General features: G+C 35.0%; 9 protein-coding genes and 5 pseudogenes across 13 annotated transcripts in view; 2 read left to right on the top strand and 12 right to left on the bottom strand.

The window, feature by feature from the left end:
• LOC143629875 (uncharacterized) overlaps positions 1-2,112 on the bottom strand; it is a 4,224-nt gene extending 2,112 nt beyond the window's left edge. The window contains exons 1-3 of the mRNA XM_077099024.1: positions 1,854-2,112; positions 1,671-1,766; positions 579-999 (exon numbers count right to left, since the gene is read on the bottom strand). Coding sequence (XP_076955139.1) covers positions 579-999; positions 1,671-1,766; positions 1,854-2,102 — 766 coding nt within the window. The 5' untranslated portion in view covers positions 2,103-2,112. The remainder of the gene's footprint in view (positions 1-578; positions 1,000-1,670; positions 1,767-1,853) is intronic.
• Positions 2,113-6,321: 4,209 nt separating this feature from the next.
• LOC143629874 (TOM1-like protein 1) lies at positions 6,322-9,319 on the bottom strand (annotated as a pseudogene). Its single transcript, XR_013153044.1, has 3 exons — positions 8,778-9,319; positions 7,569-7,820; positions 6,322-6,858 (listed from the first exon to the last, which is right to left on the bottom strand). The product of XR_013153044.1 is annotated as a TOM1-like protein 1 (transcript).
• Positions 9,320-11,602: 2,283 nt separating this feature from the next.
• LOC143629873 (ABC transporter B family member 19-like) lies at positions 11,603-17,878 on the top strand (annotated as a pseudogene). Its single transcript, XR_013153043.1, has 10 exons — positions 11,603-11,878; positions 11,968-12,022; positions 12,594-12,769; positions 12,970-13,170; positions 13,327-13,586; positions 13,739-14,052; positions 14,332-14,558; positions 14,636-14,979; positions 15,560-16,002; positions 16,311-17,878. The product of XR_013153043.1 is annotated as an ABC transporter B family member 19-like (transcript).
• Positions 17,879-18,058: 180 nt separating this feature from the next.
• Positions 18,059-24,571, bottom strand: LOC143629872 (GPCR-type G protein 1). The gene is made up of 13 exons (XM_077099022.1): positions 24,346-24,571; positions 24,143-24,243; positions 23,950-24,057; positions 23,762-23,882; positions 21,374-21,503; positions 21,152-21,230; positions 20,775-20,863; positions 20,356-20,448; positions 20,215-20,241; positions 19,989-20,075; positions 19,816-19,887; positions 19,196-19,326; positions 18,059-18,310 (listed from the first exon to the last, which is right to left on the bottom strand). Exons 1-13 carry the CDS (start codon positions 24,558-24,560, stop codon positions 18,157-18,159), a joined length of 1,407 nt encoding a protein of 468 aa, XP_076955137.1. The 5' UTR covers positions 24,561-24,571; the 3' UTR covers positions 18,059-18,156.
• Positions 24,572-25,361: 790 nt separating this feature from the next.
• On the bottom strand, positions 25,362-26,343 carry LOC143629848 (uncharacterized). The gene is made up of 3 exons (XM_077099007.1): positions 26,331-26,343; positions 25,797-26,195; positions 25,362-25,750 (listed from the first exon to the last, which is right to left on the bottom strand). The coding sequence occupies exons 1-3, from the start codon at positions 26,341-26,343 to the stop codon at positions 25,362-25,364; spliced, it is 801 nt and encodes a 266-aa protein (XP_076955122.1).
• Positions 26,344-26,362: 19 nt separating this feature from the next.
• On the bottom strand, positions 26,363-27,464 carry LOC143629847 (uncharacterized). Its single transcript, XM_077099006.1, has 2 exons — positions 27,153-27,464; positions 26,363-27,058 (listed from the first exon to the last, which is right to left on the bottom strand). Exons 1-2 carry the CDS (start codon positions 27,462-27,464, stop codon positions 26,363-26,365), a joined length of 1,008 nt encoding a protein of 335 aa, XP_076955121.1.
• A 2,067-nt stretch (positions 27,465-29,531) lies between these two features.
• Positions 29,532-32,804, bottom strand: LOC143629846 (maltose excess protein 1-like, chloroplastic). Its single transcript, XM_077099005.1, has 9 exons — positions 32,550-32,804; positions 32,336-32,482; positions 31,355-31,645; positions 31,171-31,260; positions 30,873-30,974; positions 30,662-30,780; positions 30,484-30,546; positions 30,330-30,391; positions 29,532-29,879 (listed from the first exon to the last, which is right to left on the bottom strand). The coding sequence occupies exons 1-9, from the start codon at positions 32,802-32,804 to the stop codon at positions 29,797-29,799; spliced, it is 1,212 nt and encodes a 403-aa protein (XP_076955120.1). The 3' UTR covers positions 29,532-29,796.
• Positions 32,805-34,823: 2,019 nt separating this feature from the next.
• Positions 34,824-41,407, bottom strand: LOC143629845 (dual specificity protein kinase YAK1 homolog; annotated as a pseudogene). Its single transcript, XR_013153037.1, has 17 exons — positions 41,297-41,407; positions 40,874-41,227; positions 40,671-40,780; positions 40,522-40,591; positions 40,358-40,440; positions 40,212-40,290; positions 40,090-40,130; positions 39,805-39,927; positions 39,520-39,649; positions 38,796-38,910; positions 38,624-38,706; positions 38,475-38,549; positions 38,306-38,380; positions 37,373-38,031; positions 36,650-36,808; positions 35,772-36,025; positions 34,824-34,935 (listed from the first exon to the last, which is right to left on the bottom strand). The product of XR_013153037.1 is annotated as a dual specificity protein kinase YAK1 homolog (transcript).
• Positions 41,408-51,631: 10,224 nt separating this feature from the next.
• Positions 51,632-56,193, bottom strand: LOC143629898 (histone deacetylase 19-like). Its single transcript, XM_077099045.1, has 8 exons — positions 56,170-56,193; positions 54,993-55,537; positions 53,979-54,419; positions 53,245-53,475; positions 52,502-52,563; positions 52,343-52,400; positions 51,813-51,890; positions 51,632-51,742 (listed from the first exon to the last, which is right to left on the bottom strand). The coding sequence occupies exons 2-8, from the start codon at positions 55,518-55,520 to the stop codon at positions 51,647-51,649; spliced, it is 1,494 nt and encodes a 497-aa protein (XP_076955160.1). The 5' UTR covers positions 55,521-55,537; positions 56,170-56,193; the 3' UTR covers positions 51,632-51,646.
• Positions 56,194-64,241: 8,048 nt separating this feature from the next.
• Positions 64,242-69,542, bottom strand: LOC143629897 (squamosa promoter-binding-like protein 16). Its single transcript, XM_077099044.1, has 10 exons — positions 68,986-69,542; positions 68,727-68,911; positions 68,075-68,646; positions 67,474-67,548; positions 67,284-67,391; positions 67,086-67,203; positions 66,686-66,821; positions 66,437-66,581; positions 65,370-65,915; positions 64,242-64,837 (listed from the first exon to the last, which is right to left on the bottom strand). The coding sequence occupies exons 1-10, from the start codon at positions 69,540-69,542 to the stop codon at positions 64,409-64,411; spliced, it is 2,871 nt and encodes a 956-aa protein (XP_076955159.1). The 3' UTR covers positions 64,242-64,408.
• A 6,966-nt stretch (positions 69,543-76,508) lies between these two features.
• Positions 76,509-79,941, bottom strand: LOC143629844 (signal peptide peptidase-like; annotated as a pseudogene). The gene is made up of 11 exons (XR_013153036.1): positions 79,826-79,941; positions 79,617-79,732; positions 79,383-79,534; positions 79,219-79,304; positions 79,013-79,140; positions 78,591-78,641; positions 78,426-78,512; positions 78,267-78,336; positions 77,312-77,448; positions 76,631-76,697; positions 76,509-76,568 (listed from the first exon to the last, which is right to left on the bottom strand). The product of XR_013153036.1 is annotated as a signal peptide peptidase-like (transcript).
• Positions 79,942-90,396: 10,455 nt separating this feature from the next.
• Positions 90,397-93,557, top strand: LOC143629871 (protein CUP-SHAPED COTYLEDON 3-like). The gene is made up of 3 exons (XM_077099021.1): positions 90,397-90,631; positions 92,372-92,649; positions 93,003-93,557. The coding sequence occupies exons 1-3, from the start codon at positions 90,397-90,399 to the stop codon at positions 93,531-93,533; spliced, it is 1,044 nt and encodes a 347-aa protein (XP_076955136.1). The 3' UTR covers positions 93,534-93,557.
• A 2,848-nt stretch (positions 93,558-96,405) lies between these two features.
• LOC143629843 (GDT1-like protein 3) lies at positions 96,406-101,658 on the bottom strand. The gene is made up of 9 exons (XM_077099003.1): positions 101,578-101,658; positions 101,442-101,495; positions 100,116-100,247; positions 98,552-98,650; positions 97,865-97,937; positions 97,629-97,714; positions 97,472-97,555; positions 96,692-96,751; positions 96,406-96,609 (listed from the first exon to the last, which is right to left on the bottom strand). The coding sequence occupies exons 1-9, from the start codon at positions 101,656-101,658 to the stop codon at positions 96,418-96,420; spliced, it is 861 nt and encodes a 286-aa protein (XP_076955118.1). The 3' UTR covers positions 96,406-96,417.
• Positions 101,659-119,548: 17,890 nt separating this feature from the next.
• Positions 119,549-120,902, bottom strand: LOC143629842 (gibberellin 20 oxidase 1 pseudogene; annotated as a pseudogene).
• Positions 120,903-127,201: the final 6,299 nt, after the last annotated feature.

Below are 127,201 nucleotides of genomic sequence, written 5' to 3'. Positions count from 1 at the left end.
AGCGAACCAGCCATTTAAGTTATAATATTCTCTCATTTTTGGAATAATATGCATATGTATAGTTCTCGTGAAATATCTTTTTATCATTTAAAAAATTAATGCAAAGTAACAAGTTGAAACAAGAAAAATAACTGGTTGTTTTTATAAGAACTTGCATGAGTCAAATATAATTACAAAAGGGATTAGACTCAAAACTATTGATTAGATTACTGGAATAAAAGTCCCAATTCGAGAAGGGAAGATTTCAGATTAGAAAGATAAACTAATATATTTCAAACCTGCACCCTAATCTACATCTAAGGTACTATAAAAATAAAGGAAAACCGCTCCACGCTTAGGTAACTGATTAAGGTATGTGGGTATCTGGTACTGCCCTAACCGAGTCAGATGGGCTGACCCGAGTTGATCCGATTCTTTGAATAGTTCTGTGTTCATATCACACACACACATGCATACACACGCGCGCATGCACACACACAGATATATATATATATATATATATTATAGAGAGTATACATAGATTCGACAGTAATCTTATATTTTGAATAAACTGCTTTAACATAAAAACAAGTACATACCTCCGATGTGTTCGAAAGTAGTGTTAATTGCAGATACCCATTTCTCTCTTTCTGCATTTGCACGTTCAATGAGCATACGTTTATTGACATCTTCTGCCAATTTAGCTTCATGGGCTCTTGCTTCTGCATTAGCAATGGCTTTAATCCTAAATGTTTCTCTGTCAATCTCAGCTTTCTCTCTTTCTGTTTGTCTCTTTTGTGCCTGAATTTGCTCTTCTGTCGCTCTTCTGGCTTGTTCTTGCCTAATTGATGACTCCTCTTGCATTTTTACAAGCTCTTGATTTCTTGTTCTGTGATACTCGTTTTCTGCCTGCATTCTTTTCCTTGCTAACTCATCCTCATAGCGAGCCATTTGTGATTTATTTTGTGCCTGTTGTTGAGCTAGCTTTTTCTGTTCCTCGTATATCACTCTTTGCCTCTCCTACAAATGAACAAAAACATTCAAATAATGCAAAACAACGTGTTTACATAAACATGTGTCTTTGTGTGCGCGCCCGTTATAAAGACAAAAAAACATATTTATTATCTATAATACTTAAATACATATATGAATGTGTTGCCCCATGGCACATTTCTATGACCCAAATGTAACTCGTAACACTAATTAAAAACTATAAACAACTGCAATTTAACACTAATTATAAGAAAAGGTGTTAATACTTTTAAGTACTTATACGCTATTTCAATCATATCTTATCACAAAACATTGGTTTATAATTCCTAAATCTTCATTACTAACTATTTAACATGTTCTTTATTTAGCCCGTGCATAGCACAGACTGATGAGCTAGTTTGATGATTAATAATGATAAAATGCGAATCTTTGTTTATAAGCAAAGCTGTAATTTCAGATCATAACTACACTATTATTATCTTGCATATGATTATTTTCACATAGTAGAAGAAACACCAAACAATAATATCAAAAAGACATTCTTATGTTTCGTAAATCAACATAAAGAAAAACAAATGTTAAAGTCATTAAATAAAAATCTTTTGATTAAAAACATATACATTTTAAGTGACAAAGGTAAAACACAATTGTTGAAAACATGCATCATAAATCATGTTGAAACCAGAGGCAAAGCTTACAGTTTCAGCCTGAGCCTGCATTGCCTTAAACTCGGCCGTTTTCGCCGCTAAATCCGCCTGCCGAGTCTCTTCCTGCTTCTTCATCAACTCAAACACCTAACAAAAACACAAATAATCAAACTCAAAACATATAAACATAAAATCAAATCATCATTTCAAATATTAGGTCAAGTAACAAACCACCTTTTTAGGTTCCTTAGATGCGGCAATCTTCTTAACAGCTTCAGCGCCTCTTTCCAACGCCTCAGGATCGAATCCAGCTGACGTCGTTCTCGGATTATCGTTACGGACACGCTGAGGCGCCTGTGTGTCATTTTGCGCCGGAGGTGATTTAGGATCGACGGAATCAGCAGCCGGAGACGGTGACGGTGACGGTGACGGTGAAAATAATGGAGGAAAGTTGAAGAGGCCTGAACCGGAAGCCTTCGCCATTGCTGTGTGCTAATTGAATGAATCTAATGGTGAATTGAGTTCATTTTGGCTGTGTTTCTAGAAGCCGATGGTTGTTTCAAGGTTTATGTAGGGTTTCGGAATTTGTTGACGGCGGTTTATCACTCTCTGTTAATTACACAAGTGGTCTCCATAGTAAAGTTATATTGCATGTTTGATCCATAGGTATGAGAAATTACGCCTATTGTCCTTATTCTTTATTCGTCAATTACATGTTATATGGATGGTTCTTGGAGTGGATTGGAATTGGATGCATGTTACTAGATGTACATAAATCGGGTTTTTTAATACCCGGTTCTGGATATGAAATCGGGTTCGGGTATGATCGGGTATTGAAAAATTAGGTGTTAACAATGCTCACGTTTGGGTATTGTCTCTAAAAACTATACCTTATGCACCGGGTACGGGTAGGGTATAGAACTGGGTATTTTAAAATCGGGTATTTGAATACCCTATTTTCGGGTATTAAAAAACCTTATTTTTAGGTTTTCTTTTGGATTTTTTTTTGGGTATAGATTGAGTTTTTAAGTGGCTGCACTTTTTGGGGTATTTTTCAAGTAATTTCGGGTAATGGAAAAACCCGGTTTCAGGTATGGAGGCGGTTCCGGTTTTCGGGTATTACCGGGTTCAAATCGAGACCAGTTTCAGGTACGGGTTTTAGTATTGAAATGAATACCTTGTGCGTACCCTACAAGTAGGGTCAAGTATTGGTTCGGGTAGTAAAAACCAAGGTATAAAAAACACGGTTCAGGATCTTTTTTTGGGGACGTTTGAGTTTTCTTTTTCACCTCTACCTGTTACATTATTTTGAAATACCTAACATATTACTTAGAAGCTTGATTACGTGTGGGCCCCACATGCAATCGAAAAACAAAAACAGCCTAAAATCTTCTGCATTTCTCTTCGTTAAGATAATTGTAGACCAGTCACCAGTGTTGTTATAATCGGTTATCAATACAAAATTAGTTAATACATTACAAAAACCAGTAAATTAGCTAGGTATTTTAATTTTGCTTTGTAAATATTTATTGTTCAAACCAATGGATAATTGTAGACCAGTCACCAGTGGATTAATGATTAACTTCTGTTTATAAATATTTATTATTCAAATATGATGTGTTAATGTTGAAACAATTATATGGGAAAAGTTAAAATACAAATGGTCTGTTTGGTATAAGATACTGGAATGAACGAATGAATGAAATGAATGTTATAATTGAATGGATAAAGGAATGGAATGGTTTATTACCATTCCAATGAGATGTTTGGTTACCAACATGAGAATAAAATTAATGATGACTTTGTGTTGTTTGGTACCTAGGAAAAACAAGAAAAATAAAATTAAAATGGTAGTGAGTGACAGTGGTGGTGGTGACATTTGTGGGCGGTGATGGTAGTTGGTGGTGGCGGGTGGTGGTGGGTGACGGGAGATAATGGTAGTTGGAGGTGGTGGTTTGGGGGTGGGTGGTGGCGGTAACGGTGGAGGTGGTAGGCGGTGGTGACAGTGGTGGTGGTGGACGACGGTGGTGGGTAGCGGTGACGATGGGTAGTGGGTGGCGGGTGGTGGTGGTGAGGGGCGGGGGCGACGATTGATGGCGGCAGCGGGCGGGTGGCGGTAGTGGGCGCCTGGCACTGATGGCGGTAACGGCGGCGGTGGACAGCAATGGTGGTAGTTGGTGGCGGCGGCGGTGGTGGTTGGTGGTGGTGGTGGTGGTGGGGTGTTGGTGGTGGGTGTTGGTGGTGGTGGAAGGGTGGTGAAGGTGGTGAAGGTGAAAGAGGGAATGGAATGAAAAAAAAAACATGGGGTATGGATGGAATGAAATTGGGGTGTTTTAGAGGAAATGAAATGGACTAGGTAATGACTAATGAGTCATTCCATTCCTTTGATTAACCAAACACACTTTTCTCCATTCCCTCACAATAGATCATACCATTCCACCCTTCATTATTGCGTACCAAACGTTACCAAAGGGAGACAAAAGTGAGAAGTGTGAGAAGGATTTGTGGCCACACAAAAAACTCTAAAAAATTTCTAAAAAATTAATAAAAAAAAATCATAACTCAAAATATAATTAAAAAACGAAAAAGTTTAATAACCAAAAATGTTTCCCTCGTCATTCTGGTTCCAAAAAAAAACCCTCCGAAAAGACACAATGCAGAGACAAAAGACACAATGACGAAAATGAACAAAAGACATAATTATAACTAAAAAAGACATAATAAATCGCAAAATATAACACAATGCCGAATAAAATATAACCCAATGTTGAATAATATAACACAATATCAAGAAAAAAAGAAACAATGTCAAGGAAAAAAGACACAATCAATGACGAAAATAAACACAAAACACAATGATAAACAAAAAGACACAATGGTCTTTTTCACTCAACATTGTGTCTTTTTCGGGTTTTTTTAAGAACGAGAAAGATGGTGGAAACATTTTTGTGTTTTTACTTTTTTTGTTTTTTTATTAAATTTGGAGTTATGGTTATTTATTTATTTATTTATAATTTTTTAGAGAGTTTTTTTTAGAGGTGGCAATATGAGTGGGTTGAGTTGGATTTGGGTGATGGGTCAGAATGGGTTTGGGTCAGGATGGATTTTTAAAATAGAGGGTTAGGATGAGTATGGGTCAAGATGGGTAAAGTTAATCCATCTTGACCCAAATAAATGTTAAAATGCAAAGGGTTTCAAAAACCCTTCAAAAAAATATTCAAAAAATTTAATAAAAAATTAATAACTCAAAATATAAATCAAAAACGCAAAATATAAAATAACTAAAATGTCATCGCCGTTGTCCTCGATTCATAAAAATAATAAAAAAAAAACTCGGTTTTGTCTCGTTTCAGGCTCGGTTCATTTTTGTTTTTTTTTCGTTTTGGTATCTATTCGGTTTCAATGTTTTCGGTTTTTGTTTGGTTTCGATTTTTTGGTTTCATTCGGTTTATGATGGATATGGGTCAAGATGGGTAAAGTTAACCCATATATTGAATTAAGTAAAGGTTAAAATACAAAGAGTTCAAAAACTCCTCAAAAAAATTAATAAAAAAATAATAACTCAAAACATAAATCGAAAACGCAAATAGTAAAATAACTAAAATGTTTCCCCCGTCTTCCTCGTTCGTTAAAAAAAAAAAAAAAACCTCGGTTTTGTCTCGGTTCAGGTTCGGTTTTTCAGGTTTTTTTTTTGCTTCGGTTTTGCTTTTTTTCATTTCGGTTGGTTTCGGTATATGTTCGGTTTCAACGATTTCGGTTTTGATTTCTCGGTTTCTATTCGGTTCCGTGGGTTTTGTTTGAAATAAAATTGGATAAAACTTGTTTTAGTCTATTCTAACCTATAAACAAACTCATTCTAACCTATAACCAAATATCACTAGCATTTTCCTAACCCATCTTGACCTTGCAAAATTTTTTTTTTTTGTGTGACTAGAAATCCTTCTCATTTTTGTCTCCCTTTGTAAAATAACTTGACCCACAACTATATATATCCGAATCGATTTGATAAATTTGCTTTGTAATTTATAAACATAATTAAAATATATTACAAAAACCATAAGTCCACCTAAGTACAAATTATTTTCTTTATAATATGCATTTTAAAAAAACTTAAACATGAAAGTTGTGAAGTAAACATAAAAATATACTATAACTCATGTATTATTCCGGGTATTAAAACATTGGTATCGGCTATAACAGGGTACGGGTATAGGGTATGATTGGTTCCTGGTATATATAGGTATAAATTGGGTACGGTTCCGGGTATGGGTATTGAGCTCAAAATGCATACCATATCCATACCCTACGGGTATAAAAAAAACCGGTTCCAGGTACGGGTTTTTTATGCACCTCTACTTGTTAGTGACTTGTTAGCAACTCGAAGTCCCTTACACCTTCAGTGGTAAGCTTTATCATCAAATGGCATGCTCCGGTCTCCACTATGGTCTTCATTTTGTGCTACGTTTCCTCACTCGCATTGTAAGCAACAGGTTCATCAGTCGGTAATACACATCTTGTAACTAAATTGCAGTATACTTCATTAGTAGCAAATCTGCAGTTTTCACAAAGTGTTCATAAGGGGTAAATCTCCATCAATGGTAAACTACATTTTGATTAGCAATACACTTGTTTATTAACAGGAAAGTAAAATTTGTCTTTGTAAAGTGAAAATCTAGCAATACTTCAAACCATAAGACAGATGCATGTAGAAAACAATGGTAAAGCTCCAAATATAATCTCCCCACACCACAAAAGTTAAAAATAAAACAAGACCACAAAAGAGTATAAATTCATGTTTATCACAATCTGAGTAGCAACTTGATAAACTATGAAACCCTAAAAACTAATAAGATCATCTTTGGAAGACTTATCCTTTTTGGATTCAGATGGGCTCCCACTTTTCTTCCCAAATATCATCTCATCAAGATCATCCATCATATCATCATTTTGGTTGTTGCCACGTGACCCAGCCGGCTTTCTGATCAACGACTCTTCTTTCCCGACTTGTGGCGGTTCATCTGGCTCAGCAGCCACAGCTATCATAGCTGGTTCTGGCTCACGGTGCACCTGACTCGGTTATTTCATTTCTTCATACTTGGATAGAACCTTCTGGAGCTCATCATTCACACTCTAACGCCTCAAACAGCAGGGCTTCATCATCTCCGCTTCTCTCCACTATTCTCTGAACCATTAGCTGGGACTGCCGACATTGCTGCACGAGTGTCGAGGTCAAGTCATCCTGTAATTTTAAGAAATATAAAAAGTTAGATCAAAACTTAGTAAATAGTAAAAATAAAATAACTTAATTTCCACATCAGCAAGTGACAGACCATATCAGCTGACATGGCGCAACAATGATGCAATGTTCACCAAATATGCTGATAAAGTATGTCGCAGTGATATAATGCTCTAATTGTGAGATATTTCAATAGCGTAAAATGCATTAATAACACTAGACAACTTGTGAGCCGGGAAGTTCGTTTATGAACAAAAAGCTTTGTTCATTTAGTTAAACAAACGAACATAAATGCGTCTCTTTCGTTCATTGAAATTTGTCTATGTTTGTTCCTTTATGATCTTTTATGTTCATTTATTTACGTTTGTTTACGTTCCTTAATATATCATTTAATTATTTTTGGCACATTATAGTTTGAATAACTTTTCATGCACAACACATTGTTCTTTACATTACGTAGCTACAAATTGCTCATCTATGTTTAATCATGTTTGCTCCTTTAGTCTTTACTTACGTGAACCGTTCTTTTATATTGTTAAGGAACAAACATAAATGAACACGAAGACGTTCATTTCTTAACGAACAAACATGAATAAGAAAACACCATTCGTTTAATTGATCGTTTGTTTGCTTAAAGTTAAACAAACAAGCAAACATGTTTATAAGTAAGTGACTTATGATGAATCTTTGAATATAACAAGCAAGCGTAATACCTGTAAAGCATCCTGTTGAGGTGAAGACGATAAAACAGTTGACAAAAGCTCAAGACTGTTCCTTGCAACATCAAAGGCTTCCTTTGTTTGTTCTGCTGACATTTGTTGAACAGGAACCGGAATCTCTTGATGAACATTCTGTGGAGGAACAGGATATACTTCTGGAGGTGGAATTGAACGAGGCGGGGTGAATATAGGAGCCAGACTTTCAGAATCACGACCCGGGAATCGTACTCCTCTTGATTTCAAACTCTGTATTACACAATTATTATTAAAAAAACTTTTCTTATCAAATCTTTACATATGAATAATTATGACAACAGCATATCCTAAAATCAAATGTTCGTTCTTTCTTTTTTATGTTTTTTAAATAAACAACAAAATATAGTGTGTTTCATTTATACAATTGCATCATTAAAAAGATATATTCAAGGTGTTCAACATGAAACTAAGGTTGAACTTTTTGATATCTTATCATATGTTTTTTTAAGTAATGAAGTATATTAAGAAACCATATAAAATTGTTATACAATCTATTTTATATTTTCCACTTACATAATCAACCAATCACAAAACAAGTATAATTAATACAATGAGGTAAATTTCCACTTTATTACATTTACCATTTCATAATTGTTAATGTGCATTTATATAACATATATAAATAACAAAGGAACATTTATATTTAACTAATTGATTATTTTGTTTCTAAAATTAGGGTAAATATCATAAAAGACCAACATACTTTCTGTTGTTTTCTCACAAAAGTCCCTTAACAACTTTTTCCACATTAAAGTCCCATGCAAGTTAAACTTGAACAAAAATGGTAAACTTTCTCTTAAAACAACTTGAAACCGATACATCCGGCTGTCTTCCTTACGTGTTTAGCGTTTTTTTTCTTACGCGACTTATATTTTTCTATCCTGGCTGTTTATAAAAAACATTTGGATGTACCGGTTTAAAATTGTTCTAAAAAGGAATTCACGATTTTGTTCAAAGTTAACATTTAAAGGGGAATTTAATGTGCACAAAAAAAAAAAACAGTTGAGTGACTTTTGTGAGAAATAAACAGAAAGTATGTTGGTTATTTATGATATTTGCCCTTGAAATCAAAACTATAATCTTAATAATCATCAGTTGTTGTTTCATCATTAACTTTCAATGAATATTATGACCAAAACAAGATGCAAACATAGGTCCTACGAATACCTTGTATGTCTCCTCATAAACAGGCAAATATCGAAGCTCCTCAGTAGACTCACCCCAAGATTCAATCAAAATCAGGGCTTTATTACGGTTATTAACAATGGTTTGTGGATCATCAATAATTTTAACCATTTCATCAAGCACTCTCTCTGCAGCCACTTCAGAAAACGCCTTCTCACAGTTCTTGACTACAGTCTCAAGCAACACCAGAGTCAAGTACTGAACCCTTGCATTCTTCAGCATGATTCGTTTCTTGATGGCCCGAATCATGTCAATGCTACTGACCCTTTCATTGTTAATCATATCACACAGTTCAAGATTTGTGGCCCAATCAGGCTCATCTAGGGTTTCTGCAGTTGCTTCCTCCACAAGATTATCAGCTTGATTGGGACCCTGAAAGAACTCTTTCATCTTGAAACTCATCGAACTCATCCCTGCAGAAATCTTCTGGCCCACCTCAGATCCACCAATCTTGAGGCGCTCACCGAGAGCGTTAACTTTGTCCATCAGATTATCACTCATGTTTATGGTTTAATCAGATCTTCAAAACCCTAGTTTTCAACTGTCAAATTTGAGAACGATTAAAAATCATAACTTTTTAGTACAGTAGCTCTAAAATCATACTAAAAATAAAGGATCAGATTATCACTCATGTTTCTGATACAATCAAAACACTCAAACCCTAGTTTTCAACTGTCAATTTTGGGAACTATTGAACATCATAAGTTAATAACAAGGTAGGCCCAGAATAACACTGAAAATTAGAGTAATATGCGTAATACAGGATCATATGCCACCGATTAACAAATTAGGATGAGATGATCGAGAGAGTTAGAGATCGAGATGCTAATTAAAAACTCAAATTTGAGGTAGCTATGGATGATCACACAATATATTGTATATAAAATAAGCATAAATCAAAAGATGATGATGATGATAAATTAGGGTTAAATTGCACCTTTTGAGTTAGAATATGGAACGATGATGAAGAGGACTCAGTCGCACCGAAGACTTGCTTGCAGTTGGGTCTGATATTATGATAACTTGAAGTTGCAGCAAGCAAAGTCCTTTTATACTCTTCAAAACTTACAATAAAGGTCCCTGGAGGAGGAGGATAATGTTTTCTTGATTTCCGAATGGTTAACCGCAGTCGACCATTAAGAGGCTACCAAACACCCTCAACATAGTTCACTTATTGGTACCCATCAAGAAGTTACTTTGATGCTAAACTTCTCAGTAATCAAGGTAGGGACCACATTTAACACACCCGTCTCACTAATCAGATAATGATCACTTCTTTAAACTTTTCATATAATGAGTAGTGATCTTCGTTACAAAACTTTACTTAAGATAGACAGTAGTATTTTCTCCTTCAACATTTTTGTAATTTTAATTATTTTGCATGAGTGGTTGTGCATGATAATATAACCCACCACTTTTTTTTTTCATGTTATCTGATAAAATTGATATAATCGCCAAATAATACGAAGCATGCTTATGGTTATTAATAATGTGCAAGAGGTTGCTTAAATAAGATTTTATAGAAGTGAGTTGCTTAAATACTCTAGATGGAAGACGATGTGAAAGATTGACATAACCCAATAGATCGACACACGTTTATCGATTATGGACGGCATGCTCCACCGGTTATAAGAACAAGTTCACTATGAGGTCAAATAAGATTTTATAGTGTGAGAAGGCAAATAAAGTGCTTGAATAGTAAAGCATCTTTTCTTAACCCTTAGCTTGGTTTTTCCTCCATTCCTCTTTGGTTGGATATTGCCATGGTTGTGTAATTCAACTTTGTTTGACCATTGGACTTTTGAATAGTGTTTTATGCCCAATACAAGCAACCATGATGATCATGTAGATGTAGACGACTTGTCTTCATTAAGTGTTAAGATTGTACTTGAAAAAACATCCAAAATGAGTATGGTCCGTCTTTGGTTCGACCTTACCATCGACCCAGTTATGAACCAAAAAAGATTTTTTCTTTTTTTTTTAATTCTTGAATAGTCCACAACCTCCTCATGAGGTCACCAATAAAAGTGTTCTTAAGCAATGTCATTAACTTGTTTCCGTGAGGACAACCATGCACACATGGTCTCTCAGTAAATACGTTGCTCATGAATCCGTTGGTGTTATTCAGAAAAGACGTCTAAGGACGATGCTAAAGTTGTCGGTGATCATTCAACAATATCGATAACCAGTTTAGCCATGATCATATTTCCGATGGCTATATATCGATGGATTTCCGTTGGTAATTAATCACTTTTATCAACATATTCCCGACAAATCGTCCCATCAATAATCAAGGGTACAAGTATAAATATTCATACAAACTTTTTCTCTAACGTATCAACAAATTAAATACATTTAAATTCGTTTGGCAAATTCCATGAGACAAAGGTACATTAAAGTATATATTTGCCGGAAGCATGACATAGTATTCAAAAGGTTTGAAGTATCCAGAAACGAAGGAATTTAACATGAACCTTAAAATCAAGAAAAAAACATATGCATCTGTTACTCACTGGTGCCATGAAACTAAGCATATATGGCACATTATCCACGTCACAAAGAATATCCTTAAATAGGACGGCATACTTATTAACAGGACACCAACATCCAGACAATATCACAACTTGTCGTAATCGAAAAACAAGCATATAAAACAACAGTTTATCCGTCATGTTCTACTTATATTACGAAGCTACACGAATATGCACTCGGGATTCTCTTATACGTCTTTATTTTATGTAAATATCCAATATAAATATAGACCATATAGATAAATAACTAAATATATAAAACCATATGTCTAACAGATAACAGTGTAACTAGTTGCATGCAAAATGAAGAGAGTTGGCTCACAAGAGATAATAGATGACGAAAAGGCGGTTTTAAACGATGAACCATTGTCATTCTTCAAACTTTTAAGCTATGCAGATGCGCTAGATTACACGCTAATGGCGTTTGCATCTTTGGGATCGGTTATCCATGGGCTTGCGCAGCCACTCGGTTATCTTTTGTTAGGGAAAGCTATAAACGCGTTTGGAAACAACATAAATGATGATGTTGCTATGGTAAAAGCCCTCAAGAAGGTAACAAGAACAACTTCTTGTGCACTAATTTGTGTGACTTTCAATCTTGTTTAATTAGCAGTTCAGTTGTGTAACGGTTTTGATTTCAGGTTATACCGTTTGTATGGTACATGGCTTTTGCTACATTTCCAGCTGGAGTTATAGGTGAAACTTATAATTTAGAAGCTTTTATGATCTAAAAAAGAGGAAACGAAACGATAGCTAACTTGTGATCTAAAAATGTTATGACGAAGGCGAAAAAATAAATATGGTTGTGTGGAAATAAAAATATGACAAAAGTTGGTTGCTTTTTATGGAGGTTGTGTGTTTAAAAACAGAAAATAATCAAATTAAGCACTTTTGGCACATCTTTTACTAATCATGACTCAATAAATAACCACCGCGGACTAAGATGGCTAGAAATTAGCCAGCACAAAACACCTTGAAAGGTACAATTGGATAAAAAAGACAATCAAAATTATACATTACATGTGTATTATTTTGCTTTGTTTTTTTTGGGACCCCATTGTACTTGGTGCCAGCCAAAAATTTGCCCTCTTAGCCCGCGGTATTTATTTGTCGAATCATGATTGGCTAGTTCGGACATGTCTTTAAATTTCAGAAGGCTAAAAGTCAATGTTTTATTTTGGTAATTTTGTCGTTCAAAATGTCTATTTTCGTGATTTTCCCTTTGAAAAAGCATAGTGGTTTAGAATGTTTGGTTTGGGATGTGCAGAAGTTGGAGGGTGGATGTATGCAAGTGAGAGACAAGTTACAAGATTGAGATTAGCATATCTGAAAGCACTTCTTAAACAAGAGATAGGTGCTTTTGATACAGAACTGACAAACGGGAAAATCATCACCGGTATTAGTAGTCACATGAGTATAATACAAGACGCTATTGGCGAGAAGGTAATCTTCAATACTTACACTTAGATGTGACAACATGCGCAGGTCGGATTGGGTCAAAACGGGTTATTTAAAATTTTTTGGTCTTTTATAAATAGTTAGATCCATCAAATATTGTCGATTACATAAAACCATATAACTTTAATAATAATAAACTTTCTAGAATTTAAAATAATTAGGCATTTGTATGCATTTGTACACAGTTGGGCCATTTTCTGTCGTGTTTTGCTACCTTTGTTACTGGAGTGATAATAGCTTTTATATCATGTTGGGAAGTATCATTGCTCACCATATTGGTTGTTCCCATGATTCTTATAATTGGAGCTACTTATACAAAGAAAATGAACTCCATTTCAGCCGCAAAAGCAACATACCTTGCAGAAACCACAGTAATGGTGGAACAGGTAAATTATTAGCCTTCTTGGCTTATTTAATCTTATTTATTCGTAACTCGTGTTTATAAATTATTATTATTATTGTTATCATCATCATCATAATATTCACTTTAGTCTGTGGACTGTTAGAAACATGTTTTGTAAGTTGAGTTTGATTCTTCGCAGACGATTTCTCAGATTAGAACAGTGTTTGCTTTTGTTGGAGAACACTCTGCAATAAAGTCATTCTCAGAGTGCATGCAGAGACAGTTATTTATTAGCAAAGGAGAAGCGTTGATTAAAGGAATTGGAACCGGAATATTTCAAACAGTTACGTTTTGTTCATGGGCTCTGATTGTGTGGATTGGAGCCATTGCTGTTGTAGCCAACAGAGCTAAAGGTGGTGATGTTATAGCAGCAGTCATGAGCATACTCTTTGGAGCCATGTTAGTTACACTCCTCTTTTTATCCGTTAAATATTTATACTATGAACCGACACTTTATAAGTAAACTAGTCAAAATGTCGGTACTAGGTTTAAGTTCATTGAATTATTATTATTATTATTATTATTATTATTATTATTATTATTGTCATCAGATCAATCACATATGCAGCACCGGATATGCAAATATTTAACCAAGCAAAAGCCGCAGGAAAAGAAGTGTTTGAGGTGATTAACAGAAAATCTGCGATAAGCTTTGATGCAAAAGGGAAGACACTTGAAAAGATTAATGGAAATATTGAAATTCGTGACGTGTATTTTGCGTACCCGTCACGCCAAGAAAAAATCATTCTTCAAGGATTTTCGTTATATATTCCAGCAGGAAAAGTTGTGGCTTTGGTGGGTAGTAGCGGCTGTGGCAAAAGCACCATCATTTCTCTAGTCCCACGATTTTACGATCCTGAAAAAGGTAAAGATCCACTAAATATGTTTATGAAAACTGTATTACAGTTATATTGTTACAATTATAGCGTTTTGAATAAAACGATTTAGAAGATTGTAGGCAATAAAAGCACACGTTAAGCAAAATTTGACATGCTAACAATTAGACATAACCCAAATCGGTCCGTTACGTTTAAAAACTTTTAGACTAAAGGTGATTCAGGACAACTTGTTCCGTATCGACCACCCATATTGCCAATTTTAATAATCTATTATAGATATGGTCTAATTCACTTGTGACGGTCAGGCGAAGTGCTAATTGATGACCATAACGTGAAGGATCTTGACATAAAGTTTTTAAGGACAAACATAGGAGCAGTTTCACAGGAGCCTGCACTCTTTTCTGGCACCATTAAGGATAACTTGAAAGTAGGCGGAAACAAAGATGCGGATGACGAACAAATAGAAAGAGCAGCAGTTATGGCAAATGCACACACTTTCATATCACAACTCCCAAATCAGTACCTTACAGATGTAAGTGTATTTAATACTGAGGTCTAAATATGCCTTGCGTATGCTTATATGCTGACATGGAATTTTGTAATAATAAGGTAGGACAAAGGGGTGTTCAGTTATCAGGAGGACAAAAGCAAAGAATTGCCATTGCGCGAGCCATATTAAAAAACCCTCCAATATTATTACTTGATGAGGCAACAAGTGCTCTTGATTCAGAATCTGAAAGACTGGTTCAAGATGCACTTGAGAGTGCAATGAAACGAAGAACAGTTATTTTGATTGCACACAGGATGTCAACAATTGTTAATGCAGACATGATCGTTGTTGTACAAAATGGACGAGTTACTGAGACGGGAACTCATACTAATTTGCTCAAAAGAAACGAGTTTTACAGCAGTTTGTTTAGCATGCAGAATATCAGTACTGAAGGTGAACCGAGGTTGGTATTAGTTGCTGTGTGCATTTTTTCTGTTAAATGAGTGGGATGGGCAAGTTGGGGTGACAGGTCTAAACGGGTTTGTACGGGTCAAAACAAGCCAGGTGGGGCTGAGCTGAAACTGTTTTTGTTTAGATTACTCAACCCTTTTATGAGTAGTTAATGTGCAAAATATGAACATGTCGTCATTTGTTCAGGTCAAACCATGCAATTTTTGTTATGGTTTGGAATGGGCGGGTTGAGTTGAACTTAAATATAATTCCAGAATTTAAAATTTACTGGAAATAACTGGTGAATAATCTTTTTCTTCAATAAAATGAATTAGCAGGTCGGTGACTTTCACCCGTTTGACACATGGATGGGCTTGGGTCAATAAAAAGCAATTTTTGGTACAGGTTGGGTTGATCCGGAACAGATTGTGTCTAATTTCAGAACTTATTATAAATTATGGTGTCACTATGATTACAAAAGATATATAATTTCAGTAATGATATATTTGGTTGAATAAAATGATTTAGCATCTATGTTGGGAGTTATTAGAATCAGAACACACTTATTTACTGATAAGATTTTCTGTTAACAGTTCTTTAAATCCTATTAAAGAAACAGAAAGAACAGATCCCAATAAAGACACAGAAAGAACCTATCAACAGGTTTCGGATACACCTAAAGAAACAAACGAAATCATCAAAGAAGCTCTTACAAAGGACGAACAGGACGGGAGTGTGAAAAACGATATATTTTTCAGAATCTGGTTCGGTTTGAATAGGCAAGAGTTTATAAAGATTGGTGTTGGCTCTTTTGCTGCTGCATTTTCTGGCATTTCAAAGCCTGTTTTTGGATTCTTTATTATAACAATAGGAGTTGCATATTTTAAACATGGAGCTAAAGGGAAAGTCGGATGGTATTCGTTGCTATTTTGTGCAATCGGCTTGCTTTCACTCTTCAGTCACACCGTGCAGCATTATCTTTATGGAGTTATTGGAGAGAAAGCCATGACAAATCTTCGACAAGCTTTGTATTCAGGTAGATTTATCGTTGAAATATTATAGATACCCACCCTGATTAATAAATCTATCAGACACAAACTATTATACTTATATTAAGTATTGAGTCCAGGGTCAGTTTACATAATTGTAGTCAGAGCACGCTGAAATTGAATGCTCGGATTGAAAACAATGAAATACATAACAAGAAAATAATTAAACAAAATATATAGACTTTAGTGTCTATCATCAGGTTAATTAGTTTTGAGTCTTCTACCGAGTTTACATAATGATATTCTTAATACAATTAATGAATAAAAGTTGTGATTTTTACTTTACATGTTGCAGCTGTACTAAGCAATGAAGTAGCATGGTTTGACAAGCCTGAAAACAGTGTGGGATCACTCACGTCACGAATCATAAACGAAACATTGACGGTGAAGACACCGTATGGCAGTGATTGTGCAATGTGTTTCCTCCATATTAATAGCAACCATTGTTAGCATCCTAGTCAACTGGCGGATGGGTCTGGTAGCCTGGGCAGTGATGCCATGTCCCTTCATAGGTGGTCTAATTCAAGCCAAGTCTGCCAAAGGATTTTCCGGTGACACGGCTGCAGCACATTCAGATGTTGTCGCACTTACTTCAGAATCAGCAACCAACATCAGAACCGTTGCTTCGTTCTGCCACGAACAACGACTACTTGAAAGAGCTGAACGCTGTTTAGATCCGCCGTTAAAAAAGAGCCGAAAACAGAGTTTGTGGTACGGTCTCATTCAAGGCGTGTCCCTTTGTTTATGGAACATTGCTCATGCTGTTGCATTGTGGTATTCAACGGTTTTAGTTGAGAAAAAGCAAGCGAGTTTCGAGGACGGAATTCGATCGTACCAAATATTCTCTCTTACCGTACCTTCAATAACCGAGCTGTGGACTCTGATCCCGACGGTTATCTCAGCCGTCAATGTATTAACTCCAGTGTTTCAAACACTGGACCGAAGGACAGAAATTGAACCGGATGAATCCGAGGACCCACCTTCTAAGAAGATCATAGGGGAAATTGAGTTTCAAAATATACACTTTAGCTATCCGTTGCGCCCGGAGGTGAAGATACTAGATGGTTTTAGCTTGCATATCGATCCGGGGACAAAGCTGGCTCTAGTCGGGCCAAGTGGAGCTGGCAAGTCGTCGGTTTTAGCTCTTATATTAAGATTCTACCTTCCTTCATCAGGAAAGATATCGATCGATGGGAGAGACATAACACGATATAATTTGCGGAATTTAAGGAAGCAGATTGGATTAGTGCAACAAGAGCCATTGTTGTTTAATTGCTCGATCAGGGAGAATATATGTTACGGAAAGGAATCGGCTTCGGAAAGCGAGATCATTGAGGTTTCGAAAGAAGCTAACATTCATGATTTTGTGAGTAATTTGCCGGACGGGTATGACACGGTGGTTGGCGAAAAGGGGTGTCAGCTTTCTGGGGGACAAAAGCAGAGGATTGCGATTGCTCGGAGTTTGTTAAAGAGGCCGGCGATCATGCTTCTTGATGAGGCAACGAGCGCTCTTGATGCGGAGTCAGAGAAAGCTGTGGTGAGTGCAATGGAATCCATCAACCGGAATGGAATCGCTGGGTTACAAACAACACAGATTACGGTTGCACACAGGCTTTCGACGGTGGTACACTCCGACACCATTGTTGTTATGGAGAAAGGTAAAGTGGTGGAAATGGGTACCCATTCAGATCTGGTGTCAGTTTCAGGAGTTTACTCGAGATTCTACAGGATTCAAAGCATGAAGTAGACAGCATCCACAACTTATATTGTCAAAAGTACTTTTCGAGTTTTCGGTCTTCTGTTTTCTGCAGAATATGGCTTTGGTCTATCCAGTCAACAAGTTGTTCTGTCGATTTGGTAGTTACTAATTTGGTGTTGTAATTCTGTTAATAGACTTATAATAATAACATGTAATAAGAGAAAAGAAAATATACTGCTACCACTTAATGGATCGCAATCATTTCTCAACATGGTCTTGTAGTTATATTAAATCATGAAATAATTCTCAATACGAGTTACATTGATTCTTGGCAGAGTAAGACTAAACCGTATCTACATTTTGTAAACTTCTTTTTAAGATGGCGTAAAAACAACACTACTGTAATATTAAGTACAAATCAAAGCTTACAAATGAAGTTTGATCAATCAATTGGGTGTTTTTCAGCCCGCCTAGATGTGTAATGTGCAGATAGCAAAAGCAAAGACAAGAAAGCGCTAGCCACAAAAATTGCATCAAACCATCGATGATAGAAATCGAACTGAATGTCTCCACCTAATACGTCTGTAATAATTACTCTGCAAAAAATACAAAACAAAAGATTAATTTTGCTGGTCATCTACAAATGTATGCATTTACTTTGTCTATTTAGGTTAGTTTTTTATTTAATCTCCCAACTGGTCAAAAAAATAGACTTTAAAAATTAGCTTTAAAAAAAGAGTCAAAAATCACCCAATGTGTTATCAAATGCTTAAAACCTCCACACTCACTTTATCAAAAAAGATTTAGGGTTAATAAAGTTTTTTTGCAATGTTTTTACATTTAACTTCTGTTGACGTCATGGTTTTATCTGTTCAACACTTTTTTTGCTATGTCATAAATGGAAAAATGATTGAAACGGAGAACTGGTAAAAGTTTAAGAATTAAAACATCATTAACCATCTTAGCTAATCCAATATTAAAATCTTAAATTATAGTTAAAAAGGAAGCACGCCAAACGATGAGTGGACTCATGTCAGATGGGTCAAAATTTTCCAAAATACTTACAGATACTTCAAACCTATTAATTCACTTTCTTAAAAAAGAGAATATTATTATTTTTAACAATATAGGTTTATAATCTTCTTTAAACCAGTTTAATTTATTATAAATTTTAAAAGCAGACAAAAAATTGTGTTGTTTTTTCCTTTAGTCATCAGTGGGTCAAACAAATAAAATAGTAAACTTAGCTAAAAATAAAAAGGGCCAAAAATCATCCAAAGTGTTCTCAAACACCTACAACCTCCCGAATAACTTTATTAGCAAAACCGGATTATTATTTTAGCAGTAGAGTTTTATAACCTTGATTAATCCAGTAACTAGTTAGAAAAATAAAACAAAATGGATGAAATCAACAAGATTAAATTTGTATTAAAAAGTTTACCATTAAATTAACATCCATATAAAGCAAGGAAATAATATACCTGTATTCGTTTGCTAAGCTTTTTCTGATGAGAAGAATAGAAGATAAAAAATACATCCCCATGATCTCAGATAAAAACAGAACAACATTGCTAGAGGACCCACTTCCAACTCTAGAAACCGCAAAGAAGAACTGCGTATGCATACAAAAATCAAACAATTTGTTACAATGCCTTCTGTTATTGAAATAATACAAGTTGTGCAATCATTTATGAAACCCTAATAAATCTTCCAATAAGTAAAAAAGTCGGGCAATATGTTTCCAGTTAACCCAACCCATATAACACTTACCCGCTTTCACCCGTTACCCAACGCACCCATTTGATAAAGTTAACTTGAATAGTCTTGCAAATCAAGCAGTAACTTAACCACTTTCTCGAAAGGGTGGATGCAAACATTGCATGAAGTGTACATTTTTTGATGCTATAAAGTATAAAAGATAAAACCTCCTAGGTAATTTTATCCAAGAAATTAGCTTTGCTGCAAAAAAGTTTCAGAAAAAAGTATAAAGTCTGGACACATGTTCTGGCCAAACCAACACGTATAAAAATTTTACCCATTTTGACACATCCATATTTCCAACTCTTTATAATTGAAAGGCAGATTGCGAAACTAGGATTACCTTCATCAGATTATTCAAGAACCCACGAACAGATATCACAACCAGCATTCCAATGAATAAAAGAGATATATACTGTCCAATATATGGTTATTAATCATTAGTTAACACTTGTTTTACTATAAAACAAAAATAAGGTTTAATCATTTGATAGAAAAAAGCAGTAAAAAAAGAACCTGGGACAACAACGCTGCATCAATGCCTATATCAAAAAACTGCAATGATATGCTGATTGTCCTAGTCACAGGATCAACTGAACCAGCCTGTTAGATTATTAGAATACTGTATTAAAAATACATGAAGACCAACAAGTCTCATAGCACAAGAGGACAAATTGAGCTCTGGTAGTAGAACATAATATTAAGTAATAATTAAATGAAGTTATAGAATCAATGTGTGCACCTCCTTGAAGACAACACTCTGCAAAGACTGCAACATACAATTGAAACAATCAGATCACGTAAATATTATATATCTAAAATTTCAAGAAAATAACACATGCACTTTCGAGAATATGCAGTTAATACTTAATAATTGATATACCTTTATCATTTTATACACACAATATACTGAGCATGCGTAGCCAAGTAGGTTCTGCAAATGGCCCTTCCATGTTCTAGAATATGCAGCTGCTTCCTGATAAATAAAACTTAGGATTAATTCATTTAAATAATTAAAAAATGACTGGGTTAAATTGTGATATAATTATGTCAAACAAGCATGCAAAAAAATTTCACTGAAACAGACTAAACATCTACCAAAGTGTACTTTTAATTGAATAAAACCTCCTAATCAAATCATTCAAAACATAGATTATTAGTGAAATAATATAGTTTTGCTATCATATTAACATGTTACGTATCTATACAAAGTTTAGAATGGTAACTGTAGTCAAGGGTTGCTGACTGTGGTCAAAGGTGAGGGTAAAAATGTCATTTACTGTTTTTCATCACAAAATATACCTTAGCTTGCCGAAGCTCATAGATTTCCAAGAAAAGCTGTTTTGAGAGCTCCTCTAAAGCTTGAACCTCGGATTCCAAACCTCTAATATCTTCAAAACAAACAAGAATAAAAACTGGAGTGAAAGATAATAAATAAGCAAAAACTTGAGCTAACAAGCAGAAAGTAAACTAAGTTATGAGTTAACATATTACAAGCAAATTAATTAAATTCCATATTAGAAATTTACATGAACAAAATCTGTGTAAAGACCTTATACATTACATGGATTATGATGTGGTTTTCTTTTGGGCTGATTCACAATATCTTCACCTCAATACTATATATTTATACTTTTCTTATAAAGGGTTGTATCATTGAAAATGGATTTCACTCTAACCTTGTTCCTTCTGGTCATCTTGCACAGAACGCACAACTGTTCCAACAATCCGCTTGAAAAAGGATCCCGCCTTAAAGTTCTGCAAAAGAAAAAAAGAAACAAGTGGCATTCAAACAACTAAAACTTGGTACCCCAAAAGACAAATATATAAAAATTATAATAGCAAAGTTTATGTCCAACAAAAAATAGCTTTAACTAATTTGTTTTAAAAGACAACCAAACCTCTTCTTGTCCTTGAACTCGTTCAATTTCCATTTGGCTAAGAATGATTTTCTTTTTCTTTCCAATACATGTCTCAATTGACTGCATTAGTTGTCTTTCCAATGCCTTGATTTCAATTTCTTCGATTTCTCTACCACAATAAAGTAAATAAGAATATCAGATGAGCAAGTAATTAATGATGCAAACAGACAATGAAGAGAAGAACATTTACATAATTTTGCTACATATGATGTGATTAAGATACAGACTACAAATTTACGCCCCGCATGAATCAATTTAGTAATCTTTTGTTATAGGGCTTAACCCTAAGGTTCAAGAAATCGAGCGATATTTCTTAGATGTTATCATCTTACTGAAAGATAATAAGATGTCTATTCGGTTTAAAAAATAACAATACTACAAATCTAGCTACATACCTTAGAAAATTAAAAATAAAAGCAATGGTACACAGGCTGCTTATGCAGTTGCTGTCCAGAAAAAATTAAAAAGCAAACGCTAAAGAATACGTATGCGTGCCAGTAAACTGTGGATCTATTAACTCAAAATAAATTACAATGGAGAGAAACCTCTATATATAGACAAAAGAAATCCCAGAAAACCTAGTTTGGGCCAACGAACCATATAGTAATAAATCCTAATAATAAATACAATCTAGCTGCATACCAAGAAATTAAAAACAAAAACAATGGTACACTGGCTGCTTATGCAGTTGCTGTCCAGAAAAAAATAAAGAACAAACGCTAAAGAATACGTATGTGTGCCAGTAAAATGTGGATCGATTAACTCAAAATAAATTGTGGATCGATTAACACATAGTAATAAACCCAAAATAAATTACAATGGATAAATTACAATGGATAGATTAACTCAAAATATGTTGTTTGTGTGCCAGTAAAATGTGGATCGATTAACTCAAAATAAATTACAATGGATAGAAACCTCTATATATCCACGAAAGAAATCCAAAAAAACCTAGTTTGGGCCAACAAACAACATAGTAATAAACCCAAATAATAAAAATCTAATAACTATAACTAACACTCCTCAAGTTGGAGCATTGATGTTAATCATGTCCACCTTGTTACAAACAAAATTTAGAAACATGGTCACCACTCCTGAAGTAGAACATAATTTGTAATTTTTGCATCTTGAACTGAACTAGAAAATCATTCATCATGTTGCACTTTGAATTACTGTTGCAATATCACTGAACTTTCATACTTGAGTTTATCACCCAACCATAACTATAATGGAATATGGGACCTTGACTGGACAGGAACTGTAACACAAGACACGAACTAGACAGGAACTGCAACACAGAACTGAAACTAGACATGGATTGTAAACAGAAAACCCGGAACAAGAACTGGAAAAGGAATCAGAATCAAGAACTTGAGCTGGAACCAGAACTGGAATTAGGAACTCAAAACTACTTTAACTGGTGAAGCGGATCTGGTGAAGTTTCAACAAACAAAACCATGAAACCGGATGTTGACACTAGGGCTACTAGTAGGTTACAAACCAACCAACATGAAAACTCAACTGAAATAGGAACAAGTATGCTGAAACTAGAAACAATCATCGTGTATTCGTGGGACACAAACCAAAATCAAGGACTCATTAGGGGCTGGCACTGACTCTCACGAACAGTAATCTTGATGAACAGTTCATGAATATTGAATAGTAACCTCAAGGAGCAAGGTAGAAATCAGGGAACAGATCTGAAACAGAGACAAACAAGTAGCGGGAAATGGGAATCTCGGGCATGAACAGGGTGGGGGCTCCGCCCTGTCTAGGGTTTGTGTTCTACCCAGAGCCTTATCTGATATCTCTGATACTATGTAAACTGAATTAATTTAACTGAAAGTGTGAGACTGTGATGGAAGTAACCCTCAATATATACAAAAAAATAAACACCAGAGAAACCAATTTACAAGCTATATACTAACAAACCCTAATACAACCCTAATATTCATGAACAACTGTTCATCAAGATTACAACTATTATTCACAGTTAAAGTGTAATAAGCATGAAAGCACTTAACATGCAACTTCTGCACCTTTAGTGCTCACCAAGAAATAAAAGCAAGCATTTACCAAATGATAACATGAAACTAGTGAGAATAGAAATGTGCGTTTGAATACTTAAGAACAATGGCTACAAGAATGCGTAAAGTAATGCATATCAAAACTAACATCTTAGGCAGAATTTAGAACTGTGATAACATTTAATTTCAAACAACAAGCATACGGTATAGTGTTTTTCTATGTGTTTGCATAAATTTATAAATGAGCCCCTGGATGCTTGCAAATTCATGGGCCTAAGGGTTTTTGGGCACAAATATGAACAATTTTTTCCTTGATCCAATATTTCAATTAATATCTTACCTAATGAAAAGAGATAAATAACTGTATGGCAAATTCACTGCTCCAAAACCAGATAAGACAGCCATAACTGTCACACCGATTACTCCAATTCTACTCACAAGCTGTGGAATGGTGAAAAAACCTGCATTATATAATCAGAACATCAACATAGAAGAAAAGGTTAAAATGCAAGTGAAATAGATTCAAACCTTTATCTGGTGAAGGCATAGGAAAATGGATTCCCATTCGCCAAAAAGCATATAGAAATGCAAACAGGAATATAACAGCTCCAGTTGCAGCTCGCTGCTTGCTAACACCTTTCATACATAATCAAAAGTTAATCAATACATAAAAAAATGCTATCTTAAGTATATCAGGCATATAATAGTGCAGTTTGCATACCACTTTTGCAGAGCATCAAGTAACAATGATAATAAGGCAACATGAACACCAGTAATGTTATCAAGCATATTAAATCCACCTTCCAGTTCATCCATCTCGCCCTATAAGTAATAATATTGCAATTGTTATTATAAATGTAATTTGACTTATATAACCTTGAAACCCTAACCCTAACATTTATTAAAGAACATAAGATAGCATACTCTTTGGATAGAATAGGAATGATCTCGAAGAGAACAAGCTGAAAGAGGTTGCAGGAGAAGGCGAAGACGACGCTGAAGATGATCTGGACGAGGACTCGCTTTTCTTCGTACTCTTTGTAGAGGCGGCGGTTGAGAAACCAGAGGCCGGCCCAGCCGAGCAGTAGGAGAGAACCGAACACCACCACTCCCTCGTAAATCGCCAATCCCCAGCCCATCCAGATCTGATTGATTGATTGATTGAATTCGCTAGGTTATCGGAATAATAATCGTTACAGCTGCTGATCGATCATGCCGGTGATTGATTCATTGATTGTTCACTCAACGCCTCTCTGCTCAACTGAGTTACCGTGTAACCTCCATTTTAGTTTTCACTTCAGCGTTTTGTGATTCGTACCAAAAACTATAATCTTTTTCTTTTTCTTTTTCTTAACTACTATTTGGGAAAGTTATATTGCTTTTCGCTATTCAAATGTTTATAAAGCAGGAGAGTTTTTTATTTTTACCAAATTGGTGTAGATACAAAAAGTATTTACCTTTTTTGTGTATTTTGAAAAATATTTAGCTATTTGGAGTCTATCCTCTTTATTTTAAACTAAATTATGCTTTTCATTAAGTTTTTCCAATAAAAACAAAATTAGATAACACAAAATTCATCAAAAAAAAATATGATTTATTTTATTTATGTCATTTACAGCATAAATTTTTCACAAAAAAGATTTTGCATAAAAACAACAAAAATTCCAGTATATTTTGCAAAAATTTAAATATGTTGTCCCAACCACAAAAAATTCAACAAATAAAAGATACTGAAAAAAATAAAAGCTATAAATCTGAAAAGGTAAAACCAAAATTCAACAAAAAATTCATTAGGAAATACAAGTTTTACAATAATCCCAACCACAAAATGAATCAAAATAGTTGTCCTCTTAGCAAACAAAATACCAAATAAAGTCAACCCGTTAAAGGCATCAGTATCAAATACAAATTGAAACTAAATGTTAAATGACTCGACCCGCTTAGGCATCCATTCTTCTAGGCTTATTTGGGCATGTTGCTCGATTATGACCAGGTTGTTTACAAATTCCACAAAGGTTAGCCTTTTTCGTTTCCTTAATCTCCATTCCATTCCGTAGTCTTGTCGACCGAGGGCGTCCTTTTTTATCTCGTTTTAGCTCCGAGTTGGGAAGTAATTCTCTAATAGATGATGAGTCAGGCCAATATGCTTCATGAGGAAGTGGAGAAAACTTAGCTGACCAAGTAGCACGATAGTCAACAATTGAGTAACACTTATCAACATATTGCCAACTGTTCAACGAAAGTTTGGCACATGCACTCAAAACATGAGAACATGGATACTTAAATATCTCCCACTTACCACACGAGCAAGTTTTTTTATCCAAATCAGCTACTTGAACATTTTTTCCCTATTTGAGTTATCACTTTAAGTATACCTTTCTGTCGGTTAAAAGACCTCAAAGAATGTGCACCAGCTTTTGACATTGAAGCTGCTTGTTTGGCCAAAACATGGAGAGTATATATATCTCCATTAGCTTGAGCACTAGATCCCATGGGACGTCTTACATCAAAATAATGTACTAATCTGTAAAATGTAAGTTGCACGCATGCTGTGATTGGTAGAAAACGAGCACCTTTAAGTACACTGTTAAAAATCTCTGACAAATTTGTAGTGAGTAACCCATATCGCTTTCCACCATCATGTGCAAGTGTCCACCTCTCTGGTGCATGTGCCTCGAGCCACTGGCGAGCATTTGAATTTATTTTTCCAATTTCCTTCATAATAGAGTTAAATTTTCTAATTTGATTCTGACTCCCGGCACGATAAGCTAAAACTTTTAATTGTGAGTTGCGAAACTTATCGTTAAAGTTGTTGATAAAATGCCTTAAGCAATATCTGTGAAAAAAGTGATGGGGTTATTGGCATGAAAAAAAAACATAAATTATTATGATTTAATAATAAACAATACCTGTGAAAACCATGTGGCTCTAACCAAGGAGATTATTTAACCGCCTTTAAGATTCCAGCATGACGATCAGATATTAGACATATCCCTTCAATATCTTTCACCACATGTTTCTTAACATTTGACAGAAACCAACTCCAACTAGCATAAGACTCATTTTCAACGATAGAAAACGCAAATGGAAATATCTGATTATTACCATCAACTCTCATTGCAATCATCATCTTACCTTTATACTTGCCATACAAGTGTGTGGCATCAATGCTAATCACAGGTCGACAATGTTTAAAACCATTTATAGATGGATCAAATGCCCAAAACACGCGTCTAAATTCCATGTGCTCTACACCAATCTGTCTCAAAACGCACCATTCAACGATGGTCCCTGGATTGAACTTTTTTAAAGCCTCCATAAATTTAGGTAAAATATTATAAGATTCATCCCAATCCCCAAAGGCATGCTCAATTGCCTTTTGTTTACCTAACCAAACCTTCTTGCACGAAGGAGTATAACCTAACTTATTAACTATTTCAGCTTTCAAAGCGGTAATGGTAATAGAAGGTTGCTCTTTTATAAGGTGTTGTACTTCTTGAGCAATCAAGCTTGCATCTAGGTTGGGATGATCTTGAGTAATCTTAGAATGCAAACAAGTATGTGGACCATCATACACTGTGATGTCAAAAGATCCACTACGTTTACGTTTACACGCACGAAGTTTCCATTTACAGCCCTGTTTATGTAGCTTACATTTAATAGACCAAATGTTTGGACGTGATTCAACAACCTCAATGTGTTTTGATACTGTAGAGCTTGACACCTATAACAAATTCTTCCTTGTCATTGAAAGAATCATTTCCCAACTCAAGAATGAAATCACTTTTAGTCTTAGATTGTGATATCAACCAGTTGTCATCAATTGTTATATTAGTTTCTTCTAAATTGGTATATGTTAAAGGCACTTGTACCTTACCGTATGATGTTCCATCCCAATCTTTTTGAATTCCATCTTCTAACTCCTCATCATCCGTGTCACTTCCAATCTCTTGTTCAATTTCATCTTCTAAAATGTCTCCCACATCATCATTGTTTACAAAAGCAATCTTCGACATCGCGTTAAAATCCTCATTCTGAATCATGTTTGGTATTGCGTTTACTCTATTTATTCTGTTGTAGTTAAAATAAAAAAGCTAACATGTTAGGAAAAAAAAACTAAATGCTATAATCTAAATCAAAACAGAGTCTGAATGTGACCAACTTAATAGATTCAAAAAAACCAATTTATCAATTTGACACAAAAAACAAACCTTAATAGATTTGAGATGCACACGTCGTCAAAAAAAACCGCACCGTCGTTCGAATCGAACCCAAACAGAGGTGCCTGAACCCAAGCCGCCGTTAGAATGCTTCACTATAATCGTCGTCGTCTGAAACCGCACGTTCAAAGCTCGTCGGAAATCGATCGTCGTTCAAATCGAACCCAAACAGAGGTGCCTGAACCCAAGCTGTTGTTCGAATGGTTCACTCTAACCTTCGTCGTTTGAAACCGCCCGTTCCAAGCTCGTCTGAAATCAAATCGCCCGCCGAAATCAAATAATGAATCGTCCGATGAATAGTAGTCACTTTGGTGTAGGGGAGCATGAACGGTCTTTGAATTATATTTGTTTAAAGATAATATATTTGTTTCCATATTAAAGATAATAAAATTAGTTTCCATATTAAAAATTAATAAAATAACATAAAGTACCCAAATAGGTAAATATTTTTCAAGGTACACCAAAAAGGTAAATACTTTTTGTATCTACACCTATTTGGTAAAAAACTCTACTTTTGATAAATTGGTTGCTCATCTTTTAACGTGTTTGTTCTTAACGGTCCGCGACTAACGGAATCATAATGTTATTAGTTGCATATCGTCGGAAAAACGTTTTTTGTCAGAAAAGTCACCTTTTCTTCCAGAAAACACCACCCGAACACCGCCACCACCACCACTTGAGTACCACAAACTGATTCCGATGATGGTTCTAGGGTTCCTGCGACCTTAATAATTGGGGTTTTTACTGGAAAAAGGTTTCTAAAAGTCCGATACAAAGTTACAAAGATGTTTGGGACAAAAATGTTAATTTTTTTTCTGGGAAAAAAATATGAGTTTTCCGGTCAAAAATGTTTTTCCAACGACCTGCAACTAACGGCGTTAGGATTCTGTTAGTCGCAGACCATTGGGAACAAATACATTAAAAGTTGGGACCGTCAGCAGCCAATTCGTTAATTGGGACCGACAAACAACCAAAAGGCGATAGTTGGGATTAATAAAACCAAGATACATTTGGGAAAAGACGGATTAATAAAAGTGTTTTCATAACAAATTTAACCGACTGTTTTACCGGTTTACTGGTTAGGTCAATTTTAAGAACGGGCGACATTAATGAGCGAGGAAGTAATATAGCCATAAATTGTTTTTTTTTATTGAAGGAAATTAAGATAAACAAAGTGGTGATTACATCGAAACAAAAGGCAAGCGGGCAACAAGTTATGCCACTACCCCTTTTTGAATCGCAAAACCTAATATAAAAGATGTTATAACAAAATATACTCTAGATTATAATTTTGTATAAACATATTGAAAGTAATTGTTATATGGTTTTTAACTGTAAAATAGTTTCTTGTGATATACAGTCTCTCAAACTAGCTCTAGCTCTAGCTCGGGCTTGTGCTCAAACTAAAACAAGCCAACTCGATTAAAAAACAGTTTGTTTAATAATTAATTTTTATTTTTTAACTACACGAAGTTCAAATGACGTTTTCAAAAGTTCACTCTTCGACCTTAACGAGGACTCAACACCGACAGTACCAATATGAAAAGGAAGGGCATTGGCCGAATCGTCAAGCGAAAGTAGTTTGATAACGGAAGGCTAAACGAATTTCAACAAGCCTTGATGGGCTTAACTTGATTGGCAATATAGGGGATTTTATTGTATTATGATTTTGTTGCAATGATGCCATGTAACACCCAGCTTTGTAATGTATTTTAATGATTTTGTTTTTTTAATAATTCAAACTCTCAAAACCGAATCAATATGAAATGGATCATTTTTACCCGCAAACGTTTCTTAATACTATATATAAATAATTAACTTATTAAACATGATTACAAAACGTAACATTAAATTAAAAAAATATATATATTATCCAAATAAAATGGCCTATAACAGTCTTGATGACTTTACACTTTGTATTGATAGCTATAATCATAATTTGAACCAATACTCATCTACACTATACTTCCTCCTTGAAGACAACTACACATAACTCTGAGCTTGACAATCTTCTAGACCAAGTTCCACTGAATATGGACCGCAGCGAGTTGCTGTGTTATGTCACTTATTACCGTGGTGAGTGGTGACACGTCATCCTTTTCAAGCGCATCACTCGTCACTGGATCATTTACATGAAATTCGGCTAGCAAATGTTTTAAGAGCCTAGAAACAAGACCTTTAGAGACGTCAATGGCGAGCCATGGCCATACGCCTTACTATCGTTCCATAGTGCAAATCCTGTGAAGATGAAAAAAGAAACAATAAATACAAAGGTCTTCATTTTCATTCTAAAATAAGCCACAAAATACAATAATCAAGTTGTGCTTATGACTTTTCGAACAAAAAAAATAAGGTAAAATGCTTAAAATAGCAAGATACTTTCATTTGTTTTATCAATCAGCAACCATAAGATAAATCTCATTGCTATCATCGGTTAATAAAACAAATGGAAGTATATAACTATGACTGATAATTTTTTTATTTAAGTAACTATAATCAGTAAAACAGATTTGAAAATAATCAGATTTGAAAAGGCAGATAAGCAAGGAGGTGTTGGAAGAAAAATGATTATCGAGTATAAGTGTAAACTTACTTATATATCCCTAACTTTATTTAAATATTTATCTAATTCTGACTTTGATAAGCTAATACAAGACAAGTGTGCAAAAGTATATTAAAAGTGCAAACCTATCCAAAGAAATAAGCCAGCTGTTGCAGCCAAGAAGAACTCCTTACTAATACTTGCACAACTGTATACATCCACAATCATGGTTACTAGCATATAATTATAATTAAATTAGCTAAAATTGCTTAAATATTGAACTATTTATAAATCACTTACAGATACATGCATATAAGATTTCCCCATCCATAAAAGAAAGACGCCCAACAAGAACCAGTAAACCTGCACAAAAGTGTGAAATCAATCCATCATTAAAAAAAAATCACATTAGTGTATGACATTATAATATTTCAATCAAATTTAATGCAACTTTAAGAAATATAAAAATGAAGTATACCACATGAGATCTTTAACAAAGAGTGCACGCGGGATTAAAAGTCCATTTCCAGTCATGGCAAGCAGCATTGAGAAAGCTGACAAACCTCTAATGTTTTCAGGATTCAAGAAATTCGTCCACTGTTACAAACCAAAAGTTGTTAATTAATTAATTGAGATTTATTTTATAAACTTGTGCATTAAATAATATTTATGAGATATATGCTAACTACCATTTGTGCAACAGGCATCCACATGAAAAGAAGTGTAGCAGTCCATCCAGATATTGATCCAACAAATTTGGTAGCATTTTCTGGAAGCTTCCCAATTCGAGCCTGCAGATATGTCAAATAATTACAAAATTTAGAGAAAAATGAACAATTAGTCCCTGTGGTTTGAGCGTTTGACCATATAGCAAGTTTGGTCTCCAGATTTTAAAAATTGCAATATAATCAAGCCACAAGGACCATTTGTGCAATTTTCTCTAAATTTTAACTAGCAACTTAGTTAATCAAGCATAACTTAGCTCACCATGACAACAGTGACGACTGCTATCACAAAAGATAATATTCCTGGCAAGATACTGTTTGGAACATAAGGTACAAATGTTGACCACATAACCTGCATAACATTTATTCATATCAAAATTAATGAGATATTATATTATTGCGTTTTGAGTTAAAAAAAATAAAGAGAAAAGGAAAGATTATATTACCTGTGGAAGTGCAGAGAGGCCAGCAATGGTAATGAAATCCTCCCAAAAGTTCCAGATATTTTGATTAAGCAATTTAAAATAATTTAAGAAATTAATGAGGAGACCGGACGCAACGACAACAGAAGTGGCTGTAAAGTGTGGTACGGGCATGGATCCGGCCATGGCTAGTTGAGTGATAACCGCATATGTTGATATAACTCCCAAAGTTTGAACTATCATTGCTTCGGTTTCACCTTTTTTTGCAAAATAAGATAGTAATGACAGGTTTCCAAGAAGTCCAGTAAACATTCCCTACAAAAATAATATGTAATTTAGTGGAATCAAATATAATGATAATAGGATTATTAGAACTTTAAGTAATCATCTAAGGGCGGGGATTTAGAATTTAATTATTTTAACAGCTTATATTGAGTTTTGAAAATCTCCATAATCTTAGAGTGAAATAAGTTGCTTTCAATAAGCAGTTTTATTTTAGTTACCTTTTATTGGCAGATTCAGATTTTACAAGTTTACACTTAAGGTGAAGTAAGGAGTGTTGTAAAACTTGGGATTAACCGATACTCTACCGATGCGATTTCACCTAACTGACCCATAAATCGGTATTCGGTCAAAAATAGCCCAAACCGAACCATTTTTTTTTTATTTTTTGAACGGCAATTTGATCTTAGTTTTCTCTTTAGTGCGTGTGTATAATTGAAAACTTACATATAAAAATTCCAATCCGATTAATCCCTATCACTCGCTAGGCAGTACCCCGCCACCCAACTGGCGCCTAGCGAGTTCTACAACACCGAAAGTAAGTAGTTTTCAATAATAAGCTAATTAATAATTACTTAGTTGTTATAAGTAAAGTTCCTGATTCTGGTTATGTTATTATCTAGAGGCCAGTTTACATGTAAACCATTAACTAATCAGCTCTCAAAACTTAGCTAGTATTTCATATCACTCATGCAAAAAGCAGAATTAGAAGAATATGAATACCAGCCATGGAACAGCAAAAAGGGCAGCCTTATTTCCAGCAAGAAGATTACGAGCATTCAGTACGATTTGAGGCAACTGCAGCAATAAAAATGGGACATTTGCACCTCCCGCGAATTTTGCAGTCAGTGAATCCCATTGCTTCAAACCCTAATTAAACAAACACACATACATATTTTAACTTATAGAAACATATAAATAAATAATTAATCAATACCTCCTTATGTTGGTCCTCTTGTTCTTGGTGAAGAGGATTGGGGATATCGGAATCTAGAGCCCGTAGGGTTTTCACTCGAAACGAGTGATTATTAAATTTAAAAGAAGAAGATTTCAGAGTGCAGAGTTTGAAGGGACGAATAATGGAGAGTTTTGAGAAATGACAGTGATGATGAAGAGAAGGCCGGACAGTATTATTAATAATATTATTATTAGTGGTTAACGGAGCTCCGGCCAGTGCCACCACATGACCCATCGTCATTCACAGATAGACGATGATGGGTTGGGAGGAGATAAACAACGGATGGGTCCCAATTCTATACACTTTCGTTTTTTTGTCTTTGGAAACTCCTTTTTAAGTTTTTATACATGCATTCAATTGGAGTGCTGGTATCGATACCGATACCGATACCGATACCGAAGATGTTTGATCTATATCAATTTGATACGGTACAGGCAGTTGGTAACAAATAAATATAGATTCTTAGCTTATATGGTCGATAAGTCTGGGTAAATTTTTACTTCATCACACGTGACAGTGCAAAAATGTGATTGAAACTATCAGATTCAAAATCCTCTCTTTTTTTTTTCCTTTTATGTATACATTATAATAATCTAGATAACATAAATGAGGTTAACAGAATTATAACAACGACCATACAATTAACACTGTTAATGATATTAGTAACTACTGGTACACATAAAGTGATGAGTTAAGGATGACTGAAAAAATAAAAAAGCAAATGCTCGAGAACCCTATAAAATGTTCTTCTAAGAAAATGTGTATGTCAAAACAAAGCTTTGGCAAAATTAAGGCTAGGACAAACACATGTGTAGGAAAAATTAATGTATATAAATCAAATCTAATACATATTTTATACACTCTCATCAAACTCTATAACCTTTATCCGACATGCGTAAGAGCATATATCCCTGGTTGATCATGTTCTCAACAAAGTTGTAGGTTCTACAAATTCTACCTAATAAGCTCATGAAATTTATGTATGTTTCTGTTTCTACTACTCTCCCTCATTTGTGAGAATTTCTGCATTCATTTTTTACCGGGAGTGTTATCTACTTATCTTCTCTTCACATGCTCAAGTCATTTAAAATTTGAAATAATACATAATTTAAAGGTTTTTTATTTAAAATTAAGATTCATGTACGAGCAAGTTAGAAATATAAATGTGTAGTTGAAATTCAATTCAATTCACTATTGACGGTATACTCTACTAAGACCGTGGAGTAACAAGTTAAAATATGAATAACCAATATATTTTGAAAAGAGTCTTAAGATTTCATAAAATATCAAGTCAAATGCATTAGAAATCTTCATTACAAATAAAGCAATCCGATAGCTTGAGAGAAAGTAAAAAGCAATCAGAGAGCTTCTAAATGTTTAGTTGTATTTAAGATTTAAATTAATCACTTCAAATTTACCAAACTTTAAACTATATGATTTAAGCAAATTTATTTCATTTTAATGATCCAAACGAGAAACACATTAATCAATAGTCAATAATAATCCATGCCAATAAATGTGATGAACTCATAACTTAGCAATAGCAATCTCACCCTAACATAAAAATGACTTCAAATGCTCATAGTAAACAATTAATTGGTTTTTATTTTGATTAAAATTTTGTAAATTTTTTAATGAAGCTAAAAGCAGACAGGCTTATTGTTCCGTTAAGTAAAAGTGAGAGAGTATCAGCATTACGTTGCCAACATAAATTATCTTTCAATTTTCCGGTCAGTTTTACCTTTACATACTCAAATATCAAACATATATTAATATTTTCAAGCAATATAATTCATTAACATAACCCTAAGCCTCCTTATATATAGAGACAACGTGCATGTGCCATGCCATTGACACACTTGTCTCGGCCATCTGGCTAATAAATAGACTTTCTTGGATCCACATACTTTGGCCTTTTACTACAATAAATAAATGAGTGATCCAAGATAGACACAAATTGCAAATACAAGCAAAGAGGTCACTGATCAATCTCTTATACTTTATATCCATTTTGCACAAAATTAATCAACCACATTACACATAAAAAAAAATAATAAAATGAACAAACCCTTTAAAGCCTACTCCTTTTCAACATTACACCCAAAAAGAAAAAAAAAGACCGAAAAGCAATAAATGAAAGAAATATAAGGAAGGCAGTTTCATAGGTCTTACTCCATCAATGCACATTTATAAGTCACACTTCAAGTCTTCAACAACCAATTATCATCACAACATCCCATAAAAGTAAAAACTTTCTATATATTATATCACCTTTTCCAACCATCAGATGATCCTTCCATATTCGTTCCCACCATATGGGAAGATGGCAGAATATTGGCGGCGATAGGATGGTTGCCCCTACGCCCTACAAAAAATAACTACTTCAGTTCATAATACACTTTCTAGAGGCGGCATCTTTGTTTCCAATATTAATACTTATAGATAGGTTGATTTGGATTGTGTTATACATGTAACAAATGAAAGGAAAAATAACTACAAAAGAAACTGGTGAAATGGGTCATGAGTCAACACGGTGTATTTTTAATGCATAAAAAACCATCTAAAGTGTTTAATTCAAAAATTAAAGGCTAAAAACGAAGTAGTAAAACTTCGCTCATAGTGGATTTTCATTTTAAATAATTTATTCAAGTAGACCGTGGCTAAAATAATATAACTTTTGTGATCATATCCAACACACTTTACAATTCATGAAAAAACTTGGACAAAAGGCGTTGCAATTCAATTGGATCAACCTTTTTTTAGAGCTAAAAAATAAAACAAGCATTGACCCATTAGCCAACTTGACTGACCCACGAGTTGCCAGTTGCCAATTGGCAAATTAAACTGGTATTCTTATGAATGAAGCAGCTTAGGTTATTTTTATCCAAACCGGGTAAACTCAACTAATTTAACTAAAAAGAAAGTTAACAAGTCAAATGCGTTGAAAGCCGCCCGAAATGTTGTTTTAATGCATAAAATCTTCCAAATAACTTTATTCAAAAATAAGGATCGTTATTTATATAGCTTTTGCTATCATGTTTGACAAACTAATCATTTAAAAATACAAACAAAAAATTGTAAAAAAAGTACCCCAACCCTTGTCAAATGACACCAACTTTGACTCGTTAACCAACCCATTCACTCGTCCAGTTTGTCGCACGAAAAATTTAAAGATTTAAAGAGGAAGGGTCGTAAAAGTACCCCAAGGTGCACTATTGTTGCTTGTGGGGGAACGAGGCCCCCCTGAATTGAAATTTGGAAGTGGGGCCTTGAAATGATTCCAATCACCACCACGAGTACTGCCCATTGACCGTCCATACCGTTGAACCGGTGGCTGACCCAACCGGCTAGGTGAGAAGTGGGGTATCAAATGGGAAGAATTCATCATCATAGGGTGAACATACACATCAGGCAATGTTTCTGCGTGTGAAAATGCTTGAATAGGCACATTTGGCCTGTATCAAATAAAACATCAGTATACAATAAATAAAATTAGGCTTTATTACACAACCATGCAACTTACTTTCACCTTTTTTTCGTTGTATTTAATAAACATGTTTTTTCTTCTCCGTTGTATGCAACCTACTTTCATTTTTTTCTCCCACTGTAACTGGTGAGCTGGCAGACTGCCAAGTCATCAAAAATATTTTGTCGGCTAAATAGAAGGTTGGTTATATATAGTGGTAAAAAGAACCATTTTTTTCTTAAATGAAGGTAATAGTTACATACATTCTCATGTATATATCCCTAAAATTAGGGTTTAGTACGCCAAAATGTAATTTACTTTCACCCTTTTTGTCATTGTTGGCAAGAAAAAATGTTTACTTTTAGTCTTTACCGCTGTATTTAAGTAACAACCTATAGAAGGTAAAAGAAATGGTGATGTGGCACGCCGCCACGTCATCAGAAAGCGGAACCAAAGGATGCTTAAATACATTGCTAAAACTGGAAGTATAATGTATACTAGGGGAAAAACAGTTTTTCTTACGTGCAATATAGGTGAAATTTAGTTACAGTTGCATGTAGTTGAGATGTAAAATAATTGCCATATTCGAACTAAGACAATTAGTTGAACTTACCTTTGTGTTGACAAATTTGAGTTTGGCATTTGGTTGAATTGCCCAGCCCCACCAAATGGTGCGGTAGGAGAAAAGACTTGACTAATTTGCAAACTCTTACTGAATTCCATCGTCATGCTCTTCAATTCCGAAGAACCATCTTCAAGAAGCAGATCATCACTGAAGTAAAAGTCAAACAAAAATGGTTCATCATTCAAGGAAAAGTCAAACAAGACATACTCCAAATTTTTCCAACAAGAAGCCATGACCATCAATTTACTAAACCTATTCTAAAAGTATTGTAGTGGCAACTACTTCAGCCCATTTACTTATGAATGGGCCAATTTGGGTTATGCTTTACCCCTTACTGGTTATATAATCCCAAAACAAATTAATGCACTGTGCACACAGCACACGTTACAATTCAAGCCTCAAAAAGAATGTACACTTGCTAGATAATATTTCAAGTTTCCCGTTCTACACTTAATAATTACATGCACCATCACATAACTGCACTAACGGTACATTCCTAGAGCTGTGCACATTTTCAAAATATTAAAAATGTACAACTCACATTTGCCTATTTTATAAACTGTTACTTTTATGTTCCTGATGTAATAGATAGCACGGTTTGACATAACGCGCAACACTGGGTCACAAAATTTCATATTAAACAAAATAAACCAAATGACACAAAAGTAAATAAAAATTATTAAAATCCATAAATAAGCCATCAATCATTACCTGTAATTAGGATCCCAGTCTCCAGGATCAGGCAGTGAATTACTAGCTTCAGGTTTATCATGCTTAGGAGGCAATGAAGGTTTACCCGACCCAAATGAGCTGTTGGCCCCACCATTTCCACTATTCCTTTGTTGTTGCATCCGATGTGCAGAAGCGGTGGTGCTGTCTTGAGTTGGTAAATTACCAGAATACCCCCATCCTTTTCTTCTATTCATCTGATTACCCATCGACCCTGTTCCTTTCCCGAGAGGCGACCCGTGGCAATTCCCTCTGGCAGGAGAACTCGGGCCATAATGTACAGGTGATCCAGCTGTCACTTGGCTATAGGGTGGAGTGAACTGTGATGGACTAGTGCCTAATGACATAGGTGCAAAATTGCCAGCTGGACTAAACCCGAACCCGTTTCCATGGGGAACTTGCATAGCTCTTCGTCTAGCATCAGGGCTGGTTCCAAGCACTGGGATATTTTGTTGGTAGTTGTTCATAGGCGATGGGCCCGGTGAAAAATATGCCAACATATTACTGTTATCTCCATAACTGCCATAACTACTTCCAAGTACAGGGCCATCGTTATAACTTCCAAAATTGCCCCCGTGTCCAAAAGGTGATGCTTGAAAATGAGAGTTGTTATACATTGCAACCCGATTTCCACCTAGAACCTAAATGTTTGAAAATTTCTAATATTTACAAAAGAGAAAGTATCACAAACGATCCCAGTGGTTTGACCCTTTTGACCATATTGCAATTTGCAAGTTTGGTCCCCAGATTTTGAAAACTGAAAACTTAGTCCAAACATTTGTGAATGAGACCTGCAGAAACCATGTTTGCAATTTTTAAAATCTAGGGACCAAACTTGCAACATGGTCAAACCACAGGGACCATTTGTGCAATCTTCTCTTCAAAAAGTTAATAAATAAAACAGAAGTTGCTCACATTAGGCGAGAGACCTGCAGCAAACCAATGACCCGCGGCAGGATGATGATCAACCTTCACATTATGAGAAACAGGCTACATTGCAAAATTAAAAATAAGTCATTCATACATTAACACAATATTTAAGTAATTAGGTGATTCAGATTATAAAGCAAGAGATATTAGTTACCAAACGAGGAGTCTCGGGAGCAGGCACATAGGGACAAGTAAAAGGTTCCCCAGTAACAAAAGGATGCTTAGAAGCCTGCACCATGATATGATAATCTATTGGCATTATATCTTTTAGTAATAAATGAAAAGAAAATGTCATTTGATAACCTGCAAAGGTGACCACCGCTTAGCTGGATCAAATTCTACAAGTCCCTTCAAGAAGTCAATCAGCGAAAGTCGCATTTGACTTTCTGCATGAGATAGCCATTATATATTTATCTATGAAAGATTTAGGGAGAAAAATAAAAATTTAGCGATTTAAGAATTATATAAAGCTAACCTCTAGCCAAATCTTCTTGTTGCAGGTTCTTTTTATAAGGATACTTTTTAACAATTCCTTCAAGATTCATGTGGTTGAAGTACTCCTTTCCTATTGAAGGTTTTTTCATCTCTCTCTGAATAAGAAAATTATAAAATAACAATAAATAAGTTTCTTTAGGGTTTCAGGCAGTATATGGCCTTGGGATGTAACTACAATCTACAGATACACAGTATTGCATAACTTCAATAATATTCATTTCAACCTAAAGATACCAAGATACTGGCTTCTCTAATTTCATGTCGTCATCATCATCATCATCATACTCAGTATATCCCACCAATAGCAAAGCTATGGTAGGATCTGAGGAGGGTAAGATGTAGACAGCCTTACCTCTACCCCGTAGGAATAGAGAGACTGCTTCCGGTGACACCCCAGGCCGTCACACCTTGGACTAAGGCACATAACACTCAACCATCGAGACACCAGCCGATTGGTGCATGTACCCTTGACTTTCAACTATCAACGCCACCACATGATGCCTGATTAACCTTCCGCCACTTTTAACGTTATTTTCACGAGATTAGTAAAATAACGTCAAAATTAGTGCAATTTCACTTTTGCCCACCCGAGGGTTCACGCATATATACATTATATGCATTATACATCATCATTGGCTTCTCTAATTTCATGTGATTTGTACAAATGTAAGAAAATATTAAATAGATGAAAAATGAAGACTTACGGCTTCATATTCTTGCTCATTTAAAGGTTGGTAAATGCTTCTTCCATCTTCATGGTTTACACTCCCGACACACTTAAAAAACTTGCTAGTGTTTTTCGCCCCTTTCAACACATAATCAGGTGGTTGTTCCCTTAAAATTTAAAACAAATAAAAATAAAATAACTCATATGTACATTTGTTTGGTGTTGCTCGTAATGTTAACTTTTTTAAAATCGATAGGTGAAATTTACAAAGTAAAAGCATTCAAACAGAAGGTATGGTCGAGTTTAAGATAAATAATCATACCCGATTATTTTTATCATTCTTCTTAGAAGATCAAATTCTGATGCTCCTGGGAAAAGGGGCAGGCCAAGAAACAGTTCGGCAACAATGCATCCAAATGACCACATGTCAATGGCGGTTGTATACCTAACCGATGGTTAAAGTCTAACAAAAGCTCACCGCAAGTATTAATATGTCCATATGCTTTAACAATAAGAATAATAATAATTTATAGTACTAATATAGCTTCAAACTTTGAGTTAGAGATGCCAATAACAACATAACAGCAGATTTATAATTAAAGGATACTGATATCCTAGAACAACTTCAGGTGATCTATAGTACCGACTCTGCAAAAGAAAATTGTAAAATTCAAAAGCAATGACCAAATGTAAAACATGCAACTTTGAGATAATGTATTAGATACAAACCTGGATATAAGAATAAACGGTATGATCTTCCATGCATGCAGATCCAAAGTCAATAATTTTCACTCCTGCTGGCTTCATACTGTAATAAACATTTTTATAAGTCAATCAATCAACACAAAAATTGTAACTCCAATAAAGCAGCTCACCTCGTGCATAAAAGAATATTCTCAGGTTTTAGATCACAATGGATAATAGCAGCATCCTTCATCAGAGCTAATCCATATAAAATCTAGTACAAAATATATATAAACCCTCAGATGAACCGATCCGAGCAACAAACAGTAATAATGTTAAACACAGAAATATTAACCTGCTTTGAGAATAGCTGCACAATGCTCAATGATAATCCCCGAAACTGATTTAGCTTTATAAGCTCATACCTGATGTACCATAACAAACAAACCAAAAAAATCAGACACAAATATGTAAACAAAACTTATATGACAAACTGAAACTTACAAATTTGTATCAAGCAGTTCAAAAGCAATGCACAAATGGCGTTGGTATACAAAGTACTCGTATATTCGGACAATGTGATTCTTGTCTTCAGGATCAAACTTATTGTTTAACTGAAAACCACAACAAAAACTTACAATCTCATACATTATCCTCGTAAAGTCATAAACTTAAAACATTAGACAAAATAAAGAATAGTATTTTACTGTTGTCAATATGGAAACTTCAACCAATGCCTGCTGATAATAAGCCGGTTGATTTTTAATGATTTTGACGGCAAGAAAACGGTCAAGTTCTGCAACCCAACATTTGGCAACCTGCCCGAACGTCCCCTGCCCGAGCATGTCCTTTACAATATATCTTCTGTGAGTTTCTGAGTTAACCAGGGAACAGTTAACACTTAAAATGAGGTCAGAGTTTTCATTATCGTAACCGTCATTGAGTACGCCAGCAGACGGGGTTGTCAAGAACCGCTTCGGGTTTAATTCTTGTGAATAATTGAACTGTGGATTGCATAGTCTGTATGTCCGAACAATATCTTTGGTTAACCTTGATACCAACTGCAAAAATGTCATCAATTAAGAAACTTGATTACTTCAACTTGATTAAAAAAGAAAAGCTTGACTCACAGGTTTTTTTAGAAAAACACCCAAACTGTGTGTTGGTGTTGGTGCATAAGGTTGAAACACAAGGTGCTTGGGAGTCCAAGCTTCTGCAACCCTAGTGATGACGTCATCCATCACTGGCAAATTCTTAAAAATAATAATAATAATAATAATAATCAAAGAATGAAGCTTTGAATATGCATTAATCTTGTTGCTCCACGACCAAATTGAAGTAATAATTGACCGGCAGACTGTAATCCCATTATCATATCTAACTAAAACCCTAAAACCAGATCCATCGGAATCAATAACTGATAATCGGAGGGTGAAATTGAAGCGATTCAAATGTGGGTTTTGATTGAAGTTTATTGTTTATTATCCGTCTTCGGTGGCGTATGTGTGTGTGTATAATCAAATGAATCTATCGCCGATAACATGTGAAGCCTGCGGTAATCAAAGTTTGACGGTGGTGAGTTAGGGTTTATGTAATGTAATCTGATAAAAAGATTGGTGCTTTGTATTTGTATATGATACGTTTCTTGATTTATTTAACCATGTCTAATTATGGTTTTCTAGAATACCATGTCTTCCAATCGTCAATGTATGTGGACCTAAAATTAGGGAGCATACAAGTTTAAGTTTTTTTTTTTCTACGGCAAACAGAAATGCCTGGTTACTCCGTGTTGATAATGATTTACGAGGTTAAATAAGTCTATAGAGTTGAAAGAAGGCAATTTGGTACTTCGTGTTGATAATAAAGCTCATGTTACGGTTAAAGCCTTAGAACAGGATTTCATTGTGTTACCAAAATAGCATGTATTTGACATTTAAGAATGTTTGTTATGTGTTTAGTTTAACTAAAAATATTATTTCACTAGTTTAACTACACGAGTAAGGTTTTGCTTACAATTTCCATGAAGGAAGATTAAGAAGTTTCAAAATAATTATGAATTTAAAATCCAAAGTCATGCCTCTAAATTGAATTTATGAAGTCGATACTAATAGCTCATGACTCATGAGTGACACCTCTATATTACTTGGGTGCGAAAAGAAACACATATTGTTGGAAATCACAAGAATTGATCCTCACCCAAACAACTAAGTGCTACAAGTACCGAAAGGCCAGGTGTTGAATAATACCGACGTACAGCTTAGTATTTCATTATTCTATACTGTTATTAATAATTTCATTATATTCATCTTAGAAATTCATGATACTCATGGTCATACAGTTGAAGTTACATTCCTCTAGTACATGATTGCGTGTTACATGAAAACCTAATGGTTACCAGCACGCCTCTAATGTTGTCTAGAGATTACTTTGTAACATGGAAGGTGAGGTGAAAAATTTACTAGTGTTTAATGACAACACACTATGAAAAAACATAAAAAGGTAAAGTAAAAAATTTATAATGATTACAACCGTTAACAGGAATGATATAACAATACCTAAATATCCATCCAACTACTCTAACGATGATCACAAAAGGTTATTGGTGGGCCAATAGTAAATAATCTGGTGTTTATTCGTTGTAGTAGTAAACGATGATCAGAATGATTTAATAATACTTAAAAATCCACATTTAATATATTTTGAATCTAGTGTCTATTCGTTGTAGTAGTAAATAATCTTTCTGGTCCAAGTTTGGTGTCTAGAGGCAAAGTCTATTAAACACCTAAAGGTGTTCAAGTTTCATGAAGTTTGAATGAGGAGATTGATGTGCCTAAAAGTGGTATATAAAAATAATTTAATAAATCAACCTAGCACAACGAGTAATAAAAACCTAGAATACCCTAAACCAAACCACTAGCAACAGGCAAGTGAACCTATCGGGTGTAGAATAGCTATGGGAAGTCCGGGAATATCGAACCCTAGAGATACTAATTAAATTAACGAAACTATATTCTAAAAACTAAATAAACTAACAATTAAGAAAAAGATTCTTTTTGGATTTTTATTTATTTTATTATAAAACTAATAATTATTTAGACTAATTAATTAAACTAAATTAACTAATAAATTAAACTTAAACTCTAAAGACTTAAACGAAGACAATAATGAGAAATGCGTTACCTAGGCTTGAAATTCTATTTGTGAATTTTTGATGCTTATCGGCTATGGAAACTGTGATGTGTAACATCTGCCCTGATCCGACCCGACCCAGGTACCCGTTTCTCTGACCCGATCTCTTTCTTTTATGATTTAGTATTTATTTATACTTATATTTTACTTTTAATAATAATGTATTTTCCTTCCCGCCTCTTTCTCTCTCTTTCTTTCCGCCGTCCCTCTCCTTCTCTCTTTCCGCCTTCTTTTCCCTCTTGTCGCCGTCCCGCCCTTACGCCTTGTTTCTCTCTTTTTCTTCTAACTCTTTGCTTGTCCTTTGTTCCTTCCCGCCTAAGGTTGTCTGCGCAGCTCCACGCGCCAGACTCCCTTACAAGGAATCCTGCGTGAAGACCACCTGTTTCAGCGATTCGCGAGACGAACTCTTCTCGCAGCGCGCTTAGGATTTGTAATTCTTCTCGCAGCGCGCTAAGAACGGTAGTTCTTCCCGCGACGCGCTAAGGATTTGTAGTTCTTCTCGCAGTGCGCTAAGAATCGTAGTTCATCCCTCGACGCGCGAAGAATTATAGTTCTTCCCGCGGCGCGCTAGGAATTTTAGTTCCTCCCGCGGCGCGCTAAGAAATGTGATTCTTCCCGCGACGCGTTAAGGTTGGTTCTGTCTGCCTTCGCGCTCGCGCACTTTTGCCTTCGCGCTCCAGCCTTCTCGCGCTAAACCCTTTGAGTTTTCTTCTGTTTAATCTAGCCATTTGCTTTTGTGTTGTCTTATCTTTTGAGCCGTTGACCTAATCTGCTTTATGTCTGAAAAGTTACTTTCGGCGCAGCATGCGCACCAACCCCATTGGTTGGCAGATAAAGTGACTGACATTATCTTTTGAGATCTGCTTTTGCCATGCTTGACCAGTACCTTTAACTGACCCGCCCATGCCTTTTTACTGTTCCCTGTCAGCTTTATCTTGCCCCCTGCAGCTGCCATATCTTTTGATATCTTTTGTTATCTTTTGTTTTGTCTTGTTCTGTTTGTCTTGAGATCCTTTCCCCTTTTCTAGGGATTATGTCTCCTAGGATTTCTCTATAAATAATAATCTTATTTTTTTCTTAACACTACACACACAAAACACTTAATCTCTCCTGTTCTCTTGCCCCTTGCTCTCTCTGCCGTCTTCCTCTCTGCCTCCGTCTTCCTCCCTGTTCTGCCCTGCTTTTCCGGTAATATATATATATATATATATAATAATTTACTTATTAATTATGCTAACTTATAATCAAGACTTAAAACAAATCATTAAAACAATAATCTTATTTATAGGTTAACTTGTGCTTGTTTAAAGTTGGTTCTTGCTTTATCTTACACCGCATCGTTTATCAAGTGAGTAATCTCGTACCTAATCCCTTTTTGCTTTTAATGTTTTGGGATGTTCATGTGTTCATACAAACTTAGAGTCTTAAACTTGTTTATGAGCTTTAGTCGCGCAGTATCCCATGTGTTGAGGACGTTTACTTGGCTGTTTATTTGTATGTGTGTATCATTAACCGCTTTGTTCGGCCTATTCCGAAGTTTTCATGGATCCATTAGATGAACACGGGAGACCTATCGTTTACGGTTTTCTTGTTTTACACTTGCACAGATGTTTTCTCGTTTTTGTGCTCAATTGGGAGCACGGATTGAACTATGAACTATGAGCTATGATCTATTTAGGCTTGATCACAATCTGATTGCACCCTTGTTAAACACCAGACATACGCGTGTTGCGCGCAGATTTATTGATATCTATGTATTGTATTAAACTTGATTTCTCACCAACACGCAAGTGTTTGACGTTTATTTTAACACATGTTCAGGTTTGCAGTAGCTGTTTTGGAGCTTGTGGACACGTAGGACGTTTTTACTTTTGGACCTAGATTAAAATGTATCAAGACAAGTTATTGCTGTTCGAATATTATGATTTATAATATATTAATTTATGTTGGTTTATTTATATCTTGTGTTTACCCTGCGCCTGCGCGAATGAATGTATTTATTAAATCTTGACACCCAATAGTGTCACGAGTAATGAAACAATATGTGGCGCCCTGATGTATAATCCGCCTTTGGTCGGGGTGTTACAGATTGGTATCAGAGCTCGTTGACTTTAGGATAGGTGGTTAGACGTAACGGCCTAGAATACCTAAGAGTCCCTTCTCGCGCATGAGAGAAATCTCATGTTTGCGCGCTTATTGTTAATTACTCGTTATTTATGAATATGCTCGCGCTTGCGCAGTATATGATTTTATGTTTTATTTCGCGATATTTCGATTTTTGTTGAATTTCGATTTTTATTGATTTTCCTTACATATTCGTTTGTTGGGTTTGAAAATCCGAAAAGTCATGGTGATACATGAATAGTTGATTTTAAATTTCCATTTACGATTATGTTCTGAGGTTGGAGACTTGAAAAGTCATGGTGATACATGAATTGTCAACCTCAAATACTCATTTTCTTGTATGTTTTATATTGAAGATTGAAAAGTCATGGTGATACATGAATCGTCAATCTCCAATACTCGTTTGCTCGTATATTTTAAATTGGGAATTCGGAAAGTCATGGTGATACATGAATTGTCGATTCTTGATTCGAATTTGTTACCTTTATTAAGTCTGCATTTAGGGTCATTTATTTTACTTTAACTTTTGACAGTAACTGACTCCGTGAAACCAAGCTTTATAAGATTAAAACTTTGCGCTAAAACCAAGATATTAACTAAAATTAAAATTTTTATAGAATGCCTCCGCTATCTCGCCGATTTCAGAGAAGAGAAGCCTCGCGCATGCGTAGACAGCAACGTTCCCAGGAAATGGCCGCCGCGATAGCCCAAGCCTTGAGCCAAAACAATACCTCCAGTTATAACATTAAGTCCTTTAACGCGGGTAACCCTCCAAAGTTCACAGGTCTTGAAGGAGCCACCGTGATGCTCCAGTGGCTCGAAAAGATTGAAAACACTTTCCTCCACACCCAATGCCCCTCAGACAGACGAACCCTGTATGCTTCCAGTGTCCTGGAATCTAGAGCGCTTACATGGTGGAATGGAGTAGCTCATGCGCGTGGCGCAGAGGCTGCTTCTAGCATGACATGGGAGGAATTCAAGGAAATTCTGACGCGAGAATTCTGCCCTCCCAACGAAATTAAGCGCCTAGAGGAAGAATTCTGGAACTTGAAGCAATACAGCGGTGAAGCGCGCGAGTACGCGACGCGCTTCCATGAACTAAGCCTGCTTGTCCCTCACCTTGTTACCCCTTCCCGCCGAGCCATAGAGAAATTTCTTGGGGGTCTCCCCATGGAAATTCAAGATTCTGTATGGGCTAGAAACCCAGTTACCCTCTCTGACGCCATCGAGTTGGCCGCTGTGCTCAGCGACAACCATGTCAGAGCAGGAACCCTGTTCCTGCGGGGAGCTGAGAAGACCAAACCCACCAAAACTGTCTCTGAACCCGCAGCAACCAAACCAGAACCCTCAAACCATAACCAGAAACGTAGGCGCAGACAAGCCTATGCGCTTACCAACCCGCCCATTGTCCAGCAACCCACCTACCAACCTCCAGTTTATGCGCCTAACCCACTGTCAGCCTACCCAACACCTATAGTCCACAACTATGCCTTAACCAATCCCGCACTCCCTGCCCCGCCACCTAAGAAACCTTACACAGGAAATCAACCCTTTTGCCCAACCTGTAGACTTCACCACCCAACCCAAACCCCGTGTCGACAATGTAACCGATGTGGCCGCGTTGGTCACTCTGCCGAATACTGTAGAGTCCCTTCCGCCAACCCAATTGCGCCAACACCACCAGTCTACCCGCAGAATCCACAACCAACCTACCAAAACCCACGACCCAGGTCGTGCTATAACTGCGGTGATCCCAGTCATTTCCGGAACGCGTGCCCGAGACTACAAGTGCAAATCACACAAGCAAATCCGGTGAACCAGATTTCGAACCAAGTGACGCGTGGACGAGCTTTTAACATAACCGCGCACCAAGCGCAAGCGAATAATGACGTAGTTAATGGTACATTTTTGCTTAACGGATTTTATGCTTCTGTACTTTTTGATACTGGCGCCGATCGAAGTTTTATCTCTCGCGCCTTCGAGCAGAAGCTTGCGCGACCGCGCAACGATTTAAAAGAAGATTTTTCAGTTGAATTGGCTAATGGTGAAATTATTTTAATAAACTCAGTGATTAAAGATTGCACGCTTAACCTTAACGAAAACGATTTTCTGATCGACCTCATCCCCATGCCTCTTGGGAGCTTTGATGTTATTATCGGTATGGACTGGCTCTCGAAGAATCGCGCCGAAGTTATTTGCGCCAAGAAGTTGATTCGCATTCCTCGAGAAAATGGTGATCTTCATATATACGGCGAAAAACCCTCCAGTGGTCTTAAGCTTATGACTTGCGCCGAAGCCCAAAGACTCATGCGGAAGTGTGTTGCATTTCTAGCCCATGTGGTTAAACCCGATGAAGGAAAGAAGAAGCTTCGCGATATCCCTGTTGTGCGTGATTTCCCTGAAGTTTTTCCTGATGATCTTCCTGGTATCCCTCCCGCTCGTGAAGTCGAGTTCCGTATTGATCTTGTCCCTGGTGCTTCCCCCGTAGCCAAATCTCCTTATCGTCTTGCACCCGCTGAGATGCAAGAATTGGCAAGCCAACTTCAAGAGCTGACTGCTAAAGGATTCATTCGCCCTAGCTCTTCGCCCTGGGGTGCTCCGGTGTTGTTCGTTAAAAAGAAAGATGGATCGTTTCGCATGTGTATTGATTACCGCGAGTTGAACAAACTCACCATTAAAAACCGGTATCCCTTACCGCGTATTGACGACCTCTTTGATCAACTCCAAGGTGCCTCTTGTTTCTCGAAGATTGATCTCCGCTCTGGCTATCACCAGTTGCGTATCCGCGATGAAGATGTTCCGAAGACTGCTTTTCGAACTCGTTATGGCCATTTTGAATTCTTGGTCATGTCCTTCGGTTTAACCAACGCACCGGCCGTTTTCATGGATCTAATGAATCGGGTGTGTAGGCCTTTCTTGGATAAATTCGTGATTGTGTTTATCGATGATGTTCTGGTGTATTCTAAGACCAAGGCCGAGCACGAGCAACATCTTCGGTTGGTGTTGCAAAAGCTTAGAGTTGAGCAACTCTATGCTAAGCTTTCCAAGTGTGAATTCTGGTCTGATGAAGTACAGTTTCTTGGCCATATTGTGAACAAGATGGGTATTCATGTCGACCCATCCAAAATTGAAGCAATCAAGAACTGGATTACGCCATCCTCTCCTTCCGAGATCCGTTCCTTTCTGGGCTTAGCTGGTTACTACCGGCGATTCATTTCGAACTTCTCGAAGATCGCTTTGCCTTTAACAGCTCTAACGCACAAAGGTAAACCGTATATTTGGGGCTCGAAGCAAGAAGAAGCCTTTCTAACGCTCAAGCGTTTGTTGTGTGAAGCTCCTGTTCTTGCGCTACCTGAGGGTAATGAAGATTTTGTCGTGTATTGCGATGCATCCAACCAAGGTCTCGGTTGTGTTCTTATGCAACGAGGCAAGGTTATCGCTTACGCATCAAGGCAACTCAAGGTTCATGAAAAGAATTATACAACTCACGACCTCGAACTTGGTGCAGTTGTTCTTGCCTTGAAGATCTGGAGACACTACCTTTATGGTACTAAGTGTATCCTCTACACTGACCATAAAAGCCTTCAGCATATCTTTGATCAAAAGGAACTTAACATGAGACAACGCCGATGGAACGAACTCATCAGCGATTACGATTGTGAGATCCGGTATCATCCTGGTAAGGCTAATGTGGTAGCCGATGCGCTCAGCCGAAAACCCTGCCAGCTTAACTGTATTTTGCCGCGCACGCATCTTCACTTTGCGCCGATTCAAAGCAACCTTGAATCGCGTATTCGTGACGCGCAGCGCACATCCATCAGTAATGGTAACCTTCGCGCCGAGTTAGCGTGTGGCGCGGAAGCACACTTTGTCCCTAATCTGAGTGGAATTCTCTGCTATCTTAATCGCATATGGATTCCCTTTGATGAGAATCTTCGCACCGATATCCTGAGTGAAGCGCATAAATCTCGGTATTCCATTCATCCCGGCGCTGATAAGATGTACAAGGATTTGCGCATTACTTATTGGTGGCCCGGTATGAAAAAGGATATTGCTGTGTTCGTAGCTAGATGCCTGACTTGTTCTAAAGTAAAAGTTGAACACCAACGCCCATCTGGTTTGCTCGAACAACCAGAAATTCCTGCGTGGAAATGGGAATGTGTAGCGATGGACTTTATTACCAAGTTACCTTTGACAGCAAGCAAACATGATAGCATTTGGGTAATAGTGGATCGTTTGACTAAGTCTGCTCACTTCCTGTCCATTCGTGAAAACTACCGTGTTGAGCAGCTCGCGCAGCTTTATGTCAAGGAAATTGTCTGCCGCCATGGTACTCCTTTGAGCATCATATCCGATCGCGATGGCCGTTTTATATCTCGCTTTTGGAAATCTCTCCAATCTGCGCTAGGAACTCGCTTGGACATGAGTACGGCGTATCATCCTCAGACTGACGGTCAGTCTGAGCGAACTATTCAAACTCTTGAGGATATGCTCCGATCTTGTGTTCTTGATTTTGGAGGTAATTGGGATTCACACCTGCCTTTGATCGAGTTCTCTTATAATAACAGCTATCATTCCAGTATCGGTATGGCCCCATTTGAAGCACTTTACGGTCGTAAGTGCCGCTCCCCGATCTGTTGGAGCGAAGTGGGTGAAACTCAAATCACAGGACCCGAACTTGTTCAAGAGACAACCGATAAAATCGTCAAGATCCGTGATCATCTGCTGACTGCCAGAAGCCGACAGAAGAGTTACGCAGATCGTAGGCGAAAGCCTCTCGAATTTCAAGTTGGTGATCTTGTTCTCCTCAAAGTGTCGCCTTGGAAAGGTGTTGTCCGCTTTGGGAAGAAGGGTAAGCTTGCTCCTCGTTATGTTGGTCCATTCAAGATTCTCGCGCGTGTGGGAAAAGTTGCCTACAGACTTGACCTGCCGCCCGCGCTCAGTAATGTGCATCCAACGTTCCATGTATCCAATCTCAAGAAGTGTTTAGCTGACGAGAACCTTCACATTCCACTTGATGAAGTTCAAGTTGATGAAACTATGCATTTCGTTGAGAAGCCTGTTAAGATTATGGATCGCGAGGTAAAGCAAACCAAGCGCAGTCGTATCCCTATCGTGAAAGTTCGCTGGGAGTCCAAGCGCGGAGCCGAGTTTACATGGGAAAGGGAAGATCAAATGAAGATCAAGTACCCGCACCTGTTCTCTGCGCAACCTACTTCGAGATAAATTTCGGGACGAAATTTCTTAAAGTAGGGGAGACTGTAACATCTGCCCTGATCCGACCCGACCCAGGTACCCGTTTCTCTGACCCGATCTCTTTCTTTTATGTAGGAATCTGCCATTCACTTGTTCACCTCGTGTTATATGGCTGCGATCACTTGGCAATCTGTTAGTCAATGGTGACATTCCTCTTATCTTTGCCTTCTCCATTCGTGATCTTCTAGAAGCCCACAAAAGTATTCCCACATGGTGATACCTAATGCCTGTTGGTGTTTCTGGCGTGCATGATACGATAACAACAAACATACCCAGTAAATCCTACAAATAAAAAAAGCACGAAACGATGCTACTTCCAATAATAAAAGGAGTCCAGCTTATAAGCTAATCAAGGAGATCAAAAGCTTAAGCCACTTTTAGCAAAGCTTGAATATCTGGATTGGTTCCAAGATTGCTCGGCTGTCTCTAGCCTCTTGCCGCCGCAAACATATACACAACTACATAGAAACAAGCCAAAATGTATGTTGCTATTTTTTTAAACGACAAACATAAATCCTTGAAAAACTCTTGGTGGAATTCAATGTCATTAAGCCTAATCCACCTAGTAGTGCTTCACCCTAGCATAAACCTGAGAATATGACACATGAATGGCATTTAAACCCGCGACGTCAACGCATGAAACCCATGTGAACCTAAAGTAAAACTCTTGGCCACCCTACCAAAGAGGTGACGGCAAGTATGTTGCTATTTATGGTTTGAGTTTTAAGAATTAAGTTTTCTTTTAAAAGTGTATATGTAAATAAAACGTCGAAAATCACATATGCATAGATGTTTGTCGATTTAAATAAAGTAACATGACATGTTTAAGCATGATCTCCATCTACAAAGTAATACATAAATTCTCATAACTAGGATTTTAAATGAAATTAAAGCCAAATGTGATGCGACGATTATGGCATCATATCAGAAGCAGGCTGATCTGGCTTGTTTGAGCTCCCTTGTTCTACTTTCACCTCTGCCGCTGCTACTGGACCTGAATTTGAAGCCTGGCAATATATATTTAAAAAAAAGTTAAATAACTACTTATTTACTTGTTTAATTATTTATTTATGTTACCTTCAAAGATATTTCAGCAAATGATGCATCCATCTCTCTAGTACTGGCGCTGGCACGTTCACTTTCTTTTATTGCATCCTGAAAACACACATATCAGAATAAAATGATGCAATTTGTTCACCTAAACACGAAGAACTGATTGCTATGATTTGAAGTCGCAATAACCAGCGAAACATAAAAACTGATTATTGTGATTTGAAGTTGCAATAACAAGATGAATATAAAAACTGATTATTGTGAATTGAAGAAGTAATAACCAGATAAATAATTTCAAAATACCAATCTAGATCACTTTTAGAAGAAATGATAGGTATAATCAAATGATAAAAGGGTCCATAACAAAAGCAAAAAAGTACCGGTAGCTAAAACTCATAATATATGCTTTTGTAACCTAGATAATAGTATTAAGAAAATAGCAAGAGGGATTTAAGTTAATTTGTTAAGAAAAGGAATTAAATGCATGGCTTATTCACTCAAAATATGATAAAAAGTTTATTTAACAGAACTTAAAGATTAAAAATTGCACTTACCGTGTCCTTAGACTCGATATCATGAAGTTCCCTCTTCACACGTCCAACAACAGGCTTACTGTTAAGAGAACAAATAAGTGAAAGGTAATAAAAGAAGAAATATAAAAATAAAACAAGAAAACAAAGTTTTTTTTATTGTCTTAGGAAATGAAAGATTACCCCTCGTTTTCATCATCAGAATCATCTGATCTTCGATCGCCATCTTCTTGGTCTTCATCTGCCTGGAAAAGTTTTCATAGAACAGAAAAATAGTAAGCAAATAAATAGAAATATGAAACAAACAAACAATTGGATGCAATTATAACATATATGACAAATCTCTGTATAAAAATCTCCATAGGGCATAATGCTTCTACAATCACAGATTGTACAAATCTAAGCTGTTTAGTTGTTTCTAAATTACAGATTTATATGTTTCTAGTCACATATCTATTCCGTTAGCTGTTTTATTATATAAAAGAGATTTAGAGTTTAAACTTCAAACCATTAAATAAGCAAGATCGCATGCTTGTAGCTAAACTATGTTCTTCCATAATAAATTTTCTAAAAATTTAGTTTATGTTAATTTATAAGTTTATAAGCATTGCTTTTCAAAATATATATACTTTTACATATAGTCATATATATATTTTTCACATGGTTTCAACAGTTACAGGAAAAATAGAAAACCAGACATTTAGACATTCAGTAATTCTTCTCTCAGACTTCAATCGTTAAACTCTTAAAAGAAGCATACTTTATATATCATAATAACTTATATAAGTTTCAATTTCACTTCTAGAAAAATATCAATCTAAATTTATTTACATATTATCTATGTTCTAAATTTATTTATATATTATATTATCTATGTTGACTGCAGATAATAAATCTACATACTTGACTTAAAGCTAGTAACAAACCTCGGGGAATTCTGTATCTGGGGGACGTTCTTGGAATTGCACACTAGGTGCATGTTGAAGTTTAGAAAGATTATCAAGAAGCTTTGATCTTATTTCATCCAACAGCTGCCGTGAATTCTTATTTTCCATATTACTTGGAGCAACATGAAGGGTATAATCAGGACCAAAATACTCATAGTACTCGTGCTGTGGCATTTTGTCTTCTAGTTCAATCCCAAGAGCAACTCCAGTCTGCACAAACAAATAAAAGTTTTAATATTTAAGAAAACTATGGTTTGGCCATTTTGCAAGTTTGGTCCCCAGATTTTAAAGATTGCAAACTTAGTCCAAAGCATTTGCATGTTTAGTCCCCGCCGTTAGTTCCAGCTAGCTTTTAACGGAAAATTGATGTCCATGTGCCATTCATGTGAGTGTAATTGTGCAATTTCAAATTTGGTAATGAAGTCGACCTTTGGAGTTTTGAAGTTTGAAAGAGTATTTTATCAGGGTTCCAAATTTGAAAAGACACAATTACCTCACATAAATGGCACGTAACATCATTTTTCCAGTAAAAACTAACTATGATTAACGTGCAACCCTCTCACACATGTTTAAACTAAGTTTCCAAATATTAAAACTTGGGGACCAAACTTGCAATATGGTCAACCACATGGACCATTTGAGCAATTTTCTAACTAATATTTAATAGCATATTATCATCTATGTGCAATTATATTACGAAACATAATAATCACCTCGTAGCACCAGCAACGGGCAACATTTCGAATTGTATAGCCTCCACCACCAAGCAACAACAAGGGCACATTAAACGATCTCATATATTTCACACATTCAGCATGACCTTTAATCGAGAGATTAAAACAACCTAGTCGATCCCCCGATAAAGAATCTGCACCACACTGTAACACAACCGCACCAGGCCTAAAAACTTCCATAACTTTGCCAATTATTGGCTTAAATAACGACTGGTAACTTTCATCATCAATGCCATCATCAAGAGGCACATTTAAAGAATAATATTTCCCCTTTGAATAACCAATATCTCTTATATCCCCAGTACCAGGAAAATAATCTCCAAATTTATGAAAAGAAACCGTCATGACCCTGTCAGTTGTGTAAAACGCTTCCTCCACACCATCACCGTGATGAATGTCAATATCTACATATAGCACACGCTGCACACATAAACAAACGATTAAGTTAGAAACGGGTCGTGCTTTATTAAAAACGGAACGGGTCAAATGGTTTCCGACAAGTGCATACAAAGTTGTTCCAGTATTTCGGTGACCTTAGTGGAACGGGTCAAATTGTACTTACACCTTCAAAATATATGTATATACATATATATGTGTGTGTGTGTATTGGGTAGTGTTTTAGGCAGAACACGTTTTTTTTTTTTTGCAATATTTATTTGTCTACTGATATTCTAAAGAAACTCTAAAAAAATTCGTTCATTTATAGAACCTACACACGTGCAAATCTTGTAGCTTATACTTCCAACACATGTGTAGGTCAAAGAAAAACGCATTAACAAATTAGTTTAATGGTATGTTATGTACATAACATAGGCATTTGTATGTAAGAAGTGAAAGTTTTAAAAAGCAGAACCATTAATAGAAAACATTAAACAATTCAAGTTTGTTCTTTTTGTTCGCACAGTATTTATGTGTTTTATAATGAATCTCTCCCTGCACACACGCACACACACATATAATGTATCCAACTTGTAATAATAAAGGTTGACCAACCTGGTGCATTTTCAGAAGTTCAAGAATTGACAACACGATATCATTTACGTAACAGAAACCAGACGCCTCGCATTTCTTAGCATGATGCAGCCCGCCTGCCCAATTTATAGCAATATCACAGTAATCATGGTTCAACTTAACGGCCCCACCAACGGAACCACCGGCATAAGTCTGACAAAATGAGTAGAGACCATCAAACACAGGGCAATCTTCACCAACATTGAACCGCTTTAACTGCCTCAATTGGTCTTGTTGTGTTTCTGGAGTAATGCTCCTTAAGAAGGAAACATAATCATCAGCATGAAACCTGCAAAGATCCTTGTCTCTAGCGGGAACAGGCTTTACAACATGCATGTCTTGTAGTAAACCATAGTGAGCTAGAAGCGCGTGTGTCATGCGAATTCTGTGTGGCTTCATTGGATGACCTTGCCCATAATAGTAATTTCCAACTTCTGGGTCATAAAAGTAATAGACTTTTCTCTTCACTCCATCTGGTCCAGATGCTAGAGAATTGCCTCCGGTTTCCATCTAACTAGCTAATCAAACTGATAAAACCAAAAAACTTGAATTATGGTTAATATTGATGCAAATAGTGCATACACAAGTAATCTTAAAACATTGCCCTAATTTACAAATGAGTCGGTATGTATATTATCGACTGCATTGTCTAATGAAGCAGCAAATCCCATGTAAGATTCGGTTATCAAAAAAAAATTATTTACTTAGTTATGTTCAACCGAAATCTCTGAGGTGTTGGTATTTCGTGCGATACGAGCAATCAATAAACTAAATAAAACAACCAAAAACGCAACACGATCTTAATAGATTCAACAAGAGAGCATATCAGCCCATACATGTATCCCTGAAAGCAATGATCAAAAAAAAAAAAAAAAACCTAGAATAAATGGTATTAAAAATCCAGCAACAAATACATACAAAACCCTAAATCAGTGTTAGATTAAATAAATCAGTAAACCCTAAACAACAGCATCTGAAGCCCTAGATTTTAATTTCAAACAATTTGCCCTAACGGGATTATAATGCACAGGTAATGAATGAATTAATGGCCTGAAAATTGAAAAGGAATGAGATCGATCTAACAAGAAGCAACCTGCATCCACGAGTTCTAACCTAAAACAAACAATTACATAATAATAATAAGATGATGATAAAATACCTGCTGCAACTGCGATGGTTAATTCCGCTGCCTACGAGTGAACGGACAGACAGACAGCAATGGTGAAGTTGACCTGAAGAGAACAACAACAGCCGGCGGCTACAGACTTCTTCAGTGTTTGCTGCTAACGGCAGACAGACGACACTCTGATCGATAGAAAGACTTCACTATTTCTAGGCAGGCTGCATCTCAATTCAAATACACACCGGATTCTGCCTCAACCCGACCCGTTTTTATAACCTATTCCGAATTCCCGATTATTATTATTATTATTATTAGATATTTAGATATCTGTTTTTAAATAAACTAAAAACAAATTGGATTGAACCCGGGTTTAACCGATACCCGTTTCGATTGGAGGTGAAAACGGGATTCAGATTTCAAACTGGTTTTAATATGTAGCTCTAATCTGATGGGTTATGCAAACACTAGTGGTGTGTCATGCGGGTTGTATGGTCTGAATAGGATATTAACAAGGGGGAAAGTTATCGATGGGTTGTATGACTGGCAAATATGGTTGTACGTTGTATGAACGTCAAATCAAGTTGCTCGAATAACATATTTGATTGGCAAATGAATGATCGATGAGGCGGTGACAGTATCTTATAACAAAAATGATTATTTTCTTTCCATGTCATAGGTCACTAAGTACGAACTTGATTTGACATCATACGATTGTATGTCAGCATATAGTCTCATGGCCGGCTCTAGGGTGGTGCAAGTCGGACACACGGTCGATGCACGGCTTTTTCGGGGGCACGTTAGAATCACCGGAGAGTTGCCATCGTTATGGTAGTTTGACATTTCAATCTATTGTTGAAAAAGTAGTAGAACTAATAGAAAAGAAAAAGACAAGTCGGAAAATTTTCCGGTGACCGTAGAGCAATGTTTTAAAAACCGGGACATATCGGCCTATTGAACCGGTTATACCGTGAAAAAGATGAGGTATATTATGAAAAGAATAAGGTTATTGTGAAGATGAAATAATAATGGAAATGATTCTCTCATCAATAAGGTTATAAGCTATAAGCTGCTATTCTTTACGTATTAATATAATATTTTAATGAAAAAAGGAAATGAGGAGGATTGTAATAAATTTTTGAAATAAAAATTCTATTTGAGTTTTATAAAGTATTTTTATCCTTTTAACATGATAGAAAATTAAGAATTTTTTTAAACTATCCATATTCAATTTTACTTTAACTATTATCTATACTTTTAACAGAATATATAATTGAATTATTAGTTAACAATATTTTTCTTATCAAAAGATTTCTCAGTTTTGTTAACACGCATACATATTGTTATCATTTCTTAATAGATTTGGAGTTCTAGTAGCATGGTAAACAACTTGGCTGACCCTAGGGTAGTGCAAGCTAAACGTTTAGCAGAGGCCCGTAATTTTCAGAGGCCAAATTTATTATATATATTTGAAAACAAGATTATAAAATATGTATGAATCTTAATCATCCTAAATATATTGAGCCCAAACTTTTTTTTATCCATAAAATTAAAAAAATTAGCTTATATATTTCGTTATTTTTTATACGGCATATGGGCCTTTTTATTTCGGTTCGGCCGAGACATTTAAATTCTCGAAGCCGGCCCTCTATAATCTGTATGATATGACATGCACGCTAGTGTACACTTTTGGAGTTGTGTTTATATAGCTACTCTCTTTTTGTAGCGGTATATTCAGAGATAGCCCAAGTTCTTTCATGAGTTTAGTAGTTAGTGCAAGTTAAAAAAGGATTAACATAATATTAGGATCAATGGTGAACAAAAAAAACAAAGCTATAAACTTTATATTATAGTTTTTAATTTGGTTACTGAAGTTTAAAAGCCATTGGAATTTTTTAAAAAAATTTATACGTTTAATTAAAATTGGCTAGATTCATTCAATATAACCAAAAATCTTGTCGAAATCAAACTACGAGTCTCGAGAACACTGATCACGTGATCATAGTGTAATGATGCATATGAATAACATGTGGTAGTTTCAACGATCTTTCGAATCAATCATCAAAAGTAGCGAGATTTTGAGACATCACATTGGATTCTCGAAAAAATATAAGCTATAAACTTTATTTTGTGTTATCTTTTATTTAATTTCAATCCTTAACAACAAATATATTGAGACGATTAACAAGCAAGTAATTTATATATTTTTAACTATATAGTGTTTTTTTTTTTTTTGCTTTCTTTTGTGTGTGTTTTCATACCAGATACAACATGTTTCTTATACATGATCTTACATGCCAATACGTGTGTGGCATCCTTAAAAAAAACTTAATTATTAATGGTATGTCTATGAAGAAAATAAAGACAATAAATTATTAAGAAACAAGAGTTGATGCGTTTTTATTATTTTGTACTTATATTTATAATAAGATCTTAAGTCATTAACAGACTATAGCTGTTATAAACGTAGACTATTTTCAACCTAAATATAAACTACGTATTTAATGGTTATTTATTTTTAACAATTATTATTATTATTGTTACTATTACTACTACTACTACTATTATCAAGAGAAAAGTTAAAACACAAAAGGATACAAAAATAGAAGCGTGAGAAAGATTTGTAACCACACATAAATCCCCTAAAAAAATTCAAAAAATAATAATAATAAACTCAAAATATAAATAGAATCCGAAAACATTTAAAAAAATAAAATGTTTCCCCCGCTATTGTCGTTCAAAAAAAACCCCGAAAAGACACAATGATGAAAAATGAACAAAAGACACAATTATAACTTAAAAAAGACACAATAGATTGCAAAGTATAGCGCAATGCCGAACAAAATATAACATAATGTCGAGTAACATAACACAATATCAAGAAAAAAACACAATGTCAAGAAAAAAGACACAATAAATAAGAAAAATAGACACAAAACACAATGATAAACAAAAAGGCACAATGACATTTTTTCCCTCAACATTGTGTTTTTTTAAGAAGGAGGAAGACACTGGAAACATTTTTTTTGTTATTAAATTTTAAGTTATGATTTTTTTATTAATTTTTTGAAAGGTTTTTTTATGTGGCTACAAATCCTTCTCATCATTCTCATTTTTGTCTTATTTTGTAGAATAACTTAAACCATATTAAGTATATATTAATTAGGAACTTTTCTCTCAGGGTGTGTTTTACTATTCATTTTTAGAATAACTTTGGAAGCTTTTATTACAATTTTCTTACAGAGGGAAAGGTTAAACTAAAAAGGTAGATAAAAATAAGAAGGGTGAGAATGATTTGTGATCACAAAGCGTTTGGTTCAGAAGACTTTTATTCTCGTAATGTAATTTTAAGGCTACTGACCAAAACCCGACTTCCGACTCGCTGTTCGGATTCTGGTCAGTACCAGCTCGCTTAAATCTTAAATATAACATATCTAGAGTTCTAAACGTTCGTTTGGATTGATTCTAGCGGCCACAAGTTCGTTTTTACTTGTATTATCATATCTCAATTATTCAGATTTTGATCGTTTATAACATTTGACGTGTAGTGGACGAATCGCTTATTCGTTAGCTCGTTTAATCACATTTATTAATCGCTTGTCGTTAATTTAAGGTGAGTTTGATCATTCCCCTTTTTATACACTATTTTCAAAACGTTTTGGGGACGTATGCGTACTTACTCATATTTTTTATCATATATATATATATATATATACACACACACAAACTCGCAAACATAATCATTGTGTGTGTATCAATTAAATGCTATTTGCTAATTGTTATTTGCTTATGTGTATATTCTATCACTGTCGGAGAGGTCCAACATATCCCCTTGTATAGGGTTCCCATTAGTATGATCATACGACCGTCTTAGTAACCGGAACCCGATTCACTTGGCGAAGGTAAAACGACAACTTTAGTCATCGTAATCAATGCCCGATTCGCTTGGCAACGATTCATTGGCACACTAGCAAGTCTTGTGTTAGTCTTGGTTTTGTTTATGGTTGATATATGTTTTGTTATGATTTGATTGATTACTATCACATGTGTTTGTTTGCGTATTTAATATTTATCATTTATTATTTATTTATTATATAACTATTTGTTGTGTCAAAATTGGTGATCATCTCACTCAACATGTGTTGTTGACAAACTCCATTTTCTACGCATATGCAGGTTGCTTGTATTGAAGATTGAAGTTGGACACTTAGACAAGACATTAGGATATAAACAAGATAATCATTATTTGAACTTACATTCATGTATTTAACTTGTTTGTTATATTTGGATATTGTGTGCATTCATTTAATAAAATAATTAATTAGATATTGTCACATTTTATGTATGATAGTATCTTCGAGCTGTGAGCAATCGGATCACGCCCCGGCATTTCCGCCTTAGGTTGGGGTATGACACAAAAACTCCTAAAAAATTTCAAAAAATTAATAAAAAAAATCATAACTCAAAATATAAATAAAAAATAAAAAAAAACAAAAATGTTTTCCTCGTCATTCTCGTTCAAAAAAAAAATCCACAATGTAAAGACAAAAGACACAATGACGAAAATGAACAAAAGACACAATTATAACTAAAAAATGCACAATAAATCGTAAAATATAATACAATGCCGAACAAAATATAACACAATGTTGACTAACATAACACAATGTCAAAGAAAAAAGAAGCAATCAATGACGAAAATGAACATAAAACACAATGATAAACAAAAAGACACAATGATCTTTTTCCCTCGACATTTTTTTAAGAACGAGGAAGACGGTGGAAATATTTTTGTGTTTTTATTTTTTTTTTGTTTTTTTATTAAATTTTGAGTTATGATTTTTTATTTATTTTTTAAATGATTTTTTTGTGTCGCTATAAATCTTTCTCATACTTTTCATTTTTGTCTTTCTTTGTATAATAACTTGACCCTATTATATAAGCTATATAAGCAAGAGTATATACTTCACCAAATCTCTAACATGTATTCAACACATTTCCAAATATTACAAAATTAGCCACTAAAGTTTGTCAACAATATATTTTAATAATAATTTTAGTTTAAAAAAATAAGTATTTCTAGATGAACTTTGAAGTCTATAAACTCATACTTTATGTCTCCAATGTATCTAAAAAAATTAAAATTGAATTTCATGTTATTACGTGTATAAGAGCATTCTCAGTTCATTCCCTACCCTATATCCATATATATTATATAATTACACTATAAATTACCATTTTTTCTCTCTCCTGTTTAATTAAATAATATTTTTTATACCTTTATCGTTATATTTTCTCTTTCCTTCACTCACATCCACTTTTCAATAATATTAAAAAATTATAGGGTATGAATATGAATCCTCAAATTTAACTTTCCCCTATAACAGTTTCTCACTCCCCTACTCACAACCACTCATAACCATACCATATAATTTACAAATTCTTCTCACATATTTTAAAGGAATGGGCTGAGAATGCTCTAACTATTAAAGTATGAGGTTTTATACTTTATACGTTTGAAGTCTTAATTGCTTTAATTTTTTTTTTTGGGAAGTAGTTATTTTTTTGACGACCCAAAATATATAATCAACAGCAAATAATGATAGCACGGCTATAATGCCCGAGTTAATAAGAGTGCGTGTTTCAACATTTTTTACGTTTGTTCTTACTATGGATTAACAATTTGCCGCAAACCACGGATTTAAATACCTATAAGTAGACGCAATGTGTTTTAATGTTTTTACATATTCTTTTTGTATGATTAAACGGTAGTCGCAACGAGTGAGTTCTATTACATTGATCCTATGGATAGAATCATCGACCCAGCGCAACGCACGGGCCCCAGTACTAGTATATATATTAACAAAGGAGATTTAATCCTCCTCGCAAAGTTACTATTCAATTCACTATTCAATTTTTTAATATTTTATTAATTATAACCACTAAATTACTAGCCATAAATAAAAATGATGGCTTTTATTCTTTTTATTTTACTTTTTGTTTCAACTAATTAAATTATTTATAACAAACTATATTTTTTTAACAGTAAACTTGGCCAAGTGTCAGTTTTACATGGTTATTTGTCGGTTAAACGATTTTCTTAAACTTTGCTTTCATATTTTTTATAGTTCGTCCTTTCAATGAGCGAAACGTTTTTCATGGTTTAAAAATATCCCATCATTGCATAATTTTATATACGCGTTTCAACGTTTGATACCCCATCTTTAAAAAATATTTTTTTGGCTTACTAATTTATGTTTACGAATTTGTGTAGGTACCGCCTGATACTAACCGAATTTGTGTTGGTTCGTAGTTGTAATGTGCCCGTTTTTTTTTGGTTATATATATGATAATTTGTTGTATTTTGGCATTGACGGGCTTATTTCTTTTGTTTAGTTTCGATGTCGTAACTTGATACAGACTGACCTCGCGTCGACTTGCAGCGAGTTTATGGTTTAACGCTTTTGCTATTTTTTTTTTGTTGATCTAACCGTCCCGTCGCGAAGTGCGAGGTCCTAAACCCTAGTTAAAATATAAGATGAGGATGAATATTGACGGTTAAAGTTTGGGATCATTGACATGTGGGTGATGGTTAAAGTTTGGGATTCTTGAGGTCTCAAGTTCGAAACATAGCTCAGGGGTTTTCCCATGTTGGTGGATTTCCTCCTCGATAGTGTTTATAGGTGAGTCAGGTCAGGCTTGAAGAGTCAAAATCAGTATGGACGGTTGACATTCCGTCTCAGGAAGGCTGACTAAGGTATCGAGGGAAGTTCTAAACGGTGTTTGAAAAAAAAATCAAGGGATGTGTAAGGGACGGGGAATCCAATATAGGAGTGAAAATGAATAGAATTATAATTTTTTTTTAAACATTTAGGTATTAGACAGGGGGATGCGAACTCCATTGTCAATGCTCTTACAAATGTCAAACGAGAATTGAAACATGTTGACATCAATAAACAGAAAATTTGACTCCATCACTCGTATATATGATTAGTTGGATTCTATCAACAAAATGAAAGTACGTGTTAAATGCTAGTTGATCAATACTAATACATGGAGGCCCTTTGTCTGATGTGGAAGAGTGCATATATAACAAGCAATTGGAACGTGGAAGAGAGAGTTGTGATCATCCTTCTAGATAAGATGGGTGGGCTCAACGAAGGAAGTACCGCCTATAAAGAGGAGAAGAGAAGAGAGAAGATTTGTTAAAAAGACAGTTTCAACGTAAAAGCATATTTTTTTTTCTTTTTTGACATCATCATCTTGCTCGTGTTATGGATGGTTCAAGTATTAACCAAGTAATGCATTATTATCAATTGTTTACAAGAACTAGGAAAGAATAGACATCATATTATTCTTGTAGCTATATTGAATTCAACGTATCGAACATCTTTATGGAATATTGGAATATCCGTTTGAACTTTTGTGGCATTTTATAAATAAATAATAGAAGTCATTTTTACACTTAACACGTAATCCCTTATCCATCAAATCAGATGACTTTGTAACCTTTCTCATATAATTTTTAATCTAATGAAATAACAAAACTAATCCTACAGTATCATTTAATGTAGGTCCTCAAGAAGCATCGCTCAGCCATCTGTGTTACTTTAATGCTCCAAAACAAAACCAATAAAAAATGGATTTTTTCTTTTGAAAGTAATTTGGGACTTCTGGTCATAAATCGGTGAACTTGAGTAACCGATATTGATAAGTAGGTCATAATTGGTCATGTTTACTAATTATTTTGTAATTATAATCGGTAATGTCTTGGTTAGCAAGTAAGATGAGTTTATATAAACCAAGTTATGGTTAGTCTATATAAACCAAGTTATGATCACGCAAGATGTAGATGTAACCGAGTTAGGGTTCATCTAGAAGAGTGAGATGCAACAGAGTTAGGGTTCAACTAGAGACGCACACGAGATGCAACCGAGTTAGAGCTTATCAAGAAGAGACAATCCAAGTTTGGCTTTGAGAGTTGTAATCAGTTTTTTGAGTTTTATTATCGACCGGGACTTGATTTTTTTTCTTCATGAATAACATAAGCATGAATCATAATACTAATAAATCAACTAAACAAGTAGAAAACAAGAGATAAAAATACCATCCTTTACATCTGCCAAAACGATATACAGAAACAAGACAACACTAACTACCATATTATAAACTTGCATATTTCAAAAAAGAAAACACTAGTTAATTAGCCTGTTTTGTTTATTATATCCTTTCCAAAAGTTAACTTATAACCTAAAATAAACCTACTTATTGTTTTAATCTACATCGGACCAAAGTCCAAATTTTCCCATTTAAACGGTGCAACGAGACCGATATCAGGGGCCCCACGAAGGAAGAGACACACACATACACACACAGCAGCTATTGCAAGCATTGAGTGTACGTAAGGCCGGTGAAGTAGCCCTTGTGAACCCGGGATCCGCCTGGAGTATGCTGCAGCCACTTGTGCACATTTTGAACAGGATTTTGGTGTTTGGTCTCTTATTCTGAAACTAAGCTCCTGGTGATCCCCTGTTCTTGTTTGGAGTTCGATCTCGGTTGGCATTCGTACCGATACTTGATGGGCTATTCGGTCTGCTAGCTTACGGGCCACCAGTGTATTGTATGAGTTGTTGTTTCTCATAGATGCGTATATGAATGGAGACATCCCGTTAGCATCTAATGAAGAATTCCAGCTCAGCAGCCCGATCTGCACGGGCCAAAATGATCAGAAAGCGTTAGTTGTCGGGTTAGTGTTGATCCGGGACACTTTTTGTCCAATGTTTAATAATCTGAAATCTTTGATAAAGCGATTCAAGTTAATTTATGCATGTTTATTACATCTTTTAAAATTATAATCCAAACTTTATAAAAATCATATTATTTCAATATTAATCGACAGTTTTTGAATAAAAACGATTCAAGAGAATATATGCATGTTTATTACGTCTTTTAAAATGATAGTCCAAACATTTCTATATTATTTCAATAATCATCCAATTTTTTAAATAAAATGAATCAAAAGAACTTATGCATGTTTATTACATCTTATAAAATTACAGTCCACCTTTTTTTAAATTATATAATTTCAATAATGATCCAAACTTTATAAAAAGCTTATGATTCAATATCAATATTTTAAATAATAATTTTTCTAAGTTGAGATCGTTCTAAGAAATCTACAGAAAAATTTCATATTTTTTATAAAAAAGTAAATGCCAAGAAACATATGTGGCATGTACCTCTTGTGGGTCATTTGTCAAAGCATCAACAATATCATCTGAATCAGACGTGCAAGCCGCCAAATGCAAGGGTGTAATGCCGCCGGGTCCTGCCAGGTTTGGCGGGAAAACATACTTTCTAGAACTCATTTGAGTGTCAACCATCGAATAATGTATGAGCAAATCAACCATATCCTTGCACTTTCTTTTAACAGCCCTGTTTAAAAGATTAATCCCAGATAGCATCTCCAATGATGACTCATCATCTGTAATGCCCGACCTTTTTTGGAATAAAATTCCCAAAAGGGTTTTCACCAAAGCCACAAAATCCCTTTCCACAGAGAATACAAGTAGAAATTTGAACCGAGTAAGGGTATAATCGGAATTTCCTTCTTTACTTTGAAAAAGCCACCCAAGCTCGTTTAGATAGTGCAAGATTTCTTGCATTGGATTTGGTTGACCGTTTACAAACTCCACAAATTCAGACTCGAGAAGCCTTAACTCTTGGCAGAGAGTTGCATCGGCTATAATTATAGGAAAGCTTGTACCTCTTAAACCGTTCTCTACCTGTTCCCACAATAAGATTCAATCATTTTTACCAAAAACAGATCCATAAAGTGGCAAAATGTGTCAAACAACAGTTTTGTTTGGGTCAATACGGGTTGACCTGACAGACATTGTCCAAAGTTTTTAACTCTCTGAAGAAACCCTACTTATGAGTCAATCAAAAACAAAATTTGAGGACTTAACCCCTCCCCCCTCACAAAAAGTATATATTTTTATTAAAAAAAAAAAATCTTCTGAGGACTCGAGTTGATCACAAAAATAGGGACTAAACTGTGTTATTAGTGAAATATGTAGGGTTGCTTAAGAGGAAATCCGATTTTACAAATAATTTACTTTTTAAATAAAGTTATTTAGGAGGTTGTATACTTATATCTCTTATATATGTGCAAGCTTGCAACACGTTCACTTAAGCTACTTTTCATATTAATAGTCTGACCGGTTGAGAGATGAAACACAAACTGAATGGGTCAAAATTATGGATGGGTCAAAAGTTCCAGTTGTTTATAATAGCATATATATACCTCGATGAAACATCGACCAAATGTACGCGGGGCGGACACTTTAAAGCTGCATGTGCGTATTACATCCAATGCAGATTCTTGATTGGCGGATTCTGATTCTGTTGCTTCTTCCAATGTATGTCCATCTGCGTGGGTGCAATAAATTCTGCAATATGGCATGGCATCATATTTAAAAATCCAATTAGTTATAAAACAGCACACACATAATAATATTATTATAATAATAAATAAATAGAAAGAAATACATACTTTGTGTCAGGTGTTCTTAGATTTCGGCCTCTAAGGATAAGAGAAGTCTCCTTTCCAGCCACAACAGCCAAAGGAAAGATGGATATTAACTGTGGGAAACTCCATGCTTTCAAAGATTTCAGCAAATGCACCTTCCCTGATATATCATAAAATTAAACAAATATCAAATTATAGAAAAAAAATATATAGAAGTTCTACCAATTTGGGTTATAAATTATCACTAAAGGGTCAGATGAGTAAAATTTTAAATGTTGGCCGAAAACGAACCGAGTTAAAAGTCACAAGACACTACAAGTGTATTTGGATACTTACAACCTCCTTTATTTTAAACATGTATTATTATTTTAGTAATGCATAATTGAATACATCAATTATCTATAAAAACAAGAAAATAACTAACCATCTTTATGTGACGCTATTTGTTTCTCAGTACGTGCTAAGAATCTTCCAGACTCCCAAAAATCAGTGCCAGAATCTTGCAAAAGAGAATTTATATACTGAACAAAGTTTCCCTCAAGCTGCCAAAAAACACACAAAATGCTCAGTATATCCTAATAAGTAATAGGCCACTGCTGTAATAAAGTAAGATATTACACACTTGGTCCCAAGAAGATGATGACATGGACAAATAAATTGAAAGAGCCACGCAACCGGGCCTTATGTATCCTTCAATATCAGTTGGACTTCTAGAAAGCCAATTGTACACCTGAATAACAATTAATCATATAATCAGTTGAAATAAAACTGTTTTAAATATTTAAAAGATAAAATTACCATAAATGTTTTACCTGTGTACGCAGTGAACCAGGCAAATGACTTGGATCCTTGTCAAACAGTTTAAACGATATTCTCCCAGTGCGATCCTAAAAAATACCAAAATATATTAGATCACATATTCACATTAAACAAATATACAATATACATATAGGGAGAGGTTCATTACAGTAGACTAAATTGTTGCAAGAAGAGAAAGAAGAAACTTAAATCATATATTTTTTTCCTATCAATGATTAAAATTTTTAAAAAACTTTTACTTCTTTCATACAAATGTTATGTTATATACATAAAATAAAACCATTAAACTATTTTTTTCATATATTTATTTTAACTTTGAAACGTTTACCTACACATGTGTAGGTATCTGTAGGTTATGTGTAGAAAATATACCACACATGACACGCAAAACCTACACATGTGTAGGTTCTATAAATAAACGAATTTTGTTTATGTAACTTTTTATACTGTTAAAATAGATATAATAAACATTGCATTTCTAACCATTTTTTTGTATTTTAAAATTTTCTAAACTGAAAAAAACGAATAATTCTTTTCTTCTTTCTCTTCTCGCACTACAACCCCTACTCGCTTCATCCCTCCCATAGTAACAACCTGAGGATCAGAATTCAAACTGGAAGACGACTGGTCTGATCCAGATGAAGATGCATAACCAGATCGGTGAGGTGAACTTTGAATAGAAATATTGTCAGTGCCACCAAAAAGCTCAAAAGGCATGGTGGTGCCGCCCCTAGCTTTTGGCGGGAAAAGTCTTTGCACAACAGGTGGCGATGATGATGACGGTGACTGGTCGTCAGTTGGATCACTACTGTCAGATGAGAAGTACTTCCTGCTTGACGCTAATTTTGGCGGACTGTTTTCATTTTCAGGTGATGAACTAAATAACTGTAACTGTAAGTTAACAGGCGTATCGAGCACTTGACAATCTGAATCTTCACGAGACTGAAAACTAGTACTGCTTCTTTCTCCACCAGAATTAACCTCCGACACCGGTTTCAGAACACCAAGCAAGTCCATGGTGTTGACCTTTTGACTTTCTTGGTTAACATTAGTCGACTTTCCTGGAACTGGTGGGGCAGGCAAAGAGCTTATTTTGTTAAGAATTTGCATGAGTTGGTCTTTGTTTGGTAATGGTGGAGAACTCCTGGTTATGTTTTTGGTGTTCCCTAATATTTAAAGAACCACAAATATTAGATTATTGAAAAAATGGAAGAAAGAAATGAAGAAGATATTTTGGTAATTATACCTTGAGCACGAGCTAAAACGGTTAGTAAATTAACAATATTCACATCCCCGTTGTTTTTATTATTTTCGTTTAGTACATGTGAAGCAGCATCTTCTGGTTGAGTTTTTCTTCTTCTCCTGTTGTGACCCGCAAGCCTACGCCTGCAACTTCGTTTTCCCTCGTCAAACTCAGAAAGAAGGTGAAACCTACAATATACAAAGTTATCAAATTACCCCCAATTGAAAATTAAGAGAGTTAGTTAACTAACTAACTAACCAACCTGCTGCACTGTTGACAAAATCTTTGCATCTGGTTTCCAACAAGGGCCTTTCCAGCTTTACTATGAACCTCACAAACCTTGTGGCGGCGGTGATAATCTTTAGCAGCCGTTAGATCTTCCTTACAGTTATCAACCTGACACACAGGATAGTTCCCGCCACCACCACCGCCAGGTGATCCAGCTCGAACCCGCTTGCTAGGCCTGGCTACCGCCTCTTCACCGCCACCACCGAGCTGTAACAAGAGGCGTGTATCTTCTTCCTTTGAATTATTAACAGACTGATGCTGCTGATGATGTTGTTTTTCTTGTTGATTAGAAATCTCCGTCAAGGGTTTAGCCACGAGCCTTGAACTGTCCCACTCCCAATTTCTAGGGTTCCAATTATTTCTGGGCTCATCTAAACTTGAGTTTAATCTCTGAAAATACTGCTGCTGTTGTTGCTGCTGCTGCTGTTGTAGCATACAGTTTGTGCTTTGAAACGGCATGCTTTGTTTCTTGACGATCGTATTCGTGCCAATTGTGTTGTACATATATAAAGGAGGAGCTACTTCTTCCATCCAAATTCCTATACAAATCAAAGCATCTCAGACAAACAAACCCTAATCTGATCCATCAAACTGCCACGCTTTTAAAAATCACGCCTAGGCGCCGATTAATCACCAATTAATCGCTAGTCGGTACCCCACCGACTAGTCGCCGATTAATTACTATTTGGTCAAAGTCAAGTCAAAATTAAAATTTTTATTTTATATTTTCAAATTACATATAAATTTCAATCTGATTAATAGTCAGTACCTACTTACCGGTCATCGATTAATCGCTATTTGGTCAACGTTGGTCAAAATTAAAAATTTTATACATAAAATACAACTATACATATGTATTATTAATCCCAGCCCTACCGCCCGACTAGCGTCTAGCGAGTTCTACAGCACTAAACACCAAACCTAGAACCAAAACTAGAGGTCTTTGTACAGTAATCTTGAAACTATGTATCAAGATATGCAACCACAACCAAAAAAGAACAAAAGTTGACCAAGCTCTAGGGGCTCATGGATGAAAAAGTGAGTGAGGAGTTTTATCAAACAGTTGGTGGGCAGATATTGAACGAGTTGAAATAGAGATCTGGGTAATAGGAATAGATCTGATTGAAGATGTGAAAGGAGGGGGGGTGGTGGTGGTGGTGGTGGAGTCAATTGGAATGGTTTCTTTCTAAGTTTATCTTTTATTGTTTATTATTGTCTTCCTTTTCTCGTACGGCCATCAAAAACTTACCTTTTATTTCCACCCACCAGACCACTGTTTTACAGTAAATGAATGTGACCTTTGAGTCGTACAAAACCAGACCCCACTTCCACCTTCTTCGAAAATCAAAACCCAATTTGCAGCACAGTTTTCTTTATACTCTTTTTTGTTCTTTTTCAATATTTAAAAAAAATATATAGAAAATAATATTGAATTATGAATTATTATTATTAATTTTTTTACAATAAAGAAAATTAAAATTCAAAAAATAAATATTAAAAAACGAAAAATATAAAACAGTCATTCCCTCAAGCCATCAGATTACTTTATTTGTAAATGAAGGTTTCTCACGCATTTGACCCGAATTCACGGGTAAAGGTCTCACCAAACCCATATGGTTTTTTTTTTTTTTTTTTTTGCAGTATGGTCTTTATTGCTTCTATAATATATGATTGTTTATTGGATTACATCGAAACAGAAGGCAAGCGGGCAACAAGCTGCGCCGCTACCCTTTTTTTTTTTTGCAGTATGGTCTTTATGGCTTTTAAACGGGTTATAACATCTCATTATATTAAAAATTAATCTCATAAAATATTTGATATGAAAATCCTATAAAATAGGGATATACTAAAAACTAATATCCTATTTTATTTAAAAAAAAGATATTATTTATAATTAAGAAACAATTTTATAATAAAGAAAACAAACGGGTAATGGGTATCACCAAACCCAGATATCTTTTAAACCGGATTATAACATATCATTTATTTGTGAAACCATTTTATCATCAAACTTTAAGTATATTAATTATTAACTTTCTTACAATAAATAAAATTAAAATCCAAATATATATAAATAAATATTAAAAACGAATAATGAAAAACAACACTCGTAATACGGGAGATAAAACATACTGATAATAATATTAGAAAGCAACTTGGGTATGTGAAGGAGAAATCCTGCAAGTAATGTTTGTGTGTAATTTTTTAAATCGTATCGTAGTCTACGAAGCATCTAATTATTAACCCCACATGCCCACCACCGCTAACACCATAAATGAAGTCTCATCGACTCGTTGTTGTCTTCTTATTGTTTTCTAATTTAGGGGTTCTAATTAGCGGTAATTAAGCGTATTTCATTGAAAGTTTTTATGAAGTTTAAAAATAAGTATAAACGGAATTTATGATTGGGATGCTTTATAAGGTAATATCACACTCAAATATGCATACAAAATCCTTGACTATAAAAAATTATTGAGAGGTCATCATCACTTTAGAGGGTTGGTCAAAAGGTTTTTCTTATGGTTTCCTTGTGAAGGGTTCAAGGATCGAATCATGACTCATGTGAGCGCTATGAAATATGAGCAATACCATTGTAAAGGGATTTGAACTTGAGTAGTATGACAAGTGTTACGACCCTTTTGGAGAAACATTGTGTCACTACGACTGACACATTTTATAAAATATGAGAGAGAGGGCTGCACTATTCATTGACTAATAAAAAGAGACGTTCCCTAGCGGTCAATGGCCTTAAAAGTTTCGTTAAGTTATTGTAAAAGTACTAAAATACCCTTGGTATAAACAAAATTATAAAACTTTAAAACCAAATTATGGGACCCAGACTTTAAGGGGTTGTTTGGTTCATACATAATTTCGAATGAATCGTATTGTTTAAAGGAATTGAAATTGAAATGAATTTGAGTAAAGTTGTATTGTGTTTGGTTTATAAACTTGTAAATTGAACTAAAATTAAAATTATCAAATTTACTTTAGCTCATCAACTCCTTTCCCCACTTCCGCAACCCTAACCTCAGCATTGGTACCATTAAGGATGAATATGTTGAGAGAACAATGATTAAACTTAAATTAATCATTATTTAGATAATGATCTAGATGAAAGCGACTTATAACGTTACTTGTTCGTTATTAACGATTATATGTCACATGCATGGTCCTAAACACTTAATGAAATATCTTAAGTCATGACAAGTAAACATACATCAGATGATTTGATTATTGCTCAAGAATAGTATTCATATGAATATTAAGAACGACAACGCTACATCAAATGTTTATATACATCAGATAATGTTATGATCTTAAATAAATTAATAACTAAAAGAAAATTGCTTAAAACAAGACTGAAGAAAAATGAAATTTAAATTAAAATACCAAATTATTTTTTAAATATATTGCCAAATATTTTAATTTAAAGAGAAGGCAATGCAAAGATCATGCTATAGAAGAATAAAAACACATATTTTGTAAAAGGAAAATTAGAATTTAATAATTTAAATTATCAACTATTGATAATTGACAAATAACAGTCTTAGCTAGCAAAATTTTTGTTGAATGTTTAATCTTTTAACATATTTGTTGTCAATGATCTGTGACTAACATAATCCTAATGTCATTAGTTGCCAAACTTTTTTTAGCTGGAAAACTCAAACATCACCACCACCGCTGACACCCACCACATGAGCACTGCCACCACCACTTGAACACCGCCAACTAACCGATGGTGATTATAGGGTTCCAACGACCTCAATAATTGGGGGTTTTTATTAGAAAATGTTTCTAAAGATCCTATTCAAGGTTACAAAGAGGTTTGTAGGTCAGTAATGTTGAGTTTTCCGGCCAAAAATTTTTTCCGACGACTAACGGTTAGGATTTTGTTAGTCGCGAATCATTGGGGTCAAATATGTTAAAAGATGAGACCGTCAATCAGACATTTCATTAACTGAAACTATTATTTACCAATAATCAATAGCTGATATTATTTAAATCCAATTTTCTTTTACAAAAAGATATGACTTTTATAAAAATGGCAAATACAAAAAAACTAATGGCCATCATACAAAAGCATACGCACACCAAAATGGTCAAAATATATTTTGAAAATGACTTAGATTGATCTGGTAACATAATAATTAATTATGAAAAATGTGTTACAAAAACAGAAAAGACCAAACATTCACTTTCATAAACACTACAATTTAGACTAGGTAACCTAGGCGTCCACGGTCGATAGAGCGACCATGGAAGCGCCTGTAGGTTACTCCGGGTTTGTAATTGTGGTACCTCTAAATTTAAATTGAAGCCTTTGAGTATCATTTTCCTTACCCTTTTTTTATCAACCTGTTAGCTTTGGTCTTTGTATAACATTTCATTGATATTTAATTGACTTCTTCGCTATGTGTAACTAAAGCAAACTGAGGATTATGTATTGTATTAGTTTCAACTAATTTTGATATAAAAACCATGAAATTGCACTATTTAAAATGACATGAAATTTTTCAAGAGGCAAGGTCAAGATGGTCATTGATCAATGAAGAAATAAAACAAGAAAAAAAGGTGGATTACCAAGTCAAAATCCAAAACCATATAAAGGGGGCTTGAGTTAGAGGTGTACAAACAGATCGGTTCGGAACCGGTTAACCGAAAACCGAATCGAAGTGGTTCATTTCTAAAACCGGTTCTCAAACCAAACCAAGCCAAACCAAATCGCCGGTTCGTATAGCGGTTTGAGTATTTCATAATTAAATCGGGTTTTTTTTTGTCTTAAACCGGTTCCGAACCAATCCAGATCAGTTTGGCTACTTCTATGCTTAAACTGGTTTCTAAACCGAACCGGTTTGACCCAAGTCGGTTTGGAATATGCAAAAACCAAAACAGTTCGGTTTGAAAAAAAAAACAGTTTTGTACACCTCTAACTTGAGTAAACGTATTTAAATTTGGGCCTGAAACAATAAAATGACAAATATACCTGTTGTGGCCCTATTCATGTAAACCGATACATGCCCCCCCCCCCCCTCCCCGGCCTCATTGACACGGATAAGAGGCTGGGCGATTCGTATGAATATAAATGAGTCAAGCCACTTACAAGCTACACGAGATCTACTTGCTAAAACTCAAATCAAGCTAAACTTAAACAAGCTTTAGCCCGAGCTTGAGCATAAATAAATACTTGTTTAATAAATGAGCCCGAGGTCAAACTTTACTTATCGAGCTTGAGTTGACTCATGAACCTAAACGAACCTAGGGATGAGCAAACAGGTACCGCTACCAGTATTTTGGTACCGTCAGTATAGAATCGGTACCAAGTTTTAAGTTTCCGGTACTGGTATTTCCATAATTTTGCCTTTAGTACCGTTACCAAACATAGCATTTAGGTACCGGCACTGGCACCAGGATTTTGGAAAAGCCGAACCGGTATTTTTAGTACCGGTACCGGCTCATGCCTAAACAAGCCTATTATTTATATCTAAGATACGTTTATATAATAATAATTATTATTATATACAAAAACTATAATAAAATAACAAAATAATATATATTATGTTATATATATAAACCTTTTAATTGAAAGAATATATAAAAATAACTCAAATGCACACGAGTTGACTATCAAATAATAAACGAACCGAGCCGAGCAAAGCTCAAGTTTTAAAAAACTATTCATTGGTCGAGCTCGAGTTCTGAAAATAAAATTGGAATGAGCTGAGCTCAAGCTTAGTCAAACTCGGGCTCGGCTTGTTTACACGCATAGGTAGGGGTGTGCATAATTAAGTCCGACCGAAAAAACCCGATGAACCGTCCCGAAATAACCCGATCCCGACCCGACCCTAATTAAGGTGACCTAAAATCGGTCTTACAAATAACATCAAATTGGTTATCGGGTCGGGTCGGTCCTTTGCTCATGCATACGTGAAAAAACCCGAGGACCGATTTGGCTATTCCTAAAATAATGTATAGTGGGCCATAACCCTAAAAAAATATGTAGCCGCTGAACTAATAGTCTCTAATACATAAAAATCCAATTCAACCTTCTTCTCTCAAACTCACTGTTCGATCATTGCATCCAAATCAAGCTGCTGGTCTGGTTTTTGTGGATATCTTTTCTTCACCAAATCACCAGGTTTGCATTTAACTGCATATTTAACAATCACATATATTAAATACTCCAATAGATAAATACTCCATCAGTACATGCATATATAACTCACAAAAAAACTGCATATATAACAATCACCAGGTTTGCATGTAACTGCATATATAACAATCACAATTTAACCTTCTATCAAACTTAATAATTAAATACTTCAATAGAGGCTTTACCTGCACATAAAAAATTGACAGTAAGTTATGTAACAATCCATAGATACATATAACATATTATATGTTGCACGATCTGGTATATTTATTTATTTGATGTTATTCATATGTTTTCATAATGTTTTTGTTTGTTAATTAAACGTAGATGGAGTCAATGAATGTTGAGAACTTATCAAGTGACGAATCTCATGGAAGAGATAAGAGGAAGTCCCCGCCTGTTGTAGAAATAGAAATTGCAAAAAAGAAAAGTAAAACCACACGTTCCAATAAAACGGCAAGTTCCAACAACACGGGTGCTTCTAAAAAGACAGGAGTTTCTAAAAAGACCGGAGCTTCAAAAAAGCCTAGTGTTTGGGTTGATTTTGATAAGTTTCAGGACGAGGACGAGAAACGAAAAGCAAGATGCAAGCATTGATCAACTGAATTGGCAGCGGACCCAAGGTTAAATGGCACATCGGCGTTGCGTCGACATACCCTTAGACTTTATCATTGTGTTTTGTTAAGTTTATCATTGTGTTGCGTCGACATACGCTTAGAAGATGGTTGCGGATAACTATTGAATAAAATAAATGATTGTTCTTTTTTCTTTTCCATAGACTTTATAATTGTGTTTTGTTTGAAGTTTGTTATTGATCGTGTGTTCGTCTTTCAAATATTAAGTTATTAAGTTCAATTTCGATTAGATTATTTATGTTTTCATGTTATGTTTATATGATTGTATCAAAACATTGTGTGTTTGAGTGACGAATCGCAAGTTGTTAATCAAATATTCTAATAAACAACAATTATCAAACACGTTTTCATTAAGGCATTTCATCGAACATTTGGAGTGCATACTAAATCAAACAGTAGATTAAACCTATATTGATTGATCGATTCTAGTCCAAATTTGAGAAATCACTATGTAGTAATCAAGTAACAAGGAAGAATCAAAGACCAAATTAAACATAAGCTTAACAAATTTTACCTGATGAACAGTTGTCTGTTGTTTGTGTTTGCTTGAAGAGTATTTGCCCATGAATTGCATCCAGATTTCGTTGATGAATTGAATTAACCAACTCAATCCACCGGAATAACCACCCATAGATTAATCGTCTAGAAATATCAAAAGGAAGATATAATAAAATCCTTATAATTTATTTTAGCTGTATTTTTCTAAATCTTTCACTCTACTTTCTTGCTTGTTTTCTCATCTACATCACCACCACCACCAAACTCCAACAACTGTCAAAGGCCAAATCCGTTATATTAGAAAAACGTTTCTTTTTTTATAAACGCTTGCTTACCGGTTTGACCTCCCCGTTCCATAGCCAGGAACCCAATAACAGCTGGTACAATATACAACAGAGCAGGCTGAAACAAAACCCAACACTATTATTAGATTATATGGCCCAATATGAAACAAACACTACTCATTTTTGGCATAAAAGAAAATTGCAAAAATGGTCCCTATGGTTTGAGCGTATTGCATGTTTGGTCCCTACATTTTTAAAATTGCAAACCTAGACCATACACCTGTGAGAATGTTGCACGTTTAGTTCCCAGTTAGTTTTTTACAGAAAAGTGATGTGACGTGCCATTCATGTGTGGGCAATTGTGTCTTTTCAAATTTGGTACCTAATAAAATATTCTTTCAAACTGGAGAACTCCAAACGTCGACTTCATCACCTTCGATTTTGCACTGATAGATTTTAATGAAGTCGATGCTAGGAGTTCTAGAGTTTGAAAGAGTATTCTATTAGGGTTCCAAATTTGAAAACACATAATTACTTTCACATGAATGACACATGACATCACTTTCTCCATTAAAAACTAGCTGGGATTAACGTTGGGGACTAGCGTGAAACCCTCTCACAAATGTTTGGACTACGATTACAATTTTTAAAATCTATGGACTAGACTTGCAATATGATCAAACCGCATGGACCATTTGCTCAATTTTCTCTTTGCATAAATTACCAACCAACCTGTGCAGCTTGAAACCAGTTCATGACAACAATTGTAAGAACAACACCAACTGCATATCCAATGAAAGCACTTTTGAAGTAGTGGCTGTTTCTCCCTCTTGACACATCAAATCTCAGTGCCAATGCTACAAATATGCCTGATCACATGCATAAAAATATGTATTCAAATAAATAATATAATGAATATTAATAATAAACTGTATAATGCATGATTTAACAGCCAAACAAATGTTATAAATTAAAGCAGCCAAATATAGCCTCTAGTATGAATCAAGAAAACATGTGGAAGGAACATGAGTTTTATTTATACAACTTAATTTGTTTTAACAAATATTTAATTTTGCAGCAACTGCGTTTCCATAGTTTATAATTCTTTTATTATTGGTTTAAAGTAGCTATGATTATATGCCACTTTAAAATTTTTCTTTACTTAGAGCATGCTTGGGATTGAGTTTCAAACATGCTTATTGGCTTATTGGTGTTTGGCAATCACAAAAATATTTCTTATTTTATCTTTTTAAAAGGGTTAAAAAGCAGTTTTACAAAAGCCCCAAATCCTAGCTTTTCAAAATGGCTTTTTGAAAAAGCCAATAAGCCAAGCCAATAAGCATTTTTCAAACTCAATCCCAAACATGCTCTTAGAACAGTTTGTCCTAAATTAAATTTAAAACATAGACTTTCGTTGAGAACTGAGATTATCATATTAGAGTTTGATTAGTCTATAAAGAAAAACAAAATTCAATTCATAAAATAGGCGATTTTCAATTTTTAATCATTATATCTACTTTATATTCAATAAAATAAAATTGTTGCGATTAACTTATGCATAACTTAGTTCCGAAAGCCAATAAAAATATACTTTGAAAATAAAGAAAACTCTTTCAAAATCAGGAATTATTATAAATGCATCAAATGAATTATGAAGTACAACAAGGATATCTTAAACATGTCATACCCGGAATTACAATGTCACCAAGACCAAGCATAGAAAATGGGCGTCCAGCATCCCTTGTTGGGAATAGAAGCTGAAAAATAATTAAAAACATTTGTTAAAAAAACCAACCTTCAATCAGTAGCAAGAATGATCCAATTCAACCAAGACTCACATAACTACCTTTACAGGTGCATCAAATGATTTGGCGACACTGACCATTACTGGTGTAAAAAAGACCCAAAATATATCATAGAAAAACAATCCACCCTGCACATTTAGATCATGGAACAAGATAATAATTATTAATTACAACTCAATAGAGAAAGAAAAAGAAACTTTTATTACCAATAGAATGGCACCAGTTATGAATGAGCCAAGAGAAAGCATTTCAATTCCCTGCAAAATGTACAAAAAGTATAATATTATCTAGTACGACTTGATGGGGAAAGTGTTTATCATTTGCCTAAAATATAAATCAATATGACCTTAGTTTTACATTTCATCTTACGAAGAAGGCACATGGATACAAAATAATCATAAAGTACATAATTTCACATTTTCATGAATATTTAATTTGAGTTATGAAAACTCCAAATGGCATCCAGTGATATGGTTGCAATAAATAGGTTTCAGTTTGGTAATTAACGGTTCTTATGAAAAAAAGCATGACAAAATTAAGCAGCTTGTATTATGAACAGAAAATATATATATACCTATAAACTATTATATGTTTTTCTTCAAAAAAATAAAATGAGATAAGATCAAACCTGAATGCAGAATGCAAGTCCTAGAACATTGTTAGCCAGCCAATGCTTCCGTGAAACATACCACACACAGAAAAAAGTCCCAGGAATTGCTGCAACTACTTGAGACCTTGTGAGGTGGACATCCAAAGCTGTATAAAAACATATATAACCTTGTGAACTTATCGATAACATCATATCAAAGATTACAATGAATAAAGCATGCATACAGTGAAAATATGGGAAACGCCAATGAATAACATCTTCGTTCCACTTGGTAGGTAAAAACCGCCTAATTGCAGGTAAGAGTGTCGCCCTACAATGAAATATTAGCCCATATTTAGTAACTGACTTTCTTAGCATACTAAATAAATAGATATGCAAGAGAACATACGAAAGGGCAATGATTCCAAGGACAAAGAAATAGGCTGTGAGAACAGCATTGACCAGGTCTTTTGACAGAAACTTGAAGAGCAAGAACAAAGACAACAACATTGCACTGCCAACTAAAGGGAAACGCATGGCATGTCCTTTAGACATCGTCTCCTGTGGAATAAAAAAACCATATTTTACGCATAAAATGTGGTAATATACAGAAAGATATAAAACACCGTGGTTGTGTACTTACAGAAGGAGGTGTTGGCTTGACAGAACGATAACAACCAACAAAAACTGTAAGGCATGCGGTCAATATGACATTAATATTTGGATCAACTTTCAAAACTAGTGGTGCCAGAGTTAGACCTGTAACCCCCAAATGATAAAAAATAAATAACAATAATAATAATAATAATAATGATGATGATGATGTGATCTAGTTGGAAAAAGAATATAAACCTGCTGGAGCAATATTCGCAGCACGCTCACCACTCGTCATCGTTAAAGCTAAGCGATTCGGGTGAAAATACAAACAAACTCAAAAGTTTTGTTGCTAGCTACTTAAAAGCAGAATCTGCAACAGGCATTTTACACATGGTAAAAGAGACTATTTGCAAACAGTTATCCTTGTACCAATTGTTTAGAAGAATTATATGAAATTCTTTTAAAGCTTACTGTACACATTACACAATAACATTAAGATGAACAGTCAAGGTCTGTAAAAGAACACGAACAATGGCATGTTTGTGTTCATTTAACTCTAAACAAACACGAACACGAACACGAACACTTAATTGAACAAATATCTGTGTTCAAGTTCGTTCGTTTAAAAAATGAACATTTCGTGTTCGTTTATGTGTATTTGTTTAAAATCTAAAGGAACAGTTATCGAACATAAACGAACATAAGTGAGCAAAGATAAATGAACACAAATGAACATACATGAACAAACGTAAATGAACACAAACAAACAAATATAAAACCATTAAGTAGATGACTTATCCAGATAATATTACTATTTTCTATTAATATGTAAATGAACATAAATAAACGGACATAAACGAATATAAATAGACGAACATAAACGAACGAACAGAACACGTGTTCATGCTCGTTCGTTTAACTAAACGAACACCTCGTTGGATTATTAAATAAATGAACATAAACGGACTTCCCACCAAACACTTCACGAACACGCAGATTCATTTACAGGAACAGACAATATACACCAATTAATTCATACCTGTATTTATCTAATAAGCAAACAATTATACTTCCATAAAAAAAAACCTATTTTTTAGGGCGAAATTAGTCATTTTTTTGTGTAAATCAATAGCAAGTAATATTAAGTTCCTACAAATTAGAAACAGAAAAAGAGCTCTAACCGTAATTGGCCGTAACAGCAGAAACCAGACTAGAAGACAAGTGATAATGCGTCTGCGTTATGTCTTCATGCTTTGAACCTGCTCCAACTCATTAAATATAAATAAAATAAATAAATATTTTCATAATCGGACTCGAAATTTATTGGCAGGGTGATATCATAATTATTAATTTAATAATAATTTAAAAATATATATATATATATTACAACTATGATATAATTTTGCCACTAATAATAACAAGATTAATATGGATATGTAAGTAAAATAATTAGAAAGAGTAAAGAAATTTGATTCTAGAGATTGTTATTTACACAACCTATATTTAGTCATTTGTACATTTTACAATTTACACGTTAACGACTCTTCGTATTTACTCATTTATACGTGTGTGTATAAGTTAATAATAAACATAAGTATTAAATAACATTGAATTAGATTATAATAATAGTTAATTTAAACTTCATTGTTAAATTTTTAAAATAAATATTAAATAACATTGGAAAAAACATAAATATTAAATAACATTAAATGAAATTAATTACGATATTCAAGTTTTATTGTTAATAGAGTAAAGTGTCATTTTCGTACTTGTGATTTGCTAAATAATGCGAATTTAGTTCAAAAAATTTATTTTTTGCGTATGGATCGTCCATATTTTCCAATTCTTGCCAATAACATCCAAATCACTAACCCTGTTAGATTGAATCGTTAAGTCAGGAGTAGACATGTCTTTTCACTTTCTTTATTATATGAGTACAGTGGCAAAACCGTCTCTGAAGTTTGGTCACGTTTGCGAAATTCATCCAAAATTTTTTTCCCGCAATTAGACCCTTGATGTGTTCCCAACCGTTGTCAATTTCGTCCAAATTATTAATTCGATCTAAATTCAACGTTTGATCATTGATGTTACTGTCCTTTTACATGTTTGTTTACGCTATTATTATTATTATTATTATTATTATTATTATTATTATTACACTGAGTTAAACCCTTTATATGACTAAAAATAAAGAAAAATAAACAAACAAATACTATATTGGATTCAAGCATAGGAATTGTGAGATGTTATATGTGTCATCGAACAAACACAAAATAACAACAATAATGTACACTAACATGTAAAATGACAGCAACACCACTGAGTTAACGTTGAATTTAGACAGAACTAACAATTTGGACGAAATTGACAACGATTGGGAAAATTGAGGGTCTGATTGCGAAAAAAACTACTTTTTTACGAAATTCGCAAACGTGACCAAATCTCAGGGATGATTTCGGCACTTTACTCGTATAATAAAGAAATAGTGAAAAGACAATACTACCCCTGACTTAATGATTAAATTTAACGGGGTTAGTGATTTGCACGTAATTGGCATGAATTATAAAACATGGATAGTCCATATGCAAAAAATAAACTTTTTGGACTAAATTTGCATTGTCTGCCAAACCACAAAGACGAAAATGACACTTTACTTTTGTTCATATATAATGGGAGCATAATTAAATAAAAAAAAAGTATATTTATTTTTCTAGCATCTCTAATATATTTTTATAGTGGTTTTTTTCTACTCTCTAAACTCTTTTCTTTAAAGACAGTCACACACACATAGGCGAAACTTCATAGTGACTCGGGAATCCCTCTTTTTTTTTCTTTTCAGTAGTGTAAATTTACTCGTTTTCGTTCAAAGTCTTGTATCCAAATGTCAAACCTATTTTATGGTTCAACCATAAACCCGCTAAAATAACAATGTTCACAAAGAAATGGTTCATATGCTAAAAAAATGTCGTTAACCGGACCGCAAAATGCACCGATTAACGGTCAGTCTTGTCCGGGTTTCAATTTCAAAGCATAACTAGAGAGAGGGGCGAGGGTGGTGTTGGCGGTCGCAAAAAGGAGGGTAGGATATGGGGGGGGGGGTGTTGAGGACGTGAGGTGGTGGATTGTGGTGGAGGTGAGGTGACCTCCGAATTAGTTGTGAGTTTTTTTTAATAAAGTGGGTGTCTTAAAATAAAAATGTCAGTATAAATTACAAGAGTTTTACAAATTCTTGGACCAGCTTTACAAAAGGGAGCATACGTGGGTACAAATCCTTTAAAGTTTAGTACATTAATTTAGGTTTTCGTATAAGTATAATTTTGTTCCTGAAAATATTATGAAGTATTTTATCATCTCACTACGTACCAAATTATAAATGTTTCGAAAATATTCTTATAACACTTTGTCTGATAATGTATTTATAGGGCAATGAAATATATGTTCTTAAAAGCACGTTAGCTAATCAAGCATTATACATATAAGCTATTACGAACAAGTAATCAGAAAATCAAATTAAATTTTCAAGTTTCGGTAGTAACATATAACCTCGAAATAAGGGTTGTAACATTAAGCCATAACAAATGACGGTAACGTAAAGGTACCGACACAAATGTTGTTCAACCAACATCGACATCAATATTCTTGTGACATTCGTTAATTTCGGGTCTTGTTTGTATTCGTTTTTGTATTTGTTTATTATGTAAACCGATCCGATTTGTAAACCGAAGCTTATGTTATAATCAAAATAATGGGTTTATGTTACAATATTGTTTCACACTTGTTGTGTCTTGAAAACATCCTATTTTTATTTATTTATTTATTATTTATTTTTTTTTTTATTTTTTTTTTTTGTTTTGTGTTTTTGTCTTGATCCATTTTGCATGAAAACTCTTGTGTCTCACACCCATATTTGACCACCAACATTACCCTGTATATACACCACATTTCCTCTTCATTTTCCCTTGCTACAACTCAAAAAAAAACTCTCTCAAACATCAAAGATTCAAGGTTATCTTCTTAAGTGTTCTTGAAGGATTTTGGTCTTTCATCTTAATTAGTTTATGTAGCCTTATTAATACTTGTTTATGGTTGTGCAACATATATATAATATACACCCCTTGTTTACCTCTAGTAGTTACTTCTCCGATTCCGGTCGGTGAGGTTTCGGACCCCATAAGGCAAGGTTCATGGAGGACTTCGTGTCCTTGATATATATACATCTATATAACTTGTTCATACATATTAATCTTGCTTATTTTAGTTTGTTGGTCTTGTTTACAAGTTCCATGGTTATGGGTTTTTAAAAGTCTATGCTTCGGTTTAACCGTAAATAGCTCTAAACCGTAAACCGAACTTTGTTACTAGTTTTGTTTGTTTAAACATACTTAGTGTTAGATCTAAGTTTCTAAAATCATTTTTACAAATTCTATGGTTATGGGTTTGTAGAATCTTACCTCGGTCTTAACCCGAAACACGATCCGAACCGAAAACCGAACTTTTGTTTAAAGACTTTATTGTTAACTTTTGGTATTTTTTTATTTGTACATTATTATACAAGTTCTTTAGTGTTTGGACATGTGGAAACCATCTATGAACTTGTTGTGAGATGGAAACCGAACCAAACCGATTCTTGTTCGCTTAATACACACAAGTGTGTTTTTTTAGCCATCAAGACTTGTATATTTCTTTAAAAATAGTTACAAATTGATTTTAAATATTTTCTTAAGTACTTGGAAATGTTTGATCCAACTTGATCTCATAACAAAGTTTGGACCGACAAAACCGAACACTCGTTTAATGTGCGTTGTTAGTTCTAAAACAATGGAACTACATACTTGGTTAAGTCTTATTAAATTTTATTGAGTTATCTCATAACATTCAATATTTTGGAAAGTTGACTTTGGGTTTGACCAATTATTAAGACCCAAACCGACAACCCGAACACTCGATAAAAAAAAACCCGTTTTAGTATCTTTATTCCAAAGGGATTTGCATTCTTGCATTTTACCCACCTTATTACTTAACATAGGTTGAGTAAATATTAAGGTTAGATACTTTAACCCGGTTTCGAGCAAACTTACATTTTTAAAGGGTTATTATTATAAATTCTTAAATAGTCACATTTTAAACCTTAAACTTTAATTATTTACATTTCTCAACATTTATTTTATTTAAAGACCTTTAAGACAACCTTTCTAAATTCAATACTTCTTTTCTTTTTAGGCATTGTGCGTTAAACTCGTCGTTCCGACAAATCTCCAAATTATCATCTTTCAAGTTTACCACTTAAAGGTGAGTACTTCATACCCCATTTTCCATCTTTTATTTTGGGGGTGACATTTCATACTTATTCAACAAAATGCTTTATATTTGAATCATAAACCACAAACGTAGTTGTATACTTTACCTAAATAATTGCTCGATTTGGTGTTCTATGCTTATATGCCTATATGTTTATCGATTTTGGTTGGTGGAACTATAAAATCCTAGACTATTTGGCATCCCCTTATAGCAAGGTGTCGTTAACGTAATGCAATTAACGATAACTATAAAATCCTAGACTATTTGGCATCCCCTTATAGCTAGCTGTCGCTAATGTGTTTAGCGATATCTATTTATCCAAATTACCACTTTTATTTATCGTTTCGTATGCAAGTTTTGTGGCTATCTTTATTATATACTAATATGATTAAACTTATGAATTGCTCACCGACTTTTGTGTTGACAAACTTTATTTTATGAAATGTTGCAGGTTTGCATCTTGGTTGATTTATGATTGTGAAGAAAACGACATCAAAGACCTTAGGATATTAGTAAAAATGAACAATATCAATTTTCCATATTTTGTGATATCTTGTTTATGGTTATTTTATGGATAATTGTTATGTAAAAATGAACAACATCAAAGACCTTAGGATATGAGTTTTGGTGGATAAAAACACACTTGTGTGTCTTAAGTGAGTGAACTCGGTTTAGTTCGGTTTTTGGTTCGGTCCTTGACTCGGAATAAGACCGAGGATGGTTACCACATACCCAATTACCATGGAACTTGTAAAATAACTTATAAATAATAATACTCAAGTTTTACATTCAAAAAGTTAACAATAAAGCTTTTAAACAAAAGTTCGGTTTTTGGTTCGGTCCTTGACTCGGAATAAGACCGAGGATGGTTACCACATACCCAATTACCATGGAACTTGTAAAATAACTTATAAATAATCATACTCAAGTTTTACATTCAAAAAGTTAACAATAATGCTTTTAAACAAAAGTTCGGTTTTTGGTTCGGTTCTCAACTCGGGATGAAACCGAGGCTAGTCACCACATACCCAATACCATGGAACTTAACAAATATGAAAAATAAACTAAAATATGTAGAATTTAGGCAAGTATAACAAGTTATATGGTTAGATTTGTTAAATATATAAACAAGGACTACAAAGTCCTCCATGTAACCTTGCCTTACTAGTCCGACATTTCAACCGGCCGAGACCGGAGAAATGAAAGACCGAAGGTAAACAAGGAGTGTATATTATATATATGTTGTAACATCAAGCTTTAAGTATTGAGGTGTTAGTTAAAATGAAAGATTAACTTATGAAGAACAACCTTAGAATTCAAGAATTTGAGAGAGAAATGAAGAAATGAGCAAGCACAAATGAAGAAGATGGGTGTGTATATATAGGGTAAGTTGAATGGGTCTTTCATAAAGGGTGTTTCATGAAAATGGGTTGGTTATAGACCCAAGAAAGCACAAACTACAAACGGGTCTTTCAAGACTCCATTTTGGTAGTTTTAGTCCCTGGAGTTCGTTTTGAGCGTTTTCGGGGAATTTTAAGAACCGAAAAGGGTGTTTTTTTATCAACAACTATAAAACAAATATTTAACATACAATTCATCATTTTGATAATATCGAAAGGTTCGGGATACAAAACGGGTCGGGTTTACATTAAGAATACAAGTATAAAATAACCCGAAATTGACAAATGTCACATAACGGGCCGGCTCTGTGTGTAGTCGTAATTAATGTAGTGTTGGCATATCAATGTAGTGCATGCATATCTAATGTAGTGTAGACAAAACTAATTTTATGTAGATAAAACTAACACAGTGTAGGCAAAACTAATGTAGGGTATACATATCTAATGTTGTGTAGATACACTTTCAAATGGTTGTATAGTCATAACTAACGTGGTGTAGACATATCTAATGTAGCATAGACCTGAAAAAATGTAGTATAGAAACACTTTCAAATGTTGTGTAGTTATAACTAATGTAGTATCTAATATAGTGTAGATAAAACTAATGTTGTAAATAAATCAGTTTGTTTATATAATAAAGTGTTGGCAAAACAAATAAAAATAAGCTTACTTCGATACATTTTAAGTATTATGTAAATAAATCCGTAATATACAATGCAATATTGCAAAGTTTATGTTTTTATGAACAAATTCTAAAAACAAATAAGCAACTTAAACAACCATAAAAAAGATTATAACTTTAATAAAAAAATAAAATAGTATTAACTTTCTAATGAGCATTAAATGGGTATAAAAGTAACCATTTAAAGCATTAAAATCTGATTTAATGAGACATACACCACAAATGACGTATCTAACATTTTTTTAAAATTATATGTCATAAATATGTGTTTTTAATTATAAATTTGTCATTTATAATATAGACCATTGATTAAACACAATAAATAGTTCAGATTCATTTCTCGCACTTCTCGCTATAATATTACTTCTCCCATGATCCTTCCCCTACACACACACACACAACTCAACGAGCGAGTGCATGGCTGTAGTGTGTCACTTCTAACTCCGTAAAACTTGATACACATATCCATGTGTTTATAAAGAGTAAACAACTTTGTAAAAGGTTGAACGTATTCACGTTACAAAAATATTAGATGTATTCGCCATGTCAACTTTATAAGAAGGTGCATTAATAAAAATTCAGAGGTATTTTCTTGTTTTCAATTTATTTAATTTATGTTAACAATTAACTCTTTAAAATTGTTTTCGTCTCCAGCTCAAAATTTTTTAGCGCGTCTCAGAGACGGTCGTGTTCCCATTAACCCCGTAATGTCATGTTATTTTTCCCGATTTCAAGTATAATGTGCCTGCGGCAGAGTAGCAAAATGGGTACTATACCCGATTTCAAGTTACCGTGCCCCTCTCCGCCTTACAAATTACCTTTGTAGCATACGTACGCGCCTCTCTAGTCTTTTCTAGCATACAACAGTATATTTTATATAAGGGAAAATTCCCAAAATAAGCATTTATGAAAACAAATTTCAAGGTTTATGTATCCTTTGCAAGAAATTCCAGAATTAGGTATTATAAACTAGTCGTGACGATTAGTTTGTAGAACTAATTAGAACTTGCCACATGTCCATAAACTAATCGTAACGAGCACGTTTACAAATTATTTACTTGTTACGACTAAATAAGTTTCATGCCTCGTAATCAACAACCATGAGTAATTCATAAGTCCTTTAGTCGCGACGAGTAGATTATAAGGTTAAACTAGTCGTGACGAGTTAACTACTAATAAACTACTCGTGTAGGGAATGTACACCGGGTAAAGTAGTCATCACGACCAAATGACTTATGAATTACTCGTGAACGTTGATTACGAGGCATGAAACTTATTTAGTCGTGACGAGTAAATGATTAGTGAGCCTGCTCGTTACGGTTAGTTTAAGAACATACGATAAATTTAATTGGTCTACAAATTACACGTCATGACTAATTTATAATACCTATTTTTAAAATTTTTTACAAATTGTATCTAAAATTGGAAATTTGTTTTTATAAATGCTTATTTGGGGAATTTTCCCTTTATATAATAACTAGGAAGATTCCCGACGCGTTGCGCCGGGTTGATGTTATTGGCAGTTGTACTCGTACAACTTATCAAAACGTAATGAGCCTGTGAGTCGAGGTGAATTCGATCGGTGTTGGGTTACGAAACCAGTAATAACCCCGCCCTCGCCCCCACCCCCAAATATATAATAATAAATTTGTTAACGCAATATACAACAAATTAACATAACAAAATACGCGTTGCAGCTACGAACTAATGACACTGTGGTTGGTATCTAGTTACGGCTCAAAAAATAAAGCAAACCATAAATTCGTTCGCACCCAAATACAACAGTTTAACATATTTAAAATATAAAAAAATGTGGCGAACAAAAAAACACGTGTGCTTAGTTGCGAATTGATACGAATTCGTAGATTCTGGAATCGTGGACAAAAAAAGTGATAAAAAAACCTGTACGTTGCGTTTGTGAACTAACACGGATTTAGTCGGAATCGACGTTGTCGGCACTAAATCGTACACAGAAAATCATGTGCTGTGGTGAATCGACACGAGTTCGGTTGGTATCAGGTTACGACACCGAAATTAAAGCAATGACCAAAAATGTATGTGCGTTGTGTCATGACCTGACACAAATTCGTACAGAATTGATGGACACAAAAAACTCGCGGGAAAAACAACCTTAGGTATCGACTGCGAGCTGATACGAATTTGGCCGAAATCACTTGACGGTATCAATGGTAAAAAAAACTGTATTTTACGACAGCAAACCGACGCGAATTTAAAATCAAAAAACAAATAAAAAACAAATAAAAAGGTCGAATAACCACGTGGGACAACGTTTACGTCGCCAAACTTCTTAATTATTATATATAATAATAATAATAATGATTTATAATTACAAAATATTTAGGTGGCCTGAGTAGGGTTAGGTACTGTGGCCAAAGAAAAAGCCTAAAAGCCTATCTTCTGATTCTGAAGCCCCTACTTCTGATACCTCTTTAATTTCTTTCTTTCTCCCACACGCACGCATAAATTCTCATCTTTATTTTATTTAATTTAATTGCTCATTTGTCACCCTTACATACGTCATCACTCATCATATATGGTTCTATTAACAATTTAAAACGTATTTTCGTTTTCTTAACTAAAATCTTTCTAACCTCAAATTTGGCCGTAGAAAAAATAAAATGGATCTGTACAGTTACTTCACTTTTGAAGAGGGTAACTGTATAACAATATATCACTTGATTATAGGTTAACAACCGCTATATTACGGAACGAAAAGATAAAAATAAACAAGAGCAAAACCTTAGCAAGAAGCCAAGGAAAGACGAGTACAAGGAGACCAAATTAAATAACGAGTCTATTGTTTTTTTTATAAGGAAGACTATCATAAATGTAGAGACATCTTTAACTTTAATCTTGAACACTTTATCAATTCTCTTCCACCATAATCTACAACAAATTGTCTTGAATATATCCGATAATTTCTTATGTTCTTTTGAAGATTAATTGTGTTTTACCGTAATCTAACACTTATTTTATTGAACTGAGTTAGGAGGAAATGAGAATCTTGATCCAAACATAGAGTTGTCATCGTTAAATATTATTAGATAGAATTTTCAAATATAAATATAGTAGAATGAATAAGTAAAAACAGTATGTGTGTAAACAAATTTATTTGTGGTCTAGTGGTTGGAGGCTTTGGTTCTCAAATAGAGACCCAAGTGCGACCCCTACTTGTTTTACTTTGGATGGATAGTGTTAAAAGAAAGATTTAAGCTTAATATAATCTGATCAGAGTTAAGAAAGAGACTCTTTAAATTTGGAGAGCTTCGACGTCGAAATATAGCAAAGTTATTTAGGATTGATTGACACACCCACTTGTCACTCTTTTGTTTGTGTATTTTTGTCCTTTTTCATCAGGTGGAGTTGATTTATTAATACCCTCCCAAATTCCCTTTATATTTCAGAAGCTCAACACACACACACACATGATGATTGGGATAGAAGATATTCTTTGTGAGCTTGGTGGCACTGGCTGCGGCGGTGGATTAACAGACGCCGATGACAATGCCGGTGGCTTGCCACCAGGGTTTAGGTTTCATCCGACTGATGAAGAGCTTGTCACCTTCTATCTTGCTTCCAAAGTCTTCAATTCTAGTACCTTTTGTGGCATTCACATTGCTGAAGTTGATCTTAATCGCTGTGAGCCATGGGAGTTACCAGGTACATATACATATACAATCCTCTAAATGTTACTCTTTAATTAGTATAAGTATTAAGAATAGTGAAGTTGTTAACTTAAAACAATCTATACATGTTACATTTGAGAAAAATAAAATAAAAAGGTACTTAATACAATGAAGTCTTTAATTTATGAAGTCAAATGGTTATTGTAGGTAACACATTACTATTTTTGGGTCATGATCGATTATTTGAAAACTGAAAACCTTATTTTATCCCTTAGTCGATAACAATTTTTCGATATTTATATGTGGTGATATGATCCAAACTGAAAATTTAAACATCAAGTTATAAGATATCCGGGTACCAAAAAGACGCAACCTTGCTACGGAAAAAGATTCTGAGTCCGCTACTGTACTCGACACGCTCAAACAATGGTGAAGGTTGCTTAGGGCCCGGGTGGCCCCGGCCCCATATGTTTTTTCACGCAGTATTGTAAATTTACCTGTTTTCGTCCAAAATTTTTTATATGCAGTGTAAAATTTAGCCTTTTCCGGCCGAAATTTTTTATAAGTAGTGTAAAATGTAGCCATTTTTGGCCGAATACGTTATGTAAATTTAGCCGTTTTCAGCCAAAAAATTGATCACGGCCCCCTTCGTTTGCGAAATTTGGTATATTTTTTGAGTCCGGCCCCCGGTGTCTTAGTCCAAGCTTCATCACTGTGCTCAAACACGCATTTTCACCCGCTGACTAACATATTCACATATGCATAAAGAGTTGTAACGTACAAGTAATAAATGCATGCATGTCTATCAAACAACTAGGTAAACAAATGACCCTCTGACATCTTTTTAGGCCCATAATTTACCCCCACGGTTAATTATTTGCTAGAACTTGCTTCCAGATTTATAATAATCTTTTTTGGCTCAGAAAATCTATCTAAATTCATTTTCTGACAATCTTTTTCTATACTTACACTAATGAGGACCTGATGTACTCCTCTGATCCCTGCTTTACCCCTTATACCTTATGCAAATAGAGTTGTAAACAAGTACCATGCATTCATGAGCCTTTAAAAACGAAAAGTGCATTGATTGTTGAATAATTGTAGTACGGTACAAATCAATAATGCAACTGAACTAAGTTTCTCACGTACGTACAACTATATATGCCTAAAGCACAACCATATTAATAGCCTCCTAGCGTAAATTGATTTCTATCATTGTATGCATTTTTATTTATTTTTATACTAAAGAAAATAAAATAAAGAAAGAAAGATGGGTTGTATATACTTCTATCCCCTTTGGACATTGCTTGTACTACGTGCAGATAAAGTAGTACTAAGCTTTATCGAGCACAACTATCTATGTGCGATACGAGTTGAGTTGTTCGAGTTAGTTTCTATGTCACTCCCTTTAGCTGAATGGGTTTTATTACGGTCATGCAGAATAGGTTCACGACTTTACGGTTGACTTGTTTAACCAATTTGATTTTTTCTTTATTTATAAATTAAATTGTTTTGGCTATCTTATGGTAAAATTTAAAAAGTAAAGAAATTAACGTATGATTTTATAATTGAAACACCATTCTTTCATACAAATTTGTACTTTTTTTTTCTTTGAAAATGCACACTAACTTATTAATATGTGAAAAAATAAAGAGAAGTAAAAAAAATTTCAAGTCAAAACGGGTTATGTCTGAATCAGCCCGTGTTTATACGTGTCATGTTCGAGTTTATGTAAACTGCTATAACGCTAAGCAATTACCATACGGTTGTGCAGAAGTTGCAAAGATGGGAGAAAGAGAGTGGTATTTTTATAGCTTGAGGGATAGAAAATACCCGACCGGTTTAAGGACGAACCGTGCCACAGGGTCGGGTTACTGGAAAGCCACAGGCAAGGACCGGGAGGTTTACAGTAGCGGGTCGGGTCGGACCCTTTTGGGTATGAAAAAGACCCTAGTTTTCTACAAGGGCCGGGCCCCACATGGGGAAAAAACCAAATGGGTTATGCACGAGTACCGGCTTGATGGAGATTTTTCTTATCGACACACGTGTAAGGTACAACCACTTTATGCTCTTGACAGTTTATATAGTACAACCTTTATATGCATTCACTTTGTCGTTTTCTTTAGGTTGACTTTTTCCTATCCAACTTGATTGACTTTTTGATTGGACTAATTTGTCATTTCATTATTTTCCCATTTGGAATTCCAATGTCATTGTCTTGCTGACTGTATATTTTTTTTTATTTGTTTAAAATTTAGGAGGATATTCCTTTTAGTGTATGTATAGGTGAGGTTAGTTTTTATTTATATATAACTATTTTATTTTTGGTATACTTGCTATTTAGCATAATTTTCTTGTTAATATCACTGCAAGTTTTAATACATATGGTACAAATGATTTTGCAGGATGAATGGGTGATTTGTAGAATATTTCACAAACTAGGCGAAAAGAAATCTAATGGTCATATTAAACACCACCAGACAACACTAGAACCATCACCCTCTATTGAAATTACCAAAAAGCCCTTTACAACACCTATGATGTACCACCATAATCCACCACCACCACTTGAAAGCACACTTTTATTTGGTGAAAACCATCAAGATCAAGACCTCAAATCACTTATAAACCTACCAACATTCCCTAACCCAACCATGGTTAAACCCTTAGCCCCCCAAAATCAGACCCCTATGCAAGGTGTTAAACAATGCAAAACTGAGGCTCAATTTAGCGTTCCACAACTTGACAATGCTAACGTGCACAGGTGGGGGGCGAATTATACAATCTATACTCCATTGTTCACTTTTGAGCAACCGGACATTGGTGAAATGGAACATTTCTTCAACACTAGCGGAAATGGTACAAGTGATCGTAGCAATGAGGCGGTACCGTTTGATAGGGTTGGGTTTAATCAGTCCTTGCTACCGACTATATGATCGGATAGCGAATGTGTTGAACATGAATATATGCATCATCTATATGTTAGGGTTATTGTTTACTGTTGGATATGTAAATAAAATTATAAATGTTATGACTTAATTATCAACCAATTATAACATTTATAGCATGCTTATTTGTTGAAGTTTAGATTTTTATTTTATTTTATTTTATATCCTTTGATGGAAAAGAATCAAAAGTGAAATTAAAAAGAAGGCTGAGTTGTGAATTTGTTATTTAATGAGAGGTGTGTCTTGGAAGAAAAGTGGAGATTTGAGTCCGAGACATTCGAATCCGATTTCAACTTGGTTTTACCGTGTAATGGATCATGGGACGGCAAGTTTTCTCTAGAACTAAAGACAGTGGAATTAGGCTATCCAGCGTTGTTTGCTTCGCAAACATACAATCACATTTTATCACTTAGTTATCCCCGATAGACAACTTCATTCGTTTGTCCTTAAAAAAAAAATAATGAGAGGTGTGGGATGATGGATTGGATTTAAATTGAAAGTGATTTGACTATAGATTGGAAGGTCAACTCAGCTTCATAATGACGTATGTGTGGGCCCCAAAAGGAAAGTTTAGTTTCTTCTGTGATCAATAAATATACATCTGAAAACATGGATTTATTTGAATATTTGGATGAATATTTCTTTCTTTTTTTTAACTTCCAACAAACATATAAGCCTAGGTACTTTGTATGGGGGGATCCATTGACAAAAGGCCACCACCAGCTGGCCCAATCTAGCCGTACGGAGTCCTTAAGCGCCTCCAAGTTATCTCTAGTTCCTAGGAAAACCCACGGCCCGAATGCCCACTGGTGGTAAAACCCGGATGCTCTCAGGATCGAACTGAAAATCACAAAGATCTCAGTCTTCCTTCATTGAGCCACCAATATCCCTCCAAAGTGTTGTAACTGAGAATTGAACTTGAGTCTTCATTGAGAAATCCAAACTCCCTACCACTACACCAGGATGGATTTTGATAAAATTGAAGTATGAATGTTGGGTTTTGTGGTGTCTTTTCATGTGTGTAGCATTAAGTTTCGAATTTATACAAAAAAAAAGTACAAATTGTATAAATTTGATTATTAGGCTAGAGTTTAAGAGGTGTAAAAACACTAGGTTGGTAGCATAAACTCAACCCGGAATTGATATGGAAACCTTGTTGGTTGAAACCGGTTTGTACCCAAATTGACCCGTAGGATTGAACCACGTTTGTATTTACATGCTAGGAGCTAGGTTAAAATTGGTTTGATTTATTTAAATGTTTTCTGGCCGTTATATAACTGCTACATAATCATTGGAAATCGGTGTTTTTTTAACCTTTTTTCTACCGTCTGCCCCCATTTATTACAATATACAAGTAAGAGACGTGCTGGTTTAATCACAACATTTAAAAGGCTCTCGAATATCTCAGAAATCGACGTTCACTAATTAATCTCTCGAAAACACTCTAAAATGATATATGATTGCGGTTAATCAAAATCTTTCTTTGGTGTTGGATATTCATCAAGCAAGTTAATGGATGTTGTGGTTGTATCTACCACAAAGAACCTGGATATTTAGCAACATTTCGGTCCAAGTGGTGGAGACTTCCTAAGAGGTCACTCATCCTGCTACTACTCCCACCTGAGCACGCTTAACTGTGGAGCTTTACTCTCGTCCACTACCATTAAGCCCAAAACGCATTGGTGATTTAAGAGGCAGGATATTTACTTATGAGCCAAAGATCTCTCCTGTCCACGACCGATGTGGGATTTGCCTAGGGTGTTACATGAAATTTCTAGCGATAAAAAAAATTCGATGCAAGAAATGCAGTTGTTTTTTAGCTGGATTCAAAGACGAGTTTGGAAAGCAATATAAATACGCCTTACAACTTACAAGGTGGTATAATATGGCCCAACTCAGGGTCAAAACAACAATGTCGAAAGATGGAAATATTTGGAATCTATCATAAATGCAGTTCGGCATAGAATGATAAGGTCTATGATTCAGTAGGCTTTGTCTTTCATCCACCCCTGCTTGACGAAGATCATCCAAGATACTCTTCAAATGCATTATATATATGCAAATAGCATGACCCTTGGACACAAAATTCATAAGTCGATTTCGCCATCACCTGTAACCAATATTGATTAATCGTCAAGAACTAAGTTCGCCTACACTCAAGAATCGGGCACGATCTTCTTATTAGCATTCAACCATTAACATCGTCTATGATAAATATAAACAATGCATACAAAATTCTAACCTAGTAGCATATATCTTTTAACCCCACGACATTAATGTGTTGTGTGCCTAAATTTTCAAAGTAAAACTCATTTTAAGACCAGAAATAGAGATTGTTTCCTTAAGACAGATTAGCTTGCATATGCATGTGTACAATTGGTCAATTGCTTCACACCACATTACTAATTTATATAATAATAAGAATCATAAGTATATTAATTAAGAATCAGTCTAAACATACGAACTGTATAGTCCATACGGGCGGGCTGTTTGACAGATATGACTCGTAACAAAGTCATTATAGCCCGTATAACCATTTTTTCGTCATATCACACATCTTGTATGATATGATGTGACAGCCAGAATGGTCTACACTACAGACTACAGAGGTGATATTTATATCAGCACCCTTAATTATATCACAAATTACTTGTGTTTTAAACCAAATTGATTGAACTGAAAACTGTATCAGGCATTAGTTCAGAACATGCCACCCGAGGCTGAACTGTGTTAAAACCTACCATCAGATTGTTATATTTAACAATCGCGACAAAGTTGTCACGGTCTAGTAAGAAATGGTAAGCCCACTCGGTGATATAGGGTATTTTCATGATTTTCTCTTAACATAACGTTCTACAAATAATAAAATTGGTTATTGCAGGGGAGGGTAGAAATAAGATGATACAGAAAAGCCAAGAAATAGTAACCCTCCAACTGTTGCAACTGTGCGTTGTGATATCTTAGAGGCCAAAATGCTTCCCCCAATTACTGCTACAGATGTACAGATAGTGTGACCTATTACAGCCCCAACAGCAACCCCTACTGCATTTTTATGTGTTGCTAACTGCAAATCCAAGGGTGCTTTTGTCAATTCCAAATACAAATATTAAAGAAGAAAGGATACTAAATTTACAAGAATATCTTACAGCAATTGTTGCTATCTGGCTTCTATCCCCCCATTCTGCTAAAAATGTCAAAATAAATGACTGCAAAACAAGTAAAACCCCATAGTCTGTTAGGTTTAGTTATAGGATCAAAAGAGCAAATTGGTCATTTTTAAAATTTAACATTTGAACGGTTGAGTTTAGGTTTTGGATCAAAAGTAAAAGCTGGGACGATACCACAGGGAACGATAATGTAATTGAATCTAAAATATAATATTATAAACTTATCATTTATTTGGTACCTTCAAAATGAACCTAGGATTGACATATGAACATGATTATATTCTTTTAATACCCCTTTATGATTCTTATCAAATAAATTTTATACTGAAGGTTCTATTCTTAAACCTGTTCTTTTTTTTTTGTTAACTTTGAAAACACCAAAACAACTACTTTTAAAATAGGGATAATTTCATATACTCCCTCAAACCATAAATAAATAATAATATCGTATTTCCACAAAAAACCATAATATCAAATGTACTCATTTTCATATTTATGACATAAATAACAATTCCTTGTGTAAATAACTAAGTTGCAACAGCCTGACATGTAAGGAGAAAGAAGAGTATAATGGTCATATTACGATTTAATGAAATAATTGCAAATGCAATTTCAAATGTTTTAATGGGTATTTTGGTATCAACTTTTTTGGTTGGGTAAACATGATATTTTAGCAAGGTTTTAACTTCTGTGCATCTTAAACAAAATGATCAACAATAATATAAGCAACAACACTCATCAACCGATAGATTAAAGTACCTCCAAAAAAATAGGCGTGCAGAATCTAGAAAAGAATCTGCGGACAGCCGTCTTTCCTTGTCCGGACTCAAGTTTTTCTTCAACCTGCAGTAGTTTGGTCAACTTAGTCAACAAAAATACATATTTTTTCAAAAATAAAACAAACAAAAAAACTTACTTCTTCCATCTCCTTCTTCTGAGATGCTTTTGAATCTGATCTCCAAGCAATATAGAGCAAACGCAACCCAAAAAATGCATACAGAACTGCATTATAAAAAAACAGTTTAACGGTAGGTCAATCTTCATGTTTTTAAATTAAAACCGAATATGATACTATGATAGCAAACATTTGTTCTCTTAACATGCATTTATATCTAATAATTAACAATTCAGCACAAAAGGTGAGTTGCATGCCTGTAGCAGCACTGTTTGTGTGCTTCCTCGATATCAAATTTGGAACAATCCTACCAAGTCCTGTAGAAAGTATCTGCATACCAAAATAAACCTCAAAATACAAAAACACTACTAAGCTGGTAAATGAACCGAACGTTAAGTGAAAAATTCATAAACAGTTCGGCAGGAAGTTGGTTTATTTAAGTACTAATATGATCAAAATATTTTGTTCATGTAGTTAAAAGAGAGAACATAAATACAAGTCTCGTTCATTCATTTATGTCCTTCAACATTGGTTTACGTTTTTGCGTTCATTCACTTAAATTCAATTATACGCTTGTTTACATTCATTTATTTTCGTTAGTTTACGCTCGTTAATATATTCATTACAAATCTTTGGTTGTTTACAGCTTAGTCTACTTTTAAACATTTTCCAATACAGTGTTTTTCACATTACTTTTGACTAGTTTTAGCTCAGTTATGTTCGTTCATCAATGTTCAGTTTAGTTCATTCGTTTACGTTCATGAACCGTTCGTTGATATTGTTAACCAACGAACATGAACAAGAAAATCCCGCTCGTTTAGTTGTTTGTGTTCGATCATTTGCTCGATAAAAGTTAAAACGAACAAACACGAACATGCTCTGTCCGTGTTCATTTGGTTCGTTTACAAGCCTAAACACAACCAAACACAAATGGATAAATTTACCGTCATCACAAACAGCGCACTGAGGGCACCAGACAAAACAATTGACTTTGGATGTCGCATTGCCATAAGAGCTGCTATAATAAAAGTCTCGTCTCCAATCTACATAAAAACAATAAATGAAGAACTGAGTTATGGATTTTGAGAAGGAAAAAACATCATAGAATTAGACCTATAAATATTCAACAAGGAATCATGCATCTAAGCTACAAATTAAGTTTTAGCTAGCAAGAGGCCTTTGGCTCGATGATAAAAGTGCCAAGGAGGCGAAACATGCGGGGTGAGTAATGGGTCAAATTAAGTTTATGGTCAAAACAAGTAAATTTCTGGTATTGGTTGTAATGGGTGTGTGGTTGCCCCAATTCTCCTTTTGTCCATATATTTTAGTTTTTTATAAATACTTAGTGTCAAATATAATTACAGAAATTAGAAGTGTGCATGGGTCACTCGGTTTTTTAAGAAAATTCGATTTTCAAGACGGATTAGATTTTCCATTTAGCCTATGTTAATCTCTTTCTTTTGACCTACTAACTCACACACCCTCTAAATCACAGATGAAAACATATCAGATGGATGATCCATTGGTTGAAAATGAGCCCAATCACTTGTGACACAATCACTGACATCTGGCTACAACTATCTGCGCATGTGGTACAAGCGTATGCTGCTATTTGTTGTATGGTTTATGAATTTGTATAGAAGTGACAGAGATGGGGGAAAGAGTTGGATGTGTCTACACGTGGAGCTATAGAAAGCTGTGCAGTTGATATCGCCGATATATCACCGATATATCAGTGATATATCGGTTATCGGTTCCTTGGCGAAATGTCAGTCAAAATATCGGTCAGAATATCAGTACAGATAATATCAGTGATATTGACTGATATCTGACCGATATATCACCGATATTCCCGATATAAGTGCTTTAAGTCTTAATTATCAACTTTTAGTGTTCAATGTTATTGTTTTAAGTCTTAATAATCCTTACTTGCCATGATTGTCAGTGTTTTGCAATTTGCAAAAGGTTAATTTGTTAATGGTAGGATGCTATACTGAATTATAAGTGTTAAAATGTTATATATATGAATTTTACATTATATTAAAATTACCGATATCCCACTGCGATAACTGATATATTAACTGCTTAGATAGAAAGTATCTGATACCTAATCACTCGATCCTCTCAGTCTCTTTTTAAATCTGTAATCCAATCCTAAGTTTCTTCTGTTATATTTTCACTATAGTGACAGAATATTTTAAGTATTATAAGATATTAGAGAACCAATGTTAGGCATGTTCAACGTAACCTAATTTTTATTAAGCTAGTGTATTAGGTTTGACCAATTAGAGATAGGACATAACCCGAATTGACCCATTCATAAGTAAATGTGTTGAAATTGCCACCTAAATCTAGTATACAGGCGTGCTTGCATTCAGTTTTTAAACAAAAAATATCCTCTTATTTTTAAGCCTGTATTATGATCAACCACATTAAAATGCATCTTTGCCTTGTACAAACAATAATCTTTTGCATTTATTTATAAAAACATGAGAAAAGAACACGTACCTCACTAACAAGGATCATTGAAAAACTAGCAAAAAATGCATCAAAAACTCCAAGACCAGAATCCAAATTCAGTACAGCTTTTGGATCAATCTTGTCACCTATAACATTGTTCTTTAGTTTCTCCACAACAACCTGTCCAAAATATACAATCATTAAGATGCAATAAGCAAAACAAATCAAAAAATTATGTCAATGTTCAACATATCCTAACCAAGGCCGGCCCATGGGTGTGGCTGGGTGGTTGACGGCCACAGGCCCGACACCCCGCTAGGCCCGAAATTTTTTTTTTTTTGAAAAAAACTATTTAATGTTTAAACACAATTACATAACCACTTGCTTGGTCTAGTGGCAAATGGGTATTACCCGCAATCAAGAGGTTGTGGGTTTTACCCTCACTTGAGATATGTTTAATCGTTTTTTCATACAAAAGTTTTTTTACACAACCCAGATTATAACCAAGTAAGCCCCTATAAATTAAACCCAACAAAATACTTTTTTTACTTAAAGGTCCAAAAAATTTTTCGCCTTCGGCCCAAATTTTTTTTTGCTTTCTCGGAGCCGGCCCTGATCCTAACATATTTCTAATCCAAGCTATACCAAATCCAACAATTACATATGACTTAAATTTCTTAAAAGAGTTCATTAATTTGGTATCGATCCCAATAATAGAAAACTTGTGTTTCCTACTCATCCCTTGTAAAATAAGACATATTAAAAAGAATGTTTGGGTTTGCTTGTCTGTTTATATTTATTTGACTATGATTACCGGTTTCTTGATGAGTTGACCAATACCAACACTCCCATTCCCATGCAAATTCTAAACATCCCATATTCAATACCAAACACGCAATTTACGTTGATGAACAGTAATATCCACACACTGACTATGGTCCGTACAGATTGCGTACAACATAGTACATACCATACCATCAAACATAAAAGAATAATACTTGTTTTTTTTTTGTGAAAATACAAGTGGTCAACCTGTCAGTTTGACCAAAAGGTTGACCGTGGAGCTACAATGTATGTGTGCACTTTGAATCTCAAAAATCAGACCAAATAACATGCTTGCTTATAAGCAGATGCCAACACGAAACAAGACCTCTTATTATAACTTAATTTGATCTCTAAATGCCTAATTTAACCATTTATGAGCAGATGTTGAATGAGCTTAAGTTGAGTGTAATATAATATCCCTAAAATCTCAAATTACTTACACATGCAGCAAGAGTTACGATATAATAATAATAATAATGAGTTGTAATTAAACAATACGCTAATGAGCAATTAGCGTAGAATAAGCAAATTAGGGTTTTGTTAGCCAACCTTACCACGGCGGCCTAGATCTATGATTGATACGGTTGAATCTCCGGTATCATCCTGAAATGAAAAGGGAGAATTAAATCAATTGGGATGATCATGTTCAATTACTAATCAATAAACAGAAAGTGAGTGAGTGTACCTGTGCATAAACCCTAGATGCAGCATCAAAGAGGAATAATAGAATCACAAGGCCATAATAATTTACAAGCCGGTTCATCATTATGCCGACGAGACGACCGATCGGCGAAGGGATTGAGATGTAATAAGAACTAGTGCTGCTACTGCTGCATTTCTAGCTAACTAATATGATGAATGAAGATGCACATATATAAATATATAATAATAATAATAATAATAATAATAGATGGTATGGTATCGATGTAAATAATATTATATCAAGGGGCTACCTAAGCCTGTACGGCTGATTCAATTGTTTGGCTCCAGTTTCCACGACTAATTTGGATGTATGTGAATAAATTTTATGACCCGTTATTGTGTATGCAGTACTCGAATTCAAGATCTTTTTAATTTAATGCACTACTTTAACCGCTTAGAATAATTTAACCACTTAGAATAATTGACCGTTGACGCTATTACGTGATATTTAAGTTCCGATTTTTTATATAAATTAAAACAAGCCATTAAAGTATACTTTTCTACTTACATATCATTGCATATCAATTAACAATAAACTTATCATATGCACGGTTAATAAAACTATTTTATAGTACAGTTTATAACAGTTTTAAAAATAAAAAATTAGTTTGTTTAGGAGATAAAGAATTAATTACTTTGTAATTAATATATATATTAAAAAGAAGATTCAAATCTCCTCATAAAATTCATTTTACTATTTACTATTTTAATATATAATTAATTTTAACCATAAAGCATTATCCATAATTTCATAAATAAAAATCATGGTTTTTATTTTCTTTATTTTACTTTTTGTTTAAACTAATTAAAATATTTAACAAACTATATTTTTAAACACCAAACTTGGGCGAGTGACGGTTTTACATGTTTTATTTGTTGGTTAAATGATTTTCTTAAACTTTGCTTTCATTATTTTTATAGTACGTCTTTACATTGACCGGAAATTTTTTCATGATTTAAAAATATCTCATCGTCGCATGGTTTTATATGCGCTTTCAACGTATGATATCTCGCCTTTAAAATATTTTTTTGGCTTACTAATTTATGTTTATGAATTTGTGTTGGTACCGCTGATAGCCTGATACTAACCAAATTTGTGTTGGTTCGCAGCTGTAACGTGCTTGTTTTTTTTTTGTTCTACATATGATATAATTTGTTGTATTTTGGCATTGACGGATTTATTTCTTTTGTTTAGTTTCAATGTCATAACTTGATACAGACTGACTTCGCGTCGACTTGCAACGAGTTTATGGTTTAACTTTTTTTACTTATGTGTTTTTGTTCGATTTAACGGTCCCGTCGCGAAACGCGGGTCCTAAATCCTATTAAGTAATTAAAAAGATTAATATTTAAATATCAAGAAATAAATATTATTAATGTATTATCATATTACTAATTGATTTAGTATTCAAATAATTAAAACTTTAAAAGAATTAATGTTAGAGTGACAAGTGTTAAAACATATTTTTTTTTATTAAAGAGTATAGATAGATAAAGATAAAGATAGAGATAAAAATATAGATATATATTACAACTACAGATAACAAAACAAGTTATAACCATCCAGAATCATCCAAATGACCCATTTGACCCGTTTTCATATAATCATGATTACAAAAATGTATTCTAGTAAAAGCATAATTAAAAATGTAAAGATTGTTATAAATATATTAATATTGTGGTTATCAACTCTAATATAGATTAGCTTTTTCTTCAAGTTATCTTCTCCTACATATTCATCTTATTTACCTCATTGTAATACACACATAATTAATGAAATCTTCATCTTTTTCCTTACATCTCTTTCTCACATCTTTGGCTATTAGGTTTGTTTTACAACACGTTATCAGCACGAATTGCTTTTGGTGTTGGATCGATTGCATCATCGTCATCATAAGGTAAGTCAGTATTGCATAATCAACGTATCATTGTTTTTATTCTCTAAAACATAAACTATATTGACTTGAATGGAGACTGATATTTATTTTTTCCAACACGGTTATTAATCATGTATTGTTCAAGAAATTTTAAACCTTGATTAATTTAATTTAATTTTTTTAAGAAGAAATTTACATCATAAAGAAAAAAAGTATTATTGAAGATAAGTTCCTTCCGGAACGAAAAACATATCAAATTAAAAAGAGTGTTAAAAATCAATTTGATAGTTAATACCTTTTAACTTACGTTTATGCTTTTCGATTTTTATTAGAAAAAAGAATTCAATTATATTTTAAATTTGTTTCTAAACTAATTCCACTAAACATGGATATAGTGTTTTGCAAAGAAAAGATATTTTATTCTGATATATAGTTTACAATTTTAAACCGATGGCTTGATATAATGTTTATTATTTGTTTAGAAGCTTATAGTTAGTTTTTAGCTTTTATTGTCACACTATTATTATAACTGGTTACAATTATTCTACGCATGAAAAATAATATATTTATGATCCTTTATTTTAAAGTTGATAACATATCAAGTTTCTAGAATAAAAATCATAGCGTTACATAAATATTTAGGCAGATGAAATTTTGTCTTTGAATTATGTATGCAAATCTGTCATCATGTTTATGCTATAGTTATATGCTTCGATTTGTTTATATCAAATAATATGAACCGAATTGATATGTTACATTCGGTATGAAAGTTTAGTATATATTATCCTAAATTATATTCATAAACGATTTATGAGTTTCCTTCTACTGATTTGTTAACAATTTAGTAAAACTATCAAAATAGTATTAATCTTATGATAATTGATAATTGAAATTGAAAAGAACCTTATTTGAAAGTCCTATTGATTTATTTGTATTTGTATTTAGAGAGAATGTAGATGAGATGTGTTGATCTTTTACATACTTACTGACTGAATATACATGCAATTTATAGATTCAAATAATTCGTTTTAAACAAATTTCAAATTTATATTTGTTTAACCGAATGCATACTATTTCAATTTCAATTTACAAAGTAAAAGAGATCAATTCTATTGGTTTATATACATGTTGTAGCATGTATTAAATTCTTATATTGTGTGTTTATTAATTTAGATAGCCTTTTGAAGTCTTGCACATTTGCAATTGTTTTATTTTAAAAGCAAGGTGTATATTGATATAAGTTACACATCTGATTGGTTTAACATGTTACATTAATAGATAAGCTATAAATCTTGGCTTGTGATTGATTAAAGAAGGAAAGCAACATATTTCATTCTTATAATAGCAACTTTAATACGATTACATGTTGTAACATGGTGTATTATATTCTAATTTTATGGCATGTTATTATTTGTTTGTATAGATGGTGTCGAATTGAATATATGAGAAGAGTTGTCTTTTATTATCTCTCTAGTGATAGAGTAGAAATATGCTTAGATCGTGATTTGTCTCCTTAAATCTCATTATCCGTTTTACATAGGGTCATAAGATTTAAGACCCACATGTTTTACATGACTTGGTGATGCCAGTATTTCTCAATTTGTATTATGTGAAGAGAAAAATTATGTAAAAGGAAAATCAGATAAAACGGTTTTTATTTCTTAAACCTTAAATATACTACTGAAGGAGCAATATCATTAAAGAGTACGAAAGGTTTGAAGTGATTTTTTATCCATATGTCATAGAAAATATTGGGAAACTATGAAAGTTGTTTGTTTATACTTCATTCCCCCGAATTGAATTGGACATAATTGAGAAAATTAATATGATGATATTCATGTGAATAATGAGATCGACCACCATAAGTGGCAAAGATATTGATCATGCGAATAATGAGATTGACCACCACAAGTGGCAAAAGAATTGATCATATATGAGAACAAAATGTGGAAAAACAAAAGTGAAATCACATAACTTGAAACGATAATACAAGGTTCTCTCATATTTAACTATTTGCATTAAAGAAACATAATACATATACAATCATAAACCTGAAGTTTATGGATTATGATTACCTAATGGCATGACTGGATAGACCACACCGAGTCAATGATGTGAAATTTATTGAAGAATCAAATGATTCTTTCTGATAATTATACATGTAATATTACTCTCAAAAGAAATTATTTATTTACCAACTAAAGGAGGGTGAGAATCTCTAAATGTTATGGAATGAGAAAAGGATACACATATCCTAACATGATACCATTTAGTTTTTTTTAAATCGATGCATCGTCTAAATGGTTATCTATTTCACAACATAAAGTTTGTGTGATTTGTGGCTTAGCTAATGAGATAGCAAGCACAATATTCTAGATTTTCATATTTATTTTGGTAAATCACTATTAATAGACGAATTGATTTTGTTGATACGATCATCAAACGTCTACAATTGGTTGCAACGTCAATGATCATGAGAGCAAAAGTTCATGTTTTATTTGGGTATTTGTCATTTTACATGCATTCACATCGAGCCAACAAATTATGATACTTCCTTCTCATTGCAATTGGTGTTTGGTCAGTAACTAAGTATATCTCATCTAATATTTCGCGTGTGTTATATATTGAAATTAATCCACCACAAGACACAAAGATGAGACCATAAAGGAAGTTGGGAATTTATATCGGTATTATATATTATCTATGATTAAAGAGTTAGAGCTATTAATGAGATTTGTTTATGTCTCATTGGTTTTCACTTTAGTGAAGTAACATTCCCAACATTAGGGGGAGATATAAAGCAGTTGGAAAACGAAATTAGTTTGAATTACCATTGATCCTCAAATTAAATTATATGAACTAAAAGTTCAAAGAATAATTCATGTATCAATTACCAGAGTCTAATTTACTGACCAAAACAAAGTGTCTAGCTAAGACACCTATAGCAACTGCTTATGCTCCAATTAATATAAACGTTCTGGAAAGACAACCATACATTGACAATGACTAGTGAGTCTAAGGCACGCCTGATGTAACACCCCGACCAAAGGCGGATTATACATCGGGGCGCCACATATTGTTTCATTACTCGTGACACTATTTGGGTGTCAATATTTAATAAATACATTCATTCGCGCACGCGCAAAGTATAACACAAGATAACATAAAGCAACATAAATCAATATATTATAAATCATAATATTCGAACAGCAAAAACTTGTCTTGATACATTTTAATCTAGGTCCAAAATAAAGAAAACTTCCTACGTGTCCACAAGCTCCAAAACAGCTACTGCAAACCTGAACATGTGTTAAAATAAAACGTCAAACACTTGCGTGTTGGTGAGAAATCAAGTTTAATACAATACATAGATAACAATAAATCTGCGCGCAACACGTGTATGTCTGGTGTTTAACAAGGGTGCAATCAGATTGTGATCAAGCCTAAATAGATCATAGCTCATAGTTCATAGTTCAATCCGTGCTCCCAATTGAGCACAAAAACAAGAAAACATCTGTGCAAGTGTAAACAAAGAAAACCGTAAACGATAGGTCTCCCGTGTTCATCCAATGGATCCATGAAAACTTCGGAATAGGCCGAACAAAGCGGTTAATGATACACACATACAAATAAACAGCCAAGTAAACGTCCTCAACACATGGGATACTGCGCGACTAAAGTTCATAAACAAGTTTAAGACTCTAAGTTTGTATGAACACATGAACATCCCAAAACATTAAAAATAAAAAGGGATTAGGTACGAGATTACTCACTTGATAAACGATGTGAAGATAGGTAAAGCAAGAACCAAACAAGCAAGGTTAACCTATAATTAAAGATTATTGTTTTAATGATTTGTTTTAATGTCTTGATTATAAGTTAGCATAATTAATAAGTAAATTATTATATATAATATATATTACCGGAAAAGCAGGGCAGAACAGGGAGGAAGACGGAGGCAGAGAGGAGGACGGCAGAGAGAGCAAGGAGCAAGAGAGAAAAGGAGAGATTAAGTGTTTGTGTGTGATGTGTTAGGAAAATAACATTATTATTTATAGGGAAACCCTAGGAAACACAATCCCTAGAAAAGGGGAAAAGATCTCAAAAAGTAAAAGATTCCAAAAGCAAAAGATATCAAAAGATATGGCAGCTGCAGGGGGCAAAGGAAAAGCTGACAGGTAACAGTAAACAGGCATGGGAGGTGTCAGAAAAGGTACTGGTCAAGCATGGAAAAACAGATCTCAAAAGATAATGTCAGTCACTTTTTCTGCCAACCAATGGGGTTGGTGCGCATGCTGCGCCGAAAGTAACTTTTCAGACATAAGACAGGTTAGGTCAACAGCACAGAAGATAAGACATCACAAAAGCAAACGGCTAGATTAAACAGGAGAAAAGACTCAAGGGTTAAACGCGAGAAGGCATCGAGCGCGAAGGCAAAAGTGCGCGAGCGCGAAGGCAGACAGAACCAACCTTAACGCGTCGCGGGAAGAATTATATTTCTAAGCGCGCCGCGGGAAGAACTTCAATTCTAAGCGCGTCGCGAGAAGAACTATATTCCTTAGCGCGTCGCGGGAAGAACAGTATCCATAGCGCGCCGCGGGAAGAACTAAAATCCTTAGCGCGCTGCGGGGACAGTTCGTCTCGCGTATCGCAGTAACAGGTGGTCTTCACGCAGGCTTCCTTGTAAAGAGTCTGGCGCGTGGAGCTGCGCAGACAACCTTAGGCGGGAAGGAACAAAGGACAGAGGTTCAAGGCTTAAGGGCGGGACGGCGACAAGAGGGAAAAGAAGGCGGAAAGAGAGAAGAGGGACGGGACGGCGGGAAGGAAAAGAGAGAAAGAGGCGGGAAGGAAAATATATATTATTATTAAAAGTAAAATATAAGTAAAAATAAATAAATATTAAATCATAAAAGAAAGAGATCGGATCGGAGAACGGGTACCTGGGCCGGGTCGGATCGGGTCAGATGTCACAGTCTCCCCTACTTTAAGAAATTTCGTCCCGAAATTTATCTCGAAGTAGGTTGCGCAGAGAACAGGTGCGGGTACTTGATCTTCATTTGATCTTCCCTTTCCCATGTAAACTCGGCTCCGCGCTTGGACTCCCAGCGAACTTTCACGATAGGGATGCGACTGCGCTTGGTTTGCTTAACCTCGCGATCCATAATCTCAACAGGCTTCTCAACGAAATGCATGGATTCATCAACTTGAACTTCATCAAGTGAAATGTGAAGGTTCTCGTCAGCTAAACACTTCTTGAGATTGGATACATGGAACGTTGGATGCACATTACTGAGCGCGGGCGGCAGGTCAAGTCTGTAGGCAACTTTTCCCACACGTGCGAGAATCTTAAATGGTCCAACATATCGAGGAGCAAGCTTACCTTTCTTCCCAAAGCGGACAACACCTTTCCAAGGCGACACTTTGAGGAGAACAAGATCACCAACTTGAAATTCGAGAGGCTTTCGCCTGCGATCTGCGTAACTCTTCTGTCGGCTTCTGGCAGTCAGCAGATGATCACGGATCTTGGCGATTTTATCGGTTGTCTCTTGAACAAGTTCGGGTCCTGTGATTTGAGTTTCACCCACTTCGCTCCAACAAATCGGGGAGCGGCACTTACGACCGTAAAGTGCTTCAAATGGGGCCATACCAATACTGGAATGATAGCTGTTATTATAAGAGAACTCGATCAAAGGCAGGTGCGAATCCCAATTACCTCCAAAATCAAGAACACAAGATCGGAGCATATCCTCAAGAGTTTGAATAGTTCGCTCAGACTGTCCGTCAGTCTGAGGATGATATGCAGTACTCATGTCCAAGCGAGTTCCTAGCGCAGATTGGAGAGATTTCCAAAAGCGAGATATAAAACGGCCATCGCGATCGGATATGATGCTCAAAGGAGTACCATGACGGCAGACAATCTCTTTGACATAAAGCTGCGCGAGTTGCTCAACACGGTAGTTTTCACGAATGGGCAGAAAGTGAGCAGACTTAGTCAAACGATCCACTATTACCCAAATGCTATCATGTTTGCTTGCTGTCAAAGGTAACTTGGTAATAAAGTCCATCGCTATACTTTCCCATTTCCACGTAGGAATTTCTGGTTGTTCGAGCAAACCAGATGGGCGTTGGTGTTTAGCTTTTACCTTAGAACAAGTCAGGCATCTAGCTACGAACACAGCAATATCCTTCTTCATACCGGGCCACCAATAAGTAATGCGCAAATCCTTGTACATCTTATCAGCGCCGGGATGAATAGAATACCGAGATTTATGCGCTTCACTCAGGATATCAGCGCGAAGATTCTCATCAAAGGGAATCCAGATGCGATTTAGATAGCAGAGAATTCCACTCAGATTAGGGACAAAGTGCGCTTCCGCGCCACACGCTAACTCGGCGCGAAGGTTACCATAACTGATGGATGCGCGCTGCGCGTCACGAATGCGCGATTCAAGGTTGCTTTGGATCGGCGCGAAGTGAAGCTGCGTGCGCGGCAAGATACAGTTAAGCTGGCAGGGTTTACGGCTGAGCGCATCAGCTACCACATTAGCCTTACCAGGATGATACCGGATCTCACAATCGTAATCGCTGATGAGTTCGTTCCATCGGCGTTGTCTTATGTTAAGTTCCTTTTGATCAAAGATATGCTGAAGGCTTTTATGGTCAGTGTAGAGGATACACTTGGTACCATAAAGGTAGTGTCTCCAGATCTTCAAGGCAAAAACCACTGCGCCTAGTTCGAGGTCGTGAGTTGTATAATTCTTTTCATGACCCTTAAGTTGCCTTGATGCGTAAGCGATAACCTTGCCTCGTTGCATAAGAACACAACCGAGACCTTGGTTGGAGGCATCGCAGTACACGACAAAATCATCATTACCTTCAGGTAGCGCAAGAACAGGAGCTTCACACAACAAACGCTTGAGCATTAGAAAGGCTTCTTCTTGCTTCGAGCCCCAAATATACGGTTTACCTTTGTGCGTTAAAGCTGTTAAAGGCAAAGCGATCTTCGAGAAGTTCGAAATGAAGCGCCGGTAATAACCAGCTAAGCCCAGAAAGGAACGGATCTCAGAAGGAGTGGTCGGCGTAATCCAGTTCTTGATTGCTTCAATTTTGGATGGGTCGACATGGATACCCATCTTGTTCACAACATGGCCAAGAAACTGTACTTCATCAGACCAGAATTCACACTTGGAGAGCTTAGCATAAAGCTGCTCGGTTCGAAGCTTTTGCAACACCAACCGAAGATGTTGCTCATGCTCGGCCTTGGTCTTAGAATAAATCAGAACGTCATCGATAAACGCAATCACGAATTTATCCAAGAAAGGCCTACACACCCGATTCATTAGATCCATGAAAACGGCGGGTGCGTTGGTTAAACCGAAGGACATGACCAAGAATTCAAAGTGGCCATAACGAGTTCGAAAAGCAGTCTTCGGAACATCTTCATCGCGGATGCGCAACTGGTGATAGCCAGAGCGGAGATCAATCTTGGAAAAACAAGAGGCACCTTGGAGTTGATCAAAGAGGTCGTCAATACGCGGTAAGGGATACCGGTTTTTAATGGTGAGTTTGTTTAACTCGCGGTAATCAATACACATGCGAAACGAACCATCTTTCTTTTTAACGAACAACACCGGAGCACCCCAGGGCGAAGAGCTAGGGCGAATGAATCCTTTAGCGGTCAACTCTTGAAGTTGACTTGCCAATTCTTGCATTTCAGCGGGTGCAAGACGATAAGGAGATTTGGCTACGGGGGAAGCACCAGGGACAAGATCAATACGGAACTCGACTTCACGAGCGGGAGGGATACCAGGAAGATCATCAGGAAAAACTTCAGGGAAATCACGCACAACAGGGATATCACGAAGCTTCTTCTTTCCTTCATCGGGTTTAACCACATGGGCTAAAAATGCAATACACTTCTTCCGCATGAGTCTTTGGGCTTCGGCGCAAGACATAAGCTTAAGACCACTGGAGGGTTTTTCGCCGTAGATGTGAAGATCACCATTTTCTCGAGGTATGCGAATCATCTTCTTGGCGCAAATAACTTCGGCGCGATTATTCGAGAGCCAGTCCATACCAATGATAACATCGAAACTTCCAAGAGGCATGGGGATGAGGTCGATTAGAAAATCGTTTTCGTTAAGGTTAAGCGTACAATCCTTGATCACAGAGTTTATTAAAGTAGTTTCACCATTAGTCAATTCAACTGAAAAATTTTCTTTTAAATCGCTGCGCGGTCGCGCAAGCTTCTGCTCCAACGCGCGAGAAATAAAACTTCGATCGGCGCCAGTATCAAAAAGTACAGAAGCATAAAATCCGTTAAGCAAAAATGTACCATTAACTACGTCATTATTCGCTTGCGCTTGGTGCACGGTTATGTTAAAAGCTCGTCCGCGTGTCACTTGGTTCGAAATCTGGTTCACCGGATTCGCTTGCGTAATCTGAACTTGTAGTCTCGGGCACGCGTTCCGGAAATGACTGGGATCACCGCAGTTAAAGCACGATCTGGGTCGTGGGTTTTGGTAGGTTGGTTGTGGGTTCTGCGGGTAGACTGGTGGTATTGGCGCAATAGGATTGGCGGGAGGGACTCTACAGTATTCGGCTGAGTGACCAACGCGGCCACATCGGTTACATTGTCGACACGGGGTTTGAGTTGGGTGGTGAAGTCTACAGGTTGGGCAAAAGGGTTGGTTTCCTGTGTAAGGTTTCTTAGTTGGCGGGGCAGGGAGTGCCGGATTGGTTAAGGCATAGTTATGGACTACAGGAGGTGTTGGGTAGGTTGACAGTGGGTTAGGCGCGTAAACTGGAGGTTGGTAGGTGGGTTGCTGGACTATGGGCTGGTTGGTAAGCGCATAGGCTTTGCGCCTGCGCTTGAGGTTACGGTTCGAGGGTTCTGGTTTGGTTTATGTTGGTTCAGGGACAGTCTTGGTGGGTTTAGTCTTCTCAGCTCCCCGCAGGAACAGGGTTCCTGCTCTGACATGGTTGTCGCTGAGCACAACGGCCAACTCGATGGCGTCAGAGAGGGTTGCTGGGTTTCTGGCCCATACAGAATCTTGAATTTCCATGGGGAGACCCCCAAGGAATTTCTCGATGGCTCGGCGGGAAGGGGTAACAAGGTGAGGGACAAGCAGGCTTAGTTCATGGAAGCGCGTCGCGTACTCGCGCGCTTCACCGCTGTATTGCTTAAGATTCCAAAATTCTTCCTCCAAGCGTTTAACTTCGTTGGGAGGGCAGAATTCTCGCGTCAGAATTTCTTTGAATTCCTCCCAGGGCATGTTAGAAGCAGTTTCTGCGCCACGCGCATGAGCTACTCCATTCCACCATGTAAGCGCTCTGGATTCCAGGACACTGGAAGCATACAGGGTTCGTCTGTCTGAGGGGCATTGGGTGTGGAGGAAAGTGTTTTCTATCTTCTCGAGCCATTGGAGCATCACGGTGGCTCCTTCAAGACCTGTGAACTTTGGAGGGTTACCCGCGTTAAAGGACTTAATGTTGTAACCAGAGGTGTTGGTATTGTTTTGGCTCAAAGCTTGGGCTATTGCGGTGGCCATTTCCTGGGAACGTTGCAGCGATCGCCTGCGCGCGGCTTCTTTCTTCCTAAGATGGCGAGCTGATAGTGGAGGCATTCTATAAAAGTTTTAATTTTAGTTAATATCTTGGTTTTATCGCAAAGTATAACTTTATAAAGCTTGGTTTCGCAGAGTTAGATACTATCAAAAGTTAAAGTAAAAGAAATGACTTTAAATGCAGACTTAATAAAGGTAACAAATCCGAATCGAGAATCGACAATTCATGTATCACCATGACCTTCCAAATTCTCAATTTAAAATGTACGAGCAAACGGGTATTGGAGATTGACGATTCATGTATCACCATGACTTTTCAATCCTCAATATAAAATATACAAGAAAATGAGTATTGGAGGTTGACAATTCATGTATCACCATGACTTTTCAAGTCTCCAACCTCAGAACATAATCGTAAATGGAAATTGAAAATCAACTATTCATGTATCACCATGACTTTTCGGATTTTCAAATCCAACAAACGAACATGTAAGTAAAATCAATAAAAATCGAAATTCAACAAAAATCGAAATATCGCGAAACAAAACATAAAATCATATACTGCGCAAGCGCGAGCATATTCATAAATAACGAGTAATTAACAATAAGCGCGCAAACATGAGATTTCTCTCATGCGCGAGAAGGGACTCTTAGGTATTCTAGGCCGTTACGTCTAACCACCTATCCTAAAGTCAACGAGCTCTGATACCAATCTGTAACACCACGACCAAAGGCGGATTATACATCGGGGCGCCACATATTGTTTCATTACTCGTGACACTATTTGGGTGTCAATATTTAATAAATACATTCATTCGCGCACGCGCAAAGTATAACACAAGATAACATAAAGCAACATAAATCAATATATTATAAATCATAATATTCGAACATCAAAAACTTGTCTTGATACATTTTAATCTAGGTCCAAAATAAAGAAAACTTCCTACATGTCCACAAGCTCCAAAACAGCTACTGCAAACCTGAACATGTGTTAAAATAAAACGTCAAACACTTGCGTGTTGGTGAGAAATCAAGTTTAATACAATACATAGATAACAATAAATCTGCGCGCAACACGTGTATGTCTGGTGTTTAACAAGGGTGCAATCAGATTGTGATCAAGCCTAAATAGATCATAGCTCATAGCTCATAGTTCATAGTTCAATCCGTGCTCCCAATTGAGCACAAAAACAAGAAAACATCTGTGCAAGTGTAAACAAAGAAAACCGTAAACGATAGGTCTCCCGTGTTCATCCAATGGATCCATGAAAACTTCGGAATAAGCCGAACAAAGCGGTTAATGATACACACATACAAATAAACAGCCAAGTAAACGTCCTCAACACATGGGATACTGCGCGACTAAAGTTCATAAACAAGTTTAAGACTCTAAGTTTGTATGAACACATGAACATCCCAAAACATTAAAAATAAAAAGGGATTAGGTACGAGATTACTCACTTGATAAACGATGTGAAGATAGGTAAAGCAAGAACCAAACAAGCAAGGTTAACCTATAATTAAATATTATTGTTTTAATGATTTGTTTTAATGTCTTGATTATAAGTTAGCATAATTAATAAGTAAATTATTATATATAATATATATTACCGGAAAAGCAGGGCAGAACAGGGAGGAAGACGGAGGCAGAGAGGAGGACGGCAGAGAGAGCAAGGAGCAAGAGAGAAAAGGAGAGATTAAGTGTTTGTGTGTGATGTGTTAGGAAAATAACATTATTATTTATAGGGAAACCCTAGGAAACACAATCCCTAGAAAAGGGGAAAAGATCTCAAAAAGTAAAAGATTCCAAAAGCAAAAGATATCAAAAGATATGGCAGCTGCAGGGGGCAAAGGAAGGTAACAGTAAACAGGCATGGGAGGTGTCAGAAAAGGTACTGGTCAAGCATGGAAAAGCAGATCTCAAAAGATAATGTCAGTCACTTTTTCTGCCAACCAATGGGGTTGGTGCGCATGCTGCGCCGAAAGTAACTTTTCAGACATAAGACAGGTTAGGTCAACAGCACAGAAGATAAGACATCACAAAAGCAAACGGCTAGATTAAACAGGAGAAAAGACTCAAGGGTTAAACGCGAGAAGGCATCGAGCGCGAAGGCAAAAGTGCGCGAGCGCGAAGGCAGACAGAACCAACCTTAACGCGTCACGGGAAGAATTATATTTCTAAGCGCGCCGCGGGAAGAACTTCAATTCTAAGCGCGTCGCGAGAAGAACTATATTCCTTAGCGCGTCGCGGGAAGAACAGTATCCATAGCGCGCCGCGGGAAGAACTAAAATCCTTAGCGCGCTGCGGGGAAAGTTCGTCTCGCGTATCGCAGTAACAGGTGGTCTTCACGCAGGCTTCCTTGTAAAGAGTCTGGCGCGTGGAGCTGCGCAGACAACCTTAGGCGGGAAGGAACAAAGGACAGAGGTTCAAGGCTTAAGGGCGGGACGGCGACAAGAGGGAAAAGAAGGCGGAAAGAGAGAAGAGGGACGGGACGGCGGGAAGGAAAAGAGAGAAAGAGGCGGGAAGGAAAATATATATTATTATTAAAAGTAAAATATAAGTAAAAATAAATAAATATTAAATCATAAAAGAAAGAGATCGGATCGGAGAAACGGGTACCTGGGCCGGGTCGGATCGGGTCAGATGTCACACCTGAAGCGTGGTAGACTAGTCGATTCCAAGAATAATGATTCCTCGAAAATTGGAGCAAGTAATAAAGATGGTCAAGTCGAGGTACAGTATAAAGGTCTCTTGAAAGACAATAGACATGATGGTTCTTGAAGAACCTCAGGTACCTGAAAACAAAGAGCTCTCAATAAATATATATTATCATGTCTATGAGATATATGGAATCGAAATAAAATCGACGTCGTTATACTTTTGTATACAATATAGCGCTTAAAATTATGGAATGATGAGGATCAAGATTTAAGATCTACCTATTAATAGAAACATATTAATGATTGGCCAAAGTGGAAAGACGCAAATATGGCAGAGTTGAATTCTCTAAATAACAGAAAGTTTTTCGGACCAGTAGTCCGTACAACAGAACTTGTAAAATGTGTTAGATACAAACGAGTCTTTTATGTGAGTTATGAAAATTCAATTAAGTGATATAGACAAAATTGATGGCACAAGGATTTTGTAAAGATCCATGATTAATTTTTAGGAGACGCATTCTCCAATGGTGGAAGCAATTACTTTCTGATCCTAAATAGTCTGGTAATACGAAGAGAGAATTGATATGCATCTAATATTGTGATTCAGTTGATACTGAAAGTTTACATGAAAGTCTATAAAGGATTTGAATTATCAAATCATGTAAATTATGTTCTCAAGAACACTACTCTTGTTGTATACAGATCTATATTTGAATACGTTATGATTACTTTATATGTTAAATATAGCAGGAACTCCTGAAGAGTTCCTAACACGTGAATGCTTAAAAGGTTAATTGAAACATTTCAATGATGTAATTCTTGCGCACCAATAAGCATACATAGAAGAAATTGTACCTAATGATTATCGTATCTTAATAAACAAAGAATGGTACAATATGGGTTTTGATATATGATATATAAATTGATGTGTCAAATGAGCAAGTTCATGTAGCAAAACTCATGAGAAGTAAATGCACATCAATAATTGATTAAGGTGGAAAGAATTTTGTGATTGATTGAAAATGCCTAAGCATCGGCATGAAAGTATCAATAAATTTTCAACATGGTTAAGAAATTGCATATAGACTAAATAGTCAGATTCAGCGTGGTATGTACAATCAGGAAATATTTTGATAAGGAGGGAGATAAGTTAGACGTCATTAGCTATACTTTTATCAAAATCTTACTTTTAAAAGTTCATATAATCACAGTTTACAGTGATGATGTACACATCATTGAGAGAAACTGCAGAACTTTTAAAAGGAGAATTTTTGGAATACCTTGACATGATGTGATTATTGCTCAACCTGCAGTTCGAGTATATATGTAATTATATGTTTATCAATCCATCAAAGTGCATCTAAAAGATGTTGAGACATTTTACCAAAGACAAGATTCATTCTTTGAGTACGTTAAAGGATGTCCAACAATGCATTATAATATCATTTCCTATCCGAATATGAACTATTATTAGTTCGGAAATACCACAATTAAATGCATAAGTGCATTATATCGTATTGTTAGCTATATATGATTATTATTTTCTTTATTTATATTTATTGGCATGTGTCTAGCTAGGAGACATCGGAATGGGTTAAAACATATATTTCAGGTATGAAAGATATGTGTTTATATTTTACTAACCCATCAAAACAAGTTTTGTTAGTCTTGTCATGCAGAAAAACACAACAAGGTATCAATGCAATAGTATATGGTTAAGAGATGACACAATAGAAGTTTTCACGTAAAGATCATGCAACATTGTTCAACTTAACAATTCACATGTCAAGGGACGAAGACACAAATGATCGAATACAAAAGTTTTGAAGCTTTCATAGAAGATCGATATTTACCATTCTAACGAATATATATATCAGGGGGAGACAATACGCGCTGCACTCTTTTTCCCTTAGCTATGGTTTTGTCCCACTGGGTTTTCCTAGCAAGGTTTTTAATGAGGCTGCATATCCAAGCGTATTAAGTTGATAACCAAGGGGGAGTGTTATAAATATATTAATATTATGGTTATCAACTCCTAATATAGATTAGCTTTTTCTCCAAGTTATCTTCTCCTACATATACATCTTATTTACCTCATTGTAATACACACATAATTAATGAAATCTTCATCTTTCTCCCTACATCTCTTTCTCACATCTTTAGGCTTGTTTCACAACAAAGATACAATATTCTTGATACCATATTTATAAGGGAAATGTATTCCTTGAAAAGGCCCGTTAGACTATATTTTACATGAAAATTGATTTTTGTAAAAGTTATTTTTTTTATAATTTCTAAAACATGATGTTCTATAAAACTTTGAATATGTCATTGCGACATGCACATTTCTATCTACGTTTTGGTGTCAATTTCATTCAAAATGGGGAATTCATAATAATGTACATGTTATCAAAATACAAATTGTTTTACGTCACTTTTCGACAGCTCAGCTCTGCCACCGCAACACTCGGGTCTTGTCTTAATAGCTAGTTATCTTATAATACTTATTATACCATATAATTTGCTTTCTAAAATCTGAATAATATAATTGAATATTTTCTTAGATAACATTTTAATCAAGTTCGAACTTGAGATGAAATAATTCTATACTAAATTAATTTGCTCACTGGACAATTTTACTCACGCGAGCACTTGTTACAAGATTATCTTCACATAGAGAGAAATGCTTACCTTGATATGGAGGCTGGAGAGTGAATAGCTAGTGTACATCATGACATGCATACATGGGCGCTCTATAGTATTTCCGAGTGAAGCTAGGGTTTGAGGCTTTCAAAAAATAAGGACCTATTTAAGAAATTTAATATTTATATATTTGCATAAAACTATCTTAAAACCATATAATTGAAACTCAATCAAAAATGTATGATGGCCGAGTGGCTTAATTAATAATCATCTACTTTTGACTTTTAACCAACGTTCCTACTCAGGTTCGAGTCTCTAGGACTGCTTTTCATTTTTTTTCTTATATTTTAGTCGTTTAATTTTTTTCCATTTTTTTTCTATTTTCTTCCCTAGGTATATTAACTAACATTCCTACTCTGGGCTCGTGCATATAGGACTGCCATTCTTCTTTTTTTCCCCTTCTTTTTAGTTGTTTTATTTATTTTCTTCCCTTGGTATGTATAAAATTTTCCATTATTGTTGAAAAAAGTAAAAAAAAGGTGGTTGCTCTATGATTTGTACAAAACTCCTTTCTCAAAACAGAAACTTAAAAATTTGTAATTTCATACATGAAGCACGACGATATGAATTATAAAAATAAAATATTTATAAAATATGTAATTTATCTCTGTAACTTTCGGTAAAAGGCCCCGGGTTTCTTTTTTTCGCTTTATGTCTCAAAAATGGTTTGGCCGCCACCGCATACATATTTGAAATTGGCGTGTACATATTAAAGTTGTAACTTTCATGTAGCATTATAAGATAAGATGTTTAGTGAAATGATCACTATTTAATTGTTCTGATTTTATAAAGGGCGTGAACATATTAAAGTTGTAACTTTCATGTAGCATTATAAGATAAGATGTTTAGTGAAATTATCACTATTTAATTGTTCTGATTTTATAAAGGTTATGCCTCAGATCATTTCGGGTTGGGATGTTGCACAAACAAATTAAAAGGTAGGAAACTACTTGTTGCATATATGTAACTGAAAAGTTACAAACTTGACACATGCTCATATGCCTGAAAAGAAATTACAGATTTGACCATGAAGATTAAAACCTTGCACACTGTTTTACTCTTCACTTATTGAGTTATTGACCATAAAGAAACTAAAAGGAAATATTAAATTTAAATTGCATGCTAAAGAACGAGACATTAAGTTTCACTTAGTTGTCTGTTGAACCCAGTTTGAGAAAGCTTGTAGGGTATTCATGTCAGATCTGTAATGGTTCTGAGTGAACTCAAGAAGGGTAGGCCATGTAAAATCTGGATAAATCCTTGGGTTGTTTTGGTCCACCAACTCTTCTGGTGGGCTCACCACCTTATCTGCCTTTGGATTAAGAAAGAAAGCAAGTGACTTCCTAGGACGTGTGTTGTTCACCACAGCTCTATGTAAGCAACTTTTGTATCTTCCATTTGTAAGTGCCTACAAAAACATTGATACATAATGGAGTCAAGGGTGTTATGAGGCTTCATTTTCATAAGTATCTATTGGATCCAATTTGTAGTGTAGAATTTACTTCATTAAAGAACAAGTTAATAAAATCAAGCTAATAATGTAGAGAATGTTTAACATGAATGTGTCTCCTATGTTGACAACAAAGGTATTTGGAACGGGCGCAATGAGACGCCACTCGTCATCAACAAACACTTCTAGTCCCTTGATGTTGTCTTGGTGTAGGATTGTTAAAGATGTTGGATCACAATGAGGCCCTGTCCCTAAGGTAAGCTCTGGCTTTTGACATGGTGGATAGTAGTTTAGTCTCATTATCGAGTCATTGTCTTCGTAAAAGTCCTTGAAGTAAGCTCGGCTCACACCAAGGCTCATCCCTAGTAACTCCATGATCCTAAGCGAAAGCCGATTCATTGCATTGCAATAATCTTGATAAACCTTCCTGCATGTGATAATCAAATCATTTAGAAGCATGTCATTGTATGTATACGTATAGTCAGAAAGTTAGAAACATACCCGATTCGTTCAAATTCTTCACCCATTGTGTTCTTGAAATAATCCTTAACTATGTTTGATGAGTTCTCATCACATAAGAATTTCAATGAGAGTGTCTCTTTCCAAGGAAGTTTAGAGGAGAACCGCCCGGTAAAACTGCTTGCATATCCGTAGCTCTCGCCAACTTTTCTTTGAGCTCTTTGCTTTTCTGAAAGAGAAAGCTTAAAAAACAAGTCAAAACACTCGTGAGCTTCAGATATTAATTTTTCATCAACTCCATGATTGGCCACTAGGAAAAAGCCATGCTTCTCGCAAGCCTCATTAATGATGTTGGAGACTTCCTTGACGGAACTTGAACGTCCAGAAAGGAAGTCTCCAAGTCTAATATAGGAACCTCAAGTTCCTTAGAATTTTCGAAGTTGGGTTTCTCATGGTCAGGCCATATGAAGTGTTGGGGAATGTTGGTTTCATGTTGTATGACCAACCCATCAAAAACAGGTGGGCTTTGTTGGTCTTCTTTGAGGGAAAACAAGGTTGGTGGGTTGTTGTTGATGCAACCTGTTGCCATTTATGTTTCTTTGAGTGAACACAGGGATGGAGAGAGCTGGGTACACTCAAAGAAAAGCCAATGTGTTTATATAGGCAATGCTGCAATTGGATAAGACTTAAAAAAAATAAACTTAGAATATAGGCCCAGGAGAGAGAAAGAAACAGGTACTGATCAGAGTTCACGCGCCCCCACTCGCAGGTGCAGGCCAACATGAGCGCGACACGTGTTCCTGACACTGTGTGAGGAGACATGAAAGGCCACTGTAGCACATCGAGCACACGAAAAGTCTGACACATGACGTCTCCATCTCTGACGCATGTCAGCACCAACCAACCACGTACATGGACGATTCATTTCAACCAAAAGGATAGAATTTCGCGCAACGCACATATGAGAAATAAACAAGAAAAGACAAACCCTATTAAAAGAGCAAACTATTAAGTCTAATATCTATCTTACCTCGCTCGCGCGAGACAAGACACACATTAGACTGGGGGGGGCTTGAAGAGGTATGCACCCGCCTTAACATCTAGCGGGGCGGGTCAACCCACAAGATATAGACAAGAGGCTTGAAATCAGGATGTCATGAAGACACAAAGCCAAAACCTATGCGCATGGCGCATATCACATATGCTCACGCATATCACATCTGCGCGTGGCGCATATCACATATGCTCACGCATCATATATGCTCACGCATATCACATCTGCGCGTGGCGCATCTGCGCGTGGCGCATATCACATATGCTCACGCATATTACATATGCTTGCGCATATCACATCTGCGCATGAAACATCTGCGCGTGAGAATAAAGAGAAGACCTCGCGCATCCACAGGATAGGCGCATATCACACATGCACATAATCAACCACGTCCTTATCCAAATCAGGATAAGGACAACCATGATTGTGCTCATCAGACAACCTTCCAGAAGGTATCCTTTAAGGAATAAAGAATATGTTGATGTTGACAGCTGCCAATGAAGGGTGGACAACTCAGCAAAACCCATGTGCCACCACGTGATTGCACATGGGTCAGGTGAAATACCTTGGTCAGAGAATAATCAATGAAAAAGCACCAGGTGTCCTAAGGACACGTGGCGCGAAGCAATAGGAGGAGGCCAAAAAGACCCTAATTGGGTCTGAGCCCAATCATTGGAAACCCTAATACTATAAATACCACACCACCTCCACAGTGGGAGGTAAGCAAGAAAATATACTCTAAATCCTTACTCACTTTCAGATTATTATCTTCTCCTACAATATCTTATTCTCACACCGAAGGGTTACCCCAAAGAGGACCCCTCTGTCCCTTTCTGAGGGGTAAGTTCACGGTGCTGCTCGTTTTGTAGGTGGAAGAATTCATACTCCGGAAAACCATCGGTGATATAGCACACTCATACCCGAGGAAGATTGATCGTCTACTAGCGAGTCGATCCACGTTTCTTCACAAATGAATTAAATGCTTAACTTTCTACTTTATTTTGGATAAGTGCCAATGAATAAAATTGAATGAAAAGCATGTGAAAAAAAGATAATTGTTTACAAAAAACAGTTTTACTTTTGTAAAAATGAGCTTCTGGTTTTGCATATTAGACCAAGCGTACTCGCGTTCTCGTACTAGTCATGTTGTAGAGAGGAAAACTAGCCCAAAACAAGGGAACACCACTACACCACTTAGTTGTAAGGTTAATTTTGGGTTTGCTGGTTGTATATACAACGATGGTGCAGCGCAGGGAAGGATTGGGCTAATTACAATTTTTTGTCTTTTAATTTATGTTTTTATTTATAAGAAAAAATTTAAAAATAATAATTATGTAATGATTGAAATAGACATTTTATCACCGTCTCATATTCTACAAAACTAGTTATTAGTGAATGAGATACTATGTTAGAAAACACATGGTTATGCTTAATTACCGCTACATGTAGTCTTACATACACTAGTCCGTGAATTGACAAACTCTCTGAAACACATGCAAATTCATTTGTCTTTTGCAATATTCACATGAAACCAAATCATATGGAATTTTGGCTTTTCTTTTGGACTTTAATCATTTATAAATTCATAATAATCATGAATATTTAATTAAGTTCATTGAAAGTTTTTCTTTTTTTATAACTAACTCAACTTTCATCATGAGCTTTAATCGTATATAATCTATATTTATTTATATTACATTATAAAATACTAGTTTTAGAGCCCGTGTCACACACGGAATAATTCAAATTATAAAATTATAAGTAAAACAAATAATTACATAGCGTATATGAAAAAAAATGTATCACATCTATGCTTATATCTATACAATGTGTACATAAATTGATTTTATTTATATCACAAAATGATTTTTTAAATGAACTTAATAAAAAAATGCCCGTGGAAAAACGTACCCGAGAATGCTTCTTTTTATTGAAAAATTCATTCTCGGTGTCATATATGTATAATTGAAAGAATTTTGGTTATGAACCAATTTTGGAAATAAAACTTCTCATACGATAGTAGTTCTAACCACTCAGCCTAAATACAAAATGAGCGTTACCTTTATTGATATATTTATCAATTTAATACCCATAAAAGAAAAATATAACATTAAATTGTAACAATGGATGTTCTTAAAAAACTATGTTTTTTTGAGCTACACCATAAAAAAGATTTTGATAAGTTTCAGAGGGCTTCTCGACTTTATCATAATGACAACATAAAAAATAACATGTAAACCCATTAAATTTTGTGAATATTTTTGTTTTATTTGAGCATAGTTTTGTATGGCATGCTTCCCATACAACGTTCTGATTACTATTGAAGGAAAAATTAATGTTGACATAAATATTTCAAATTTGATAAAAGTTAAGCATTGATAGGCATGGGGTTGGCAATCTCTTCTTAAATTTTAATAGTTGAGGAAAACATAGTCAGTTTGTCAAATCCTGAACCTTTTAATTATTTCAAAAAATGCCCATAAAAATAAAATTGAAACTCGAATTATGTTTAAAATTATAACTTTCATACTTTTGACAGTTTAAAGTCAACACTTAGAACCCATAACAAATTTGACGATAAATCTATTTTGCATTCTCAAACTTTTAAAAATACTCAAAATTTTCATTTTTGACCAGTAACAAATTTTGACCCAAATGTAGTTAACATGTACCAAAAAATCTATTTACCAACCTTTGGCCCATAAAATCAAATTTAAGTTTCACAAAAAAAAAAGCCGAAACAATTTTCATTTGAGAAACATAATTTGTTGTTGATTTTTGGAATTCACCAAGTATTTTGAGAAAATATAGTAAAATAATATGTTAATATTTATATTTATAAAAATACATAGATATTATATAAATATAATATAAAGGGAAAGTGAATAATTATTGATTTATTATATATATTAAGGTATATTAGTTTTGGAGAGAAAAAATTGTGAGAATTAACCAAAATATGACAAGTGTCCACATTTATTTTACTTTATTAGAATAGGTAGATTGGAAAATTGGAAATAAATAATCCCACCTTTTGTGTATTAGCCGATAATAATCCCACATTTAAAAATCACTAGCAATGGTTCCACTTTTTAACTATTTTTCTCTCACTGGTCCTCCGTTAAAAAATACTTAACGTCATTATGTTTTTTCCCTAGTTTCAAACCGATGTTTTAAGGCTTTTGATCGGAAGAACGATATGAGTCGACTGATGTAAAACTTATTTCAAAACGGTGATTCAAATGGCTTGATTTTCGTTAATTGGAAATTCAAGCACCCGAATTGAAACATTGTTTCGTCGTTTGGATTACCATTTCGAGATAAGTTTTACATCGGTCGACTCGTATCGTTCTTCCGATCAAAAGCCCTAAAACATCGGTTTGAAACTAGGGAAAAAACATAACGACGTTAAGTATTTTTTAACGGAGGACCAGTGAGACAAAAATAGTTAAAAGGTGGGACTATTGCTAGTGATTTTTAAAGATGAGATTATTATCGGCCAATACACAAAAGATGAGATTGTTTATTTCCAATTTTCCTAAAATATTTGATAGTAAGTTCAAATTTTGTAATTTTAAGAGTTCTACAAGTTTTATAATATAATACTTGATGCATTCACTTTAAAAATAATATTTTAGAAGGATAATATTATCGTTTGAAACAAAAATTATTAATATATATTATTTAATGCATATTTAATTTACAAAAAAGTAATAGTTTTTAAAGGGTTTTTGAAACAAGTAATAATTAATATGCATTATTTAATACATAGTAATTTATTTACTACGTATTAATTCACTATATTAATTACATAAAATATTTTTTTAAATGATTAAATTTTTTGCACCTTATAGGTTTGAGCCCATGACCTCATTTAACAATAGTTGTTATTATTATCTAAATAATAATAATACCCGAATATAATCGGTGTTTAAGATAAGTTGGGTTAGATTTAACTTTTACAAACCCAACACGAAGCATGGACCACCAACTTGTTCTTTTATCAAGGTTTAACATTTTCAAAATTAGTTAAGGCAAAGAAAACATGTCTAAACCTTGATACTATTTAGGGGCTGTTTAGAACCTACCACCTGAACTATTAAGAGAGCTGATCAATTCAAAGGCTTTATATCTTAGTTATCCTTTACATGCTATTGGACTAAAAGACCAATTTTATTTACATTTATAACTATAATTATATATTTAAAGCCAATGAGTTTTTTATGAAGTGGTAAGGAAGAGACTTGGCGTTTTCATGTGACTCAGGTTTGATTCATGCCCACATCATTTAGGTATCGTTTGGTATGAATGAATGAGAGACCATTATGAAGGAATGAAAAAAAAAATTAAGGTTTTTGCTTGGTCAATGGAATCTGTAGGTTCCCTGGACGGATCGCACGAGATATCTCGGTCTACTCAGGTGCGGAATCCCTGCGTAGATCGTTACGAGTATAGACCACGAATCACACGAACACACGAAACGAACACACGTTATATATTATAACTCAAACACGTGATGTAATATCACTGTTACAGACTCTCGTCCTCACGTTACAATGAACTCGAACTACTGACACGAACTTAAACCACGATTACAAACCAAGCCGTAACCTAGGACTATTTATACACGACAACTTCGCCTGGCATGTTCAGGCGAAGTTGTCCATAACTTCGCTTGACTAACAAGTTCGCCTGTTAAGCGAACTTGTCAGTAACTTCGCTTAAACATACAAAACATAATTAAACATTACAGACTCGATTACAGACACTAGACTATGAACTACTGACATTATGCACCAACAGACTCCCCCTTGGCAGTAGCTTCATATCTTGATCTTTAAGCGCTTGTCTTGTAATCTTCAATCTTGTATCTTCACGCATGCACTCCTTCTCTAACACAAACTGACACAACTCTTTGATACTTCCTCGCTTCATCCTTCCAAGCAGGAATATAAAAGATTTTCTTCTCATTAAGCACCTTCAGATCAGCTTGCGATAAGTTTACCAAATGCATCGGATCGTAAACTCTTAGGAGCTCTTGTTCATCCTCGTCTTCCATCACCGCTTCAGCAGTCTGGCAATCAACATACCACCATTTAAGATTCTTCAACACATCTTGAGGCATAGTCTTCATTGGAACCTCCTTAATGCATCGGATCGATTTGTACTTCATTACCATCCATGGCTTGCCATCTGCTCTCATTCCCCTTTCTTTATCTTCCACTAGCTTTCCCTTCTGTGGCTTTAATAACTCAAACTTCTTTTCTTTAATACTTTCTTTCCACACGATCTTCCCAATAACTCTCGCCATGTTGTCGTCGCTTCTATTAATCAGCCCCAATCTAGCCAAATCCTTCACCTCACATTCAGGCAATGTATTGAGAGATCTCAACGTTCTCTTAAAGTATTGGATCCCATCATATCGTTTAATCACAAAGAGCTTCAACTGCTCATCATAGATCCAGCAAATAATCCCTTTCTTCGCTTCAGCATAGCCTTTAATATTGTAACTCTTCTTAAACATTGTAGGGACCGCTGGTTTCTTCGTTTTGACGAACCACTGAGCATAGCCTTCCTTCCACCTAGGCTGCTCTTCCCATTCATTCTCATCGATTACTGTCTCATTACCCATATCTGTTTTCTCAATATCTGGGATCTCGTGTTCAACATTTTCTTCTACTATTTCACCTTCTTCAACATCTTCTTCAATCACAATCTGTGCGCCAATCTTCTCAATCTCCTCAATAGGCAGCACATCATCATCAAACATCACATCATCATCTAGCATATCATCATCTAATTCTTTCAAAGCATCAATCACATCATCTTCATCA

Source organism: Bidens hawaiensis, unplaced genomic scaffold, assembly GCF_021521415.1.
Source record: "Bidens hawaiensis isolate Kalapana, Puna unplaced genomic scaffold, B.hawaiensis_p1.1 tig00005481_1, whole genome shotgun sequence".
Lineage (NCBI taxonomy): Eukaryota > Viridiplantae > Streptophyta > Magnoliopsida > Asterales > Asteraceae > Bidens > Bidens hawaiensis.
Note: the sequence above shows the minus strand (reverse complement) of the source record. Positions and strands in the feature narration are given on the sequence as shown.

Bases quoted from the DNA above. Each gene is read 5' to 3' on its own strand.
- LOC143629872 (XM_077099022.1), bottom strand. From the start codon at position 24,560: ATGGGCTGGGGATTGGCGATTTACGAGGGAGTGGTGGTGTTCGGTTCT. The intron at 20,449-20,774 runs GTATATTTTGTG...TTTATTTATCAG, and splicing joins ATGAGCTTCGGCAAGCTAAG to GAAGCAGCTGCATATTCTAG. The intron at 20,076-20,214 runs GTGCACACATTG...ATAATCTAACAG, and splicing joins AGAGTGTTGTCTTCAAGGAG to GCTGGTTCAGTTGATCCTGT.
- LOC143629848 (XM_077099007.1), bottom strand. The intron at 25,751-25,796 runs GTATACTTAAAG...ATGTTCAAGTAG, and splicing joins GTCTTTTAACCGACAGAAAG to CTGATTTGGATAAAAAAACT.
- LOC143629847 (XM_077099006.1), bottom strand. From the start codon at position 27,464: ATGATTCAGAATGAGGATTTTAACGCGATGTCGAAGATTGCTTTTGTA. The intron at 27,059-27,152 runs GTTATAGGTGTC...CTACATAAACAG, and splicing joins TCAATGACAAGGAAGAATTT to GGCTGTAAATGGAAACTTCG.
- LOC143629846 (XM_077099005.1), bottom strand. From the start codon at position 32,804: ATGGGTCATGTGGTGGCACTGGCCGGAGCTCCGTTAACCACTAATAAT. The intron at 32,483-32,549 runs GTATTGATTAAT...TTGTTTAATTAG, and splicing joins AAGAGGACCAACATAAGGAG to GGTTTGAAGCAATGGGATTC. The intron at 30,547-30,661 runs GTATACTTCATT...ACTTTTGTGCAG, and splicing joins TTTGTTAAAGATCTCATGTG to GTTTACTGGTTCTTGTTGGG.
- LOC143629898 (XM_077099045.1), bottom strand. From the start codon at position 55,520: ATGGAAACCGGAGGCAATTCTCTAGCATCTGGACCAGATGGAGTGAAG. The intron at 52,401-52,501 runs GTAATCTTTCAT...TTCTCTTAACAG, and splicing joins TCTGATGATGAAAACGAGGG to TAAGCCTGTTGTTGGACGTG. The intron at 51,743-51,812 runs GTAACATAAATA...ATATATTGCCAG, and splicing joins TTGCTGAAATATCTTTGAAG to GCTTCAAATTCAGGTCCAGT.
- LOC143629897 (XM_077099044.1), bottom strand. From the start codon at position 69,542: ATGGAAGAAGTAGCTCCTCCTTTATATATGTACAACACAATTGGCACG. The intron at 68,912-68,985 runs GTTGGTTAGTTA...TGTATATTGTAG, and splicing joins TTTTGTCAACAGTGCAGCAG to GTTTCACCTTCTTTCTGAGT. The intron at 67,392-67,473 runs GTAAAACATTTA...ATTGTTATTCAG, and splicing joins CTGGTTCACTGCGTACACAG to GTGTACAATTGGCTTTCTAG.
- LOC143629871 (XM_077099021.1), top strand. From the start codon at position 90,397: ATGATGATTGGGATAGAAGATATTCTTTGTGAGCTTGGTGGCACTGGC. The intron at 90,632-92,371 runs GTACATATACAT...ACGGTTGTGCAG, and splicing joins TGAGCCATGGGAGTTACCAG to AAGTTGCAAAGATGGGAGAA. The intron at 92,650-93,002 runs GTACAACCACTT...ATGATTTTGCAG, and splicing joins CTTATCGACACACGTGTAAG to GATGAATGGGTGATTTGTAG.
- LOC143629843 (XM_077099003.1), bottom strand. From the start codon at position 101,658: ATGATGAACCGGCTTGTAAATTATTATGGCCTTGTGATTCTATTATTC. The intron at 97,715-97,864 runs GCATGCAACTCA...TTTATAATGCAG, and splicing joins CACAAACAGTGCTGCTACAG to TTCTGTATGCATTTTTTGGG. The intron at 96,610-96,691 runs GTAAGATATTCT...TTGGATTTGCAG, and splicing joins GCCAGATAGCAACAATTGCT to TTAGCAACACATAAAAATGC.